The following is a 144,179-nucleotide window of genomic DNA, read 5'->3' on the forward strand; positions in this document are numbered from 1 at the left end:
TTGCTGGATATTTAATACTTTGAAAAGTTGTTTATTTAGGACTTAATTGTAGCATGGAACTCACAGATTCAATTCACTTTTATATTTGCTCAGGTTGGCCTGAGTTAGGAAATGTTTTGATTTTTTTTTTTTTTTTTTTTTGTTTGTCCTGATTAAGCCAATGAGGGACCACCTATTGCAGACATAGTTTAACTTTTCTTAGAAATGCACTTTAAATCACTTGGATCTGGGGAAGGTAAAAGATCAGCAGAGAGAAAAAAAAAAATGCCGTTTCCAAAGAATTGAATTTTTAAGACGAGAGGCTCTGTGTGGTAATGAGAAGACCTGGAGCAGAAGGTTGGGCAATTAAGTACCAAGGTAAAGGGCATTAACTTGCGACTTATATTAAAGCCTGTTCAGCAGGACATTGAAGTATTACTGGTTTCATAAAACTGTTGTCCCTATGATCTGTTGCTAATGAGGGAGGTAAAACTCAGGTGAGAAAATAGGTGGATTTTGCAGGAAGGAGGGAAGTCCAAATCTTTGGGATTATGCAACTAAGAAGGGCTGAATGAATGCAGAGCCAGTGGTTCTAGACAAGTGGAGATTGGACCTGTATGGACCAGGGGATATAGTAGTTTGAACGACCTGTTTCCTTTGGTAGAAATCCTCTAAAAGATGGATGGGTTGGCATAGGATTCATTATTTCTGGGGTTACAGATTGACCTGAGAAACCCAAGCATAGGACCCTGCAGAAGAGCAACCTGCAGTGAGCATTAACTTATTAGGTGACAGTTCTGGGCTGAACTCCAGGGCCTGCTCTGGATTCAGATTCAGTCTCTGTGGATGTAGCCCTTTGCAGGGGGTGGCGACTAGAAGAGAACCTGATGAGAACTTCTAGGGTATTGGAATACTCTTTTTGATCTAGATGATGGTTACCTGCATGTGTTCATTTTATGGGAATACATAAAACTGCGCACTTAGGAGCACTTTTTGATATTTATTATACTTCAACAAGTGGAAAAAAAAAAGTTGATGCCTTACCCTGCAATAAAACCAAAATCCATAGAAAGGTGGCCAAGTTCTTAATATGTTTAAAAGTTCCCAGTGATTCTGACAGGAAGCCAAAGTTGAGAGTCATTGAGAAAGGACTAAACACAAACATGCACACTCTAAACCCCCTTGTCCCAAAAGTGAATCCCTTCTCTGCTTAGTATTGGGCTTATAGTTTATGCCCTATGATATGTGCTCTTTGGTACGGATATGCCGTATGGTAACCAGACCATTTGAAATGTAGGTAGTCTGATTTGAGATATCAGTATAAAACAGACACTGGGGGGTGCCTGGGTCACTCAGTCATTAAGCATCTGCCTTTGGCTCAGGTCATGATCCCAGAGTCCTGGGATCAAGCCCTGCATTGGGCTCCCTGCTCAGCAGGAAGCCTGCCTCCCCCACTCCCACTGTCCCTGCTTGTGTTCCCTCTCTCACTGTCTCACTGTCTCTGTCTCTGTCAAATAAATAAATAAATCTTTAAAAAAAATTAAACAGACATTGGATTTTGAAGAATTGGTACTAAAAAAAAGAGAATGTGTTGTTAATTTTTATATTGATTGTATATTAATGTCAATATTTTTGATATATTGAGTTATTTACTGCTTTCTTATTTTGACGTGGCTACTAGAAAATGTAAAAATGCGTGTTTGGCGTGTTCTATCGGACAGCTCTGGTGTAGTTGATAAAGCATGGGAAATTGTCATCAGAGAAGTTGAACATAGGTTTCAGTCCTGGCTTAGCAACATAGAAACTGCTATGGCCTTGGACAAGCCACTTAACTTCTCTGTACCTTAGGGTGGTCATTTATAAGGGTAGAAGTATATTCATATTTCGGAGTAATTATGAGGAATAGAGTCAATTTAATCAAGTGTCCAATACATAGTCAGAACCTGATAGTTATTATTTCCCTGAGAAAAGGTCACCTTTCTGTGGTGCAATATAAAAAGACCTCTTTCTGTTGTACTTAAACCACATGTCAGCAGAGAAGAAGGATAGGGTGACTTTAAAAACTGAGAACTGTGTCAGGGCCCAAGTGGAAAGCTTGGATGAAGGACGGCAGCAGCTGCTTTGCCAGGCAGGATCCTGTCTGTGTCTCTTATATGCACCTCTGCTTCTCGCTTTTCCTCTGACGTCTGTTTTTTGCAGCCAGTGGATTCTTTTTTTTTTTTTTTAAGATTTAATTTATTTATTTAACAGAGAGAGAGGGAGATTACAAGCAGGCAGAGCAGCAGCCAGAGAAGGGAGAAAGCAGGCTCCCTGCCAAGCAGAGAGCCCGATACGGGGCTCGATCCCAGCACCCTGAGATCATGACCTGAGCCGAAGGCAGAGGCTTAACCCACTGAGCCACCCAGGTGCCCCGCAGCCAGTGGATTCTTAACCTTGGATACATCCTACTTTCATCTCCAAGCCCTTAACCTATCTTCAAAAACTTAATTCCCACTTTTAGCATTCTTTCGATTCTGTGTTAGACTCCTTGGCATGGATGCCCTCTTTGTCAGGATCTTTGTGTCTGAGACGTGCCCTGATGCCCACACTCTTCCCTCTGTGTGACCTCATGGAGCTGGTTTGTCAGCCACACCCCAGGGTCTCACCTCAGACTTAACATATATACTGTGCTCTAGCAAACTGGGATTATTTTAAAAATATATGACCCTATGCTTTCCTACCTGTGTACCTCAATCTATGTCATTTTTTCAATGTAGAATGTGTAATCTCTTTTTCTTCAATGAAATAAATGTTTCAGGGAATCATTCCATCACATCCTTCTCTATGATCTTTCCTGTTGAGTGACATTTCTCTCCCAGCATATGGGATGTTCCATGTTCATCTGTTATTGCTCATCATATTCAGACATTTATTATAAATATGTATGTACTTGTCTTGCCATTGCTATTAAATGAATATACTTTAATAAGCCTTAGGGTCTCATGTCTTTGCATGGAGCCACATTAAAAAAAAGTCTCACCTAAAAACCAGAAATAATTGAAAAGTATTCTCAATCTTTACATGTATCTCTTAGAAGGTCTAGTTCATAGCCTATAAAAAATGCTCTTTTTAATCCTAATTTTCTTTGACTGGTTCTTCATTGTAACCTCTTGTGAACCCTCCCAAACTTTTAGAACCCCCAGTTCCATAGATTTTCTAATTTCCCCCCTAATTCTTAGCTTTTTATTGTGCAAATTGACTTAAACGTGTTAACTTAATTTTTTTTTTTTTGTCTACTTCAACCATTACTTGGTTTATTTTTGGCAAAGAACAACCCTTATATTAATTCTTCATAAAAAAAATCTTTTCCTCTTAGCACTCTAACCTGTGTCTAGATCTGGTTTTCCAATTCTGTGTGACAAAGTCCTGGGAATCAGCTGAGCAAAAAGTAAATTCTCATTACATGGTGGGACTGAAGGAAAATTCCTTACAATAAAGGGCTGGAGTGGCAATGGGAAAAGGCTGGGAAGATGCCAAAAAAACCCTTATGTTCACTGTCACATATTCCAGTTTCTATTAGTCAAAGATTTTGTGGTATTTTTTTTAAATTTTACTACTTACTATACCTAACACAGTGATTTAAACTTTCTAAATGCTCAACAAATATTTCCTAAATAAAAATAATTATTTACTGGATTTTATTTAGGCCCATCCAGGAAGGCAGGTTCTCTTTAAATTGTCACTCCCTAGCTATAGCTATTTTTACAAAATTTTTTGCTCTTAAAATTCATGACTATATATTGTTTTATGGATTTTAAAGAACATGTGGGATAAAAGAAAACTTAAAAATTCAACAAGCCAGTCATAATAGTAACACCATCCTACTCAAGGGAAATGTGTAAAGTTAATCATGGTAGCCAGAGTGCAAATTTGTGTTCTGTTAGGAGTAACCTACATCATTTCCTTGGCCATTCTTACTTTTTAGTTTCAGAGTCAAAAAGTACACAATGCTTCTTTAGTTCTGCCAGTTTTCCAGTGTTAATTTGATCACTACTATTTTTCTGTGTTTTCGAAAAGATAATATTCAGGAAAAGGACCTTAAGGTTTTATACATCTACATCAGTGTCCTTTCCTTCTTGATTGTATAAAGACATGTCTCTTGGTTCCTTTGTATTATTTTCCTTTTTTCCATGAATTCCTGCCATTTTGAAGTTCATCATATTCTTTCAGAACTCTCATTTCTTTAGCCTATTAGAGTACATTAGCTTTTATTTCTGCAAAGCATATTCTTAGAAATTTCAATTCCCCTTGTTTAAAGACCAAGTCTCCCTAGAGATCTCGCTCTCTGACTAGTATGTTGCTTAGGCTGGGAAACTATGATATAATCTCCTTTTTTCTCTATTCCCAGTTCTAGCAAACTGAAGGGAATTTGTACTACAGAGTGCTAAATACCTTTACCAGGTCACTATTTAGCTGGATGACTTACTCTAATTTGCTCATTTATTTATGCATTATCCTATTGGACATTTCGTCTCTGTATGCCATATCAAATCTGTGTGTTGTATAAATGTGCAGTATACAGTTTGAAAATCAAATTTAAAAATAGGTACATTAATGCGCCACCTGGAAGACTCAGTTGGTTAAGCATCTGACTCTTTTTTTTTTTTTTCCATTTTATTTATTTTTTCAGCGTAACAGTATTCATTCTTTTTGCACAACACCCAGTGCTCCATGCAAAACGTGCCCTCCCCATTACCCACCACCTGTTCCCCCAACCTCCCACCCCTGACCCTTCAAAACCCTCAGGTTGTTTTTCAGAGTCCATAGTCTCTTATGGTTCGCCTCCCCTCCCCAATGTCCATAGCCCGCTCCCCCTCTCCCAATCCCACCTCCCCCCAGCAACCCCCAGTTTGTTTTGTGAGATTAAGAGTCATTTATGGTTTGTCTCCCTCCCAATCCCATCTAGAATAAATGAAACAAGAAGCATCTGACTCTTGATTTTGGCTCAGGTCATGATCTCAGGGTTGTGAGATGGAACCAGCTCAGGCTCCCTGCCAGGTGTGGAAACTGCTTAAGATTCTCTCTCTCCTTCTGCCCTTCCCCATTCCCTCTTTTAAAAATAAATTAAATTAAATTAAAAAATAAATAAAAATAGTTACACTATTTATAAACTAGAAAAAAATTAAGCTTTTATATTCTGTAAGGCAATGTTATACAGGCTTTACTATTTTCAACTCTCAACTTTATCTCTGTATTGCATTTCCCCTAATCAATCTGTGTGTACTTTTGTTTCTTAACTACCTTGTGAGCTTCAGCAGGGCAGACATTCATTTACAAATTTACTGAGTATTAATAGACAATAAGGAGACAGAGATGAACAAAACAGGGCTTTTCCCTGAAAGAGCTCATATTGTAGTTGGAGAGATACACATGTAAACAAGTAGCTGTGATCTAACCAGATGCATTTGCAGATCAGGTGTTAGGGGATCAAGGAGTATAGAATAACTATATCCTAGGGTGGGGCTTGGGAATGAGGATGCAAGTCAAAAAGGCTCTTTTTGGGTAAAGTGGGACACAATCTGAAAGGACCAATAAGAACTTGTTGTCAAGCATGAAGAACATCTTAGGAAAGGAAAACAGTAAACACAATAAGGAGTTATATAAAAATAATATGTGGTACTTATACCAAAAACTTTTTTGTCTGGCTAAATTTAAGGATTTTTTTTTTAAGTTTAGGGGAGTGAAACAATCAGACTTAAGTATTAGAAGGATTCATCTGGCTGTGAGAATGCCAGACAAGGCAGGTCCTGATCAGCAGGTTATTGCATTATATTAGATAAGTGATAATTTAAAGGGTTATAATGCAGACAAAAAGAAATGGGACGTTTCAAGAAGAATTAGAATTGATGAACTGAAAAACAAATTGGAGGAACAGGAGTTAAGAGAACTGTAAGAATTTTAAGATTGCCGACAAATCAGTGCTTCCATTATATGAGATCTGCAGCATATGAAGAAAAGTTTTGGGAATGGGGTCATACACTGGATTTAGTGTTGGAATGTTGAATTTTAAGATGCTTCTGGGAAATCCATATTGAGCTGTCCAGTAAGTTGGGTGATCAGGAATGACCTCTGGGATTCATCACAGCAAAACTGGTGATTGATGTTAGCTTAGAAGAGGTCATGTGAACACTGGGATTAGAGAGGGGTAAAGACAGAATCCCAAGGAACCACAGTACTTAGTGGGGAGGTAGAGAAGGAGGGATTTGTCAAGGAAAGTGAGGAGTTGGCAGAAAAAAGGAACAAAGGATTAAATACATACATACATACACCAGGGGGTGGGGGAACGGGGTAGGAAAGTAAAGGAAGCATCTCAAAAAAGATCCCATGGTGAACAGGATTAAATGCCCTAAGATAGGCTTGTAAAACATACACAAACTATCCATTATATTTGACCACTGGAATTGATATACTCACTTAGTTCTAATTCAGAGAACTAGAGTGGGACTGGGTACAAAGAAGTTGAGTGGTTTTGCTTATACATGGCTGCTTTGAGAGAAACTAGTGATACTGCTGGCAGTCATTCTGGAGTATAATGGAATACAGAACTCTAAAACATCACAAGTGAATCTTGCCCACCTCTGGATGTCCAGGCTCCAGGCTAATGCCTACATATGCACAACCACCCCTATGACGAAATGAGGATTGTAGGACCTGGAGATGTAGCAAATATTATGGGGAGAATGTGGTGGAAGAGAAAAGACACAACCATATATGATAGAAGATGTGAACCTGAAGAACTTTTTTCTTGGGATACGTAGGATTCCATCCTTAATTATACAGCTAAACCCTGCCAAACTATCAATTAGAATTATAGAAGCATTAAATTTTACTTTAGGAGAAGCTTGAGTCCTCTGGAACATCATCATTTTTTAATTTCCACATTGACTGGGGTTTTCGTGACGATTCTAAAAGTCCAGGAACTACTTAAGATGTTATTGGTAATTAAATGCAATTGTAAGTCAAATTGCAAAAGGATAAGAAATAAGAAGGAGAAACATGAAAACAAGAGCAAAGATTACTATTCTGAGAAATACAAGTAGTGAAGTTAAGAGCAGAACTAAGGACTTGAGCACATTTGTAGAAAAGAGTGAAGTCAGTGAAGAAAAAAAGGATAATTAACAGACCTCGTGAAAGGAAATGGTTTAAAAATGTCAGATGTCTTGGGAGACCGGGGTGGCTCAGTTAGTTAAGCGTCTGCCTTTGGTTCAGGTCATGATCCCATGGTCCTGGTTAGAGCCCTGCTTTGGGCACCTGTTTCTACTGCTCCCTCTGACCCTCTCCCCTGCTCTTGTGCTGTCTCTCTCTCTCTCTCTCTCACTCAAATAAATAAAATCTAAAAAAAAAAAAAAAAAAAAAAAAGGTCAGATGAAAACCTACGTTTTAGACAGTAGTGGGGAAACTTCCTCTATCCCCAGGAATAGGACCAAAAAAGAGCTTCACAGCACTCATGTCTAAAATGCAGTTACAAATAATGAATAAGCATTGTTAGAAATTTTTTAGTCATTCTGAAGGCAAGTGAAGTGAAAGCAGATGGTTTGATGGGTTCTGATTGGGCAGAGATGACAGACAAGAAAGTAAGAAAATCAGGAGCACTGAGGAGGTTAACAGTGGATATCAGAGTGGGAGGAGAGCTGCTATGGAAAAATTCCTCTTGATATAATCAGGAAATAGATGTGGTACAAACTAGAAGGTTAACCAGTTATAGTCAGAAGGTTTTATTAATTTTGACTTTATAGTGAGAGATGGCCAGGATCCCAAATCCCCACGTTCTGGCCTAGATAGAGGCAACAAGTATACAAAGAGAAGAAACACCAAAGACAATAAGAACTTGTTTTGCGTGGCTGGCATTTTGTGCCAAATCCCTGTGTAGTATTTTATCCTTGTGACCTAAATAACATGAACCTAAAGATCTACACCCTCTTTTACCCTGTCTGCTTAAGACCTTGTCTGAACTCAGGATGTTATTTGATGCTTGCTTTCTCCTGGGTCCCACCTTGGATTCTGCTTGGTCTTTCCCTCCCTTTATGTGATTGAAAAGAGAGCAACAGCAAAAAAAAAGAAGTTAAACTCTCTGCTTTTTCTACCCCAAGATGTTATTCTTTTTTTTTTTTTTAGATTTTTTTTAATTTATTTATTTGACAGACGGAGATCTCAAGTAGGCAGAGAGGCAGGCAGAGAGAGAGGAGGAAGCAGGCTCCCTGCTGAGCAGAGAGCCCGATGCGGGGCTCGATCCCAGGACCCTGAGATCATGACCTGAGCCGAAGGCAGAGGCTTTAACCCACTGAGCCACCCAGGTGCCCCCCAAGATGTTATTCTTAATAGAGTAAAAGCAGGGGTGGTCTGTGAACACTCCATTTTTGTTACTGACTCATTTTAAACCTTTTTAGTGGCATAAACAGAGCTGGTGCATCTGGAAACTGAATTTTTTCTTAATCAGTGGTTCTCAGGTTGTGAGGGTGAGGGTGGAGCAGGAAAAAGATGCCAAAGTTACATAGGGAGTGTTTTCAAGGTGGAAGAGTGTGTGTGTGTGTGTGTGTATGTGTGTGTACGCACGTGTGAGAGAAACAGGTGGAGGAAGGAGTGCTGTAAAATGTTCAGGGGATTCTGATAAACACTGGTCTTTCTTCTGACTGAAAATCAATGCCCTGCAGACGAGCAAGAATCACAGGAAGATAGTGGTGCTTACAATTTAAGATTTGACTCCGGTAGATGATGAAGTCCAGGAAGTGGGCTACCAGAGTGGAATGGAGGTGAAAATTATTGGAGTAAAGGCCCAGAAAACGTGAGGCCAGAATGTCCTGTATGTCCACCACAGGATGGCTGAGGCTTGAATTTCTCCTTCTCACTCGAAGCACTTTCTCAAGCACCAAATACGTAGTGTATGTTCAATAAATACTCTTAATAGACTGTGCACATTTCAGAAAAAATGTATTACTTTTAATATCAATTATGTGAGCATGCAACATTACTAAATACAAAAGTCATACAAGCTCACAAATGACTTCAGAGACTGCCACTCTTTGATTAAAGAACAATTTGGGGCCTATTAAGACATCATAAATCATAGATGGTTTCCTGTTTTTACCTGATAACTACACATTGTCTTCCTATTATGACAAGCTTTACTCAGAAGCTAAGCTAGCTGGCAGTGACATTTGTTTACCCATTATTGCTTCTCTGAAGAGAAAGAACAATATCATTCATCTTATTAAATGGTACATTTTTACCGTGTCTGAGTAAAACTCAAGTTTAGGGCATTTACAGTGAACAGTTCTTGGGATGTTGCCTAAAAACTGAAGACTGCCTGTTATATATTAGAAAAACATTTCTATGAATTATGAGAACAGTATGTTGGCATAGGATGTTTACAATTGATAAAAGGTAAATTTGACAGTTCATACTTACTACAAATGAGTAAAACTGAAATTTTCATATTTCTAGTTAATTCAACAAAACAAGTAGCATGGAACATAAAAAAAAAATCTGAACCATGCGAAATTTATAGACTACATGCCAGAAAGGTATCCTGAAGTATAACACACACAAAAATATAAAATCTAATTGAAGTTCTTTCATTCCTTTTTTTTTTTTTTTTGGAAATACACTTTCTATGATCACATCTGTGTTTTTACTCATCTAAGTAACCTTGAGAAAGACAATTCCCCCTTTTGATACTCAGTTTCCCTCTATAATATATGGAGGATGAACCAGTTCATCTCTAAATGTTCCCTTACAGAAAAAGATGCTCTATAATTGGCTTTAATTTTATGGCCTGTGCAGTAGAAAGCTCCTTGGAAACCAACAAAGGTTCAAATCTTAATTTCATCACTTATTAGCTTTTTAAACTTGGAAAAGTTATAACTTATTGAGCCTTAATTTCTTTATCTGTGAAATGGGATAACACTACCTCTTTAATTAAATTCTCTGAGGAGAAAAAATTAAATTGGAGAAAATGTGCTGGAATGTGATTAGCTTAATGTTAGTTGGTTAGAGGGCATTCAATACATATTCTCAAACCTAATGCCTTAGTTTTCTACCTTTTCATTTTCTCCTTAAAAATTCAATTCCATGTATATTATTGATTTGCAAGTAAGATATTACAATACAACTTGGAAGACACTGTGAATTTTGCTGAGCAACATTTTAGGATATGGATATTTTGGAAAGTAGATTTTTATCTTCTACCTTGGGACTCTCTCTGGGTTTTAATATAGCAGACAAAGTAGCAGTAAGGTCAAAATAATTCAAAAGCTCCATATGACTTTGCAACTTAGCACTATTATATATTCAAAGACAAGCATGACACCACATGCATTAATAATAGTATATCACATAGGAATATAAAGTCTCCACATACACTCAGCACAGTCCTAAACTTTACAAAATCACATGTAATCAATTTGGAATTCCACAACTTTAAGGATGGAGAGAACTTTACCTAGATTCACAAGAAAGCTATGAAGATAGTAAATGAAGATACTGAAAAAGTGATTTTATGGGTTGGATATTTTAAATGAACTACCAGAGATTGTCTAAAAATGTCTCAGGAACCCTTCTTCCCACTTTTGAGTCTATTAATAGGTGGAATTATTTGAATTTTAACTGGGCATTTTGGACCCCAACTTGTTAGAATGAAGTACTCTAATATTTACTCTTCTATTTTGAGAGACTCACCCTATTAACATTTTTTCTAGTAATACATGATTGAGGACCAAATGATACCCATGCCCTTATCCTACTCATTTGGAAAGTACTGTAAGGAGAGATGAGGGCAGACTGACCTTTCATCCTATAGGCAGCTATGGAGGAGGGCTGAGTTCCTGGTATGTCCATGGAGATTATCTGTGGAAATGCTATTTAACCTACCTCAAATGGGACTGTATCTAAGACCTTGAGGATAATTTAAGTGGGCTCTTTATTGTAAAGGGTCTTCCTGTTATCTGTTATTTGTCCAGTAATCCATGAGCCATGGGCATATTATCGGTTCCTTATTTATTACTACTGATAAATGATTTTATAATACTGACCAATGGGATTACACAGCTCACAGAAACTTTCCATATAAGAACCATGATGTCAAAACACAGCAGAGGCTATCAACAGTATTAATGAGGATTTTGTTAGCTTCTAATGATAATTATTATTGTATCAGAATGCAATTCACACTAATTATTAGTAAAAGTTTACAAACATTAAAAAGTGCATAATAACATTTGTATCTGATAGGGCTGAAAAAAGACATGAAAAACACAATGCAAGGGCTTTACTTTTGTGATTGGTGTCCACATGATTGCAAGATAATTTTTTCCATCTGTTACAGCTCCATGCTGATAAGTTGTCCTCTCAATTTAAATAGTAGCATACAGCATTGAGTAATTCGATTCCATTAGAACAAAAAGTTTCCTGTTCTTAATATTATCTTATCTTTCCCACCATCCTGATTCTCTAAAATCCTCATAATTAAAAATTTTTAAAAATATATTAGTTGGGAAAAGTTCTCCAAATAAAATAAAACAAAATATGCATATTGAATTCTGGTCTGTACAGACATCAAACAGACTGAATTCAAGTAAAATTCACATTAGCGGATATTTTCAAATGTCTCTATAATAAAGCAAAAAAGTCTGGATGAATTGGTTAGATTTAATTCATCAACAGTGGATCAAGGGGAAAGATTAAGTTAAAAAAAAGTATGATCTATCCTGTGTACACCACCACACTGTGGAGAAGGAAAAAGGCAGCCCTTTTAAAAATGAGTGGTATAAAAATTCACAGTAACATACATTATTTTTGTTTCTCATGAGCAATCAAAGAAGGGGGCAGTGCTAAGCGTGTATACTGTACAATACAAAACAGTGTAAATAACACAGCAGGAACACACAGATACGTAATGCTAAAAACAGTGCTTTCTGGATGGTTCTTTTACTGGGTGAATACTTAGACCAGAGATATTTAAACTCTGGGGTTCAACCAACCCTTTGCAATTAGACACAATTAAATCCTCTGACATTTTGAGGGGCCAGATGCTGCAGGAAGAATCATCATCTAGGTCAGTGCTACTCTCTACAAGCATTTTATCATATGGTCAAGTGAAAGGATCCATACAAAAATGACATCCAAACACAAGCCACATGATTTCAACCATTGCTAATGACAGAGGTAGAGAAAAGTCTGTCTGCAGCCATAGCCTCTGCCCCCATTTTTGACATGATAATGAGCAGATTCCTATAATGCAGCACAGCTACTTTTTTCCCCCCTCTTTCACTCTTGGAAACAAATGCATTCCAGCCAGGCCTGGAGATTTGAGACATTGTCAGGTGTTGCTGAAGTTATCAAAGTGGGATGTTAGCTTTCAGATTTTGCTGCTTCCCCCTGGGCTTCCCCACTTTGTTCTGTGGAATTTCGTTGTGCATCTTCTTCTCCTTCTGTAAGAGACAATAAAAAAAGGATAAAGGCAAAATAAAAACTTTTGCCTATATTTACTGACTCTTAATATATCATATTGGAAATTTCAGAAATACTCAAAAAGTCTGAAATTCTCATAGAGACAAGTATATTTTGTTGGTAATCAATTCCTCAATTAGTATTTTAAGGTTGGCTAATTCTGGTTCTATGAACTTGGGACAACATGGCACAAAAACAAAAGAATAATAATTTTTATAATGGTCAGTGATGATTTATGCTAGGAAATCTCAAAGCCAGATCATGACACTTATAGTTTTACAGGTTGCAGAAATCAGAAGTGATTTTAGAGAGAAGTCAAAAGTGGGAAGCAAGTTTACCTTTTCAATCCTTTCTTATTTTAAGAAATATTTAAAAATTGCATTTTACATTATTTATAGTACTTGTTGATAACCCATCTGATTTTTTAGAGTTTTAGCAAAAATATTTTTGGGTGTTCAATATGTTTGTTACCATAATTCAAATGGACAGAGGTGAGTGAGCTGTTCCATTCTTTGAATGGAAATGTCGAAAGGCAATTTCTCCTTTGCTCTTAACAAGTATACACAAAACATTTCACCAGACACCATACTTTAGGGAAATTAAAAGTAGTTCTACATAAATACATATATTTTCTTTTTTTTAAGAGATTTTATTTACTTATTTCACAGAGAGAGATCACAGAGAGAGAGTAGGCAGAGAGGCAGGCAGAGAGAGAGGGAAGCAGGCTCCCCGCTGAGCAGATAGCCTGACCCTGAGATCATGACCTGAGCTGAAGGCAGAGGCTTAACCCATTGAGCCACCCAGGTGCCCCAATACATATATTTTCTGTTTCTAAGGGAGTTCTCTGGGTATGACCAGGCATATATATATGCATATATGTGTGTGTGTGTGTGTGTGTGTGTGTGTGTGTGTATATTTCATAACTACTTTCGTTATTACAGCAATAAACAGCCTCTCAAGATGTGCAGATGGCCTGAATCTGAGATGTGTAGATTTGCATGCAACAAAAACTTGATCAACAGGAAAAGCTCTTGGTAATCAAAAGAATGAAGTCAAATTAGGGCAGATACAAGACAGTAGAATATTTAAGGATGAAACTGATTGCGTAAATACAAGATGAGGACTTTGACTCCCATGAGGTTTGGGGCTTTCTAGGTGTCTCGGAACACTTCTCAGGCCTTAGCATAATGCTGCAATTGCAGAGCCATTGCTAAATAGATGCTTGTTAACAAATCAAGGTAAACTTGGGACAGCAATATTGTGGAATATAAACTAAAAAGAAGTTGAAACATTCTTGAGTTACAGAGGAAGTCCCTCCCACAACTCAGCTATTGATATTTCATTTGTCACTTATATATTTGTCAGTATTGCAATTATTATTTTTAGTTCTTTGTACTTAGAATAATAAAAAAGTCACTACTGTTTATATTTTGCCTGGCTCTGGACTTTAGGATTAGAAGACAAACAAAAATTTCTAGGAGCCTGAAGAATAGCAATTAAAATCTAGAAAAAAGACATTTGGTAACATAAAGATATTTTAATTATTCTAAATTGTTTAATAATACCATTAATATAAAATATAAATTAATTTTATTATATTTATTAATAAAAATAAATTTCTTCCATTGTTATATAATAATTTAATATATTCTCTTGTATAAGATAGGTTTTGATGCTTATGAGTCTCAATTTCTAGGAAGACAAATAAAGAAGAAATGGAACTGCTCTATCAGTAATATTAGGGGTATCTAAAATTAACGCAGATAATTTTAAATAGAATATTAATATATAAATAAAAATATAAATCTTATAAAAGAAAATTAGCAAACTCTCAAAGACCACAGAAAAAATTTTACTTACTTCATGCCACCAAATTGCAATAATTTCCTTAACCCCTTCTGAGAGCTGCTTTGATAAGTAACTTCTGGTAATAAATAGTAGGGAGACAACAAATCTAAAATATACATAAGTCTGTATATTCCAAGGTGGCAGTGTTAAAGTTTTATTTTCAGTTTGAATTTGAAAAGACCAATCTGTGACCTGCTGACCTTTAGCCATTGAATGAGGTACTGTCCCTAGGTATGTTAGGATAATGTTGTTAAACTGTTTCATTAACATATACTGTGACTCAGTTTTCCAATAACTGGAAAGCTTTGCCATAAAAATTCTAATAGCAAATTAGTACTGAGTGGTTACCATAAGCCAGAAACTGATAAGTGCTTTTCATGTATACAACACTGTGGTTTCTTAATTGTGAACTCCTTTTTTTTACTTTTAAAGGTTATTTTTTTACAAGATTTGTTAGGGAAATACATCCAGTTTTAAATCCTGCAAAAGCAATGGATGAAAGAACTACTGGCATTCTTTTAAATACTCAAAAGTACTTTGATATTACAATCTTGTTTAACTTTTTCATTGGTACTTGGGTAAGAAGAGTGCAAAGTCCAGTAATAAGACAAATTTTCCACAAACCCATTCTATCATGAAAAGAAAACTGAGAGACCTTTTTACTGAAGACATTGATGTAACAAACAATTTTACTTCCATTTTCAATAAAATTGGTCCCAGAGACCCTTTTCCTTTGAAATGGTTATTGAAATGTTACAGGTGGCCAATGTTACTGAAGATAGGAGCTCCAACCTTGTTAAATACTCTATGTAGAAATTTCAGAGCTTTTATAGATTAGAATTTTTTTAAAACCCATGTGCTTTATTGATTGCATTAGTAATATAAGATTAAGAATTCTGCATTTGAGTGGGAAACCCTATACAGAGAAGTCACTGAAAATGGAGTAGGAGTGATTAGGAGATTAGTCACTGACTTTTTTCTTGCCTTAGACTATAACTCTATTAGATTACTTTCAAAGGTGGTTTTTTTATGTTTTAAACCTCTTCGGTGAAATGCTACAAATAATCCCACCTTGGAAGAAAGATGTGTGTCAAACAACTCACCTGTCTTGTTGATATCAAGACCTGCTAATTTCAAGGCTAATTCATTGCTGTTGCCACTTGCAGAGGAAACCAGGATATCATGTATTGCATTTCTTCTACCTGTTCTTCCTGAAGCAATGAAATCTGCATATGTAGTTTCCACATCAGTCATTGCTAACAAATATCCACATAGCAGGGACTACAAAACAAAGAAAAACTAATAGGTAAATATAATGTTGGTCAAGGATAACATTTCACAAAGACACTTGTTAAATTACTGGCCTACAATATGAATGTGAAATGATTGTCTTGCTTACATGTCCACAAAGCAAGTAATGCTTTAATTCTTGATCCAAGTTCAGTGAATTTTTTCTGTAAAGGCCTGATAGTAAATAAATTAGACTTTGAGAGGTATATGGTCTCTAATCCAACTACTCAATTTTGTGGTTGTAGTGCAAAAATAGTCCAAGTAAAATACGTTAAATAAATGTAATAAGCTGTATTTAGAAAAATAGTAATGGGACCAGATTTGGCCTGAATACGGTAACTTGTGGGCACCTAGTTTAGATCATAAAATTCTCCTTTTCTAATACCATTTTAGTTAGTCTTCAACTGCAGAAAGAAGAACTTGAGATCGGTAGTAGACCAAGGTTGGGGGTGGAATGGAGTGGTCCATCCTAGAGATAAACTGAATGCAACTACTTTTGTCTGTGGAGTCTAAGAACAATAATGAAGTTGACAAAATTTAGTTTGCTTTTTATTATCACCATGTACCAGCAATTCTTATTTTATTTTATTTATTTATTTGAGAGAGAGAGCATGCAAGCAAGTGTTGGGGGCCAAATGAGAGGGAGAAGCACACCCCCGCTGAGCCTGGACCCTGACACAGGGGCTGATCCCAGGTCCCTGAGACTATAACCTGAGCCAAAGGCAGATGCTTAACCAACTGAGCCACCCAGGCACCCCCCAGAAATTCCAAGCAATGTCAGTGACCAAAGAGCTACTCCCAATCCAGGAGGATGCTTCCTGTGGTCCCCTTATTAAGTGATTGCTTGAGAGGAATAACAATCTTTCTTGACTAAATCTTTGAAATAAAATATTCAAGCTTAAAAAAGACTCAATGATGGGTGCCTGTGTGGCTCAGTTGGTTAAGTCAGACTCTTGATTTCAGCTCAGGTCATGATGTCAGGGTTGTGAGATCAAGCCCTGTGTTGTGGTCCATGCTGGGCATGGAGTATGCTTTAGATATTCTCTCTCCCTCTCCCTCTGCTCCCCCTCCAAAAAAGGAGCCAATGAAAATGAGTCTTCCAAAAAAATATTTTCAAGGTAAAATAGGATATATGTATTTTAAAAAACCACCAAATACAAATCTTTGTTTTTTTTCCCTATGTTTAAATTTATGTTCTTCCCTAAAAGTCAAAAGAAGGATGTGTAGCAAGATAAGAAAAAAATAAATTTATTGTTGCATTAATTTATTTGAGCAGAACTTTAAAATAATTTCCTCCTATTCCTAAATATTCCAATCACACTTCATTATAGTTTAAGATTAAAAATATATCAATAATCAAGAGAAAGGTATCTTTTCAAAATATAAGAAATATGGGGAAGCAAAAATGGTGGAACCCATACATCATCATGGGCATGCACACTTGCACTCTGAAATAACTTGATAACTTGATTTACACTGCAATTTAGGGTGGCAGTCAGTAGCACATTCTTTCAGGCTGAGTTCCCCTAATGCATACTGATGAGGGAGCTATTAATTCAATCTAGAGGAAACTTTTATATTTTCTCTTCTTTAAAAGGAAGATGAAACAGGAATGAGGGGTAATACCATAATACACTTTTGAAACAGAAAATATATTTATACTATATGTTTACTGTGACTCTATTATAGATAACATTGGTTTTCATTCATTCAACTATATCTACCATTATTTTTTAAGGGAGTATGGTAATGGATATTATTTTATTTAAACCTTCAAAATGCTCTTCAGAAGATCCTGGGTTTAGTCATAGAGTGACTTTTGGAAAATCACTTGAACCTCCTAGTCTTCCATTTTCTAATAAGCAAGGGGAGAGCTGAAAGGCATGATGAGTAATGCTACTTAAAGTGAAGATAGAAACACAATGATCACTTAAAACTATCTCATTTCTAAAATTCTGAATTTGGAGATTCCTTTCATGGCCATAATCACCTATTCTTTTTTTCTATCTCTTTTTCTTAATGACTGTTCTTCACACTGGTTATATTTTTAGTTCTTTTAACCCTTTTTTAGCTTCCTCCAGGTTCAGTCTGGATCAATTGCCAACCAATTTCATGTAACTTTTTTTGGCATCAAGAAGTCCCTTTGACCTACTGTCACCTTGATCTTCCTAAACCTCACCTAGGAAAATAGCATCGTGCACTTTCTCTGATCTCATTAACTGGGTAGCTGAGTGTTACCAGAAAAAGTCACAAAATTGTGCCAGTTGGCTCAACTAGAAATTTTTGACTCTATTATTAGTATACACTCTGAGTTGTTGAGAAATTCTTTTTTTCACCTCTGGTTGACTCTTCCTTATGCTTTTCTCTGTGGGAAGAATTCCAAATGCTTTCCAGGCCACACAACCAGATACCACTGCCTTAAGAGATGACTTTACATCTTCCTTCTCTGAGAAGATACAGGACATCTGCTGCATATTCTCTTAAATTTCTTCCTCTCTCAAACACATTTCTCTGTAAAATACTATTCTTTCTTTCCTAGACGAACTAGCTTCTTTCTTTCTAAGGCATGCTATTGATTCTATTTCCTGCTGCCTCCTATAGGACCTTGCTTCTTCCATTATTTGTTTCCTCAATAATGTGAGTCTTCTTTCTCCTCTGCATTTCTCCTGTAAGCCTGTAAGCATGTTCAAGTCCTCTTACTAAAAAAGCAAAACCAGAAAACAACAAAAAACCAATCATTTAAACAAATATTCTTTATTCAACTTTCATACATCTTTGCACAACCATCTTTAAAAAGTTTGTATTCCATTGGCTTTTATGTAGTATGTTTTATGGAGATTACTTTCTTAGAGATCACTAAAATGATTTGCATTAACATTAAGTGACTGCTTAATTATTACATTTCTTATAAGTGCCCATCCTGGTTTGGTCTCTCTACAATACATGACATTTACAGTTACATTCTCCTCGAAAATCCCTCCTGGCACATATTGCAAGCTATAGAGGCAAGAATATTACAGGTAGTGTTATAGGTATTATTATAGCTATCTGTATTCAAATCTAGACTTTCCATTTAGTTGTTATGCTATATCTAATATTTCTGTACTCACTGTTTCATCTATAAATTGTGATAAATATACTTAGCTCTCAAGGTAGCTATGAGAATTCATTTGGACTATGTATCCAAAGAGCCTAATAAATGTTAAGCATATGGTGGGTGCTGATAAAAAAAACAGCAACAACAATAACAACAACAACAACAAAACACCACAACTGTCTCTTTACTATCCTGGTTCTATCCTATTTGGTTTTTGTATTCTTCACAGATTTCTCTTCCTGGGGACATTTTGTAGGAATTTAAGATCAGTCCTTGACCCTTTTCCCTTCTTTCCTTTCTAACTTGAAAAACTCATCTAATCCATGGCTTCTAATTCCTCACAATGGATAATGCAAAATATGCATCTCCTCTTTAGACTGTTTCCCCAGGCTCCTCATACACAAGGGCAACTGCCTGCTAAATAGATATTTTCAGCTGGTTTTGCTTAAGCATTTCAAATTCAATAAAACAAAATAAGATGACAACAAAACATTGAATAAATTGGCCTTACTAATACACTATGTTGGAGCATACTATTGCCTATTTCTCTCACTTGATAGACATGTCTAATCACTTGCTAGGTATGTTGATTTGTATTGGATGTCCCTCATATTTACTGCCTGTAAAACACAGAAAAGCTCTTCCAAGGATTATTGCTGAGTTTTTCCATAATCTGAAAGAACCCTCTTTAGTTCCTTTAACTTCAATCACTAGCTTTCATACTTGGTATGTTGCAGAATAATGTACAATATTTTTCCAGAGCTTCTCTGCGGCACTACTGCTCAAGTCTATGATTCTACCTGGAATGCCTTCCTCTGACAAACTTGCTTGTTGAAATGGATTTAGCCCTCAGAGGTCAGCCAAATGCCACCTTGTCTTTGTCTTCTTTTCCTTGTCTTTTCAGCTGGCAATCCCATGTGGGCCTTGATTTGTGCCTGTCATAGAGGGCACTTAAATTCTAACTAGCATTATAGTGACCTCTCCTTCTAGACTGAACATAAGCTCTGACAAGACAGGAACTACATTTCAATGTTTTAGTTGCATACAATTCCTAGTAGAGTCCTTTGTGTACAGTCAGTGCAAAATAAATGTTGAATAAAACTAAACAATGAAGAAAAAATATACGACATCCTTCATCAGTAGCCACAGAGAAGTTCCCTCTTCCCTGATTATACTCAGTTACCAAATCCTAAAAATCCAGAAAGTTGGTGAAGAACCTGAGGACTAGACAATTCAATGATTTGCCCATCTTCACACAGTTAATTAGACAATGAATGGAGGACTATAAAGTCTCACTTCATTTTTCTATTTTACCAGGTTGCCTGTCTGTGAGTGAGTTACAAGTCTGAATAAAGGTTTTGACCTTGGAGTAATTTAGTGTTTTCATTATCTATTCTACCACCATTAACCAATACAGTATCTAATTTCTATGCTATTTTGGCAATTTAGAATTGGACATGCATATCAACCTAATATTATCTCATAATAGTTTAAGGAAAGGTGGAGTTACAGGAATAAGTTTGTCTTACAATCACTGTTACTGTTTCTCACTCTCAGTCTCTTTATGGCTTTTTAAATCACAGGCTTTTTTTTTTTTTTTTTTTTTTTAAAGCACAACTGCTATCATTTCTCATCTGATAGCAATGCTATGGAGTAAGCAAAAATATCCTTATTTTCACATGAATAAAATAAGTCTCAGAGATACTAAGTGACTGCTAAATAATACACAGAACTATGACTTAACCCAGATTCTATAGGTTTTGCATAGAAAACATTGTATTTTGCAATAGAAGTTCTTTTTTTTTTGCCATTATCATTTTTCTACATAGACTGTCATAATAATACATGTGACTGTGGGGATTTAATATCTAATTCACTGTGCTTTTAATATTTTTAAGGAGATTTGAAATATCAAGAATGAGAGATAAAAGTAGTGACATTTCCCATGAGAAGATGTGAATTAAAAGAATGCGTGCTGTGTTATGATTTGTGTCTCTGGGAATGTTAAAAGATCCTGGCAGTAATTCTACTTTTAAACAGGGGAACCAACAGCTTAATTTGAATTTTCACTTAGTGTTCTCTTAAGTAACAAGTACACGGAATAAGAAACAAGGTTTTGACAGATGTAAACGTATATTGTGTTCACCTTTAAAATGTATATATATGGCTTTCAATTGGCTTGAAAGACACTAATGGCATTTGTGAAAAGAGCTTATCCCTATAAACTTCTCTCTTTAAGTACTTATAAAACACAGTTACTAGATTGATGTGCTGAGTATGGAGCATTCAATTATGGTCCATTATAATTATTATAATAATAATCATAAAAGTAGTATTTCATTCTTATTACATTTTTCCCTCTGGACAATAGACTTATTTTTCAGTAAAAGAGAAAAATACCTGACAAATAGCACACATGTAAATACATGAATGAGGAAGAATACAATTATATTTTTAAACAAAATGTATAGATGCTTTGAACTCTCCTCCCCCCCCATGATTATAGTTCTCTTAGCGAATTCTCATTAGGTGCTGAAAAACAGTTATTTTTACATGTATGGCAGCTCTGTTATTTTTTCTTTTAGTTAAAACATTTAGACACAGGTCTTTAGTGATATGACTGCCAGAGACCGGAAATATCTTTTACACCAACTACATTGCTGTATAATGACTTTGTAATTTTGCTTAGATATTCTGGGGATGCTATTGCTAAATGATTGTGTCTAATAGATAACAAAAATGATAAAAGTTAAAAATCTAATGTAAGCAGCTGGTAGAGGTTTAATAGAATAGCAATTAGCATGCATTCTGGCCTTATAAAAATAATCAGAATAAAACCTGCAAAATTTGCCAAAAGTGGCCTCCACTAAAGTTTCCTGTTTATGTTGCTATAATTAGAATTTTGTAGATAAAGCAAAATGGTAGTACTAGATATCAACAAGATAAAACGGTATTTTTTTTGGAATCCAGTTATAGAAAACAACTAAATTATACTAATATTCATAGTTTGACTAGAGAGAAACACATTTTATTATTTAAGTACTATACCATTTAAAGTTATATTAAATTTTAAAGCATAAAAGCATAAATCTCCAAATATTGATATCTAAAAAGCCAATCAAAATTCATGATTAAGGAACAAACTTTCTCTTTCTTTTCCCCCTTCTTAAAAAAAATCTCCCTTTCTCACTCTTTAACAAAAGAAACAGTATATTGGTATTCTAAAAATTCTTCATTTGTATAATGGATTTCTAAACTGAGATTCATGTTCTTTCCCTTGTTTATGCTCTTTACCTTTTAAAATATCATATATACAAATTATTTGAGAGACTAACCAAAAGATTTTACCCTTGTAGTTTTCACAGATTTAGATAGATTGCCAGAGGCTAGGAAAAGTATGTACTTACGTCTCCTATATTAAATAAATTGAAGCATTCCACATAGATGTGTATCTTAAAAGAAGTTGGGCCTATGAAGCTGCTAAAATGATTTTTATAGTGACATTGAGTCATGAGCCAAATGGTGACTAGATAACATGCTAATTTTACTCCTGTAAATGGGGACACATGAAATGAGACTCACAGACTTGGAGGAAAGAATGGAGAGAATGCCATCAGCAGGCACTGAAGTCTTCTCTCTAGTATGAATGGTATGGTTTCTTTTAGTTGAAAAGAAAAGGAAAATTCTTCCTGGCCATATTACAAATGCAATTATATAACTTCTCAATTGTTACTTTATGAGATCATGTGAAGTGTGTTAAAAGCTTCTGAGTAGTTTACTATGTGCTTAGGGCTTGATCTACATTAGTATTTCTGGAGCATTTTGGTCTCAAATATCCATTACATTCTCAAAAATTATTGAAAGCACTATGAGTTTTTGTTTATGTAGTTAGAGCTGCTACTATTTATCATATGAGAAATTAAAACTGAAAAATTTTTAAATATTTATTAATCTACTTAAAATATAAATAATAAACCATTACATGTTTCCATAAATAATATATTTTTAATGAAATGAAATATGTTTTCCAAAGCAAAAAAAAAAAAAGAATAGTGACAAGAATGGCATTGTTTTACATTTTGCTATTTTCTGGCTTAATTTTGTAAATGCCTGGCTTTATAAAGGACATCTGGTTTCTCGTATCTGTCTCAATATGTTGTTTTAGTTGAAGTATATGAGGAAAATCTGGACTTACACAGATTTTTTTTTTTTTTAGTTGGAAATGTGAGGAGAGTTTTAACAGCCTTTTCAGATGACTGTGGATTTTTTTTTTTTTTTTTTTACAATGTGGAATCATACAACCATATCAATATGCTTTCCATACTGTTTCATTAAAATCTGTTGTCTACCTTGCACTTTAAATGGATCTTTTGCTTATGCATATATATGTGTGTGTATATACACATACATAGAATATATACTTTTAATATCAAGCATTGGTCATTTGGAAGACAATGGGTCCCCAGATTACGCAAAAATTCCAAATGGTACTGTATTATACAATATCACATTTGTTAGTAACACCACCTATCTCAGCAGAAAAGTCTTTAAGGACTGGGAAACTGACAAGTTCACAGGGGCAGATAGTAAGTTTTCCAAAATTGTAATTTTTGTTTCAAAGCTCAGATTTACTCATTGCCAACAGATACAGTTGGATTTTGCTTCCCTTGAACTGACAAGCTCATTTTTTTCATTTTCAATGAAAATCTCTGCCAAATATCCAAGTTTGAAAAACCACAGTTTGCCTGTCAGTTGTTTTTTCAAGTAAAAATGGTGACTTAAGAAAAAGTGGCTAATTCAGCTCTCAACCCCAGTAGTCACCGAAGTACTTTACTTGAGACAACCATCCACTTCAGTACCTGGCAGAGATGCTTCTTGTGACTTCCCAGTTCATCACAAAGATGTTAAACAGATGTGTACTCAGGGGATAAGACTTGACATAACATTTTTTACTGCTTCATCAAGTATATCTATAGGTAAATCTAGCATTTAAGAAATATTAACTGTGAGTGTGTGATGGTGAAAAACACCAGGGTTACAGTAGAGTTTTGTGTTGCTGACTTGATGAGTGCTGAGGTACCAGCAGTTTTTCCCACCATGCTTCTGCAACATTCATGCAGTGTCAACCAAGTAAAAAGGCAAATATCATCAGTATTATTATGAACATTATTTTGAATTTGTGAATCCAATGACAGTATCTCAGAGAACTGACTGAGAGGGTTTGGGTGACATGCAGGAGTCCAGGGACAAAATTTTGAAAATAGTTGATATTCATAATAATAGGAAACGGTCTTATCAACATTATAGATTATAGAAGAAAACTCTTTGGTAAAGAATTTAACTAAGCAAAATTTTTAAAAAGATTTTATTTATTTGACAGACAGAGAGAGATCTCAAGTAGGCAGAGAGGCAGGCAGAGAGAAAAGGGGAAGCAGGCTCCCCGCCAATCAGAGAGCCCAGTTTGGGGCTCAATCCCAGGACCCTGAATCATGACCTGAGCCGAAGGCAGAGGCCCAACCCACTGAGCTACCCTGGCACACCTAACTAAGCAAATTTTTGATTCCTAAAATAATCTGGAAATATCAGCTCCTCTATTTCCAGGCTAAGTACTATCCATCTTTTTCTCTTTCCTTTTCCTATTATAATTCCTTCTTGTTTATGTAATTCAGGCTTAAGAATCTAGTAGCTTGTTTCCAAAAAACAACCCCTTAATCTCACAGATCAGAGGGCTTCACACTAAGTGTGGAGATTAGAACAAAGTTCTAGAACTCGAAGCTACCTCAATTCCTTTTTTCCTTGAATTGAGCAGTATTCTAGTGACACTTTGGAGTGAATGACAAAGAAGAAATAAAAACCACAATCCTATTAACAGCCACAATTAAAAAAATTCTATAAAAGCTTCCTTTGTTAAGGCATAATTACAATTCCTGCACAATATGCTCCGTATTACATAGTATAACAAGAACAGGCATTGCACTTCTGAAGAGTTTGCATAATGTCCCATCAAAAGCATTCTTATATACTGAGTTATATCACACAGAGAGATGGCAATTTTTATTAACTAGGTGAAGTCAAATCCTTTTTTATTCTGAATCCAAGGCATTGACATTTCTATCATAAAAACATTGCTAGAATGAATCCTGCCAAATATGAGAAAAAACCAGAATGTCTTTGATGGTTTTCACAATAAGATTTTGACTAATACTATTAGACATGGTATCCCATTGGCCTTAGTTGAAGGAAGTTCTTCACTTTCTCCCTGATTTTCAGTGTATATTAAAAATTCTCAGGTTCAGAAAAGTTTCAATATTTGATACTAATGATTATTCTTCTTTTCTCTATTTATCTTTTCTCTATTTATCAATTCATCTCTGATCCCAGTGATGTGATAGTTTTGACCCTTATGTCTTCATTCAAGGGTTTATATACAGCTATCTACCAAGATATATAATATCTATCCCTATCTATCTATCTATCTATCTGGATATACATAGATATACATTTATTTTTTTTTGAAATGGGAACATTTTCACATTGGTTTTATAAACTCATAATCTACTTATTTTTATCATTACTTAAATTCTCTGAAACTTTTTAGCTCAGATTCAAATCTTTTTTTCTCCTTTCCACAATGCTTAACAAATCAAAACTTTGTAATGAGAAATCTAAACCTAAAAATGTTACAAAGTCAGAAGTACAGGCTATATTCCTTTAGAAAATAATTTCACTGTCTAATTAGGCAACAAGTGACCTCAAAGTTAATTATAAATCCCTTTGTTCCTTTCTAGCTGACTTCTTTACCATCTCTAACAACACCTATTTCTTTATTTTTCTGTGCTTCTTCAGTCTTATTTATATTTCAAATTCTTTCAAATTCTTATTCTCCACAGAAAATCTTGCCTAATGAATTTATGAAGAAGACCAAGGTCATCCTACATAATTTTCTTCAATTCCTCTTTCTTTAGCCTCACATTGAAATTGTCTGTCTCTTTATTAAAGAGTTCTTTTGCCCAACATTAATACCTGACTGGTGCTTCTGATTCTATCTTCTGTCCCATTATTGTTCCTTCATTTTTACCCTCTGCTTCTTCTCCCTGTTTCTCCATTGCCTTTAAAATTGCTGTGAAGTGTGTAAACCTGGCGATTCACAGACCTGTACCCCTGGGGATAAAAATACATTATATGTTTATTAAAAAAAAAAAAAATTTGGAAGGGGAGGCAAACCATAAGAGACTATGGACTCTGAAAAACAACCTGAGGGCTTTGAAGGGTCAGGGGTGGAAGGTTGGGGGAACAGGTGGTGGGTAATAGGGAGGGCACGTTTTGCATGGAACACTGGGTGTTGTGCAAAAACAATGAATACTGTTATGCTGAAAAAATAAATAAAATGGAAAAAAAAAAAGACCCTTAACACACACACACAAAAAAAATTGCTTACATTTTTCCCTGTTAAAGATATAGTTCATCTTTTAACTCTGTATGTTCTTAATGACATTTGTTTTACTTTCATTTACCCCCAAAACTTAGAGGAAAAGAGGTAGGTACTAATTTTTCCTGCTTCCCTTTATTTTTATTTTCTTGGCAATTTGACTTAAATATTTATTAATTTACCAGAATTGCTTTCTCAAAGAAAATCCATTATAGATTAATCACAAAATTCTAGGTTTTTTTTTTTTACAATAATCACATATATAAAATTGTATACAGCATTTTACATTGCTATTTCTCTTTTCTTGACATGTTTTTCTCCTTTCGCTACCAAAGTTACTACTCTTGATTTCCCCGTAATCTTTTCCTGTATTTAGTCTTGTTCTTTCCTCCGCTTACCTCTTAAATAGTATTTACTCTTTTTGTTATTCTTTATGTTCTGTTTGATAATCTCTTTTACCCCCATAGTCTTAACTGCACCTGTACATAGATGACTATCAAATCTATAATTTGAGGGGTCTTGTAATTTTCTGAAGTATAGACTGATAAATTCTTTCTTTTTTCTAAGATTTTATTTATTTATTTGACAGAGAGAAAGAGCAGAGGGCAAGGGAGAAGCAGGCTCCCTGCTCAGCAGAGAGCCCGATATGGGGCTCAATCCCAGGACCCTGGGATCATGACCCAAGCCTAAGGCAGACGCTCAACCAACTGAGCCACCCAGGCGCCCCTAAAATTTTTTTTCTTAAGATTTTATTATTTATTTGTTTATTTATTTCACACACAGGCATGAGCAGGGATGGGGACGGGGAGAGAATCTGAAGCAGACTCCCCACTGAGCACTGGGCCCAACACAGGGTTGAATCTCACCACCAGGAGATCATGACCTGAGCTGTTCCTAAGAGACAGATGCTTAACCCACCGAGCCACCCAGGTAGCCCTAGCTTGAGAATTTTTATTGTGTACTAAATATTCCATGATTGTCCTCAAAAACTCAAATTTGGTAAGTTCAAAATGGATTCTCTTTGCTGTATTCTCCACCCCCAAACTATTCATTATTCTCATTTTTTAGTGTATATTACCACTATTTTCTCAGGCACCTATGATAGAAATCTTATAATTGTCTTCAATTACTCCATCCCAATAATTATTCACATTTCATCTTTACATCCAATCATTTCTCAAACCTCATTGTTTTGATTCTACCTATTCAATGTCTATTTCATATTCTTCATTTCTGTTTTTTCTCTGGTCACTGGTTTCATCATCTTTTTCTTGACTATTGCAATTATATGCTAATTACTTACTTAACTAAATGTATTCTCCAACTTACCATTTACTATTACCAAAATAAACTTTATAAAACATAAAGCACTCAAAAATCTTCAGTTGCTCCTGGGAACCCACTCCAAACATAGTTCAGTTTTGTTTTGTTTTGTTTTTTTGCATGGCCTTCTAGAATTTGAAACCAATGTACTTTACTAATATCTTTCCCTAAACTATCTCTCTCATGCATACTAATGTTCATCCATAGCTACCACTTGCCATATATCTTGTCTTCTGTTGGTTTTCTAATGCTGTTTTCTCAACCTAGAATGCCCTTTTCTCCCAATGACAACAAAATTCTACTCATCTCTCAAGCTGAATTTATAAACTACACCCTCTTCCCATCTCCAGGTATAATGAATAACTTTATTATAGTGTTTGTTTAATTTGGCACTGTGCAAGAATTAATTACTTTCCTGTTGCTCTTCTCTTATATTTTCCTTGAGATTTGGGTCTTTAATTTTTTACTCCCTTACAGAGATTGGCACAGGATTTTCTAAGTTGTTCATACATCTATAAAAAACATTTTGTAGATGTGTTTTTAATTATCTTACTCAAACTCCTTATTGGTTAAATAAATTTGTCAAGGTTATACCATTGTTAATGGTAAAGGTCGTCTAAGAAAGTGTGTTCCCTTGTTTTTATTCAGTTCTTTTCCTTTCTCGAAGAATTTCCCACAATTTAGGGAGGTGAACTATAATCATTTCCTCTAATACACTTTTTCTTCTATATATTCTTAATTATAACAGGGTTTTTTTTTTTTTAATAACAGCAATAAAAAGCACTCTAGAATTCCTAGTAATCTATCCTATTTTCACTGTACTGAGGGCTATCTCTTTTTAGGGGTGTTTTTTAAAATAAAAAGATATATGAATAAGTAGCAAATTAATGCATGGAATAATTTGTTCTGTCCTCTTGTTAGAGCTTTTTACATCACTTATTTAATATTTCAGGGGGTTTATAAATCATTTATCAGCTAATCTTTGCAACATCCCTGCTGAGACAGTCAATTAGCTGAAGAAGTACTGCTGGCTGGCAAGTGATAAGTAATATTACTTGTACTTTACAGATGAAGAAACTAAAGTAGAGAGAGGTTAATCGACTTGACCATGTCTTACACAGTCTGTGGTAGTACTGACGTTAGAATGGGAGCCTGGGGTTATTCACATCAAAATTACAAAAGCATTAAAAGCCTAGGGCTGGTGCTATTCTTTATTATATAATACTTTCTAAATCCTTTCTTACCTTTTTTTCTGGGTCTGTAGGACTCTAAAGAGGAAAGATACTTTTAACATCTATTCTTTCTCATTGAACTAAGACTATTTTTTCTATATTAAATAAATATTGAGCTTTTGAAAGGATGTTAGAACACTGACACATTTCAAAATAATTCATTATTAACTTTCCATCTTTAAAATAACAATGAATTGGGGCACCTGGGTGGCTCAGTGGGTTAAGCCGCTGCCTTCGGCTCAGGTCATGATCTCAGGGTCCTGGGATCGAGTCCTGCATCGGGCTCACTGCTCAGCAGGGAGCCTGCTTCTCTCTCTGCCTGCCTCTCTGCCTACTTGTGATCTCTCTCTGTCAAATTAAAAAAAAAAAATCTTAATAAATAAATAAGTAAATTAATTAATTAATTAACAATGAATGGTCAAATTAAGCTCAGTAGTATTGTCTGGTTTGCTCCAAGTTGCAACAATGACCATAAAAATAATGAAACAGTTATTGCTTACTAGTGCTTTATCAATAATAACAAAATATTGAGTATATGCCACATTCCACATTAAAGGTTCATAAGAATTATATAATTTAAATTTCTCAACGATTCTGTCAAATAGGTATTCTCATTATTTCACTTTTAAAGATGAAATAACAAGGATTTAGAAACATTAAGTAATGAAACTAGTAGGTGATTTAACCACTTACAAAACTACCTGTCATTCTCCAACATTTGTTTTGGAGCATGCTAAACTTCTTTTTTTATTTTATTTTTTTTGTCAGCAGTATTTCTTTTTAAGTATGTAAGAAGTTCACATACTGTTTTAAGACATTATCGGATGATATTTTATTAACATCCCTATAGTACCTGGCTTTTTAATATTATCATCTGATACACAACATAACTGACTATCTTTTCCTTGATTTCTAGATTTATTCGAGAAACATTTTACATTCCAGCTCCCACAGATCTGGTACTCATCCAGGTGATGGTCCTTTAAATGCCTCATTCAGGGCTGTCCAGCCTCTGACAGTAAAAGCACACTCACCAGGGACCAGGAGTTTGAGAAATACTTACTAAATTGACACTGAAAAAAAAAAATTGTTTCAAAATATGAAAAAAATCTGCAAAATTGAGGTGAAAATTTTAAGTAATTTTTCAAACATTAATATTTGTACAACTCATCAACTGCTACGTTGTTCAAGTCTCATAGAGTTATCTATAAATTACACTGAGTACGTGATGTGGATACATTTTAATACGTCTGATAAGACATCATGTAAAGCTTCCAAAAGTGCAGCTGTCTAGGACTGAGGAAGGTTTAAAAATGATCCTGTTCACAATGAACTAGAAGTGACTTCAGTAGGAGGCTGAGGCAGAGATGTTCGGACTAGATAGGGAAAGAGCAGGCATATGTTGTAGAGAGCTGTCTGGTATAGGAGGGCCAGGATTTTGTGACTTTTTGAATGGGGAACATGAAGGTAGAGTGCCCCTCAGTGAGAATCCTGGGATTGCTCCCAGATCTCTAACTTGGATAAGATGGCATTTTTTGGTAAATGCTAAAGGAAAAAGCAGCAGCAGAAATAAGTCTAAGAATGGTACTTTAACATTTCACAATGTCACATTTTTTAAAATCTGGCATTCTTTTCTTTTTTCAAGGAATGAAAATGCATTAATTGAAAACACACATTCACACACACATGCTATTATCTCCTCTTCTGCAATCAAGTATTTTTTGCAAAATGTTTAACTATCTATTCCAATTGAAACAGTGCTTAAGCACTCCAATATGCCTCTTTTCAGCCAAAAAAAAAAAACGAGTTGCTATGATTACACTGTTACATATTTTAATATATGTATCATCATTGCTAATTATCTGCTTTGCAGATATGAGTTTTCTATATAGTATTTTTAAATATCCCCTTTTATTGAAAATGCCATTGTTCAGAGGCACCTTGGTGGCTCAGTTGGTTTAAGTGTTGCCATTGGCTCAGGTCCTGATCCTGGGGTCCTGGGATTGAGCCCACTGTCAGGCTCCCTGTTCAGCAGGGAGTCTGCTTCTCCCTTTCCCTCTGCCCCTGCCACCTACTTGTGCTCTCTCTCTCTGTCTCATTTTATTTATTTATTTTTATTTTTTTTTAAAGATTTTATTTATTTATTTGACAGAGAGAGATCACAAGTAGGCAGAGAGGCAAGCAGAGAGAGTGAGAGGGAAGCAGGCTCCCTGCCGAGCAGAGAGCCCGATGTGGGACTCGATCCCAGGACCCTGAGATCATGACCTGAGCGGAAGGCAGTGGCCTAAACCACTGAGCCACCCAGGCGCCCCTCTGTCTCATTTTATTTAAAAAATAAAATCTTTTCAAAAAAATGGAAAAAAGGAGAAAATGTCATTTTTCAGTATTATAATGTTTTTATGTTTATTTTATGTCCAAATGTTAGAAGCACTGATTAATATCTTTATTAATGGAATAATCTTCAGTACAATGTTTAATACTCTCTCTACCATCATTACATTTTAAGATTTTTCATACATCACTTCATGTGGGATTTTCAGAATTTTCAGGCTTTTTGAAATCAGTAGAAGAGGCTCCAGAGAGAAAAGGGAATGCTGAAGAACAGCAACATAAATTAAATACTTTAAGAAATTAAAAATGTATTAGTTTAGCCATTGAGAACTATATCTGACAAATAAATAAATAAAATCTTTAAAAAAAATAAATAAAATGAGATAATCACAAAGCAAACTATATTAAAATACGAATTTTACGATGTGGTAAAATCACTATTAATAAAGTTTTTTATAAAATGAGAAGACAAATAGTAAGTGACTTTTTGTCTAGGAAACAAGTTGTTATTGTGAAAAACCTCATGACATTTTGTGGATTGTCAAAATCACCTTGCTATCAATATCAGGCATCTCTATTATCAACTCTATTATCAGTACTGGAAAATATCATTATAGCACAATTTCATTATTAGGAACATTTATGAAACATTTAAGGTGATAAATATTGATTTTAATAAATAGAAAAACAACTTATATGATGAAGTTACAATAAACTGAGAATCTCAAAGATCTCAAAATAGAGATATTCCGGGGCACCTGGGTGGCTCAGTGGATTAAGCCGCTGCCTTCGGCTCAGGTCATGATCTCAGAGTCCTGGGATTGAGCCCCGCATCGGGCTCTCTGCTCAGCAGGGAGCCTGCTTCCCTCTCACTCTCTCTGCCTGCCTCTCTGCCTACTTGTGATCTCTCTCTGTGAAATAAATAAATAAAATCTTAAAAAAAAAAAATAGAGATATTCCATCGACCAACGTGTCAACTATTTGAGCACGGAGAATTTCTATTTCTCTTGTTTGTCCCCCAAATTTCAGAAAAGTGTTAGAAGTACAGTGCAAGGCACTAAGTAAATATTTAACAAATAACATTTTTTGAGTTCATTACCTTTGTGGTACAAATCAGGATTTCTTTTGTACTGACATAACCAGAAGATTTTGATTTCAGCACAATGAATTATTAATGTTTTTATTTAATTTCCACAATGTTTGTGTCAACAAAACTTATTTGAGTGATAATTAGAAGACCCCATGCTTATCCTATCTTGTAGGCTTTTGTTTTTGCATATCACTTCATTAATTCACACCAGCTTTTGGTATTTTTATAGCATAGCTAAAGAGTATTAAAATACATAGAAGCATTTGCCAAAGAACTCTAAATAAAACAGGTCTCAGAAGACAAATATATGATTTCACTCAAATGTGGAATCTGAAAAACAAAACAAATAAACAGGCAAACAAAAAGGAGAATCAGACCTATAAATACAGAGAACAAACTGATGATTGCAGGGGTGGGTAGGCAAAATGGGTGAAGGGGAGCAGGAGATAAAGGCTTCCAGTTATAGAATGAGTTAATCACAGGAATAAAAGGCACAGGAATATAGTGAATGATAATGTTAACAGCATTGTATGGTGACAGATGGTAGCTATACTTGTAGTGAGCAGAGCATAATGTGTACAGTATTGAATCGCAGTGTTGTACACCTTAAACTAATGTAACACTATATATCAACTATACTCAAATTAAAAAAAACAGATCTCAGATATGAAATTAGAGCCATGCTTGCTTATACTTCTAAGTGCTTCAGCTAAAGCAAGACCTTCAATCCTGCTACACATATAAATCACCTAGGATGGCTTTAAAACTTACCAGTGGTTGGCCCCACTATCATATCTGATTTTCATCTAGACGACAATAATAATTTTTTGACTGAAAACTTTATTTCATGTTTGCAAAGGCAGCACAGCAGTTAATACAAAATGTGTTTATATGTGTATTTGCACACACACAATCCCTAGTGCTTTGAAAATTATGGGACAGGAGTAGTCATAAATATTCAGATAAATTCCATTTATCAGTTTATTAAAGTGCAAGGAAGCAGGGAAAATAATTCAAAGACAAGTCTTTTGGTTTCTATTTTTTAAATAAGACTTGGTTTCTATTTTTTAAAAAAGTCTTGTAGAAATCTTTAGGAAATGAATACAAAATGGTAGAACATAAAAAATCCTGTTGTTTTGTTTACTCCCTAGTCTATGGCATAGAAGAAATGTGTTGTTCAGGGAGATGAAAATAAGAAGGTATTACAAGCTACTACATGTCATCCATGTTCAATAGATTTAGAAGACAGAGGTTTGAGTGCATCATTATTACTTGTTTTACCACATTATGCTGGGCAAAATACTGAATTTCTTGGGCTTCAGTTTTCATGTCTTCAAAATGTGCATTCCCGAACCAAGAAAATACTTCAAAGCTTTACTAGACCTAAAAGTCACTGACCTTAGTGTCCTTGTGCCCTTTACAAAGGACAAGTTTCGCAAAAGATAGCATATTTCTAAATGCTTTTAGAGAAAGAAAAAGCTATATTTAGAGAGTCTGTTCAGTGTTCATGGGTGTCCTCAAGTCTTAATACTATTTTTAGCCAGGTGTAGAACAGTAGTACAACACATTTGCTTTAACTAATAACTGCCCAGATTTCTTGGAGTTAAAGATAAGTTTTTCATTATTCCAAATGTTGACTTAGGAAATTGTTGAAAACAAGAATTGTTTTAATTTATTTACTGAATTGCCCCACTGTTACATGGCCTGACCCAAAATGTGATTTACAGGGTTGCATTTTGGTTTGGACATGCCGTCTTTATCCTTTTGTTTCATTGTAGACCTCTTACAGGATAAACATGTGCAACCATTTTGAGTTCCTGAGTGTGAATGTTCCTTACAGTTTTTTGTTTTGTTGTTTTTGTTTATGAATTTCAAGCTGATTTACTCCAATTTGAATGCAGGTAGGAATTTATAAATTTCTCAAGAACCTATTTTCATTCTTATGAATCTTACTGATTTCATTTTAATACAAAGAAGACTTTATCAGATTCACACACATTTGATAGAATAAAAAACAAAAGAAAACAAAAACAGCATTAGGAAAAAAACCCAAAAACCTCAAATGGAAAATGATAGAACTGGCAGAAGTTTATGATGTTAGTAAGAGATATCTGCATAAATAGACTGAGAAGAGGACTATCATTATAAAATTTTAACTATACCAGTCTCCAGGAGGAGGATTACCTGAGTTCAGCATTTCTACTTTTTGGTATATATGGTTAAAACACATCTTGCACATGTGTTCCAAGAAACATTAAAATAAATGTTCATATAGGTGCTGTTCATAATTTGTCCAAAACAGCCCAAATATCAACAGAGTAATAAATAAACACAATGAAATATTATATAGTAGTAAAAATTAATGAACACTAACATAACATGGATGAACCTTAGAAACATAATGTTGAGTGAAAAACAAACACAGAAGGCTACATAAAATATGAGATCAACTTTATAGAACTCAATAATAAGCAAAATCACATATATAGTTTAAAAAAACATAAAAATTAACTGAATGTTGAACATAAAACCAAGGTCAGTTATTTGTTTGATGAAAGCAGGAAGGTGCGATCAGAGTAGAGCACAATGATTCAGCAGTTTAGATTCTAGTTCTTAGTTTTAGTGGTGTGTTTGTAGTTTATTTTATTATTATAACTCATAACATATTTGGATATATTCTTTTGTGTGCATTTAGTATCATATAATAGTATTTTTAAAGTTAAAATCCCCAGGGTGCCTTGTGTGGCTCAGTTGGTAAAGTGCCTTTGGCTCAGGTCATGATCCCAGGGTCCTGGGATTGAGCCCCACATTGAGCTCCCTGCTCAGCAGGGAGTCTTATTCTCTTTTTGCCCCTCCCTCTGCAGCTCATGCTCTCTCTCTCTTTCTCTGTCTGAAATAAGTAAATAAAACCTTAAAAAAAAAAAAAGTTAAAATCCCCTACGTATCAAAGATAACCCCTAGTCATTAATTATAGAGAGGGAGTCTGCTTTGACACACGTAACTGTTTACTCATTAATATTTTAAAGTTGAAATCATTCAACTATGAAAGTTTTCCCTCTTCATATTATTTTCCATAAAGAGACCTACTACTTTGGGACAATTTGCTGTCTTTATTTAAGTGATAACTAGTCCTGTGGCTGCCTAGGAATTTTAAAAACAACCGATAACTGGAATCTCCTACCCCAAGAGAATACAAAAAAAAAGGTGGAGTGGTGGAGGTATTCTCATACATTATTGATAAATACATACAAAGATAAAAATGTTAGAAAGCTATTTCCCTAACTAGGAACTTAGTTTTATTAGTAAGTATATTGGAATATCATACATTAATAAAAGAAGAAAATAAGCAAATATGAGTAGATTTCCTCTTATTTTGCAGTGAGTTCCAGTGAGTTCCTGGACTATTTTATTTTATTTTTTTGATTTTATTTTTTTAAGATTTTACTTATTCCTTTGACAGAGAGAGATCACAAGTAGGCAGAGAAGCAGGCAGAGAGAGAGGAGGAAGCAGGCTCCCTGCTGAGCAGAGAGCCAGATGCAGGGCTCCATCCCAGGACCCTGGGATCATGACCGAGCCAAAGGCAGAGGCTTTAACCCACTGAGCCATCCTGGGTGCTGTTTTAGATTGTTACTTTATCTTCATATCTGAGAGACACAAAGAGAGACATTGTGTGTGTGTGTGTGTGTGTGTGTGTGTGTGTGTGTGTGTGTGTGTTTGGTTTTGTGGAAGCTGCGTTATGTGAAAATTTACTTTTTTTTCTTTAATTAAATGGCTTTTGTTGTCCCTTGGGAATGCAAAAGACAGCAAAAGCAGATTACAGAGAAATAGCTGATGCAGTACTATGGCTATACTTGTGGAAAGTATAAACAACTTTAGAATTTAATGATTTTGAAGTTATCCTTACCTTGTTGTTATAAAAATGCTCCAAAAATCATGTTTAGCAAATAATATGGCACATAAGTTTATGAAGGGATTTTCTGTCTATATTTGAGTCATTTAATAGTATGTCTAATGTAGGTACTATGCCTAAATGTAATGGGATGATAACTAGATAACTAGATAAATGATGAAAACTAGAGAGATTCTCTACAAAGCCATAGTAATCAAAACAGTATGGTACTGGCACAAAAACAGACACATAGATCAATGGAACAGAATAGAGAACCCAGAAATAAACCCACATTTATTTGGTTAATTAATCTTGGACAAAGCAAGAATAGCAATGGGAAAAAAACTGTCTCTTCCATAAATGGTGCTGGGAATTGGACAGCTACATGTAAAAGAATGAAACTGGACCACTTTCTTATATCATATACCAAAATAAACTCAAAATGGATTACACACCTAAATGTGAAATCTGAAACCATAAGAATCCTAGAAGAGAAAACAGGCAGTAATTTCTTCAACAGCTGCAAAAACACTTTTCTAGATATGTCTCCTGAGGCAAGGGAACAAAAGCAAAAATAAACTATTGGAACTACATCAAAATAAAAAGCTTTTGCACAGCAAAGGAAACCATCACCAAAACAAATAGGCAACCACTGAATGGGAGAAGATACTTGCAAATGATATATCCAACAAGGGGTCAATATCCAAAATATATGAAGAACTTCTACAACTCAATACCCAAAAGACAAGAATCCGGGGCACCTGAATGGCTCAGTCAGTTGAGCCTTCGGCTCAGGTCATGACGCCACGTCATGGAATCCGATGGCGATTCCACGCCACTCCTGGAATCAAGTCCCACATCGGGCTCCTTCTCAGCAGGGACTCTGCTTCTCCCTCTGCCCCTCCCCTGCTTGTGCTCTCCCTCATGCAATTCCTCGTGCTCTTTCTCTCTCTGACAAATGGATAAATAAAATCTTTTTTAAAAAATTAAAAAACTAAACAACAATCCAATCAAAAAATGGGCAGAGGACTAATAGACATTTTTCCAAAGAAGACATACAGATGGCAAACAGACACATGAAAAGATGTTCGACATCATAATAATCAGCAGGCAAATGTAAATCAAAACCACAATGAGCTGTCACCTTATACCTGTCAGAATAGCTAAAATCAAAGACAAGAAATCACAAGTTTTTCATGAGGATGCGGAGAAAAAGGAACCCTTGTGCATTGTTGGAAATGTAAATTGGTACAGCCACTGTGGAAAACAGTATGGAGGTTACTCAAAAAATTAAAAATAGGTATACCATATGATCCAATAATTCCACTACTGGGTATTTACCTAAAGAAAACAAAAACACTAATTTGAAAAGATATGCAGCCTATGTTTATTGCATCATTTTGTCCAGTAACCAATTATGGAAGCAACCTAAGTATCGATCAATAGAGGAATGAATAAGAAAGATGCAGCACATACACACAAAGGAGTATTACACAATTATCAACAAGGATGAGATCACGCCACTTGAGAAAAAAATGGGTGGATCTAGAGGGTATTATGTTAAGTGAAATAAATCAGACTGAGAAAGACAAATACCATATGATTTCACTCATAAGTAGAATCTAAAAAAACAAAACTAAACAAGTAAACAAAAAGCAGAATCAGAACTATAAATACATAGAACAAATGACGATTGCCCTAGGAAAGGAAAGCAAAGGCGTGGGTAAAATGAGTGAAAGGGAGTAGGAGACACGGGCTTCAGTTATGAAATGAGTAAGTCACAGGAATTAAAAGCCCAGTAAGAGGAATATAGTCAATGATATTGTAACAGTATTGTATGATGACAGATGGTAGCTACACTTGTGGTGAGCATAGGGTAACTTATAGAGATGTCAATCACTATGTTGTACATTGTGTGTCAACTCTACTAAAAAAAAATTTAAACTAGATAAATTCTTCAGCTATATCACTAGTGTGATAGGCTTTCATCTCATGGGTACTTTTGCCATAGAGCCTCACAAATACAGGGTCTGTGTTGGTTTTTTTTTTTTTTTAACTTTTTTAAAAGATTGTATTTATTTATTTGACAGAGAGAGAGAGAGAGAGATCACAAGTAGGCAGAGAGGCAGGCAGAGAGAGGGGGAAGCAGGCTCCCTGTTGAGCAGAGAGCCTGATGCGGGGCTCAATCCCAGGACAGTGAGATCTTGACCTGAGCAGAAGGCAGAGGCTTTAACCCAGTGAGCCACCCAGGTACCCCCTCTGTGTTGGTCTTATAATTATCCTTAGAATCATGGGGATTTATCCATTCTTTTGACAAATTTTATTGCTTACATTCCATGTGTTAGTTACAGTGCTAGGTCCTGAGAATACAGAAGTCAACACACAAGGAAATACAAGGATAAAAAATATTTTCTAACATGTTAACTTTTTTCATTCATTCATCAATAAGTCATTTCCCAGGAATCTTATATGGAGTACTGAGTAGGGATCAAGTGATATGCTAAATACTGAGTATGTAACTGTGAATGAAATGGATAGACCCTGATTTTTTTTTTAATATTTTATTTATTTGACAGAGAGAAATCACAACTAGGCAGAGAGGCAGGCAGAGAGAGAGTAGGAAGCAGGCTCCCTGCAGAGCAGAGAGCCTGATGCGGGGCTTGATCTGAGGACCCTGGGATCATGACCTGAGCTGAAGGCAGAGGCTTTAACCCACTAAGCCACCCAGGTGCCCTGATAGACCCTGATTTTGATGTCACTACTGCCTTTTGTCTTGCCATATAATGAGACATTATTATTCCTTTTGCCTTAAGTTTTTATGTCAAATTTTGCTAATGAAATATATAAAATTGTTAGTGGGATTTTGACATGCATAAATAAATAAGGTCCTCTTTCCTATGCCCCATTTTCCTCCCTTTTAACTCCTATGTGCAGTCACATTTTGCCAAGACCAAAAATAGATGTATCCCAATAAGAACCAAGCTGATTTCCTCACAACACTAACTGGAGCTGCTCCTCACTTAAAAGACTACTTGATGTCATCATGGCCATTTTTTAATAAGCAAATGGAAGATCATGAAGACAACCTAGAAAATGATTTGACTTAGGAGAAAGTAACAAAGAGATTTATCTGCTGCTCCACATGCCTAACCTCCTAGGATTAAGCCAGTCACCAAGATCACTACATGTACTAGGCAACAAGGAGCTAAAAATGGAAAAAAACATCATACTGTTATTGTATTCATTTTCCTCCAAGGTGCTCTCTGATAAACACCACAACTGCCAAGGGAATTGCAAACAGCTTTCTTGTAGGTTATATATCTATCTTTTCCCAAGTAGTTCTATCCAGCCATCAGCACACTTTATTTAAGGTGGTTGAATGTGTGAGATTAGTGTTCCTACCTGATTGGAAACCTTCTTGTCCTTAATTCATTGGCTATACTTGATTTTGATTTTTTTTTTTTTTCCCGTGGTTCACACCTTCAGACTTCTACCAGAAACTGCTCCTCTGGGAAAACCAGGCCTTCCAGAAACTCAATAACCTGAAATAGAGACAGCGAAAAAAGGGACATTATCTGTACTTAGAGATTTCAATTTTAAAATTTAAGTAAATGTCCAAACGTAGATCTCCTAAACAGTATAATAACTTAAGGGAAATCTACAGTTTATAGGTTTGAATATTCATAAGTGAACATACTATGACACGAGTACAGGCTGCATTTTGGGCTTTCAATCCAAGCAAAAAAAAAATCCAAAAAACAAAAAAGCCATTATCCTTTGTCTATTAAACACAAAAGGCAAAAAGGGCAAGTTTTCTTTTACTTTAAAATGTACTTCCTTTCCTTCACAGACCTGTACCCCAGGGCTAATAATACATTATATGTTTATAAAAAAATAAAAAATAAAAAATTTACTTCCTTTCTTCAGTTTTCATCTAGATCTTTAGTAAATTATTAATTTGACTAAACTTAATTATTCATAAAATAAACATACAAATTTAACAGAAATATATTTCAGAGACCTTTAATATGTAATATCCATTGCACACATGCACCATGAACTTGTCTTTTCAAGCACTGATGCACACAGAAGTGTCTGTGTCTCACGGGAGGCACACACATGCTTCTTTTGTGCTGGGGTGGTAGGGAGAGAATAAATCTGGTGACTGCTGGTCAGTGATTTAGAAAAGTAGATATTAAGGTAAAAGGAAAAACTGCAAGTAAACAAAGCTGTGCTTCCAAAATAATATTAGCAGTTTTCTGAGTAGCTGAGGAAGCAGTCTCCTCAAATTATAGTCACACCTGTTATAGACCATCTGCCCATAAATTCCACAGCATCATTAATGGAAAACAAATGGCACTATATTATCTTTCCTTTATCCATTGGCCATTCTCATATAAATTATTTTTCTCTTCAAAGTCATGTTCTTTCCTGTATGTTTACATTAGGATCTAGGAAGAGTGACACCTAATGTACCATGCCTTGGTACATTTACAGTAATGGCTCTGTAAGGAGCACTGGATTATTAAGAGGCTGTGCACATTGTTGAAATTGTTTTAGGTTGAGAGTTCCCTTAGAATCAGAGCCTGAGAAAAGAATTTGAATGCAAACTGTTTATCTGGGAGGTAGTCCCAGGAAAACTCTGAAGTGGAGTAGAAACTGAGAATACAGGCCTAGAAGGAGGCCAACACTGCTGCATTACTGAAGAGATTACTCTGGGGGGATGACTGTCCTTCAAGGGAGTTCTGTGAGATATAGAGCATGACTCAGAGTTATTCCAGTAATGGGTGAGAAACTTAAATTTCTTATCTTCCAAACCCCCTCTGTCATGGCTGAAAGCCACACCCAGACACATTAACTCTTGGACACTTCTGGCCTGCCCTAAGGTAGATGATTACAAGTAACAACATGATTCTATCAGTATATACATAATGATGAGTGCTGAGGAGGAGCGCTGACAGCATCTGATAAGGGGGGTGGGTAGGTATTAATGACTAGCTCACAAGTTCAAGTGGAAAAAAAAAAAGTCCTTGGGTTAATGGTTTGACTTTGGGGAATTTAAACACTGATGTATCTATAACACTTTCCTTTATTAAATCTTTATTAAGTCTAAGATCCCAATGATATGGGAAACAAAGGCAGAAGAAAAATTATTAAATTTCCTTACTACCTACAGCCCATTGACAAGTCCTTGAAAAAGACAGGGTGACATACTTCTAGGGACTCAACTGCCTAATTTTTGAGACTTTGCTAAGGGCAAAAGGCAATACTAGCCCGACTCCCATGCTGCCCCCAAGATCCTATAAGCTTACTTTAACATACATAAATTCTTTTGGAAACTTCCTTTAACTCTACCCACCCCCATCCAAGATACATGTTGGCAATCATCCCCCAAGCATATGGCCCATTGATACACATCTGAAGGGTCTCATGGGACTCAGGTTTTATTAGACATTAATAGATGACCTTTTCCCAACAATAGCTAGCTCCCTCAAGGTGCTGGAAACCTTGCTTCCAAAATTCCTTAGAGACTTATGCTATCCCTAGCCTCTCCCAACTTGAAAGTATATAATGAGCCATTCCTCATGACCCCAGTGCAATACTTTTTGTCCACGGGTCCTGTCCCCATGCTTTAGATGGGAATCCATTGAAGGATTTTTTTTTTTTTTAAGATTTTAAGTAATCTCTACAGCCACCATGGGGTTCCAACTCACAACCCTGAGATCAAGAGTCTAAATGCTTTATAAACTGAGTCAGCCAGCCCCCCCCACCCCTGCCCAAGGATTTTAACTGGAAAGTTAAAGTTAGAAGAAAGAGAAAAATTGATTCAAATAACATGATCAGTTGTTTTTATAAGAAAAATTTGCTTGTTTGTTTCAGTTTTAGAAAGAGCACTCTGGAGACACTGTGGCTGGAATGTTTGGGAAGGGTGATGGCAATTCTGGATATAGAAAGATTAATTAGCAGTCCATTAATATAAGTCAAGCAAGAAAGTAAATATAAAATTTGTAGATTTGTGACTGACAGTTCTTTCAGTACTTTAAAAACGTTATGCCAATGTCCAGGCTCCAAGTTTCAGATTAGAATTATGTTGCCATTGGAACTGGTGTTTCTCTATAAGTAATAAATTGCTTCTCCTTGTCTGCTTTCAAGATTTTTTTGTCTTTATTTTTTATAAGTTTAATTATGATGTGTTTTGGCATGGCTATCTTAGTGTTTACCCTCTTTGGGATTTCTCAGGTTCTTAAATCTGCAAATTTATGTTTTTTAAAAATTGGGGGACTTTTTAGTCACTTTTCTTTGAATACTCTGTCAGTCTTATTTCTTTTCATTCGGGACTTTGGTGATATGAATGTTAGCTCCTTTGTTATTGATCCACAGATTCTTGAGATCCTTTTCCTTCATCACCTCCATCTTTCAGTCTATTTTTCAGATTTGATGAATTCTATTGATCTATCCTCAAGTTTATGATTCTATGCTTTGTCATCTCCACTCTACTCTTGAGCCAGTCTAATGAGATTTTTATTGTGGTTATTGTTTTTTCCTTCTATTTTCATTGTTGTTAACTTCTAGTTCTTTGCTTACATATTCTATTTCCCCCCTATTTATTTCAAGGAGTACGTAATTGCTTATTGAGGCATTTACAAGATAGCTTAAAATCCTTGTTAGATAATTTCAACATCTGATTTATCTTGGTGTTGGTGCATGTTTTTGGTCTTTTCTCATTCATTTTGTGATTTCCTAGCTCTTGGGATGATGAATAGTTTTCAATTATATCTTAATATTTTGAGTATTACATGGCTTTGAACCCTATTTAATCTTATTATTTTAAGCAGGAAGACCCCTGTACTGAGATGTGGCACGAGGACTGGAGATGGAAATAAGTATATACAGCTTTCCACTGGGCCCTATTGACAATATCCCAGCAAAAGTGGGCACTAACTCCACATTGTTTAACTGCAGACAGATAGAATAGAAATTCAGGTCTCCTCTTGCCCTGCTAATACCTGCCTCCCAAAGTGGGACTATTCATATCATCTTGTTGCCTTTAAGTGGGACTGGATGTTCAGCTTCCCAGCAGGTTCCCTGACATTAGGGGAGGTGGAAGTGAAGTGTCAACTGTCCTTCTTCACACCATCTCATTCCATTTTGTTGATGCTGGTTGTGGGTAGAGGCTCAGCTCTCTACTGATGCCAGGGTGGGAAGAAGAGAACTGCCAACTAGCCCTGCTTTGTGCTACCTCATTTTATCTTGTTGCTTTAGGATAGATATAGGTATTCAGCACCCTACTGGGTCTCACTGACACCAGGCATCAGGGGAAAGCAGAGTGCCTACTATCTCCAATTTGCAACATTCTGTTATTATTGATTTTAAGTAGAGGTGGAGGCTAAGCTCCCAATTTGGACCCTGAGACTATGTGAGGACAGTTTGTGGAGGCTCAGCTCACTGATGGGCCACACTGAAATAAGCTTTATAGAAGAATCAGAGTGCTGCCTGCTTTTGAAGGCCAGGAGTGAGATGGTGTGGAAGATCAGTTCTTCACTTGGTCCCACTGAAACCGGGGGGTATAGGTGGTAGTTGCAATTTGTCCATTGGATTTTGGTTTGCACACAATATGTACTGCTAAAATGGTTTTCTTTTGTTAGCAACCCTTTTCCTCATACTTTGGCTGAGGAAACCAGATTTTCCTTGAAGCTTTTTTTGGTCTCTTGTTCTGTTGGTGGTTATGGATTGGAGGAGGTTCCTGCAGTGCACTGTGCAGGATAAATGGGAAGCAGTAGGAAACAGGAAGTCATCACCATATTATTCCTCAAGTCGCAAGGTCCTTAGTAAGTCCACATTCTTATTTCCATCTTTTAGTGTCTTCCTATTCTTGTTTGTTACGCTATGTTCAGGGTTTTAAGTTTTAAGCCAGTTTTAAGTATAAGGAGCTGGGAGAAATGAACTACTCCATCTTGTGGGGAGCAGATGTCTGGTAGTCTATAGGTGGAAGAAGGGCAAATTTTCACACTTTTAATGGAGCCTGGATGGCTCAATTGCTTAAGTGTCCAACTCTTGATTTTGACTCAGGTGATGATCTCAGGGTCATAGGATTGAGGATGCAGGCAGCACCCTGCATCAGGTGCAATGCTCAGCAGGGAGTCTGCTTAAGATTCTCCCTCCCTCTCCTTCTGCACCCTCCCTCCCACTTGTTCTCTATCTCTAAAAATAAATAAATAAATAAATATTTTTTTAAAAGTACTGATTTTTGTACTTTTAAAAGTCAAGTGTTTTGTTGGACTTGAAATTTAAAAATAAGCAAGGAATGAGGCAAGAATCATAATAATAATGGTAATAGATCAGAGTTGGAAACTTCAGTATACATTCATGATTAGCTTAATATAGGCACACATGGTTATAGATAGAAATGTTTATAGATATGTGTATATATATATGGTTAGTATAACACATATATTTCTTTGCTCAGTCAGCTAAAAAGACCTAGAAACAATGACACCCTAGCAGCAACAAGCATACCTTCTATCCTGATCTTAGTGTCTTCTACCATTCTCCAATAAAAGGATGTAGGAAAAATGACTGATGCTAGGGCTGGGACGGTAAATATAAAAGATGAGCCTTGACTATCTTTCAGAAAAAAGCTCCCCATTCCTTAGTTGTGGGCTAAGCATTATGACTTTTTTTCCAAAGTATACAGTATGGAATTGGGGAAAAGAGTAACTTTATAATAGAGAAACCTCAAAAACCCTACCTCAGCCAGATGATCAAGGTCACCTTCAGCAGTCATACATAAATCATGTTGAGAGTATGTATGCTTGATGTGATCTGACAAAATGGTCCTTCTACTCTGCAGTTTTTCCCCCCAAATATGTAATCCCAATCTTATCATGAGAAATGCATCAAATTCCACTAGTGGTATTGTACAAAAACCTGATTTATACTATTCAAAATTCTTGAGATCATCAAAACCAGGCAAGTCTGAGAAACTATGAAAATCAAGAGGCACCTAAGGAGATATGGCAACTAAATGTAATGTATTACCATGGATAGAATCCTGGAACATAAAAAGGACATTAGGTAAAAGCTAAAGGAATCTGACTGAAGTACATATTTTAGTAAATGATAATGTATCAATATTTGTTATTTAAGTGTTAACAAATGTAACATACTAAAATAAGTTGTTAGTAACAAAGGAGAATGAGTATATTGAAACACTTTATACTATCCTCTCAAATATTCTGTAAAATTAGAACTGTTCTAAAAAATAAAGTGTATGAAAAAAAGTCATTTTCTTGTTTTATCATTATGTGCCTGTATTTTTAATGAATATGTAAATTTGCTTTGCTTTCATTGATATTGGTATTAAAGAAAAAACTAACTCTGAAAGGATTTGTAATTCCAATTCAATAAGCAATGATTCTTGGTATCATCTTTTGGAAGAACCACTGCATAAATCAAAGCAAATTGTCTTTAAATGCTGAATTCTTTTCACTGCTTCATCTTTTATATGACTAATGTGTACTAAGGCCATGATTCCACTTCAGAGGGCAGAGATGATTGTAGGCATTGTCTAAAGTACAGTGAAATATTAACAGAAGACATAACAATTTTAGTTAACATATTTTATATTTTCAAAATGATGTATTAGTATTTCAGTCTATAAAGTCTTCACTGTTATACATTCCCTACCCACCTTTTCCCATTAAACATAAGAAAATGGGTGCCTGGGTGGCTTAGTCTTAAGCATCTGCCTTTGGCTCAGGTCATGATCCTGGGGTCCTGGGATCAAGCCCACACTGGGCTCCCCCGCTCGTCAGGAAGCCTATTTCTCCCTCTCTCACTCCCCCTGCTTGTGTTCCCTCTCTCTCTGTTTCTCCCTATCTGTCAAATAAGTAAATAAAATCTTTTAAAAAATAAGAAAATGATACTATCATTTAATTGTATGTTCATCAATTTAAACTGGTTTGTTGGCACAAACCAGCTACCAGCTACCTGGCTGGCTACCAGCGATAGTGGCATGTGTTACTTTTGTAAATCCATTCCATGACAAAATATGACCTTCACAAGGGAAATCTTTGACACAGTAGGTACTTAAAGTCATATGACATATAGCTTTGTAGCTAGATTACCAAACATTTTACTTAGGGGCACAACAGAATGTAGAAAAGGCCATCAGAAATGTCCCATAAATTTAGAGCACATAATCTCATTTAATGTGATTGTACCTCAGCACTCTTATCTCTAATATGGCTAATCCCACATTATTTTTGTTGGTGCCAAATAAAAAATCATCAGGGAATTTTATGCTTAACGTTTAAAAATAGTTAAAGTAAGTTATTTTTTAATTTTTTAAAAATATTTTATTTATTTATTTGACAAAGAGAGTGAGCATGAGCAAGGGGAGCAGTAGAGGGAGAGTTGAGAAGGAGGCTTCCCACTGAGCAGCTAGTCCAATGTGGGGCTCAATCCCAGGACCCTGGGACCATAACCTGAGCCAAAGGCAGATGCTTAACCAATTGAGCCACCCAGGCACCCCTAAAGTAAGTTATTTAATATGGTCTCCTTTGTGTTGGCTTTTTTTCTTTTTAAGGTTTATTTATTTACTTTAGAGAGAGAGTGTGAGTACAAGTGGGGGAAGGGGCAGAGGGAGAGCATCCTCAAGCAGACTCTCTGAGTGAAGAGCCCAACACAGGACTTGATCCCAGGACGCCGAGATCATGACTGGAACTGAAATCAAGAGTTGGAAACTCAACGAACTAACCCACCTAGGTGCTCCTCTCCTTTGCATTTTTCAAAACAAACCAGTTCTTTTAGTCTGACCCTGGACACAAAAGTGAGTTGGCCATGTTTTTCCCCATGGATCCTTTTCTCATCTGTTCCACTGTGTCATGTGTTCTATCTTCTCAAGAAGTAGCATTTAATCATTCATCCATGCAGTCATCTATTCAATTATTTATTAAATGAATCTTTATTGAACACCTACATAAGGCAAAAAAATAAAAATAAAAAATATAGAAAACTAATCTGGGTTGCACTGAAAAGTAATCAACTCAGTTAAAATCTTTGCTGATAACAAGAGTTACTCAATTTACTGAAAATTGCATTTCATTATGGAGACTCAGAAACTCAGGGAAAAGCAAGACCTAAATATAAAAAAGTAATAAAAATCAGCCATATAAAGTTCCTACTTTGTATCTGACTCTGTAAAAGGAGCCCTAAAATGATTAAGGATGTTCTGAAATTGTTATAATTGAAATCTCCATTTTACAGATGAAAATAAAACGGCTCACAGATTAGGTTACTCAGCTAAAATGAAAGGCCCAGAAACAACAGAAAAAATTATAAAAAAAAATTATAAAGTTATAATTAACTTTAGACTTTACAATACCAGAGCCTGTGCTCCTAAGTATAATACGTGTGTGTGGGTATGTGTGTGTGTGTGTGTGTGTGTGTGTGTGTGTGCGCGAGAGAGAGAGAGAGAGAGAGAGAGAGAGAGAGAGAGAGATTGAGAGGGAGGGGGAGGGAGAGAGAGAGAGAGAGACTGAGAAAGAGTTTAAATAGGGAACTTCTGAGACATGACAAGAGTACTGTCAGGTATCCATCAACCAACAATTTAGGAACTCCTAACTATGCAAATAATCATTAATCATAATGCTGAATTAAGGATCTCTCACTCTTAAACTAAGAAATTAAAAGGCTTCCAGAAGCTGAGTCCAAATTTTACATTACATAAGATAATTATTACAGAGAGTCAAGGTGTGATTCAGTAACTGAAGAGCTCTGAAAATACTGGAAGCATTCATATCAATGTGGTTTCATAATGTGGATAATAGAGGATTTAAGAAATTGGCAGATGTACCTGCAGACTCATTTGTTATCATTTCTATGAATATAGGTGAATAAAAATGAGAAACGTAGAAATGAATGGCTAGCAATTTTAAGTAGTCTTCCTAATATCCATACTAGGAAAGACTAAGCACACAAAAAAATGATCTTGAAATATTTTTTTTTTAAAGATTTTATTTATTTATTTGACACAGAGAGAGAGCACAAGTAGGCAGAGAGGCAGGCAGAGGGAGAGGAGGAAGCAGGCTCCCTGCGGAGAAGAGAGCCCGATGTGGGGCTCGATCCCAGAACCCTGAGATCATGACCCGAGCCGAAGGCAGCGGCTTAATCCACTGAGCCACCCAGGTGCCCCGATCTTGAAATATTTTTAAAGCACTTATAAGTGCATCAGGTCTTTTTATACCAAATAACTTGAAATATGAACTGTAAAATAAATCTAGTCTCTGAAGATAGAACTGTTGACTTTATTTGAAGCTATGTAATGAAACATGATATGATAACCAGAAAGTCTTAAGAAAAAGTGAGAAAACTCCTTCACTACTCCTCTCAAAAAGCAAAATTATAAAAGGATCATGTTAAAACATATTTTGAAACAAACAGAAAATTCCCAAACTGTTACAGGGCTTTTACATTTTTATTTTGGTTTAATTTATAATAAATATTCATATGTTTACATAGTTGTCACAAGGTAGACACAATTTTGAAATCTGTTTTCTTCATTCTTTCATCATTAAACATTCTAGTTTGCTGCATTGTCTTGTAATTATAACTGTAATTTCCTAAAAAGGAGATATAATTAACCAAAACATTCCCTTATTGTTGACTATTAAAGATGTTTTAAATTTTTTTTATTAGAAATGACATGGCAGTGAACACCTTTATTTATATAATAATTTTCTAAATACAATTTATTAGAGTAAGTTTCCAAAATTAAAACTAATGTGTAAAACCTCTGACATTTTTTATCTTGCTAGACATTACCAAATTACTTTTCAAAAGATCAGATCAAATTATATTGCCAAGAACTTTGCCAACATAAGATATTATATAAAATTTTTGATTTTGCTAAATTAATAAACCTCATGTTCCATTTCTCTGAATTTTTTGATAACTACTGAGGTTGAACATCACATATGTATTTAAAATACTAATTGTATTTTGGGCACCTAGGTAGCTCAGTTGGTTAAGCATCTGCCTTTGGCTCAGGTCATGATCCCACGGTCCTCGGACTGAACCCCACACATGGGGAGCCTGCCTCTCCCTCTCTCTCCCTCTCCTTGCTTGAGCTCTCTCTCTCTGTCAAACAAATAAATAAAATCTTAAAAAAAAAATACTAATTCTATTTTTCTTGACTGTCATCTCTCACATTGTTGTCTCTTGCTAACTTGAAACCGGGTAGCCGGAGAAAACTATCACATGGCAGGGCAAATTGGTATTCCAATAAACTAAAGATTACTAATTTCAAATGGGTTTTTCAAGACTGGAAATATGGCTCTGACATAACAGTAAGTTCTTTCTAGTTCTTAAGGGACTTTTTTTTTTTTTTTTAACAAATCTCCAATCTTCTCAAATGTCCCTCTATCCTCTCTACCTCCCTTGCTCTCAGCAAATGAGTCACCTCATATGTCATTAAGCAAATAGAAGTCAGTAAATATCTTACTGTCAAATCCATTAATTCATTAGCATTTGCATTGATCTTTCCTTTTTGTTTTAAGAACTGAAGTTAAAAAGCTATTCACATTACACATAGTGTGTATTCCATTTTCTCTCATCTTCTAAAGTACTTCACAGCACTGCATTCTCTACAACTCAAGTACTCCTTATGAATTATTCCCATCAAAATTCAGCTCATTCTAGACTAGTAACTTCTACGTAAAATGTTAAAAAGTATACATGCAACATTGTCCCTTGATCCCTGCCTACCTTCTTTACCCAATTCATGGCTCAGCTTTTGAAAATTATCTTCATTTATTGTTTCCATTTTCTCACATCCCATTTACTCTGTAATTTAGTTCCATCTGGCTTCTCTAACCCCAACCTCTTTGCCCACTACCTTGAAATTTTACTTATAAAATCACCAGCTGTCTCCAAATCAGCATAGCCAATGGATAGTTTTTGTCCTCATATTTCTAGGTTCTTTCCTCCTTTAAAAAGGAAAACAAAACCAGAAAACTTTATTTTTATGCTTTTACAACCTCATAATCTTCTATCTCAGTATATTTTAGTGGCTCCCCTTCTTTAATCTGATTTCTAAATATTCTATTAGTTTTATTTATCCTCAGTGGAATATACAACTATATGAAGGATTATTCTCAACATTAGTTCTCATAATATTAATGGCAGCAATCAGTACTTCTATAATGCTTTCATGTGCCAGAAACTATTCTAAGACACTATATTAGAATTATATAGGTACATATAATTCTAATATATATATCCTATATATAACCTATGAGTTTTTATATATACCTCATATATATATATATATGAGTTTATTTTCCTCATAAACCTATGAGATAAGCCTTATTATTATTCTGATATTACAAATAAGGAAACAGGCCTGAGAGGTGAATTTACCCAGTGTCACACAATCAGTAAACTGGTGATATCCTGGGCTGAGTTAATGCTGGGTAAGCAAAGAGTTTAGAGTAGACAAATTAAATAATGTCTCATGGATTGACCTTAAAGTATGCAAAATTTAATTAATAATTGTAAAGGAACCAGAAAGCAAAGGGGCATTTTTTTATTGAATACAAACTTCTAAGTCAGATATCAGTAACTAAGTATGATTGATTCTTATTGAATGAAATTATTTCTCATTCCTCTGTTCTTTTGAAAGAGAAATGTTCTAGTGTTTTTTGTTTCATTCATTCTAGAATTTTTTTTCATTCGTTTACATATTTACTCATTTATTAAGCACACATTTCCTCAGCACTTTCCATGCCCCTGTCTCTTTTGAAAGCCTTGGAGGATTCAGTGGTTAAGGACAATCACAAAGTTCTTGCTCTTAAGCAAATGCCCCAAAGGTGGGGGAGCAGAGTAAACATGTAAAGAAATGTCATATAGTGACAGAATTAACTGGATAATGGGATAGAGAGGCACCGAGGAGGCACGTCCCTGGCCAAAACAACAGTAGCAACATCTGAATTGAGACATTAATGATTAGAGGGAAAATGGTCCAGGTAAAAGGATCAGTGAGTGCAAAGCTGTGAGGCAAATGTGCCTAGAACCAGGTGAAGGTTGGGGAAAGTTATAGGAAGTGGCCAGAGCATATGGTGTCCATAAGCTTCACTCAATCTTTTATATTTTAGTCTCTTCAGAGTAGATAGTCTTTAGAGGTGAGAAGCAGGCCGATGATATCATGATTTGTGTTTTTTAAAAAATTACCTTGACTGTTGAGTCTCCTAAAAAAAACAGAATGGTGGGGCATCTGGGTGGCTCAGGGGGTTGAGTCTGCCTTCAGTTTAGGTCATAATCCCAGGGTCCTGGGATTGAGTCCTGCATCAGGCGTCCTGCTCAGTGGGCTGTCTGTTTCTCTGCTCCTCCCCTGGCTCCTGCACATTCTCTCTCTCTCTCTCTCTTCTCTCCCTCTCTTGCTCACTCTCTCTCAAGTAAATAAATAAAATCTTTAAAAAAAACAGCTGTGCCTCTATGAAGTGTGGATAATAAATTTTAAAAAGCCCCAATGATCTCATAAATGGTTCATTAATTATCATCATTAGTCTCAACTAGATTGTATTAATATAAGCTTAGTAACCCTACAGTCCTGGGGCATGTTAGATAGATTAGTGAAACCCAACTATTTTCAAATAGTGTGATTTGAAAAATTCTCAACTTGCTGGGTTTCAGGAATATTATCTTATTGATGGGGGCTGGATGAGAGGTTTAGAGTAAGAAAAGAACACATAAAATTTATTTTATGTTGGCTTCTTCTGTCTATTTTCCCTTTCTGTGGGAGAAGTGATAGGAGGGGGGCTATTATTCTGCATTGATGCATCACTTGAATTTTAGAACTAGTTCAGTCTCCTAAGTATTTGCTAAAATCTACTCTATCTTAAGCACCCTGTTGAGACTGGAAATACAAAGTGAGTAACAGAAGAGCAGCTTTTACTAATAAGAGCGAGGCACTGTGCTAATGCCTAACATGTACCATCTAATGTTATATTACTTATGCATTAACACTATGCAGTAGGTGCATTTATTACCCCATTTTCCAAATGATAAATCTGATGCTTTTAAGGGGCTTCAAGGTTAAATAGCTAGTCATGGATGTAGGCACTATTTGGACTCAGAAGATCGCCAGTTCTCTTAACCCTGATGCTGTATTGTCTGCAAGGACCCTACCAGAGAAGTGCAAAATTATACATATATGGGTAAAACTGACCCTAACACTGCCTGGCACAAACCAGCTGCTTGAAAAGCTTGTGTTTATGTAAGATGCTCTTGGAGAGAAGACTATGAGAGAGGATCACAAAAACATGCTCTCTGTACTAATGGGCAACAAACGTGAGGAAGAATTAGCCTAGGGCCCTGGGGTAGGCTAACAGTATGATGTTGAGGACCAAGAGGCAGTGTTTCCTCTCTTTTATCCCCTCATAATTATTAAATTATGTCTACTTCACAATAACAGAAAGAAGTCACCATGTAATGGACAGTTTACAGACACATCTTACCTTGAATCCTGGCAGATGTAAGGTATATAGTACAATACTGTCATCTAAGTGTAATTTAAAAAAACAAACAAACAAAACACTTTTCATTTTTCTTTTTTTTTTCCTTAAGATTTATTTTATTTAATTTAGAGAGAGAGAGAGAGTGTGTGTGTGTGTGTGAGCACAAGCAAGGGGAGGCAGAGGGAGCCTGAAAATCCTCAAGCAGACTCCGGGCTGAGAGGGAGCCTGAGGCAGGGCTTGATTCCAGGACCCAGATTCGAGGCCAGAGTGGAAATCAAGAGTTGGCTGCTTAGAGACACCTGGGTGGCTCAGTTGTTAAGCATCTGCTTTTGGCTCAGGTCATGATCCCAGGGTCCTGAGATCTAGCTCCACATGAGGCTCCCTGCTCAGCAGGAAGCCTGCTTCTCCCTCTCCCATTCCCCCTGCTTGTGTTCCTCGCTGTCTCTCTTCTCTGGCAAATAAATAAATAAAATCTTTTAAAAGAAAGAAAGAAAAAAGAGTTGGCTTCTTAACTGACTGAGCCACCCAGGAGCTCTGAAGCAAAATAGTTTTCTGATATGTATAATTTAGGAAAGTCTTCAGAGAAAATATTTAAAGCATTCTATTTCAGAGGAAAGTGATTTTGCAAAAGATCTATCGGTAGAAGCAACTCCAAACCCACCAATCATTTAGTGATATATCATCCCTCATGTTGTTTCTCTATGCATTTTTCTGGAAGAAAGCTGGTAAGAATTCATTAATTCTCAGAGATAAAGATCCCACTGATGGCAGAAAAGAGCTTTGTTCTGGAATTAGATCAGTTTAGGTTTTCCTACTTACTAGAATTAGGTAACATTCTTAATCTTTCTGTTTCCTATCTGCAAACAGGGATAACACTACTACAGAAGAATGCATTTAAACTAAATGATGCACATAACCTTCCAGATTATAGGAATATGCCTAATAAATGTTAAATGATGTGCAAATATTCTACTTTCTTTTTTTTTAAGATTTTATTTATTTATTTGACAGATAGAGATCACAAGTAGGGAGAGAGGCAGGCAGAGAGAGAGAGAGGAGGAAGCAGGCTCCCCGCCAAGCAGACAGCCCGACGCGGAGCTCGATCCCAGGACCCTGGGATCATGACCTGAGCGAAAGGCAGAGGCTTTAACCCACTGAACCACCCAGGCACCCCTCTACTTTCTTGAAATGAATAAAACCTATTTTTATGCTCTTCACACTATTTCTTAGCTACTGGTCTAAATATCAACGTAATGTTAGTTAAAAATAATTTTTGTTCTGCCACTGCCCACTTCTATTTCCAACATATTCTCCTTGATGAATCAAGTCTCCATATCAGTAATACTTATCACATAAGCTATTATTCTTCATATGTTTAAGACATTTCAATATAAGAAAAGTTATTACTCAAAGGGATGGCTAAGCTGACTTTGCCAAGATTTCAATGAGATATAAATACATCTTACTCAGAACTAACTTTCAAAGGAGAGCAATGACTCGAGATGAGGAGAGGAAAACCATTTCTTTTTTTCTCTTTTTTTTTATAAAATGTTATTTTCTTTTGCTTTGATGGAGAAAAAAGTATAGTTAATTTATAATATAGCTGTACTTATATATAATAAAATTAATAGCTTATAGTCTAACATTTTGTGGTTGGCTTAAAAGAAAGTGTCAAATTTACAATAATAAATCAGTTTTCTTTAATCAGTAATGGAGATTTGCAAATATTCTTTTCTGAGAGTAACAAAAGGAAGCACTGTTTTTCCTTCAAGTCCAAAGACTCTGTTAGTTGTAAACACTAGTAACTCTCAAATGCAAACAGAATCAGTATTCCACATATGGCAATCAGAAAACGACCTGTACACCAGGTATTTTAACAAAAGGCTTGCAAACACATTAAATGAGTAGTGAAAGTAAAAATGATGCCAAATGTGTGTGAAAGCAGAGCATACAGAATTATAAATTATTTAGGGGAATTTATTATAATATTCTTTCAGAAAGATTTGTGTGAGTTATTATTTAAACACAGGGAACACCGGGGCACTTGGGTGCCTCAGTCAGTTAAGTATCTGGTTCTTGATTTCAGCTCAGGTCATGATTTCAGGGTTTTGGGACCAAGCTCCACATCGGGCTCAGCACTGGACGTGAAGCCTGCTTAAGATTCTCTCTCTTTCCCTCTGACTCTTCTCCCTCCCTCTCTAATAAACAAACAAACAAACAAATAAATGGAGAACACATTCAGATGATCTAGGTTATCAAGCTGATACCATAATAATACCAAAAATTTTCATGTGACAATATATGCTGTAGGAATAAATAAAAATTTATAGGAAGAACTAATTAAATAAATTATAAATTTCATTTTATACTTTGGCATGAATTATAAACTTCATTTTATACATTGGCATAAATATATCAAGCTGGGTTTTCTTGACTAGATGAATAATAACTATACATAAAAGGAAATTGTGTTTGTTTTTGCTGTTCTTTTTCCAGAGTGTAAAACACTTTCTTTCCTTCCTTTCCTTCATCCTTTCCTCTTTTTTTCTTTTTTTGTTCTTTTCTTTCCTTCCTTCCATTCAATTAATTAACATATAACATATTATTAGTTTCAGAGTTCAGTGATTCATCAGTCTTATATAATATCCAGTGCTCATTACATCATGTGCCCTCCTTTATGTTCCTCACCCAGTTACCCCATCTCCCTATCCCCCTCCCCTCCAGGAACCCTCAGTTTGTTTCCTGTGATTAAGAGTCTCTTATTGTTTGTCTCCCTGATTTCATCTTGTTTTATTTTTCCTTATCTTCCCCTATAATACTGTTTTGTTTCTTAAATTCCACAAATGAGTGAGATCATATAATTGTCTTTCTCTGATTGACTCATTTTGCTTAGCATATTACCTTCTAGTTCCATCCATGTTGTTGCAAATGGTAAGATTTTTTTGATGGCTAAGTAGTATTCCATTGTGTATATATACCATATCTTTTTTCCTTTTTTAAGATTTTATTTATTTGACAGTGAAAGAGAGAGAGAGAGAAAGAAAGAGTGCATACAAGCAGGGGGAGTGAGGGAAGGAGAAGCAGACACCCTGCTGAGCAGAAAACCCAACGCAGTGCTGGATCTCAGGACCCTAGGATCATGACCTGAGCCAAAGGCAGACATTTAACTGACTGAGCGACCCAGGCGCCCCTATAACACATCTTCTTTATCCATTCACATGTCAGTGGAAATCTGGGCTCTTTCCATAGTTTGGCTATTGTGGACCTTGCTGCTATGAACACTGGAGTGCAGGTGTTGCTTCAGGGCACTATATTTGTATCTTTGGGGTAAATCCCTAGTAGTACAATTGCTGGGTCATAGGGTAACTCTATATTTTCACAGAGTGTAAAACACTTCAAAAAGGAGGATGGGGAGATGGGGATGTATTTATGGACTTGGGAAGATAGCTCCATGGACTCTACCTCTGTAATACAAACATTTATTCTAGATCTGAAAGAGAATTTGGATCCGTTATTTCTTTTTTTTTTTTTTTTTTATTTTTAAGATTCTATTTATTTATTTGACAGGCAGAGATCACAAGTAGGCAGAGAGGCAGGCAGAGAGAGAGAGGAGGAAGCAGGCTCCCTACTGAGCAGAGAGCCCGATGCGGGGCTCAATCCCAGGACCCTGGGACCATGACCTGAGCCGAAGGCAGAGGCTTTAACCCACTGAGCCACCCAGGCGCCCCTGGATCCGTTATTTCAACACATCCATAAAACAGTCATGTTCAAACATGAAGAGATCAAGAGATACCAGTTTATATTTTTTTCACACTGCAAGAAGAAACCACCTTTCAGTTTTCATTAGAACCCCAGTTTTCCCCTTATAAGGATCCACAGTTCTTAAGCAAAGCAGTACAGTGCTTACATTAGTGCTTTCTCCTGCTATGAATAGCTTTCTCATCTTCTCACCAGTGCTCATCCCTTCTCTTAATGTCTTGGTCAAAACTCAACCATCAGTCCAGGAAGTTTGTTCCCAGTTTCATTGCTGGTACCTGATCATGTTATTTCAATCACTTTAGCACATTTATACAACCTACTTCAGAGGGTAGGTAATATATATGTGAGATTTAAATAAAAGAATGCCTATAGAGTACTTAATGCTCAGCTTCAAGCACAATATGAATATTCAGTAGCTGCTGGCTGGCATTTTTATTCTAGCATCTACATTAAAACTGATCTGTACTCATTGCTTTTTGATTCCCTGATGGGGTAAAGGAAATAAATGGACGTGTATTGATGATCTATGATGAGAGGCAGTGCAGGGTATAGAATTAGTAGTTCTCAAGTTGAAATTGACCTGGATTTCAATTCCATCTCTGTCACTTATTTGGACTTCTCTATGCCTCATTTAAATTGAGACAACAGAGATTTTAGGCATATGGTATGGATTAAAAATAATTGTAGGGCTCAGTTTGCAGAGCATGTGACTCTTGATCTCAGGGATCTGAGTTCAAGTCCCATGTTGGGTATAGAGATTGCTTAAAAATAAAATCTTAATAATAATAATAATTATTATTATAGCATCTGGATCTAGAAGAAGTATTCATTACATCATTTAATATAAACTATTAGATAATATTTAATTGTATTTTGAGAATCTGATAATGGCTCTGTATCCCTTCCCTAAAAATAAACGAACAAATAAATAACTCTTCACATCATTTTCCATATAATTCCAGGGCTTTGTTAATATAAAAACCAATCAAAACCTTTTAGTTGGCACAAATAACTCAGAAAAATTGTTACAGGGGAAAGAACTATAGTTGCTCTTAAAACACCGACTATCATCCTCAAGAAAGACAAACAATATTTTATGTCAAAATTTGGGTCAAAACTCTGAGCTTACAGAATGGTATCTCCACCAGGTTATGATTTGACCAGGACTGAAATTCCTGCCCTGACTGTCCTCATCACAGGCTTGAAAACCTGGAAGATAATTAAGTGCAACCTGTAGCTGAACAGCCTCAGTCACTTGTCTATAAAATGGGTACATTGATACTATTCTGACAATAGCATTATGAAGATTAAGTAAGTACAAATAAACTCTCCTAGCACCTGACGGCCAAGAAATAAATGTTTCAGCTCTTTTATTTCTCTTTTTCCTTCTTGCGTTACTCATTTCTTTCCTTGCCCTGAGTTATTTTGTTCATGATCCACAATGGTGAAGTCACTGTAATGCTTTTACTCCAATACTGTCAGATAATTTCTAGCATAATAAGCAAAGAAAGCCTAAGAAATGGTTGAGGTAAATATTATTCCATTACTACTTCATTTTATTAACCTCATTTGTCTAGAAATGTATCTAGCCTCCTTTACTACTAGTTGTTCATCCTTGGGCACAAATTGGATGTGTATCAGATATATTAAATCTCTGGAAAATTATCTCTGGTGCCATTTGGGGTTCCATTTACATACTATATTGCCTTCCTAAAACTAAACTATCATTTCTAATCCTCTTCTGTTTTAATACCCTAAAACATGGCTTCTAATTAATGGTTATATTGGCATTATATTTATTCCTCTTTGCTTTCTCTCTGATTATAACAGGTACTACTGGACAAGTTAATGACACAGGGTTTCTGAATATGAGGAAGGCCAAAGAGGAAAATAGGATGAGTAAGGTAAGATAATCACATAGAGAACTAGTGGAGCTTTAGCAATAACAAAGCCAGTGAAATTATAGTTAATTAATCAGGAGTCAGGAAAATTTTGTCACATGTCGCCATTAACTGGCTAACTAGAGTAAACAGTCTCACAATAAAGAGCAAAGAGCGGAAAATCTATCTTTCCTGTCAGCTTCTTTTGCTTGTTAACGGAGCAATTATTTCCTAATTTGTGAAATAATAACAATTTATTGTTTGATTTAAATGTTACCAGTGTAAGATATGGATATATATGAAACCTATAATATTTTATTCATAAATTTAGTATTACAGCATCATGTAGTCCACAGTAAAGGTGATTTAGGAGAAATATAGAATTCATGCAAAGTATAATAATTTTAAGAAAAATTTTAAAAAGATTGCTGACTATGTCTTGGCATACTTTCCTTTGTAGAATATGTTAGAGTCAGGTTTTTTTTTTTATTAAGACTTACTGTACTATAGAGAAAGCCTCTAGTCATATTCATAATCATAAGGCCAATCAAGGAGCTGACTTGCTTAGAATTAGTAACTCCTTTTTTTCTTCACTTCTTAACGAAGGAACATTTGACAAGAAAAAATAAAAACCTACTTTTGTTTAAAAAATAGTAAATGATGGAATGTTAGAAAATTATTTTTCACGAATAATGATCAATAACTACTAAATACTGACCCATGTAAATGAAACAGACTTCTTTTGCTATCTGATTCTAAATATGAAATGCATTCATGTTCAGGAATCATTTCAAAGCAAATGTGTTTGTTTTGGCTTTTTTTTTTTTTGGTGACTGAATGAATAACCATATGTGTTGTAAAATCAATCTGTTTTAATTTACATAATTTAAATATAAAATAAAATTTAGAGGTCTTTTCACTTTTCATTTTAACTTTGTAAAGGAGATAAAACTGTGCTTTCTATCATATTATAGTTTTTGCTCAACTACTGCTGCCAAAATCCTTAACAAGTAGTATTATCTATCTGTGTCCTTTCAGAACAACCTCCTTGCACAAGTCTCATTAAAATAAAAAAAAAATCAATAGCCTTAGGGAACCTTTCAAAGAAGTCATTGCCAATGATTCATTTCTCAAAAATGACCCAATTTAGCAATAAAATGATGTCAAACTTTATAGTTTTTTCTCAGTACATTAACTTTGGATGCCTTTTCCTAGATGACAATGATGGCTTCTATACAACACACATGGATACACATACACATATCATTTGACCTACTTTCCATCTATAATTCCACAGTGAATTCCCCTTGCCATTCACCAACACCAAGGCCAGTTTATCAAACTCCTTTTCTCTGCTAGCTAGTTTGCTTTTAGGAAACAAGGAGCAATTTTTGTGTACTCTTTAAGTTAATCTACATCTTATTTATGAGCTAAGAAGACATTATTTTTATTTACTGGTATCTCGATCATTTCATACAATCACTTCTCTCTAACTATATATGGCTTGCAGGACTAGCCTTAATATTGGAAATACAAGAAAGATCCAATGCCTAAAAATGTCTTCCCATCTACTAACAGATGCTTGACAGTCAATTCTCACCCCTTTATCTCCAAACCTCATCCCTTTAACCTAAATCTTTCTTTCCCATTGAAATTCAAATATCCATTGTACCTTAAGATCTTAGTCATTTTTTTCCTTAGCCAGAATGATCCAAAAGCAAATTTTGATGATGTGTAGGAGGGAAGAGAACTTGAGGGCATTAGATTTCTGTAGAGGGTATTAGGTAACAGAGGGAACAGAATGATAGACTCACAGGGGAAAGACTCAGAAAGTGGAGTTTAATGAAACTTAAGCAAACATTGTAGTTTTGCCTTAGTTCTATTCTAGTCAGTTAGACAAGGAAGTTTTGAAGGTGATGCATAACTTATAAAATACTGTATGCCCCTGTATCTTACAGAATGTATAATATAATTCAAACTGCAAGAAACAGGCATATTCCCACATGGCCTCGGCCATGTACCATTTTGTAGCCTGCCCACTTTGAGCATCAGAAAGTACCTTGTAGAAATCTGGTTGATCTTATTTTAAACTTCTCACTTCCCAAACTGAAACAATTTTTATTTAAAAATTAGGCTCTTTAAAACCACAAAAAGACTGCAAAATTATTGATTGACAAGAATCAAATGTTTACTACTATAATATATTGTGTACAATTGATTGGCTGTTTCTCCTAAGTATATATTTAGGCGCCCCATATATTTAGGTATTCCACATAAGCTAAAAATTTTAATGGGTATAACTACAAGATGATCCAAGTGTCAACCATAAGATCCTCTCTTTTTTTTTTTAATTTCTTTTTTTTAATTTCTTTTCAGCGTAACAGTATTCATTGTTTTTGCACCACACCCAGTGCTCCATGCAATACGTGCCCTCCCTATTACCCACCACCTGGTTCCCCCAACCTCCCACCCGCCACCCCTTCAAAACTCTCAGGTTGTTTTTCAGAGTCCATAGTCTCATGGTTCATCTCCCCTTCCAATTTTCCTCAACTCCCTTCTCCTCTCCATCTCCCCATGTCCTCCATGTTCTTTGTTATGCTCCACAAATAAGTGAAACCATATGATAATTGATTCTCTCTGCTTGACTTATTTCACTCAGCATAATCTCTTCCAGTCCCGTCCATGTTGCTACAAAAGTTGGGTATTCATCCTTTCTGATGGAGGCATAATACTCCATTGTGTATGTGGACCACATCTTCCTTATCCATTCGTCCGTTGAAGGGCATCTTGGTTCTTTCCACAGTTTGGCGACCGTGGCCATTGCTGCTATAAACATTGGGGTACAAATGGCCCTTCTTTTCACTACATCTGTATCTTTGGGGTAGATACCCAGTAGTGCAATTGCAGGGTCATAGGGAAGCTCTATTTTTAATTTCTTGAGGAATCTCCACACTGTTCTCCAAAGTGGCTGCACCAACTTGCATTCCCACCAACAGTATAAGAGGGTTCCCCTTTCTCCACATCCTCTCCAACACATGTTGTTTCCTGTCTTTTCTTAAAAAGCTGGTGAGGGGTGGCTGGGTGGCTCAGTGGGTTAAAGCCTCTGCCTTCGGCTCAGGTCATGATCCCAGGGTCCTGGAATCGATCCCCACATCAGACTCTGTGCTCAGCAGGGAGCCTGCTTCCTCCTGCCTGCCTCTCTGCCTGCCCACTTGTGATCTCTATCTGTCAAATAAATAAATAAAATCCTTAAAAAAAAATTCAAAAAGAAAAGCTGGTGAAATCCTTTGCTACAAAAAATTATGTCTCTATCTTATATCATTATTTCTGTATTAGTGGTATCTATATTCCCCAGCAGGTTACTTTTCATGCTAGTAAACTCCTAAGTCATTTCCCTGAACCATGAATGGAATACAAATTGCAGAGAACTTATCCATTTCTGTTTATAATTTAACAAATTTCAGCTGAAGGTGCAAAGTCTCCATTGATGATTTTTGTGACTTTCTCTCCTCCTAAACTTACTTGTTTCTTATGTCAATATTAAGTTTCTGGATTTAAATGTGATACTTTTCTAATGTATACTCTGATAAAAATTTTCTTTTCCTTTAGAATTATTAATAAAAGTGGTATTTTCATGGGAAGAAAAGTGTATCATCTCTACTACTTTGCTTTCAGCACTTTGGGATTGCATCCTCAGTTGCATAATAGAAAACCTGGCCTGGCATCAACTGGTGGGATTAAAAACCACTGTTTCACTTACATGTAATTAAAATATTTACATCAATTTTTCTTTGTTTTGCAAATAGAATAGAGAACCCAGTGTGGATGTGGCCCATGAATCCGCTTCTGTGACTCACACCTTAGACTTGTTGCTTCCAACTTCTTTATAAATAACACCTTTACCAAGTACTGGGGGCCAGGTTTGGTTACTGTTGTTGGTTCTCAACAGTTTAATATCATGAGGCATCTCTTGAAACTATTTCTTTGCTGGGTCTGTAAAGTAGCTCTCCCATATCTCTCCCCAACTCTTGTATTCTGCTGCCCATTTGAACCTAGTATCTGTAAACAGTCCATTGTGTTTGTTTTGTTGATGTACTGGCTATTTTCTAAGATTTTGTTGTTGACCTTGTCTGACTGTTTAAGGATCACCTTTTGGTGATGTTGTTATAAAACTTCTTAAGAAAAGTGAACAGATGTGCTCATCTAGCCCTTTTCTAAAGACTGCAAAAAGCCAGTTGTTTTAAAACAGAATGGCTTGGTACAGAGGGCTGTGGCTATTTCATCTGCCCCTGCATGATTTAAGCTTCCACAGCTAAAAATTAGCTCTGAAACGTATAATCACACACAAAGAAAAAGCAAAAAGGAAACCAGTAAGGAAATTTTTCTGCTATACACATGAATAGTATTGATGGATAGGCCTGCTACTTTTAACACTCTCATAAAGACAGTAATCAAATAACCAATTCAATAAAACAACCACTTCTTCCATGAGAAGAATTAATGGACATGGATATCAGGAGTATTAGACCTGGCAAGAATTTTGGAGGTCTCCTTTTATAGAGGAGGAAGATGAGGTCTACAATGGTTAAGTGACTTGTTGAAAGCAGGGACAGGACTAAGATCAGAGTTGGGATTTTCTGCCTCCCCATTCAGGAGGCCTGAGCTTATTCTGTGACTGAATTTGCTGAGTGTTTATGCATTCACATTGAGAGAACTCACTTGTACCATATTTATTTTTATTGTTACTAGCAGAAGCAAGTTAGTAATTTTACAGGTAGTATAGTATAAAATTAGCCCAGTCAGTCAAACCAGTCAAAAATTAGCCAATCTAATATTCCCAAAGAGACAATGCTTTGTGGGTTCTTTAAAAAAAAAAAAAAAAACAAGTCTGGAAATGAGAATTAGACAATGTATGTTTGCATGTGTGTGGTGTGTTCAAATTTCAAAGAATACAATTTTTGAGTTTTTTATTGTCTGGTTATATATAATGACATAAAAATAGGACAGTTCTAGTTTAAACAAATATACTTGCAGTGTTTACTTATTTTTGTAAGCACCTTTATATAACTCTACCGTTTTAATGATAATTAATGGGTGTGGTCCATTAATTATGTATTTATGTATTTTCAAGCTAACCCTGATAAAAAAACATTTTTAAGTATCCTAAACTATCTGAAGACTAGAAGTACTATTGGTCTATCTACTTTACAGCAAGTAGTTGATGTTTAGTCTTAAAATAATGTTGCACCAATATCAGAAAACAATTCTTAGATTAAAAAACTCATTCTTGGGGCACCTGGGTGGTTCAGTGGATTAGGCCTCTGCCTTCAGCTCATGTTGTGATCTCAAGGGTCCTGGGATTGAGACCCGCATTGGGCACTCTGCTCAGCGGGGAGCCTGCTCTCTCTCTGCCTGCCTCTCTGCCTACTTGTGATCTCTCTCTCTCTCTCTGTCAAATAAATAAAAATAAAATCTTTAAAACAAAAATAAGGGGCACCTGGGTGGCTCAGTTGTTAAGCGTCTGCCTTTGGCTCAGGTCATGATCCCAGGGTCCTGGGATCAAGCCCCACATTGGGGTCCTTGCTCCACAGGAAGCCTGCTTCTCCTTCTCCCACTCCCCCAGCTTGTATTCCTTCTCTCTCTGTGTCTCTCTGTCAAATAAATAAATAAAATCTTTAAATAAATAAATAAATAAATAACTCGTTCTCCCCATGATGTGTTATCTTCTCACAAAAATTCAGTTCAAAGATTTTGCCTTTTTAAGGTTTCAATCACTTTTCACCATTGTTTTCATGCATTTTCTTGTTAAATTTGCCTGATCTTGTTGCTGAGCAACCTTGCATTCTTACTGGACCATGATGATCACTAACAAATTTTTTTTTATATGCCCATTTGTATATAGTTTCTTTAAGAATACCTGATACTATTGCTTAAGAGGCTTTTGTATAAGAAGCTATGTAAGAGGGTTCTTCATTGCAATTCATAGTTCTATAGGAATATAAGTGATAGAATAGTGTTTTACAGAAGATCTAGTGCTTTTCCAGGGTATTGTTGGCATTCTTCCAAGAAGACTGCCAACAGTACCCTGGAAAAGCACTAGATCTTCCTCTCAGTATGCTTTTTTTTCTAGAAAAGGGTAAAACCAGTGAGATGACAAGTTAAGGGATTCACCAAAGGATTTCAAAGAAACATAAAAAGATGTTCCTTTTATTGACTAGATTAAATTATTGTTTTTCTTTTACCCCAAATTCTAGAAAAATTGTAAATCCATATTATTTTGAAAAATAAGTTCCAATTTAAGACTTACATGGGTAATTGAATTTTATCAGGCTTTCACATCAAACTGAATTGTTAATTAAATTCTCTTCACTTGTTTGCTTTTGTCTCAGACCTCCCTCTTCAGTTCAGAAATATCCAGATGGGACAGGCATCAGTAGCCTTAATATTTCCTGTCCTGATATGTAGGGAGATATAAGGGGACTACCAGCATATCTCTAGCACATAGTGAGAATTAATATATAACACTCCCAATGTATATCAGAAAAAAAACAAAAAAAGTGGTTCCTTTAAATAATCCTTTTCAGTGATAATAGAATCAAAAAAACAAAGACATTTTGTTACTAAAGAATCATGGAGAATGTCCTAAGTATAAGAGACGAGCCCCACTAATGCCAGTCCAATCATGCAGAGCTGACAGTGCTGCCAAGAGACGGTCTCCTGTGCTGACACTACCTTCACAAGTTTGGAAGGCACCCTAAACATCATCTATTTTCTTTATAACCTTCCTTGTCTCTAGCATTTGAAGATACACCTGAGGGCACCTGGGTGGTTCAGTGGGTTAAGCCTCTGCATTTGGCTCAAGTCATGATCTCAGGCTCCTGGGATGGAGTCCTGCATCGGGCTCTCTGCTCCGCAGGGAGTCTGCTTCCTCCTCTCTCTCTCTCTCTCTGCCTGCCTCTCTGCCTACTTGTGATCTCTCTCTGTCAAATAAATAAATAAAATTAAAAAAAAAAAAAGATACACCTGATACTGTGTGAATTCTATTTCTATTTTGGGGGTGATCCCTTCTTAGGGGTATGATCTGAAATACAAAGTTTAAAGTATTGATTATTTGCCCCTTCTAAAACTTTAAACTACTGTCATTTAAGTTTATAATTATATGGCCACTCTAGATGTCAGTTTCCTTACTTATAAAGTGGGGCTTGCAATACTTTCCTTTCCTTTCAAAGGATTAAATCTGATATGCTAGCATGGTATCTACCATACAGAGAACATTCAGTGTGAGTTCCCTTTCTTATTATTATCTTCACTGTGTGTGGCCCACTTTCAGTTTTCTAAGATTAACTAGTATAGTTCATACCTTCTAGGAATACATACATGGCCTCTGATCATATTCATTACCAAACTGAAGACTCATAATTCATTTGTAATTCTCACATTCTTACTTCCCAGCTCAGCTACTTTTTTCTGAATTTTTCAGAATTCAGTTTATTTTAGCAGGCATCATTTGAGCTACTATAGGGTACAAAGCATTACAGTACGTCCTGAGATTAGAAATGTAAACAGGATCCCTGTCCTCATGAAGCTTATAGTCTAGTGTCAACGGTAGTAAAGACACAAAAAAATTGCAATTAGACCTCATAAATTCTGATAATGGCAGGACTGTGCCCCAATGAGAACACGTAAGTGAAGCATTAAATCAGATTATGGAGAATGGGAGATTAGGAGACCTTCCTATTCTTATACGCTTTTCTCTAGAGTTGGCAATAGATCTGTACCTGCATTCCAGGTGTAGGTTGACCAACCAGCCTTACATTCCTCTAGGCAAGACTAAACTTTATTTATTTCTTTTTTAAGATTTTATTTATTTATTTGACAGAGAGACAGCAAGAGAGGGAACACAAGCAGGGAGAGCAGGAGAGAGAGAAGCAGGCTTCCCACTGAGCAGGGAGTCCAATGCAGAGCTCAATCCCAGGGTCCTGGGATCATAACTTGAACCTAGGGCAGACGCTTCAGGACTGAGCCACCCAGGCACTCTGTGACTAAGCTTTAGACAGTTTCTTCCTGACTACATGCCCCTAACCTCTCCTTACTTAAAGCATTTGCTTTAAAAAAAAAAAAAAAAAAAAACTTGCAACTGTAAATTCTTTCTCTGTCCTGTTGAGATGTAAATCTTTTCCAACTTCTTGATAGTTTTACAACCAAGGAATATCTTTCTCCATGACCTTGGATCCATGTGTTTGAAACATATTCAAGAAAGACAGCACCTCCATTCTCTGTGAGTAAGAGTCTTCTTCAAAAAATGCCAGTCAGAAACCACTGATGACATAACTGCCTCTGATCAATCTCCCACCTTGGTGTCTCCAGTTACTATTCCACAAATTCACCCCAGCACTGAAAAACTCTCCAGCCTTTTTTTTTCAGCAGAGTTGAGTCCAATCTCTCCCCTATTGCAGTAGTCTTGAATAAATTTTCCCTTGCCTATTTAATTCTGCCATTTGATAGGATGTGTCTAGGTTTTGTACAAGGAGGAAAAGCTGATTTTTACCTAGTATTCTACTTATTGATGTCTAACACTTAGTCAATCTTTGTAACTGCTGATTAAAATAAGCCCATCATGTCAATCAATGTCCAGAGGGCTCCAAACTCTCATCAGCAATAAATGAAGCCCCAGAGTTCACTACCTCTAACTGTAACTAGAATTTTTCCCCCAGAAATATATTTCTTTACACCTATGCACAAAATGTCCCTTTGTTTCAAAGAGACTGTGAGTAAGCTAAAATATTCACTCTTCCTTATAGCTGTATACTCATTCTTTTGGTATTTCAATGATTTCAAAGGATCAGAATCATGAGCAAACTTGGGAGCAATTCATCATTCACCATCACTAAATTACTCAGCAAGCACTCTACCTGCTGTACTCTCCATGAAACTCACTACAGGACCAACTGAGGCACTCACTCATATACTGAGAGAGAATTTCAGATAATCGATGGTTTTAGCCAAAGTTTTGAATTTTAAAATGGATGGAAATTTCTAAATCAATCAATCAATCATAGTAAATTATAAATTATCTTCAACAAAGACTGTGTAATAAAAATTTCTAACAATTGCTGTAGAAATTAAGCTTAAATTTAAATTTAATTTTAAAGTAAATAAAAATATTTCCTGCATTTTGATAACATTTTATCATTATAAAAACCAAATTATTTTTCCTGTGAACACTTGCTATACCAGCTTTTTCTATTTCCAAAAAAAGTGTTACTAATTTAAGGGCATATCATACAACATATGGTACCTCAGAATTAAAGAAATATGGGAGAACGATTCTGATTACCTCCTCATGCTATGTGAAAATTCATTACTCCAAACTTTCTTGGACAGTTTTTTTTTTTTTTTTTAAGATTATTTATTTACTTGAAAGAGAGAGAGAGTGAGTAGAGTGGCAGAGGAAGTGGGAGAGATAGTCCTGAGTGGACCCTGCCCAACACAGGGCTCAATCTCATGACTCTGAGACATGACCTAAGCTGAAACCAAGAGTCAGTTGCTTAACTGAGTGAGCCAGACAGTTTTGTTTTGTTTTTTTTTTTTTTTAAAGATGCCAGTAATGTAACTCACACAAACACCCATATGTATATCCTTTTCAAATACATGGGACTTCTACTACTTTAATGAGTTGAGTATGATATCTTAAAATCATACCTTTGCTTTTATAATATATTGTAGATGCAGAGTCTTTGGTGGGAAACATTATCCCATGAATTATAATAGTAACATTAGTGGAAAATGCAATATTATTTTAATAGATAATGGCAGGAAACTAGGACAAATTTTCAGCAAAAGAAGAGAGTTGCATATATTTGGCCATTATTATCGGGCCTATTTCTCCCTAGTAATTGCCTAGTCTTTATGTACATATTATAGTGCGTTGCTCTTAAGGAAACCCAGCATTCTTCACTCTGTAATCTATTCTTTCCACAAAATACTTAGTGAACATAGCCATTAGCTCGATGTGAAGTGGCTGTATAGATCAAAATTTCTTCACAAGCTCACTTAACCAAAGTACCAAATAACTTACCCAGAATCCAAAACAAATCAGTTGAAGAGCTAAGTGTACAAAAAAATCCTGTAACACCCTAGATTCCAGTGAGGTGCAGTTTTTATTAATTTTATACCACTTAGCAAGCTCAGGTTATGTCTTTTTTTTTTTTTTTTAATTTTTTATTTGAGATAGAAAGAGATAGCATCAGCTGGAGGGAGAGGGAGAATCTCAAGCAGACTCTATGCTGAGTGCAAAGCCCAACATAGGGCTGGATCCCAGAACTGGGAGATCATGACCTAATCTAAAACCAAGAGTTGGCCATTTAACCACTGAGAGACCCAGGTACCTCCAGATTGGGTCTTTATATTGAGTTTCTTTAACTAACAAATGCTTAAGATCACACTTTAAATGTCATTACACCATGAGACCAAGATAGGAAATGCATTAGGACTATAGCCCAAGGTGGGGGAAAAATCACTCACATATGCCCTGTTTTCTGAAGGGAGAATATCGGCTCCATAACAAGGTTATTAATATGTTACATATTTCTGATAGAAAGTTTTTATCTTTTGAGAAAGTGCATTAAACATTATATTTATGCAGTTTAATCCTTCTTGAGATATACCTTTGGAAATATTACTTTGTTACTTTGTTATAATTGTTTGGGAAACTTCAGCTATTTCATTAGCTACTGATCTCAATACTCAGGTAAGATACTTATAAAAACATTTTATTAATAATTTTAGGAAAATATTTAACAACAATTTAGTATTAGAATTTTAGAAAAGAAAAGAGGCCAATAAAAGTGCTGTAGAAATGAAAATTCTGAAGTTAAATCGGACAAAATATGTTGCTGTTTAGTAAATTAAAGAAATTAAATTTAGATGTTCCTCCATTCTTTTATCAAATTTTATAAATCCATTCAGATTAATCTGGAAAACTTCATCAGGAGGTTTAATAGTATTTGAAAGTAATTTTTTTTTTAATTGTCTGGCTGATTTTTTAAAAAGAGACTAGGGCAAGATTATGTAAATCAAATTGGTCGCAAACAACATTTTAGCTAGTCCACGTCAGTCACTTTCCTAAATTTCAAGGTGATTAATTACTCAACTTATCTTATGACTTTAATTTTAGAAAGCCAAATTAGCAGCAAGTTTTATCTGAGTCAAAGCAGTAGAGGTTCTACAGAAAGATTTTTTAGATTAATTTTTCCTCAAGAAATGTGGGTGATTAAGATACATATTAATTTACTATAAAGAAGTCACATATTTTTCAGTGACTGAAGTCTTCCCTTCTACGCTTCTGATGGCCATTTGTGTGAAAAACTTAACAATACTGGTTCAGTTCTTTTTTTTTTCCTGATTCAAAACATCAGTACGAGTCATGATTAGCTGCATGACTAACTGAACAGGAAGCTCCTCAAACATTTTTTTTAACTCACTAGCAATCTTATGTCAAGTAGCAGCTCACAAAGTAAGTGCTGAATGAATGAGTGGACAGATCCCATTCATACATTGTCATAATAACTAAATACTTCTTTAGAAATCTGAGGTTTAGGGGCACCTGGGTGGCTCAGTGGGTTAAGCCTCTGCCTTCAGCTCAGATCATGATCTCAGGGTCCTGGGATTGAGCCCCACATGGGGCTCTCTGCTCAGCAGGAAGCCTGCTTCCTCCTCCTCTCTCTCTCTGCGTGCCTCTCTGCCTACTTGTGATATCTCTCTATGTCAAATAAATAAATAAATAAAAATCTTTTTAAAATCTGAGGTTTAATTTTGTGGTCAAGTACTGAAAGATGGAAATAGAATCAGTACTTCCATTTATTTATATTCCATGACCTCCTCAGTAGATAGTCAAAAAGGTTAGTTTACCAGTAGTTTCAGAAAACACACTAAATGGGTTAGAAGAACCAAGATATTTATGGTATATATTTAATTGATTTGGGAACTGAGTGAACAGGTATTAGTTCTAAAGACAATCTGGTGCCAGTTTCAGTGCTGAGGCCTAAACTGCACAGGTTTCAAACTCAGCCCCACACCTTGTTAGTTTTGGCTCACTTAATAATGCTTCCTGATGCTGCCACACAATCCCTTATTTTGAGATAATAGGTGATTTAACTATATACATGTGTTTGTTTTTAATGTTACATAGAAAGCTAGATTCAACATTTTGTATGTGGTATGAAAAATATGATACTTGGGTTATATTGCTATTTATGATAAAACCAGATTTATATAAGTTTACCTCAACTGAAAAAAAATTATTCTCTTTAATGTAATTACTATCTTTTCCTCCTTAACTATATGGCCCTATATCCAAGGTACTTATTTGTGCAAGATGCCAAAGTTATCACCACTGGAATGGTGCCATCAGAGAGACAGATTTTCCAAGTGAAGTCAAGTAGCCCTCATGGTTTTAGCATTATCAAAAAATTAGCAGTTTTAGTACATTAGTTGCAATACAAAGCCATGGATTTCATTAGCTATTCAGGAAACCGTCAAAACACCACATGGCCAGTAGGCTGCCCAGCTTTTACAAACTACAGCAAAGTAGTTTTCATAAAATAATCTAAGGAGCACTCTTGATCTAAACCCAAACAGAATGGGATTAAATATATAAATCCTTGCAGGAAGCTTGGTCATGGAAAAAATCTGTTACTTAGGATGGCAATTCAGCTTAACAAGTGAGGCAATGAGACTGATGGAATACACTCTTTCCAAGGAAGAAGTTATAACAATTTCTATTGATGGTGACAGTATTTCCATAGGCCTCTGTTTCCAGGAGGTTATATACACTGTCACAGAAGAACACTGAAAACACATCGAGCCCCACGTCAGGCTCTCTGCTCGGCGGGGAGCCTGCTTCCCCCTGTCTCTACCTGCCTCTCTGCTTACTTGTGATCTCTGTCTGTCAAATAAATAAATGGAATCTTTAAAAAAAAAAAAAAGAATCAGAAAAATACATCAAATCTCTCTTGACAAAAAGAATGAAGTTTTAAATTAAGAATAACCATTATTATCATTACAGAACTATATTGTTATTAATATTTTATTATAAAATAAATTATTATATTCAGGGAAGACAGACTGGCATCACATCAGCATTACATCACTAAAACATAATCAGTACACAAAATGTGCTAAGCCTAAACTAAGGATTCTCACTTTTGATCTTAAGGTTATGACAGTTTATCACAATTTTTGAGTAAAACTCATTTTCAAACTTATTGTATCTCACTACATCAGAACTATTTTAAAAAGGATCTTGGGGGGGTGCCTGGGTGGCTCAGTCGTTCAGTGTCTGCCTTCGGCTCAGGTCATGATCCCAGGGTCCTGGGATCAAGCCCCACACATTTGGCTCCCAGCTCACCGGGAGTTGCCTCTCCCTCTCCTACTCCCCCTGCTTGTGTTTCCTCTCTCACAGTGTCTCTCTCTGTCAAATAAATAAATAAATCTTTTAAAAAAAAAAAAGACCTTAGTCAGTTAGTCGTCTCCATTAAAAAAAAAAAAAATCCAAGCCATCCCTTTTCTCTGAAATCTTTGGAGGTTGCTATGACAATGGCATTTCTAGCTAAGCTCACAATTCATGTTCTTTAGTTCTTATCCAAAGTAACCTGGTTCTGCTTGCTAGGTACCATCTTCTAAGATTCCAAAAGATAGCTCCAAAAGTTTCCTCCAGACACTGGGACTGGGAAACAATAGAATTATTAAATGCTGAACTTTAAAAAAATCATTTGTACATATAAACTACCAAAACTGCAGTGAGAAGAAATAGAAGACCTGAACAGACCTATAATCAGCAAAGAAATTGAATCGATAATCAAAAATCTCCCAATAAACAAGAATCCAGGGCCGGATGACTTCTCAGGGGAATTCTACCAAACATTTAAAGAAGAATTAATACCTATTCTTCTGAAACTGTTGCAAAAGATAGAAATGGGAGGAAAACTTCCACAGTCATTCTATGAGGCCAGCATTACCTTGTCCCAAAACCAAAGACCCCACTAAAAAGAAGAATTATAGTGCAATATCCCTAATGAACATGCATGCAAAAATTCTCACCAACGTATTAGCTGATAGGCTCCAACTATACCTTAAAAGAATTATTCACCATGACCAGGTGGGCTTTATTCCTGGGCTGCAGGGGTGATTCAACATCTGCAAATCAATCTACATGATGCACCACATTAAAAAAGAGTAAGAACAATGGTTCTCTCAATAGATGCAGAAAAAGTGTTTGACAAAATACAGGATCCTTTCTTGATTAAAAACAAACAAACAAACAAACAAACAAAAAACAAGCAAACAAACCCTCCACAATATACGGGTAGAGGGAACATACCTCAATATCATAGAAGTCATTTATGAAAGACCCAAAGCAAATATCCGCTCTCAGCTGAGAGCTTTTCCAGTTAGGTCAAGAACACAACAGGGATGTCCATTCTCACCACTGTGTTCAGTATAGTACTGAACTCCTAGCCTCAGCAATCAGACAACAAAAAGAATTAAAAGGCATCCAAACCAGCAAAGAAGTCAAACTTTCACTCTTCACAGACAACATGTAGAAAACCCGAAAGACTCCACCAAAAAAATTGCTAGAACCAATAAGGTAATTCAACAAAATCGAAGGATATAAAAATCAATGTACAGAAGCTTGTTGCATTTCTATACAGTAAGAATGAAGTAGCAGAAAGAGAAATCAAGGAATTGATCCCATTTACAATTGTACCCAAAACCATAAGATACCTAGGAATAAATCCAATCAAAGAGGCAAAGAATCTGTACTCAGAAAACTACAGAATACTCATGAAAGAAATTGAGGAAGACATAAAGAAATGGAAAAATATTCCATGCTCATGGACTGGAAGAACAAATACTGTTAAAATGTCAATGTTACCCAAAGCACTCTACACTTTCAATGCAATCTCTATCAAAATACCAAAATACCAAGAGCATTTTTCCAAAGAGCTAGAACAAACAATTCTAAAATTTGTATGGAACGAGAAAAGACCCTGAAGAGCCGAAGTAATGCTGAAAAAGAAAACAAAAGAGGAACCTTGGTGGCTCAGTCAGTTAAACATCTGCCTTCAGCTCAGGTCATGATGTCAGGATCCTGGGATCAAGCCCCTCTTGGGGCTCCCTGCTCAGATGGGAGTCTGCTTCTCCCTCTCCCTCTGCCCCTCCCCACCCACCCCTGGTCATGCTTTCATACCCCCCCCCCCAATAAATAAACAAAATCTTTAAAAAAGAAAAGAAAAAGAAAACCAGGTCTGGAGGAATCACAGTTTCAGACTTCAAGCTGTATTACAAAGCATTATAATCATCAGGACAGAATGGTACTGGCACAAAAACAGACACACAGAATAATGGAACAGAATAGAGAACCCAGAGAACCCCTCAACTCTATGGTCAACTAATATTCAACAAAGCAGTAACGAATATCCAGTGGAAAAAAGACAGTTTCTTCAACAAATAGTATTGGGAAAATTGGACAGCCACATGCAGGAGAATGAAATTGGACAGCTTTCTTATACCATACACAAAGATAAACTCAAAATTGGGGCGCCTGGGTGGCTCAGTGGGTTAAAGCCTCTGCCTTCGGCTCGGGTCATGATCCCAGGGTCCTGGGATCAAGCCCCGCATCTGGCTCTCTGCTCATCGGGGAGCCTGCTTCCTCCTCTCTCTCTGCCTGCTTCTGTGCCTACTTGCGATCTCTGTCAAATAAACAAAATCTTAAAAAAAAAATAAACTCAAAATGGATGAAAAACCTAAATGTGAGGCAGGTATCCATCAAAATCCTAGAAGAGAACACAGGCAGCAATCTCTTTGACCTCAACCACAGCAACTTCTTGCTTAGATATATCTCCAGAGGCAAGGGAAGGAAAAGCAACATGAACTATTGGTACTTCATCAGGATAAAAAGCATTTGCACAGCAAAGGAAACAATCAACAAAACTAAAAGGCAACCTATGGGATGGGAGAAGATATTCATAAATGATATATCAGATAAAGAGTTAGTACCTAAAATCTATAAGGAACTTATCAAACTCAATACCCAAAAAAAACAAAGAATCCCATCAACAAATGGGCAGAAGATATGAACAGACATTTCTCCAAAGAAGACATCCAAATGGCTAACAGACACATGAAAAATGCTCAATATCACTCGGCATCAGGGAAATACAAATCAAAACCACAAAGAGATACCACCTTATACCAGTAAGAATAGCCTAAATTAACAAGTAAGGAAACAACAGATGCTGGCAGGAAAAAGGGAACCCTCTTACACTGTTGGTGGGAATGCAAACAGGTACAGCCACTCTGGAAAACAATATGGAGGTTCCTCAAAAAGTTAAAAGTAGAACTACCCTACAACCCAGCAATTGCACTACTAGGGATTTATCCAAAGGATACAAACATAGTGATTCAAACAGGTACATGCACCCCAATATTTACAGCAGCAATATCCACAATAACCAACTATGGAAAAAGCCCACATGTTCATCAACAGATTAATGGATAACAAAATTATAATGAAAGTTTAAAATGGCTCTCTTAACTAAAGCTAAATTCAGAATTTTCTGGTTTTAGCACTGGAAAATAATCTCCAGGTCACTGAAGGAGGAAAACCACATCCATTAAGAGATTCTCTCAGTTTGATCATCACTGGCATCCCCCATGCCAGCCTCTAGGCCTAAACTGTAACACTTTTGTGAAGCTATAGACAAAACAAAAACATCTTGTTCTTTTCACTCTAGTACAAATGATACAGAAGAAATACCAAAAGAATTTATGAAATGGTAAGAGGGAATAACTGGGAAACAGGGAATGTGAGAAATATATAGTCTGGTTTCCAAAGAATGACTTTATTCTTTATAAATAATTGTTAGCCTAGAGTCCATGGAACTTAATACTGGGCTCCAAACATCTGTTAACCTATGAAATAATATGTAAGACATTGTGTACATTTGTATAGTCTATGTATAAAGGACGGAAGAGGACCTTTATAAATAGATAGAAAAGAAATTCTTGCTGTTGTCTATTACATAAGCCAAAAGCAGATGGGGCAGTTTGGCAGAAACAATACTATAAGGGATATAAACAATGTGGTCCAAGTATACAGCTCTCAGTTTTGTATTGGAAGAGTTGTGTTATATTATTCAAAAGTAAATTTTTGAATTTCTGGAATAAGAGTGCTTTCCCCAGTATTCAAGACACAGTATTCAAGAGATTCTGAGAATCTCATTGACATCACACTGAAAATTCTGTGCACATGTAAATGTGTACATTTCCTGAAAAGTCAATGAAATGTTCATAAGCCCTTCAATGGCACTTTCTCATTGCATTTCTGTGCTGGGTCTGTACCATTCTGAAGGTAGAAATTCCAGGTTCTGAGACCTTAATCAGCAGGTGGTAAGGGACCCTCTCCAAAATTCTGCATCTTTGATGTGCCCTTAAGGGAAGTTAGCAGCCACCTAATTATGCACAACATTCCTCACAATTATTACTGTATTTTAGAAGATTAAAGATGGGGAAGAAATGATGAGTAAGTAGACAGAGACTATCATAAGGGCCAAGGTGAAAAGTAACAGAATTTAAACGATGATGCTATGAGTGGGGATACAAAACTAAGAATGGGAAGGAGGGACAACTTGGTATTTGGTACTGTTGAAAAAGAAACAACCCAAAATAGAGTCACATTTATCAATAAACCAAGACTTAATATCTACTTAACCTAACTGCAGTTTCAACCTCTCCTAAGAATATAATCTTAACCAGTCAGTCTGAAATTCCCCAGTCGGCACTAGTGAGGTAATCCACCCTGCCTTCCCGCAAAGGATGTGATCTTGCCTGAAATAATCTTTTCTTTTGATAATGACTTCTCTGTTCTACCCCTTTCTGTCTTTAAAGATCTTTCCTTTCCAGCAACTCTTGGAGTTCCCTTCTATTTGCTAGTTGGGATGCTGCCTGATTCATGGCTTGTTGAATAAAGCCAATTAGATCTTCAAATTTGCTCAGTTGTATTTTGTTTTTTAACAACACATACCACAGCATTTTTTAAAATCTAAGTTGTCATTCAGTGTTTGGAAAACAATTGTTTTTTAAAATTTTCACTAATTGGGAAAAGAATGAAACAAGAGAATCAGTGCCTAGTATATAATAGGGATATAATACATTTTGGAAAAAACAGGCTACAAGTTTTAATATTAGCCACATATTAACTTGCAGAACAGATAGGTGTTGGACTTTTATATTACTAATGCTTATAATATTTGAACTTCTGGTTATCTCAAGTTCAATAGACCCCTGATTATTGTTCCACTGGAGTCCCAGAAGTTTGAATTTTGAGATATGGGTGAAAAATGAGGTCATGGCATAGATAAAGAGAGATGATGAAACTATAAAAATGGTAAGGGGCTTAGGGAGCCATAGTTGACCTCATTCAGGAAGGTAAGTGGTCACTGTTACTGGAGGATACAGCAGTGACTTGAACAGGAGAGGGCCAACATTACTTCCTAACATTAAATTCAAATTAGGGGAGGACAGAGAAGGTAGAATAATAATCAGAAAGTGACATAAATGTAAGGAGCAGACTGGCTTTCTTGCACTAGAGAAAGAGAAAGCTAAATTTCTATTGAAAATAGTAGGGGAATCATTTGAAAAATCCAAATTTCAATAGGACTAAAGAGGTCAGAAAATATTAAGAATAAAGAAAACTTAGTTTATTCATGAGGAACATAGAAGTTAAGAGTTAGCAAAAACTAGTGTTAAAACATGTCTTTGTCATTCATCATTTGAATAATTCTGGACTAACCAGGAAAAAATATGAACTATATTTCACATTAAGTTAATGTTGAGGAAAGTGGTATGTGAGTGTGTGTATATATATACACATATATGTATATGTAGATATATCAATACATACATATGTAAAGTATAATACAGTTGGTAATTTGCAATACTTTAATAAAAGTTCACATTAAAATATGTAGAGAAAATGACAAAATTATCTACCCATTTAAAAGAAAGCAGTATTATCCTTTTCTTAAAAAGTCCTGAAAGTTAAAGACAAAAAGTATTTTGTATTTTGTAAATTATTCACTGAAGTTTCTGAAGTGATTACAAAGTTTGAATCAAAAGGAGATTATGTTTGGGGTACCTGGCTGGTTCAGTAGGTAGAGCATATGACTTTTAATCTCAGGGTCATGGGTTCAAGCCCCATGTTGGGCAAAGAGCTTACTTTAAAAAAAAAGAGTGATTATGTTTAACAAGGATGTGTTACTGTTCAATGCAATGGTTAAAGAAACAGAAAAGTTCAATGGGAATACTTTTCCATTGAACTTTTCCTCTGGCACCTGTTCTACAAAGGGAGCCAGCATCTGCCCCTCATTTCCCTTGAATAGGGGTTAACTTCTTTCAGGAGGGTTAAACTTCATGGTCAAGAGCATGGGACTGAATCCTTTGTGCCTGAATCCTAGACTTGCCCACTTGCCAACTGTACTTCTGACAAATTAACTTATCTTCTCTAAGTCTCTTTATTTTTGCTGGTAAAATGTGGGCAATACTTATGAATTGAATACTGCAAAAATTAATTAGCATGTATTTAAATTCTCAATAAATGGTGACTAAGGAGGTACCTGGGTGGCTCAGTGGTTAAGCATCTGCCTTAGGCTCAGGTCATGATCCCAGGGTTCTGGGATGGAGTCCCACATTGGGAATCCCTGCTCAGTCTACGGCCATACCACCCTGAACGCGCCCGATCTCGTCTGATCTCGGAAGCTAAGCAGGGTCGGGCCTGGTTAGTACTTGGATGGGGGGGAATCCCTGCTCAGCAGGGAGACTGCTCCTCCCTCTGCCACTCCCTCTGCTTGTGTTCCCTCTCTCCCGTGTGTCTCTCTATCAAATAAATAAATCAATAAATATATATTTTTTAAAACAATGGTGGCTAAGAATGGTAACTGTTTGCAGTCAGTAGGAATTTGGAAAGTCAAATGGAGATAGAAGATGGATTCAAACGGGAAATGGAGGAATGTTGAGGTTAGGCTGAATTGGGTTAGGATGAACCTTTCAAGAAAGGTAACAACTGAAAGGAATCCTCCTTCCGCTTCAGTTGCCAGAAAAAAATTGGTGAGGTTAATAGGAAAGAACAGGTCAAAAACTTCTAAATGCTTTATTTCTTTTCTTTTAATTTAATAGCATTTAAATTCTTTTAGGAAGGGCACAATCTCTCCACTTTGCCACAGGCCTCTTCCTTCTCTCTTACCTGTGACCTGGCCCAATTTGCTTGGCCCTATGGGCATCTGAGTAGAGGAAGCTGTTTGAAGGGTTTTACAAACAAAAACAAAAGAAGCTATTAAATATTACCATCCAAAAGAGATGTAGATATGTATTTATGTCTGTGTCTGTGTGTCTATTTGTTCAACATCTCTCTTAACAAGAGCTTTGAAGGTAGACTTCTCATCCTCTCTGACACTTTTTTGGGGCAGGGACAGCAGCAGGGATAGCAGAGAAACCTCAGACTGAAAGACAACCTAGTGATCCCAACAGGGACCTACATTGCTGTTTCTTTACTCCTACCACTAGAGCTCTGAAAGAAGTGATTTATACACTTTCATTGTCTTTTTAATTCATTTCTTCCATGCATCTCCCACAATCAGGTTGACAGTTTTTTGGGTTTTTTTTTTTAAGATTGTATTTATTTATTTGACACACAGAGAGAGATCACAAGTAGGCAGAGAGGCAGGCAAAGGGTGGGGGGGAAGCAGGCTCCCTGCTGAGGAGAGAACCTGATGTGGGCCTTGATCCCAGGACCCTAAAATCATGACCTGAGCTACTCAGGTGCCCCAGGTTTACAGTTTTAACTTCATTTTCTTCTGTGGTGTTATAATGTCAAAAAGGAAGTGAATTTGGCTGATTAGTCTCTCTTCTTAACCCCAATGAACTAGAAACCAGTAGCTTTTCCTTTCTTTTATCTAGCAATCCACTTGGTAGGCTTGGAAATTAACCATGAGTAATATAAGTTGATGAAACAGCATAGAAAATTCATAGGAAAAAGTTGGTGAGATAGTAACATTTTTGCTAGGATATGAAATCCTACAATGTGTAAGACAAAACTGTTCTTACAATATACTGAATTGTATTTTTATATAAATCTTCACATTCATTATAGATATATAATATTCATTTGTTATTCATTATCTCTTTATTATATTCATTTACATATATAAAGTAAATGTGAATATTAATTTTACCCCTAAAAATTTAAACCCTCCAGGTACCAAATACTTTTGTCTTTGTGAACTATCTAGGTCTCTATCGAATGTTCTGCTTGTTTTTTTCTTTTTCTTTTCTTAACTACCATCTAAAAACGTTAATAACCATTCTTAGCTCGATCATGAATTTGGCCTGGAGGCCATAGCTTATTTACTGCTGTTTTATGATAACTGGGTTCAAGGAATATACGATAAAATGTTAGATACTGCACATTTTAATGCAGGTGAGAGACAACAAGTACTACAGTGAGAATACATTTACCAGTTCCCAAGAAATATAAGAACCGAGGTAAATTGAGTCCAATTACTTATGAATAAACCAGGCAAGCGGTGCCTGGGTGGCTCAGTTGGTTACACTTCTGCCTTTGGCTCAGGTCATGATCCCAGGGTCCTGAAATCAAGCCCCACATTGGGCTCCCTGCTGATTAGGGAACGTGCTTCTCACTTTCCATCTGCTATTCTCCCTGCTTGTGCTGTCAAATAAATAAAATCTTTAAAAAAAATTTTTTTTTAAAAATGAATAAACCAGGCAAGTTCTTATCTCCTGGTTCAGGACTCTGAGTCTCCCTTTTCTAGTTTTCTACAACTGTCATTTCCTGACACTGATTCCTTGCTTAATTAAGGTAGAGTTCTCATTTTTGCCTCAGCTCTAGCCTTCTGAGAAAGGAACTGCTGTACTTATTTTCTCAATCTCTTATCATGTACAGACTTTCCTCTTTGAAATAGCAAAAATGGGGCGCCTGGGTGGCTCAGTGGTTTAAGCCGCTGCCTTCGGCTCAGGTCATGATCTCAGGGTCCTGGGATCGAGTCCCGCATCGGGCTCTCTGCTCGGCAGGGAGCCTGCTTCCCTCTCACTCTCTCTGCCTGCCTCTCTGCCTACTTGTGATCTCTGTCAAATAAGTAAATAAAATCTTAAAAAAAAAAAAAAAAAAAAAAAGAAATAGCAAAAATGTTACTATCTCACCAACTTTTTCCTATGAATTTTCTATGCTGTTTCATCAACTTATATTACTCATGGTTGATTTCCAAGCCTACCAATAGACGACCTCTGCCCTTCAATATTCACTCACCTTATTTCTCTGCACTTTTTTTTTTTTTTTTTTTGGTCTATCATTTTGGCTTCAGATTTCCTGCATTTAGGTGTCTTGTTAATATTATGCATGATATAGTCATAGATATAGGAGAAACAGATGGAACACCTTCCTGCCAAGGCAAACACTCTCGTTCACAAAGCACAGTTGTTGCTTAATTGTGTGCAGGGTCTGTTTGCTTGGATGGGTCATTAGCATCTTTAAACATGTAAGACCAAATTATATACCAGCTGGACATCTCCAAATTCTGCCTATCTCCCAGGCTATAAACTTTAGAACAAGCTTTGACCCTTAAGCATCTGTTATAATCTGAATGTCAAGGTATCCACCAAATTTGTAGGTTGAAATGCTAATGTCCAATGTGATAGCATTAGTATATGGGGCCTTTGGAATTTGCTTAAATCATGAAAGTGGAACCATGATGAATGAAATTAGTGCCTTATAAGAGAGGCTCCCAAGACATCCTTTGCCCCTTCTACCATATGAGGACAGAGGGAGACATTGCCGGTGTAAGAACTCCAAAGAGGACCCTTAACAGAAAGTGATCATGCTGGCTGGCACCTTGATCCTGGACTTCCCAGCCTCCAGAACAGTGAATATTCTGTTGTTTAGAAACTACCCAGTTGGTGGTATTTTGTTGAAGCAGCAAAATCAGACTAAGACAGAATCTTTCTCCCCCTAGGGGAATAGATTCTAAACCAATTACATAGTAAAATTAACATATTGTGTCACCTCACACCAAGTGATGCCTGAGGAGGTAAAGTCCAAAAACAGGTTTTCTGAAGAGTTTTATCATAATCTAATACCACATACACGAGAGATACACTTTCATTAGTATTAGAAGCTTCATATGGCCATGGTTTTCTTCATGGCAGTGTGGACACCAGAATCTTACTACCTCTACCTAAATGAGTTTGGATGCCTCTCTCCTTGTCCTTGTTTGGCAACTACTCTAGTTTTGAGACTTTGACTTAGTTGATTTTCAGACTGGTTATGGTCATAAGTGTCTATTCTCTTGATTTTTAGGAACATTCCTTAATTACTCTCATATCCCAGGGCAATTTTAGAAGTGTAGAGCATCAAGGAATATCTTAACATGATGGGGGGGGGGTGGATATTGTTCATTTATGCAACATTTATGAGTAGTTGCCATGTGCCAGGCATTCAAGCGTCATGCTTTTGAGGCTAGAAATAGTGAACAGACCCTGTTTTCAAGTGGTTCACAATAAAGCTGGCATGACTTTCAATGAGACAGACAATATAATGAGTAGGTTAAGTGCCAGGATAAGGGTTAGGATTAGAAGGGGGACACAGAGAAAGAACAAGTTTATCATGAAATATTTTTGGAGAACAGGACATCTTATTCATTTTTTTTTAAAGATTTTATTTATTTCTTTGACAGAAAGAGATCACAAGTAGGCAGAGAGGCAGGCAGAGAGAGAGAGGGAAGCAGGCCCCCTGCTGAGCAGAGAGCCTGATGCTGGACTCCATCCTAGGACCCTGAGATCATGACCTGAGCCGAAGGCAGCGGCTTAACCCACTGAGCCACCGAGGCACCCCCATCTTATTCATTTTTTTAAAGAAAAACAATTTTAAAATGTTCAGAAATGAAAATTCAAGGTAGAGGCAATAGCATGCATAATGAGCAATGGTGCTTCTAAAGAACTGTCAGTGGTTAAGTAAAACCAAAGTATAAGAGCCATTTGAGAAAGTAGCACAAGAGATGCCAAAATTTGCAGTGAATAAACTACTGTAAGAATATATCACCTGGGGCACCTGGGTGGCTCAGTGGGTTAAAGCCTCTGCCTTCAGCTCAGGTCATGATCTCAGGGTCCTGGGATCGAGCCCTGCATGGGGCTCTCTGCTCAGCAGGGAGCCTGCTTCCTCCTCTCTCTGCCTTCCTCTCTGCCTACTTCTGATCTGTCTCTGTCAAAGAAATAAATAAAATCTTTAAAAAAAAAAAAAAGAATATATCACCTTTCAGGGCACCTGGCTGGCTCAATTGGTAGAGCATCCAACTCTTGATCTCAGGGTTGTGAGTTTGAACCTGACATTGGGTATAGAGATCACTCAAATAAATAAAACTTAAAAAAAAAAAAAATCATCTTTTTTTTTTTTTTTTTCCTTCCTTCCTTCCTTCCTTCCTTCTTGGAAATATTTACTGAGTGGCTCTTATATGCAAGAGATTGTTGTGTGTTCTGCAATGAGAAACCAAGACCCTACCATCATGGAATTTGCATTCTAGCTGTGAAGGAGACAATAAATAAACCCAGTATTAAAATATTCTGTCTGTCAGATGGAAATAAATGGATGGAGAAAAATATATCAGGGATGGGATAAGAGCATGTGTGTATTAATGTGTACAAGGGTAAATATTGCACTTGTATGTTCAAGTGCAAAATTTATTTTTTATAGGATGATCAAGCCCTCACTGATAAGGTGGCATTTGAGCAGAGATTTGAAGGTAGTTTTTTCCCATTATTATACTCTCTATTATAAAATTTTAGTTGTATGCATTTAAATTTTCCAGAACATTTCCAGCAGATAAAATTGTTAATGCAAGGGCCTTTGGATGGGAGAATGCTGTGTTTTGAAATCACAGCAAGGAGGTTGGTGTTCCTGGTGTGGAAACCTTAAAAAGAATGGTGGATAAAGTGGAGAGCCAGTGGTGGTGGAGTGGATTGATAGGGCTTTTTATTTTTTTAAAGATGTTATTTATTTGACAGACAGAGATTACAAGTAGGCAGAGAGGTAGGCAGAGAGAGGAGGAAGCAGGCACCCTGCTGAGCAGAGAGCCCTTTGCAGGGCTAGATCCCAGGGTCCTGGGATCATGACCTGAGATGAAGGCAGAGGCTTTAACCCACTAAGCCACTCAGGCACCCCTAGATAGGGCTTTTTAGAAAGTCTATTTAAGTACTTGTACCTGCGTAGTTCTTCCTTCTTAGGGAGAGAAAAGGAAATGTCTAGCCCCAGACAGTAGAGAACAGGTATTTTTTATTTTTAACTAAATACTTAAACTTAGAAGCCTAAATAAAATCTTCATGGAGAGAGAGATTTTGCTAAATATTTATAGCTTTTTTTTTTTTTTTAACTACATCAGAGTAATAGATGAATAAATCCAAAGAGTTGCCAGTGCAGGGAAAGTACCATCAGGATATATGTGTTTTGGTTTGCTTTGTGTTATTTTTTTAATAACAGAGAAGAGAAGTTACCGTTACTACTTTGAATCTGAGAAAAACTGGAGCAGAGAGGCTAAATGGCTTATTAAACTGTCAACCTTGGTTTAAGAATGGGAAGAGCAGAAGGGAGTTGTGGGAAATTGGAAGGGGAGATGAACCATGAGAGACTATGGACTCTGAAAAACAACCTGAGGGTTCTGAAGGGGGGTGGTGGGAGGTTGGGGAACCAGGTGGAGGGTAATAGAGAGGGCACGTATTGCATGGCGCACTGGGTGTGGTGCAAAAACAATGAGTACTGTTATGCTGAAAATAAAAAAAAAAAAAGAATGGGAAGAGCAGGAGTGCTGCAAAGGCTGCCCTAGGCCAATCACCTACTCGGAGGAGGCCCATTTACTCTCAACTGGCTCCCCAGGGCAGGAGCAATTATCTTCCCAACAACTTGGACAGCTCCATAAACAAGACAGAGACTGGTTTCAGAAGTTTCTCATTCCTCTTCCCCCATCTCCAAACCCTTTTAATTTGAGCAGCGGTCATCAAATGTATACTAGCAAAAATATTTCCTAGGAACTTGTTAGAAATGCAATTACCAGGTGAAGCCCTCATAATCATTGTTTTGACAAGCCTTCTGATCTCCTGATTCACATTAAAGCCTGAGACCCATTCTCTCCTGGTCTGACAAAGACAGAGCCAGAAAGAAAAGGTGGGGGTGGGTGGAGGTGGGAATGCCCAGGAAATTGTGCCGGAAAGTGAATCCAAATAGTTTTTTATACTGGGCTTTTATGATGATAATTTACAAATGATAATAAACAACCACAAATTGAAACACATAGTTACTTTAAGGTCTCTTTAGCAGAAATCAATCTTGTATTGCGACAGTTCTCCTATACTCTGCTCTATTACTTGATAGGTCATTTCCTCACAAGGATGAGCAATTCAACAGAAAATGCTCTTTATATTTAAACCGCACTTTCTGTTCCAAGATGTCAAAGTGCTTGACAAGTAGCGTAATGTAACTCACTAATTTTCTCAACCCCATGGCAGTAAATAGTCAACATCTACCATCATTGCTGTTTACTGGTGATTTCTTGGCAAGTAAAGTTAAAATGCTTTGGGTGTCTCTAGGAAGTCAATGGCTGAAGAAAACATTGTTCATTTTGGATATCACAGGGCTGTAGTTGATGGATTGCTCACTGAGTTCTATTATTACATCCCAAGGATAGATAACAGCTCATTGAGGAGAAAGCCCTTGTACTTTCTTTAATTAAACCTGTTTTTTGAAAAATCATCTGGCCCAATCTACATTTAATAATGGTATAAATGCTACTCAAATCCCTCTTACTTTTGGTTACTTAGAATTGATGCCACTTGAAGAATAAGAAGCAAAGTCTCATTACATTGGTGAATTCTTGACAGCCACAACTGTTTTAGTCATCCTTGACTCCCCAGTGACCAGTACAATATCTGGAATAATTTATGTGAGTAGTAACTATTTTTTGAATATATGGTGCATAAATAAATCAAGATACTTTGAGTTGGAAGCCAACTGTCAGGAGAAAAAGTAGTTTAAAAACTACTAAATTCTTGGGGCGCCTGGGTGGCTCAGTGGGTTAAAGCCTCTGCCTTCGGCTCAGGTCATGATCCCACGGTCCCGGGATCGAGCCCCACATCGGGTTCTCCGCTCCGCGGAGAGCCTGCTTCCTCCTCTCTCTCTGCCTGCCTCTCTGCCTAGTTGTGATTTCTGTCAAATAAATAAAATATTTAAATAAATAAATAAATAAATAAATAAATAAAAACTACTAAATTCTCAAAACCTAGTGTGAGATGAATGCTGATACAAACTTGACCATGCCCTGTCACTACATATGATTCTGTGATACCAACATCTACTAAATGATGTGGGAAACAAGGCAGAAGAAAAATTATTAAGTTTCCTTACTACCTACAGCCCATTGACAAGTCCTCATAACAGGCAGAATGCCATTCTTGTAGGGATTCAGTTGCCTTGATGTTAGATGTTGACACTTTGCTAAGGGCAAAAGGCAATCCTAGCCCGACCCCCAGACCCCCAAGATCCCATAATCCTACTTTAACATATAAAAATTCTTTTGGCAACTTCCTTTATCTCTATCCCCCCAAGATACATGTTGGCAATCATCCCCCAAGCATATGGCCCACTGAGATACACCTGAAGGATCTCATGACTGAGTTTTTACTAAACAGTAATAAATGACCTTTCCTGACAATAGCTATCCCCTCAGGATCTTGGAAACCTTGTTTTCAAAATACCTAGGAGACTTAACACTGTCCCTAACCTCTCCCAACTTAAAAATGTATAATGGGCCACTCCTCATGACCCCAGAGCAGCTCTTCCTGCCCATGGGTCCCTGTCCCCATGCTGTTAAAAACAAAAACAAAAACAAAAACACCTTTTGCACCAAAGATATCTCAAGAATTCTTCCTTGGCCATTGGCTTAGAACCCTAAGGTCTTTTCCCACATCACTAACCAATCAAAAAAAGTTTCAGACTTCAAATTTGGGTGTGTTTTCATGATGAAGATTCCTCTCATCTACCATTTCTTATGATAAAACTTGGAAGCCTAGAATCAACAGGCAATATACTGGTTTGTGACTTAAAATTGTAAAGTTTCACCCCATTTTGGAGGTGTGAAATACAACTGATGCACAAATATTAGAATTTTTATTATGAAAAAACCCAATTTCCAAAATGCTGAAGGTTGGTTTCTCAAAATATTAAAATGACCACAGATTATAAACCAAGGCACCGTATTTTTTAAAAATAAGGGACTATAGGGGCACCTGGCTGGCTCTGTTGGGGAACACGTGACTCTTGATCTCCAGATTGTAGTTCAGCCCCCACGTTCGGTAGGAAGATTGCTTAAAAATAAAAAAAAAATAATAATAAAAAAATAGACTGGAGTTTGCATAATTACTGTTAATGATTTGTTGACTTTGTTTGAAAAACTTGCTTGTTTTAAATAGAACAGAGTTCAACTAGACTGACTATATATCATTAATCCTAAACTTCCTGTGTTATATTTGTTCTAGCCCCAAAATGTCAACTATGCATATTAAAGCTGAGATTTGTTTTTTTGCGTATGAGTTCTGTACCCCTTTCCTGTTTGAATTTTACCCTTTTTTAAGATTTTATTTATTTAGTTGACAGCGAGAGAGATAACAAGAGAGGGAACACAAACAGACGGAGTAGGAGAGGAAGAAGCCAGTTTCCCGCTGAGCAGGGAGCCCAGTGTAGGGCTAGATCTCAGGCCCCTGGGATCATGACCTGAGCTGAAGGCAGACATTTAATGACTGAGCCACTCAGGAGCCCCTGAATTTCATCCTTTCTTAACAATGTTGCTGAAAATCAGTGTGGTTTATAACCACTCTGTTTGGCACTCTATCACCAGTCTCTAGGATAGTGGCTAGTACATAAGAAACAAATACAGTTTCTAAGCTACTTTGATGAAAATCCATACTTAGCCTGCCTTTCAGCACTTGAAGACAAATAGTTTCTAATCGTACATCTGAATAATCCAGAGTAAATGTTAACTATAAATACAAATTTATCTATTAAGATACAGAACACATCTGAGATTTGGGATTACTTCCTGATAACCCTGAATTCAGAGCTATGGTAAAGACTCACTTGAGGTATTTTACCATTTACTGAGTACATACTGAAGGAAGAAGTTGACGAGAGAGTATGTAAGATTTTTCCAGGCTCAAATAGAGCTTGACTCATAGGCATGGAAACAGCCTATAAAAGACAGAAGAGCCCATTGTCTGCTGGATTAAGACACCCCCCCCCTTCCCGCTGCAAGACATACAAAAGGAGACTGAGGTCGAGGTTTCAAGGATCCTTACTCGACACATCTGCTCTCACAGGATCAAATTATAGGCAAGTAAGAATGTGAGAACCATTGCTATGTACCTTTAAACATGCAGTAACAGTAAAATATGGCTCAATGAGTGGTTCATTAAATCTGACAAATCTGAATAATTCCTCCTTTCCTAATGGAACAATTCGGTAGAAATGAACAGACATGAGCATGGGATGGGAAGGGGGTGATTTCCTTCTGTTACAGATTCGAAACTTTCTTTAATTTTCCTATGATTTAAGCCTAACTTAAAATCTTACTAAAATTTATGGGCTTTTGAAAAATTAAAATTAAGTAAGCTGAGTGCTGAGGGTGAAGAAAACCCTGATAATAATTTTAAGATATAAGCATTGCTGTGAAAATTACCAGAATTAGTTTTGTTCCAAATATGAGACTGCCATAACACTTCAATTATGATTATTAGTAAATAGAAAGTCACTGGCTGTCTCCATCTGATAATATCATCAAAGACTTCACTTGAGAAAATTTTAAATTATTTATTGCATTGAAAATGCTACAAGAACCTAAACTGAACATCATTATGTAGCAGTTATCAATGAACTGGCAGAATTTTGACATCTCTCCTGCCTTCAGCTCTTCCTTCTTTACTTCCTCCCCCTCTTTCTTTCCACGAGCAAGTAAATGGGCATATAACAAATAGTAGGATCAAAACCCTTACATTCATTACAGGGGTTGGGAGTATGGACTCTCATAATAACGGATTTTAGATATTTTAAACTGGTTTCAAATACTATAGCTGTACCTTACTAGCTGTGTGACCATGGATAACTTAATCATTTTCTGTATTTATTTGCTTATCTACAAAATAGGTAATAACAGTGTCTTCCTCTTAAGATTGTTGTGAGAGGGAATCTATTCGGTTTTAGAACAGCATTTAGCACACGGTAAGCAAAGTAAGTATTATTTTTCACTTTTCCAAATATGTAAAACATTTAGCATTTGGATCTGTAGTCTCAAAATCTAATATTCACTGATGTGAATGGCTGATTAATTAAATGGAGGGGGGAAATGCTATAGTAACTATTCCTTTAGTTTCTCATTTTATTTTTTTTTAACCAAAAACCAGAATCACCATTTCCTGCCATTATCTGTTACTGATAAGCAGTTCAAAACCATAATGTTGTTTCTAAGAAGACACAGTGAAAGATGAAATTAATGATGATATATGTGAAAACTACAGAAAAGTCATACAAAAAGAACCTCAAGTACTTACAGATAGTTGAAATTCAAATGACAGCAAATGACTAATTCTTAAATCAAGAACCCTTCACTAAAATTAAAAACATAAATGCTTTCTTTTTCTTGCTTTCTTGTAGGAGGTGAAGGAGTACTTGGTAGGTGTCAGACTATTTTAAAAAGCAGGTTATAGTGGTGATATTTCAGAAGCACAAAAATACTGAGGCAGATCTTATAAATAACTTGTTTAAAATAATTTTATACTTAATAGAAACCTAGTAGAAATGCAATACAAGTGTCCAATGTAGTTACAGAAGAGAAGTTTCTGTGAATTTTAATTAACTTTTAAAATGATAGATTATATGGCCAAGTGCTCCAATTAGGTTGCAAATTATACAAATAATGTTCTAGTGTGAAGCAATGTGTGTGCTAATGTGTGTGCAAGTGTGTGTATAAATAAAATGATGTAATCTCATGACTGTTAGCACTGTGTCAGTGAAACTAGATTCATACATTACTTAACTCAGATAAGCCGTCAGCATCATCCATGTTTATTAAGCAATGCAACCCTTTAAGTTGAAGGCATGGTTCTCTAGAAAAGAAGCTGATAATGACAAAATACAAACTGGAATATGGTGAAAAAAAAAAAAAAGACAGTATAGTTTTGTTTTATTTTGTTTTTTAATTAAACCTAGAAGCTTATTTCATATGACCACCTCTTTGAGTTGATGAAAGCAATCCACGTAGATTGTCCTGGTGCAGGCTCCAGTGAGGTCTACAGGCAAATTTATAAGTAGGAACAGATCTAAGCCTATTTCCATTTTTGTGCTTACCTTTATACATGTCCAATTTTTGTAGCATCTAGGAAAGCACTAGATTGACCAGGGCATGAAGCAAGTCTGAATTCTGGCCCTGCTACTTAATAACCTGTACTGCTGAAGTGGGCAACCTGCTAAACTTCATGAACTTCAGTTTTCCTCTCTGCAAAATGAAGATAACCTTTGCTCTACCAACTGTGGAGAGTTAGGGTAATCCAATAAGAGAATGGATATAAAAATGCTTTGAAAGTATATAGTACTTTAAAAGAAATTTTAATTTATCACTGTTATTTCAGGTTGAGGGAAAACTTCCCTTCCTCTAATGTGAACTTCCAGAAATCTATATAAAAATCAAACATTTTAGCAACACTCGGCAATGTTTAGATGTTACAAAACACGTCCAAACCAGCATATGTTCTTCTTAAACAGTTAAGTAATACATATACTTTGTGATGAGCAGATGAGATTGGTATCGAGAGGAAGTAAAGGTCACCCTGGCTTACTATTTCTTAAGTTAATTATTGATAATTGATTTTTTAACTTTCTTTGGATCTTTTTCCTCTATGTATGTGATATTCAAAACCAATATGCTTTATTTACTATCTAATATTCTTCTCTTTTCACTTAACCTTTCTCAAAAAGGAAATTTTAGTTAGTTTCTATATTGTTTCCTACTTTCAAGATCTTAAAATGATAAACAGAGAAGGTTATTGTGTGAGCTATTATGTAGATGAATGAAATAAAGTTCAACATAGATAACCTATATAAATACATTAGAAATTCATGTTTTCAAGTATATCCCTGTTTTTGTGTTTGAGTGTTTCAAATGTTCCATAGATTTTCTAATATTTATATTTAATTAGACTATATAAATTTTTATATAGTATTTTTAAATGAAAAATTTTAAAGAATGTTCCACTTAGAAGCTGACATAAAAGCCCTAGAAAGCTTCCTTCTCCTTAAGTGAGATGGTAGATATAAAAGCACTGTAGAAATACAGATAACAGGGCGCCAGGTGGCTCAGTTGGTTAAGTGTCTGCCTGTGGCTCAGGTCATGATCCCAGGGTGCTGGGATCGAATCCCATGTCAGGGTCCCTGCTCAGCAGGAACCTGCTTCTCTTCCCTTCCCCAGCTCATGGTCTCACTCTCTCTTTCTCTCTGTCGCTCACTTTGTCTCTCTCAAATAAACAGATAAAATCTTGAAAAAAGAAAAGGAAATACAGATTACACTTGAGTCTAAATAAAAGTCTGAATAAATATTACAGAACTGTTGCTTATACTCAGTATTCTATTAATAACTGGTAAAAGGTATTTGGAGAATGACTAAACATTAATAGTCACCTGCCATTTATTAAGATAACATTTATGTGATATAATGAATTTGCAAAATTGGAATATCAGGTATATTTTATTGTTGAAGGTTGCCTGCCAAGTGGAAAGTCATTTTTTAGGCTTGCTCTAAAATACATCATTTTACCGATATCCAAGAGACATCCCAGTATGTGATTAATTGGGCAGAAACTTTAAGCCAGGGATATTTTTGTCTTGGCAATGCATTTATTTGAGACAGCAGTTATTAGAAACCAGAAAAATAACACCAATAACTTTCAAATTAATTTTGACCCTAAAGTTACAGAAATTTTAATGTAAGTTAGCATATTTACATACGGAATTAAAATTCCTAAACCTGTGGGGTACCTGGGTGACTCATTTGGTTAAGCATCTGACTCTTAGTTTCAACTCAGGTCATGATCTGGGTTGGGGCCTGGGATCAAGACCTGCATCAGGCTCCTTGTTTAGCAGGGAGTCTGCTTAAGGATACTCTCTCCCACTCCCTCAACCTCTAACCAACCTCCCCACATGCATGCACTCTTTCTCTCTCAAATAAATAAATAAATCTTTTTTTTTTAAAGATTTTATCTATTTATTTGACAGAGAGAGATCACAAGTAGATAGAGAGGCAGGCAGAGAGAGAGGGGGAAGCAGGCCCCTGCTGAGCAGAGAGCCCAATGCGGGACTCGATCCCAGGACCCTGAGATCATGACCTGAGCTGAAGGCAGCGGCTTAACCCACTGAGCCACCCAGGCGCCCCAATAAATAAATCTTTTTAAGAAATGTAAAACTGTGTGCTTTTCAAGCTGCCAAATTCATCATACTAAAGCACGTTTGTGTATTAACAATGCAGTTTTTATAGGTGATTCATAGGTGTTTCCATTCAAGTTTTCACATTAATTGAGCCTTGGTGGTTTTTTTTTTTTTTTAAGATATTTATTTATTTATTTGACAGAGATTACAAGTAGGCAGAGAGGCAGACAGAGAGAGAGAGGAAGAAGCAGGCTCCCCGCTGAGCAGAGAGCCCAAGGCGGGGCTCAATTCCACGACCCTGGGATCATGACCTGAGCCAAAGGGAGAGGCTTTAACCCACTGAGCCACCCAGGCACCCCGAGGCTTGATGTTTTTATTTCAGTTTAAAGGTGTTGCTATTGATCAACTCTAATCAATAGCACCTAGGAATGAACAAGACTTGAATATTAAAATGCTTGTATGTTCTAAATTCTTGGAGCTTCACTAAAATAGATACTATATACCAAAGAGTCCTTGGCATATGATATACAATGGAGTTACAAGTTAATTTTCCTTTTGGGGGGGCACCTGGGTGGCTCAGTCTTTAGGTGCCTGCCTTCAGCTCAGATCATGATCCCAGGGTCTTGGGATCAAGCCCTGCATCAGGCTCCCTGCTCGTTAGGAAGCCTGCTTCTCCCTCTCCCACTCTCCCTGCTTGTATTCCCTCTTTTGCTGTCTCTCTCTGTGTGTCAAATAAATAAATAAAATCTTTAAAAAGTAATAACAATAATAATAATTTTCCTTTTGTACAATTTAATGATATGAGCAATGAGAAACTTCAATTGTTATACATAAATATATATGTATATAATATCTATATACATATATATAAAATATATCAAGTATATATATTTGAGTATAAGGCAGATAATTAGTGACTCTTCAAAGATTTTTGTTAGTGGAAGTGAACGTTACGAATTCTTTATAAGTTAAAGTTGTTCTCTCCCAGGAACCTTCACACTGTATTACCTCCCCCGCCCCACAAAAAAGTCAACTGTTGCTTTTAAGTAAGGAAGCCTCCCCATTTTATCTGTCACTTGCTTCTGATATCAACACCCTTACTCACAACAACCTTAATAGCATTTCTGATAATGGGTTAGTGACAAGAGTGCTTAGACATATAGTAAAATTTAAAAAAAAAAAAAGATGCAGAATTAATAGCCAATTGACTTTTGCCAGGTCATCCAATCAACTACTTACAGAGTTAAAAATAGAAACTAAGTCTCATTCCCCCAGCTACTGCCAGATTAGAGCTCGGCAACTTTGCTTTGTGTTGGCTTCAACCTCTCCCACCAGTGGCATTATCTGCACAGAGACATCTTCCCAAGAGGCTCAGGGTCATTTGAAAGCTTAGTTTAACTAACATGGGAGAAGCAGGAAAAGAGTTCATAAACATTTGGGAAAACTTGTGGTAATGAGGTCTGGTTGTAAGTTTCCCATGAGAATAAAAAGGACAAAAATTGGAAACATTTATTAACCTTTACAATGTTTCAGATACTGCACTAAATTCTCTTTTATGTTCTCTTCTTTAATCTTCACAAAAACTCTTTGATTTTCCTGTTTTAAATACCAAGAAACCACTCACAGAGGTTAAGTAATTTACCCTAAGTCACATAGCCAGTAAATCGTAGAGGTGGGACTGAAACTAGCTAGGATTCAAAGCTCACATTCACTTCTTAAAATATATGATTTAGACATAAGTGGTAGCCCAAACTTCCAAAACAAAGGGAAGGGGAAGGTCTAGTGATCAGCATACTTTGAAGATGCTGTTTAGAGCATTTTGATTCATTTTGAAAGTGATCAAAAGCTGCCTGAGAGCGCTCAGTAAAATTTTATCTACCTGTACAAAAAGACATTAATTTTATCTTCAAACATTTTGAGATCAACTCGATTCTTTGCTTTCATAACACTCTACTGCCATGTTATTTCATTTTCCTTTTTATTTATTAAGGGGAAATTGAAACATTTAAATTTTTGGCTTGAACAAGTTAGTATTTTTTTTTTTTTTTAAATAATAACCAAGGGGCGCCTGGGTGGCTCAGTGGGTTAAGCCTCTGCCTTTCGCTCAGGTCCTGGGATCGAGCCCTGCATCGGGCTCTCTGCTTGGCAGGGAGCCTGCTTCCTCCTCTTTCTCTCTCTCTCTATGCCTGCCTCTCTCCCTACTTGTGATCTCTGTCAAATAAATAAATTAAAAAAAATAATAATAATAACCAAGATGCCAACTTTCCACCACTTATTCAATGAACTGTTTAGTGTCAGATCATTTTAGTGTCAGATTTCATTTTTGTGCTGAAATAGTGACTTCAAAAAGCCCCAGTGAAATGTTACAAGACCATTATCTCAAACCCGCATACAGGTAGAAAATGCTTTCAATCAACTGAAATTTTGCTTTCTCCATGACAGTGTTCTTTACAATAAATGAGATTGAAAAAGGCATAGAGATAAGAGTACCACTGACTAATAGTTTATTATTATTAAAATTGAAAAAAAAATCTGTATCTTGCATGATGAATTTTCTAAAAGTCCAGATCCATTGTAGTTGAATAAAGAAGGGTAATGTCACATTATTCTGTCCTGGGTAAATGGTCTATGCTTGGTTGAGTGTCTTGAACTGCTTACTAGATATATCTCAAGCTTTAATATGCATCACTTCTAATTCCCACCTTACCAAAACCTCAGAGGAAAGAGAGTATGGTTTAGCAAGAAGCAGGGGAGGGTAATTTCATCCATCTCATTCCCACCACACCTACAAAAATACTCATAATGAACATGTGTAAAATGCCAATTACTTTGTGTTGGGGGCAGCTTTCTAAACTAAATTGTATTGATTTGTTTTGTTGTTCAACAAATATTTTATAAATGCCTATAAAGCCAAATATGAAACTAATCATTTGACTTGCAGAAATTTTTATGCTCTTGATACTTTAGTTTTAAAATAACTGTGTACATTTACTGAGTGTTTACCATAGTATGTGATACTAATAAGCTCTCTAGAAACCTGAACACTTATAAAATATACTTTTTTAAAATTTTTATTTATTTTTTTGACACAGAAAGAGAGATCACAAGTAGGCAGAGACGGAGGCAGAGAAAGGAAGGGAAGAAGGCTCCCCACTGAGCAGAGAGCCCGATGCAGGGCTCAATCCCAGGACCCTGAGATCATGACCTTAGCCGAAGGCAGAGGCTTTAACCCACTTATCCACCCAGGTGCCCCTTAATATATACTCTTCTACTTACTTATAAAATACTACTTATAATAGTACTACTTATAAATTACTACTCTTTCATGCTTTGCTTTGCAATCCTAGGTTGTTCTCTAAGATGGAGATGATATAAAAAATGAAATTTAGATTTGTCTTCTACAGGAGCATCAGCCATGTCTTGACCAACTTTTATCAATGGAAATTCTCAGGTTATTAAAAGACTGTAATCATTTGAAAATCCTAGTAAATATGGATATATCATAAGAATGTTAGCCCTTTTGCATTTCTGCTTGATCCACTGCAGGAAAGCACAAATTAGTTGAAGGCAGTTTCCCCAAGAAAAACCCACTTCAAAATGAGAGATTAATTTGGATGAACAATGATCTGTCACAATTTGTTTTGGAGGGTAGTAGTTAAAAAAATATGAATGTGGTCTTTTCAGAATGAAGCCTTCTAAAAGTGCATTGTTCTCCAGTGAGCTTATCTTATAAAAAACCCCCACATGTGTAATTATACTTTTCTAAAATTTTCATATATTACTGTATAGGAAAATTTTTTAAATCTTTTTATATCTTCACAATATTTAAAATTTGACAGTCTTTAGGGTGCCTGGGTGGCTCAGTCGATTAAGCATCTGCCTTTGGCTCAGGTCATGATCACAGGGTTCCTGGATGAGCCTGGCATCCCGCTCCCTGCTCAATAGGGAGTCTGCTTCTCTCTCTCTCTCTCTCTGCCTCTCCCACTGCCTCTCCCCCTGGCTCATACTCTGTCAAATAAATTAATAAATTCTTTAAAAACATTTTTTTGACCATCGTTAAATTTGTACTTGGACTTGGTGAGTCTGACAGATTATTCTCACTGATTCCACTGGGTATCCACCAATTCATATTCAACATTATTTTTGCAAGTCCTAGCAGGAATAAGTTTTGTGAGTGGATAGAGTGTATTAACACCCTGGTTGTTTTTCACTACATTTCAATTATCAGAGAACCTGAGTGTGAAAAATCATGGAGAGGAGTGTTAGAAATGGCATTAAAGGGGCTCCTGGGTGGCTCAGTTGTTAATGGGTTGCCTCTAGCTCAGGTCATGATCCCAGACTCCTGGGATCCAGACCTCACTGCTCAACAGGGAGTCTGCTCCCGTGTCCCCTGCCTGTGTTCCCTCTCTCGCTGTCTCTCTCTCTCTGTGTCAAATAAATAAATAAAATCTAAAAAAAAAAAAAAGGCATTAAAGATTACTGACTTCTTGGTTTATGCAGTCAGATTCTGCAGTATACAACAGAAGGAAAAAAGTAGGTTGTACTGCTGCTATGATTGCAATGACCAAACTCCCAATATTTCTACCCTCAGTCTCATCAACATGGCAGTGCATTAAGATGTGGGTTTCTTGTTGCTTATTTAGGCAAAGGTCAGAATGCTTATTTGTTTCATGTCTGTTTTTAAAAGAAGGTTTGATCAGGCAGAAATAAAGACAAAAGTAAATCATAGAGAAATGCCTATTAATAGGATCTCCATCCCAATTAACCAAAGAAAAAGCATGCCTTAAAATACTGTTGTGAAATATCTAGGCTGTGTCTATCTATGTTCTTGCAATCTTTCAGTTTTAAGCAGCTTTTCAAAAATATGTTATAGGAACGCCTGGGTGACTCAGTCAGTTAAGTAGCTGCCTTTGGCTCAGGTCATGATCCCAGCATGCTGGGATCGAGTCCCGCATCGGGCTCCTTGCTCAGTAGGGAGCCTGCTTCTCTCTCCTCCTCTGCCTGCCACTCTGCCTGCTTGTGCATACTCTCTCTCTCTCTCTCTCTCTCTGACAAGTAAGTAAATAAATAAAATCTTTAAAAAAAATATATGTTATAAACTTGTTGCTTCATCCTTGACATTGTAGCATGTTAATGTCTAATTCGGGTATAACATGATGCAATCCCCCAGGAAGCTTCTTTGTTTCTCCCCTCTTGGACAATGCAAATCAAGATAATCTTCTGAGAAGGGTATTGAAAAGTTTTGCCAATTCTGTTTTACTTCATATGTACCAATATTCTGTAGTTTAGCTTAAATACAACACTCCTGTCAGGATAAATTAAAATGGATACATTAAAGAGAAACTAAAGAAAAAAAACCAACAAAATAAAAGATTTAATATAATGCAGGTACATAAATTTGAACTAAAAAACAGACCAAATTTTAGATTAGGCTGGATTCAAATGACCCATTGCTAGAGCTTAAAACACACACACACACACACACACACACACACACACACACACACTCACACACACCTAGCTATAGATGTTTCTAGTTTTCTACTCTGTTGTTGTAAGACTTGACTGACATCTGTGATGTACTCTGTAATATCTTTGAAATGATAAAATGTGTTGAGAGACTTGAAATCTGTCAAGACTTGTGTATAATATTTTTCTTCCATGAACAGAAATGAAAAAAGTGAGAATATTTCCTTGCTCAAGTCATGGTAAATGGATTCCCTTATATTACATGCATTCATTTTAAAGACAGAAATGGCTACAGAGGGGCGCCTGGGTGGCTCAGTGGGTTAAAGCCTCCACTTTCGGCTCAGGCCATGATTCCAGGGTCCTGGGATTGAGCCCTGCATCAGGCTCTCTGCTCAGCAGGGAGCCTGCTTCCCCCTCTCTCTCTGCCTGCCTCTCTGCCTACTTGTGATCTCTCTCTGTCAAATAAATAAATAAAATCTTTAAAAAAACAAAAAAGAAATGGCTGCAGAAAATACATTAATACTATCTGTTGAAGAAGTTTATGATTTTTATAGTCAACATACTTTTTCTAATTATAAACGTTCATGTATTGTCTCTGACCCAACAATACCACTCCAAGAATTTCTTCATCAAAAATTAAAGCACCAATCCTGGGTCTTGGCACTGTCAACAACAACAAAATAAGAACAAAAAAGTAAAATCACTAACATATGAAGATGAGCAACTTTGTGTCCATTACCACATACCTTGAAATCAAAAACAATTTGGAACTTAATATTTATCAATTTTTCATTTAATAAAATCATGGGACATTCTTTGTACATATTAGGTCTCTACTAAAGGTGATATGGTAGTGTTTTGTGCTAGATATCATCAATGTAATAATAGGCAATATACTGAAAATGTTTTGCAACTAAAAAACACTGTAGGTGTGTATATTTATACATACACACACACACACACACACACACACACATATCATTCAGCTTGAAAAAGTAATGTAATTTTGGGCGCTTGGGTGGTTCGGTTGATTGAGCAACTGCCTTCAGCTCAGGTCATGATCTTGGAGTCCCTGGATCCAGTCCCACAGCAGGAGTCCTGCTTAGCAGGGGTCTGCTTCTCCCTCTGACCTTCCTCCTCTCATGCTCCGGAGGTCTCATTCTCTCTCTCTTTCAAATAAATAAATAAAATCTTTTAAAAGCAAACAAACTAAAAAGCAATGCCATTTTGACACATGCTACAACATGGATAAACTTTGAAAACATTATGCCAAGTGACAGAAACCAGACATAAAAGGATAAATATTGTATGATTCTGCTATATAAGGTGGCTAGAATAGGCAAATCCATAGACCCAGAAAGTAGAATAGAGTTTACCAGAGGCTGAGAGGTGGGCAGATGAAGGGTAACTGCTTTATTGGTACAAAGTTTCTATTTGGGATGATGAAAAAGTTCTGAAAATGGATAGTGGTGGAAACTGCTCAACATAGTGAATGTATTTAACATCTGTGAATTTCATACTTAAAAATGCTTAAAACAGCTAATTTTGTTATTTCTATTTTACTATAATAAAAAAATAAAAATCCACTATAAAATAAAGTATAAATTTACCTTGCATTGGGCACATTATAAAATTTCCATAAAACTGCCCCTATTTTGGGACACCTAGGATCAAACTCCCACATTGGGGTCCCTGCTGAGTGGAGAGCTGGCTTTTCCCTATCCCCTCTGCTGCTCCCTCCCAATCTGTGCTCATTCTTTCTTCCTCTCTGTATGAAATAAATAAATTTTTTAAAAATTGTCCTTATTTTAGGAGCTTATATAGTTATTATCATATTTGGGAAGTGTAGGGAAACCAAAAGCTTAAGTCGGCCCCTTCAGTTTTCTTTCTCTCCATCTCTTGTTTTTTTTCTAGATTAATGTTGTCACACTTCTTTTCAAATACTAGCATCAGCAAACCATGCTAGCTAGTACTGGTCTCTTCAGGTATCAGTTAATTTTTAATGTATTTTATGCTGGCAATTGTTTTATAACCTAGGAGGGATGAACATAACTTGTCATTCTCCCCTTAACATGGCAAAAGCAAATACATTACTGCAGACAGCGTCACCAGAGAGAAATAGGAACTTTGAGGCAAACATACATCCATCGTAAGAAAACTGAATATGTTTCAAAGGAGCCTACATCGCTCAACTGCTGGCAATGTTCTTCTACATATTTGGCACTACAGTGCTCTAAGTCTAGAACTGTTTCTTTTTTTGTAAAAAATGGTTTTGATTGGAAAACCCTAAATAAATCATTTGGAATGTATAACATTCAGAACTCCTTCTGGGATTCCTTTTCCATGAATCAGGGTTCTTTGAATCACTTTTCTCACTGGCACTTACTTGTTTTCGAATCATCTTAGCTGCCTTTGTGCCAGTGATAATGAGCAGCTCTCATTTTGGGTTCTAAAGCAGGGAGAACAATAGAAGGAGAATGTTGTTTCAAGTACCAAAAATGTCTGGGCTAATAAAGGACACATATCTTGTTAAAGTGAACCCAGAGCAGATGTTCTTAAACCGTTTGCTAAGGAGTACTTTAGTGGGTCCTTAAACACCTGCAATTGTATGCAAAATGCTATGTGTATTTGTGTGTGTTTGTGTATATACTTGGGGAGTGGATGCATAGCCTTTACTGAATTATCAAAGGGGATGCTAAGGCCCAAAAGTTTAAGAAACACTGGAAAGATTAATTACAAAACAATTTTTAAATGACTCTGATAGCTCTGACCTTGGTTTTTATAATGCTTTCCTTCACTCTTAACACTTCAAAGAGCAGCATGGTAACATGGAAAGAATGTCTGCTAAACATTTAGGTGAATCTTTGAGTCTCAGTTTCCTAAAGTAAAATTCCCATAGAGTAGAAGGCTGAAATTTGATTCCACAGATGAAAAGTACCTGGCAGAGTGCCTTGAAACTGGACAAATGCTTATGTATGTAAGGCACCTTCTCCTGCTTACTCTTTTTCAATAAAAGGCAAGCATGTTGAAAGCAGATACATCTTCTTTAAACTTTTGTTTTGCGGGCACCTGGGTGGCTTAGTTAAGCAGTTGCCTTCAGGCTCAGGTCATGATCTCAGGGTCCTATGATCTTAGCCCTGAGACAGATTCCCTGCTCAGCAGGAAGTCTGCTTCTCCCTCTCGCTCTGGCCCTTACCTGCACTCATGCTCACTCTCTCTTTCAAATAAATACATAAAATCTTTTTAAAAACATAAAGTTTTGTTTTGGGGACATATGGGTGGCTCAGTCAGTTAAGTGTCTGCCTTTGGCTCAGGTCCTGATCCCAGGGTCCTGGGATAGAGTCTTAGCTCAGCAGGGAGCCTGCTTCTCCCCTTCCCCCTGCGTGCCACCCCACCCCACCGTGTGCGCTCTTGTGCACACTTGTGGACCCTCTCTCTTTCTCTCTCTCTGTCAGAGAAATAAATAATTTTTTTTTAAAAGTTGTGTTTTGTTTTGTTAAGCTTATCATAGTTTTAATATATATGAGCTAATATACATTTAATGACCTGTAAGCTCACAATAACTTCTGTTGAATATAATTATTTGAATGTGCTTTCACTATATTTATTATTATGTAAATATTTTAAAAACTAAACAGTACTTGCACACAGTTTGGGAGTTGAACTTGACTGATGGTGAAGAGTGGGTAGAGATATACCCCTGAAATAATAAACAATTTCTTCACTAAAATCAACTGCTGAATGTTTACTATGCATATACAAAAGGTTCCTGACTTATGATGGTTCAATGTATGATTTTTCAACTTCATGATTGTGCAGAAGAGATACACATTCAGTAGAAACCACAATTCAATTTCTGACTGGGTTTTTTCCCAGGCTAGCAGGAAGTACAGTAATCTCTCATGATGCTGGGCAGTGGCAGCAAGCCACAGGTCCCAGTTAGCCACACGGTCATGAGGCAAACAACAGATAATTTAACAACCATTCCGTACCTACGTAATGATTTGGTTTTTCACCTTCAATATAGTATCCAATAAATTACATGAGATATTCAACACTTAATATAAAATAGGCTACGTGTTAGATGATTTTGCCCATCTGCAGACCAATACAAGTGTTCTGAGCTCACTTAAGGTAGGCTAAGCTAAGCTACGGTGTTTGGTGGGTTAGGTGTATTAAATGCACTTGACTTAGGATATTTTCAACTTATGATGGGTCTATTGGGATGTAAGCCCAGTGTAAATCAAGGAAGAACTGTACGTAGCTAGGCACTGTACTATGAGTTGCAGGTAATAAAAGGTTGTCAGTCACAAATGTGCTCTCCAAAGCTATTTTAGGAGAACAAGGCATTGGTTCACACTAAAGAATAGACCAAGATATAAAGTGCAATAGGAATTTAGGGAGAAAGAGAGAAAGCTCACCTGATATGAGGATGGTGGGTATGGGGAAAGCTTTATGGAAGAGGAAGTGTCTGATGTGAGCAAGGTTTCAACATAAATGGGGTGAGTGAAAGCAACAGATGAAGACATATAGGTGTGATATCATGGGGCACAAACTGGAAATAAATACCAGTTGGTTTAGGCTGATCACAGGATAGCTTAAGGGGATTAGTGAGAAACTAGATAAAGAGATATCTCAGTTCCTGATGCATATTACTTATTAATGATACCTAAACATGAATATTTAATTTAAAAAGAACATGGATGAGAACTTAAAAATAAAGACATAATGAAAAAGGTGAAATATTACATACATCTGGCAGTTAGGAGAGCACTGACAACTTTCAAAATTGCACTTTTTCTACTTATTTTCAGTGGAGACACTGGGTAAATAGAAATTCACTTCTTTAGCTTTATTATTTCTACTTTTTTTTTCTTTTCCATTTTTCAAAATCTCAAAATAAGTCTATTTCAGTTGCAGCTAATGGCAGTAAGACAGCGTCAGAAAATGCCTTTTTTTAATGAGGTCAACTTTGATGTCTAAATTTATACTAAGTTACTGATAACACTGACCACCCACCATACTAAAATTTTTTTTTATGTGATTAGAAAGCAGTAGATGACTTCATCCTATCTTGTCAAACCTACAAAAATGTCTGCAGTTCATTCAGCATCTAATAGGGCACATCCTTTTTTTTTTTCACTCCTCCTCCATCTCTTGAACACCAGGCAATTAATTTTTCCTTTCCTTGGGAAACAGTTAAAGAAAAGCATATAAAGTCATAAATCAATTTCAGTCATGAAGTCATGAAGTCAGACATATATTTCTTCTTAGGGCTCTGAATTTAGATACTTTTCTCAGAAAAATTGTTTTATTTCAATATAACAAAGTCCAAATTCAGAAATCCTTTAAATTTATTTATCTTCCTCAGTTGCACTGAAATGAAAAATTAAATTTTCTAACTTATTTTCTCTCTTCCCCAAAAGGCTTCTCCAATGTAGGTCCATAACTCAGTGATTCATCTCTCCTATAAAATCATTGGCAGGTATGATGCCAGCTTAGGCAGTACTAGTCCCCTAATTCTGACCCATTTCTTCTCAAAGAATTCAGTTTCTTTAGAAACCAAGTAATAGACACTTTCAATTTCTAAGTATTATTAGGATATTCTCATGCACTAATAGTCAACATGAAGAAAACTCAAATTACAGAAATTTTTACTATACCTAAGGTCAATTATACTAATCTGTACTTCATAATTTCTTAAAAATGAATATTATATTAACATTTATTATCATTTATTATTCAGAATAATTATTTATATAGTTAAATATTTTAAGATTAGTAAAGAAAGGTTGTAGAATAAAGGGTTTTGTTGTTCTTGCTCTTTGTTTCCTTTTCTATTTGGTGTGCTGTGCCTGACTCAAAATTATAGTCTTGAAATTTTAATATTTCAAACCCACACCACACTCAACACATAATAACAACAACATGTTAAAAAAAAATTGGTGCTGAGGTTTTCATGATCCAGAGTTCCTGGAGTGAGCCACTTGGAGTGGGATTTGCCCACCCCCTCCACTCCCTCTCCCTCATATACTAAAGGTAGAGACAAAGAAACCAACTCAAATCCTTCTAAAGTGTATTTTATAAAAAGAATTTGTATTCAGAAACGCAATAATGGCATATAATAGAATTAACGTGATTTTTCAAAACTAATATTTTTGTCTAAAAGCAATATTTAACAAGAAAGGTAAGCAGAGATAAAATTTTAGCTATAAAACTTGCCTCTCTTTTTCATTGAGCTCCTCTTTCAATTTGCTAAAATAAAATTACACGGCTATTGAGTCAGACTGTCTCATTTCAAATTTAAAGATAAAGATCCCCGGTTAAATAGAGTATTGGCACAGACACCCCAGTGTGGCTTATTGCAAATACTCTCTGTTGGTGAAGTGGCACATTTGCAATCCCCATCACAGCCATCTTACCCATTTCAGAGCATATTATTCAAATATACATCCTAGGTGGCAACAGGAATAAGGCACTTGAGCTCAGTAGCAAGAGGTTTGTGGGGGGAGATCCTAGAACAAGTGGCCAGAACCCTTAAAAGGCAAGACTGACTTGAGGATGCTCAAATAACCTGAGGCTTAGATTGGCCAGCTCCAGTGGCTTCCTGAATGCCTGTGGGGAAAGCCTCTCTGGAAACTCTTTCGAGGTTATTGGGGAATCCTGGGACAGACATACTGTTTGCTTTTTGGGGAGTACCTACCTCAAATCCTATCAAGGTAGGTGTCTCCCATCCAGCGGACTAAAAAAAAAAAAAAAAAAAAAAGCTTCAAGAAAAACTGGATAGACACATTCACATTTGTACTTCCACCTATGCCTATGGACAGGGAGCAAAATATAAGTATGGTCCTCTTTCTGACACCCCAACAGATTCTGCTGTCCTCGAAATCCTCTTCTCTTGTAGCCGCAGTGACTACAGCGAAGGAAGTTACCGGGAACCATGTTGGTACTAGGTTAAAAGGAGGATTTTTCGTGCCACGTATTTGGGGGAAGGATACAGGTTAGAGTATACAGAGAGATACTAAAACTGGTGTAGGGCAATGCCCTTTGTAGGTCCTTGACAAAATCAGTCATGGAGCAGAGGTTGTGGATTGAATCTGACAAGATCTGGCCTATGAATGGACCCGGCATCCCAGCGAAATCAATGAAGTAATTGACGAGAGAAGATGATAAACGAAGGGATAAGGTAGAAACAAGTGCTGCTCACCCCAAGCTGAACTCCAGGAGATAAGAGAAGTTTCTCCTCTAATTTGAGACTCTTTATCTAAAGGTTCAGTATTGAAGTAGGTGTTTGACATTGAAATGGGCACAGACCAATTTTGATAACTAGGAAGGGAGAGGACAGAGGAAGGTAGGAAAGATTTCTGATTAGTTCCCCAAGCTGCCTCCAAGGACCTGCTGCTCCAAAATCACAAAATAACCAAGTGAAGGCTGAGTAGAAAGATAAAAGTGTAACTCCCAATTATTTCACATTCTGAGTCTTCTTCAGTCTAAGCGAGTCTAGCACTGAAACAGTCGGCTATCTTTAAGAGTATAGAGACTGACCGCCTTCTTTGTTCGCCCAGTAACCCCGCTCCACCAATCTCAAGCACTTGGCTGATTAACATTTCAATTCCAGTTGTTGCTCCTTTTCCCATTGCAGTATGCAGCAAGGATATTTCCCTTCTCTGTGTATTGCAAAACCCATTATTACCCAGCGGAAAGAACTAAGCGGCGTGGCGGAGGCTAATAATAGCCGGGCTGCTTACCTTCTCAGGATGCAGTCAGCGCGAGTCCCAGAGCCCGCTGCCCCGGGGCCGCAGTGCCGCCGCGCCGGGCAGAGTGCGTGGTCAGCTCCGCGGGCCCCAACCCCACCTGCAGGCTGCAGCAGCTGCTCCCGCCGCCGCGCTCCGGCTGCATGAAGTCATCCCCCGCCCCGGGCCGGATCACCACATTCCGTACCAGTCGCGGGGGGAGAGGGACCTCTCCCGGCAGCGGATATGGGCTCCTGAAAACTGTGCCCGACGACCGCTACCCGTCCGGGTCTTAGGTTTCTTTTCTATTAATGCTGTTACGCAGGAAGCGTTACCAGATTGTGGACCGAGAGAGAAGGGCCAGAGAAACTTCTCTGCATAGCGCCTTTCCTCCGAGAGCTCCCCTGTCACGCCCGCTGCATGGACAGCTCCATTCGACTGTGTGGGTTTCCCACCCTCTTCATTTTTCTTATCAGTATTGTTCATTTCGCAGAATTTGAGACTGGGATTGTCTTTTTAAGATAAACATTCAAACACTGCGGAAATGTTTTAAACCAGCAATCGATCTTTCTAAGCCCCTTGAGGCACGCCTCACTTTCCCCCAAAGCATACCCACAGGCAAACCACTCACAAGCATGAAAGCTGGGACCTCTCACCCTCTTTCCTACGTAATAGAACAGGAAACTCCCAAAGGAGTGGAGAAGTAGGACCGACCAAAGAAAGCACTCGAGGAAACAGAGAGGGCTGGCCCCAGGATTTTTCTGTTCTTTAGTGGTGCATTTAGTGGACAGATGTTGCCTCTAACACCTTCCCCCCACTCTTCAATTGGGCTGGCTGCTCTGGTGACAGCTATAACATTTGGAAGCCAAGAAGCAGAATCCACAGTAACAGATGGCTGTATCTACCCCCCCCCCCCCGCCCCAAACGCAAGGATGTATCAGAATTGGCCTTAGGAATAATGTAAGCGAATACACGTATAAGCCCCTTCTTAACCTCTTTAAATGGGCACCAGCTATTAAACCCCCGCCCTCCCATTCTGTCTCTTCCTTTCTCTCTCTCTCTCTCTCTCTCTCCCTCCCTCCCTTCCTTTCTTTCTCCTGCCGACCAGCTCAGCCATGTGGGGATTTAAGGGAAGAAAAGGCCAAGGATTTGTTCCCTTTATGGTGACGCCAGTGTCTCTTTCTCCCATTGTTAAGTCATTTCCAAGCAGAGAGGTTCTTTGACAGTAGAGTTCAGTGTGAGGTGAGTTTCCTCATTTAATTTACTTTGGGAATTCCCCTCACTAGGTCCAAGCCAGTTTTATCTTGTGGATTTGAACAGCAGCATAAGCAGAGCATTGCACAAGGCCAGGAAAGCACATTTGATCCATGAAGAGCTCCCATCTCTCTGTTTAGCAGTTCCAAAATTGGTAGGTAGTGTAGCAACAGAATTCCAAAAAAAATCATTAAGAATTCTTGGCCCTAGAATGAATGCTGTTTGGAAGCTGCAGCAACCTAATTCATGCCTTTGAGTCTCAATTTCATAAAATTAAGCCATTAATATCACCACAGATCGGGAGGTTCTTAATTTGTATCAAAGGGTATGTAGAATCTGAATGGGAGTGTTCCATCTTTAGTCTTACTAACCTATAACAAAAATTTATAAATTTAAATATAAATGCAAACAATGAACCGCAATAATATGAGTACCTATGACTTTGTCACCAACAGAAATAACAGATAATTTCCTATTTTAGGTTTTACAGATATCTCAAAAATCACTATGCTGATGTTACAATTAAATCGTCATCACCTTTTTTTGTTTTATTTAATAGATTATATATGTTCTTAGAATAGGTTTAGATATACAGAAAAATTAAAGAGATAATATAGGGTTCCTATATGTTCCACTCCCAGTTTCCTCTGTTATTAACAGCTTACATTAGTATAGTACCTTTGTTACCATTAATGAAACAATAATGCTACACTAATATTAACTAAAGTCTGCACAGTTTCCTTAGGTTTTACCTAAGGTTTTCAATTCTTTTCCCAGCTCCCATCCAGGACACTATGCTACCTATAGCTGTCATGTCCCCTTAGGATCCTCTGAGCTGGGATAGTTTCTCAGATTTTTCCTGTTTTTGATGACCTTGACAGTTTTGAGGAATCGTGGTTAAGAATTTTGTAGCGTGGGGCGCCTGGGTGGCTCAGTGGGTTAAAGCCTCTGCTTTCGACTCAGGTCATGATCCCAGGGTCCTGGGATCGAGCCCCACATCGGGCTCTCTGCTCTGCAGGGAGCCTGTTTCCTCCTCTCTCTCTGCCTGCCTCTCTGCCTACTTGTGATCTCTGTCTGTCAAATAAATAAATAAAATCTTTAAAAAAAAAAAAGAATTTTGTAGCGTGCCTCACTATTGTAATCTGTCTGATGCTTCTCTCATGATAAGACTGGGGTTATGGTTTATTGGGAAGACGACCACAAAATAAAGTGTCATTTTCATAACATCATGTCAGGAGTATATACTATCAAAATGATTTTCAACTGTTGATGTTGATCTTGATCACCTGACTGAGATAGTATCTCAGAATTTTCCACTGTAAAGTTACTCCTCCATCCTTTCTTTCCATACTGTTGGAAGGAAGTCACTATGAGAAGCTCATGCCTAAAGAGTGGAGACTTATGTTCTACCTTCTTGAGGGCAGAGTATTCACATAAAGTATTTGGAACTCTTTCACACAGGAGATTGTCTTTTCTACCCTAAATATTAATTTATGCAATTGTTTATTTATAGCAATATAGAGTCATGCATATTTACTTTATACTTCGAGTCATAATCCAATAACATTTTATTTTGTTGTTCAAGTTGTTCCAGCTTTAGCCATTCCAAGTTCCTTTTGTTGGCGCCTATGCTCCTTTGACATACTCCCTTTGATGTCTGTGGGTGTGCGTTATTACTTTGTTATTTACTGGCATTACACCATGCTAAGGCCCATCTTGTATTTTCCTACTCCAGTCCTAGAATCAGCCATTTCTCCAAGAAGCCCTGATTCCTCTTAGTAGAGGATGGTAATAGCAAGATCTGGGCTTTCGGTGTGGTGGTTGCTAAGGGGGTACCATTTGTTTAGGCTCTCTGAGACAGCAAAGAAATATATATTCCTCATACATGGGTATATATGTATAAATATTCGATATGTAACTGCCAGTACTTATATTGAACTAAATATGAGTTCATACTAATGTCTTCAAGCCTAATCTATTAACACGTAGATCATTTTATCTTCCCCCCCTTGTTTATCCATAAATGCCGACAATAATAGTAGGAGGAGCACCAGGCTGCCTCAGTTGGTTAAGCATCTGTCTTGAGCTCAGGTCATGATCCCGGGTTTTGGGATTGAGCCCTGCAGTGGGCTCCCTGCTCAGCGGGCAGTCTGCTTATCCATCTCCCTCTGCTTCTAGCCCCTGCTTGTGCTCTCTCTCTCTCTTACTCTTTATATCTCAAATAAATAAAATCTTAAAAAAATGTAAGAAATGTGACTCCAACAATCTCATCCATTTATTTAATTGTTCCATTCTAGTGCACATGTATAGCAATATAATAATTGTTAACTCATTAACACAATATCACTATTTTTGAGTATAGTAGTTAATAGAATCACTGTTACATCTTGTTATTTAGTGAATTTAAATGCCTATCGTTTCTATATCACAAATCTTGTTTCTTAAGCATTTTAATAACTGCATTTAAAAATTGGCAATTAGTTTCTTTTGAAATTGTATATATTTTATGAATTTAAAAGTTATTTTTTCTGTCCTCATTTTAAAAAAGATGTCTTTATTCACTTTAGAGGAAGAGAGAGAGAGAGAGCACAAGGGGAGGGGCGGAGGGAGAGGGAGAGAATCCCAAGCAGGTTCCCCACTGAGCCCAGAGCCCTACTCCAGGGCTCCATCCCAGGACCCTGAGTTCACCACCAGAACTGAAATCAAGAGTGGGAAACTTAACCAACTGAGCCACCCAGGCTCCCCAAAAGTGTTATTTTAAGAAAAGTTAAAGAAACTGCTCCAGAGGCGTGGGTGGCTCAGTGGATTAAGCCGCTGCCTTCGGCTCAGTTCATGATCTCAGGGTCCTGGGATCGAGCCCCGCATCAGGCTCTCTGCTCTGCAGGGAGCCTGCTTCCTCCTCTCTCTCTGCCTGCCTTTCTGCCTACTTGTGATCTCTCTCTCTGTCAAATAAATAAATAAAATCTTTAAAAAAAAAAAAAAGAAAAGAAACTGCTCCAGATTGTTAAAGGGAACCATGGTAAAAAGAAGGCTAGGATCCCAACCACAGAAGAGTTTTTTGAGGATGTTCTTAAATGACAGGCATTATTTTTTTTGAGGATGTTCTTAATGACAGGCATTAGACAGAGTCTTCCATCTTCTTTTAAAGTTCAAAATACCTTGGAGAAGAGAATATGCTAAATCTTGCAGTTAATAAGTTATAATTTAGGGGCCTGGGTGGCTCATTCAGTTAAATGTCTAACTTCGGCTCAGGTCATGATCTCAGGGTCCTGGGATCGAGCCCCATGTGGGGCTCCACACTCAGCGCAGAGTCTCCTTGTCCCTCTGCCCCTCCCTCCACTTGTGTGCACGTTTTCTCTCCCCCTTGCTCTCAAATAAATAAATAAAATCTTCAAAAAAATAATTTATAATTTAGTTGCAGTAAATGCTAGGTATCAGGTGCTAGAGGTAAAAGTCTGTGTAATGCTAAGGAGAAGGTGAAGGGAACCAGAAGACTCAGATGACTCTGAAGTTCAGGGGTTTTGTAGTTGAACAGATCTGGTCTTGGATTCTCTCATTCACAGTCTGACTTTGTCTCATTTTTGAAATAAGAAGAGCAATGGCTGTCCTTAAGAATAAAAAATAGATGTTTGCAAAGTCTTTTCCTTCAATTTGTCTTGAAGCAGTGGAGATTAAATATGGTCACTTAGGACTAGAACATAGTCTGTTGTCCTTCCTGGTATAGTTTTTGTCCTATGAAGCCAGAATCACTGGAGGTATAGACAGTGTCTCATGATAATTTAGGGTCCTTCATCCATCAAAATACTCTTGTCAGGTATTTTTACTCATGACAGAGAATCCGTGTTGATGGTGAAGGAGAAGACAAAAATAAAGATGTAAAATGGGAGAAATTAACTGTTCAGGTACTATACCATGGCAAGAGACATAAGGGAACTAGAAAGAAAAGGAATAATAGATGAGAAATTATTTATGTCAACACATAAAGCTTGAATCTTTGTTCTTGGAACTTGACATACACCAGTTTGCCAGACAACTTCATTAGTGAAGGCTAGAGTAAGGTGAAAGATCTTTTTTTTTTTCTTTTTTTCTTAACTCTATGACTTTTCATTGCTCAGTCTTTAAAAAAAAAAAATTAATCTTTTGCTCATGACTCTGAAGTCTGTAATTCTTCCTTTCCGATATTCGGGAGTTAGAGATCAAATGGCCTAATGATATCATGAGTCTCAGCAAGGGACAATGTGAAATGAGAGCCAGAGGCCAGGTGTGCCTGAAGCTGTCAGTAGCAGAACCAGTCCTTTGGGTTAAGGAGTCCTTCTAGAAGGGGCTCATTTAAATGCAAATACACTGTCAAGGAGTGGTAACCGAGTATAGAGTATCTCATTAGCAGCTATTAACAATTTAGCAGAGATTAGCTTCTCAGATTTATTAGGGAGAGGAGTTGTCAGGGTGATTCGGCTCCAGCGTCTGTCACCCATTGGCTTGCCAGGTCTCCTGCTCTCCTCACTCCATAGGAGTCTGTTTAAAGCTGGGAATTGTGTTTACTAGGAGAGAATTGGGCACTTAGCATGTGACAGTCAATATTGTCTTACATAATTTTGATTTATAAGAAAGGGTAGGAGGAGAATTTTTATAATAATGGTACGTGTGTGTGTGTGTGTGTGTGTGTGTGTGTGTGTGTGTGTGTTTGGTGACTGCTCTGCTTGGGTTCCACAGAAATCTTAAAATTTTATGCCAAATATCTCTTTCAATGAGGTCAGAAAATATATCCTATAAAACCTGTACAAATGCAATTCAGGGGTAACAAAGCTATAGTTATAGTACAAGTTGCGTTCAAATAATTAGAGATACTGTAAGATTTCCTATATTAATATGAAAGCACCGATACAAGAGTACAAGATATCAATCATTCATAGGAAGATTGGTATTAGATAATGAATGGTACCAACCCACATAACTGAAAGAAGGGAAGTGCTGCAAACCGAACAGAAACTGTTTCTTTAGACATTGCTACAAATTCACCTTGTTTTTACTGGTAAGGAGTTGACATATAATACCAGACCAATATAATACAGGGAGTATTCTGTAACTGGAACTCCATATTTAATTGTGAAATGTTTATTAGCTTAAGTGAAATGCTTAATAAACAGCATATGATACATTCAACAGCATGATGTAAGCAATTTTCAAATAAACCTTTCTTTTAAAATCATCATTATGAAGTCATGAAATAAAACAATCTACTTAGGTAGTACTCTTTAAATTTTATTTTTTAAGTTGAAGTCTTTAAAAGAACCTGACCAAATGAATAAATCCCTTCTGAAGAAAGTACTCTTTATCAAAAACTTTTCTATTATAATGAATGGATTATTAGATAACATTTATTAAAAATGTTTCTATAATTCTTCATTTTTTTTCATGAAAAAGGATTGAATATCATTCCTCAAATCCAATTAAGGCTTATAAAAAAAGGAAATTTAAATCTGATTTAAACATAAGTTTTAGTGAATTGTGTTTGGTCAGCAGGAAGTTGATATTTATTCAGCAGATATTGGTGGATATCCAATATGTGCTGCTGTTCTAAGAAACGAAGTTACAGAAGTAAACAAATGAATCTCTTCCTTAAGGATCTTATGTTCCAGTGGAAGAAGACCATAAGCAGATAAAAACAGTTTTTTAGTTTTGGGAAGAGCCAGGAAGCAGCAGTGTAATGAGGCAAAAGTGGAGGCAGCTGTGTAGGGTGATTGGAGCAGAGACGTGGAAGAAGTGTAGGAACAAGCTGACTGAACACAGTTGATACTTGAATAACATGGGTTTGGGCTACATGGGTTCCCTTATAGGTGTATGTTTTATTGTACAGTCCTGTAAATGGCGTTTCTCATGGTTTTCTTAATTTTAACATTTTCTCTAGCTTACTTTGTAAGAATAGAATATATAATACATAAAACATACAAAATAGGTGTTATCAACTATTTATGTTATCAGTAAGGCTTCCAGTCAATAGTACGCTCTTAGTAGTTAAGTTTTGGGGCAGTCAAAAGTTACACATGGATTTTTGAATGCACAGGATGTTGAAATGCCTAACCCCCATTTGTTCTAGGGTTAACTGTACATTGAAAAGAGGTTTGGCATTTGTAGGTAGATGAGCTTATACTTTATGTGTTCCAGACTAGAAGGTTTGTTTGTTCGCAGTGAATTGCTTAATGGGAAAATTGTTAGAAGATGAGGTTAGAAAGGCATGTGAGTGAAAAATCATTTAGAACTTTTTGGACAGTGGTCAAGAGAGAGATTTAAGGGATTAGAAGTTTGTTTGGGGACCTGCTAAATTTGTGATGCCTATCAGATCTTTGTGGAGATGTAAAGTAGGCTATGAATATACTAGTCTGAAATTCAGGGAGAGAGGGGTGCCCAGGAGGCTCAGTCAGTTAAGCAACTACCTCTGGCTCAGGTCATGATCCCGGAGTCCTGGGAGCAAGCTCCATGTCAGGCTCCCTGCTCAGTGGATAGCCTGCTTTTCCCTCTGCCTCTCCCCCTGCTTGTTCTCTCTCTCTCTCTGTCAAATCAATCAACTAATCAATCAATCAATCCTTAAAAAAATGAAACTCAGGGAGAGAGGTGTCATGGGTATAGTAGAAAATTTGTGAATCATCATAATAAAGCCTGAAGACCAGCTGAAATTACTTTGCCAGTAAGTGTAGGCAGAGAATACTTGAGGTTGGAGGACTGAGCAATGGGACAGTGCGGTATCTAGAAGATCCAGCAAAGGGTAAAAGAAGTCAGCAGATGGAAGAATTCTCCCAGAAGCCAAGTGAAAATGTGTTAGAAGGGAGAGGGAGTGACTATTAGTCCCATTGCTGCTAGTAGATTAGTATAGGATTTGGCAACATAGAGATAACTAGCAACCTTGACAAGAATAGTCCTTGTATAATGGAGAGAACAAAAACCAGCAAATGGGAGAAAAGAAGCAGAAACATTAAGCAGAGCTATCCTTTTTGACTAGTTTGCTATAAAGAGAAGCAGAGCCATGGGGCAATAATTAAGGTGTGATATGGGAGCAAAGACAGTATTTTTTTTTTTCCTTTATGATGGGAAGCATTACACCTTTGTATACTGAAGGGAACTTCTAGTAGAGAGCGAATAATTGATGATATGGAAGAGAGGAGACACAGTAGAAGAGAAATCCTTAATTAGGTAAGGGAAGAGGAATCCAGTATAGAGTGGAGGGCTTGGCTTGAGATCAGGGGACAAATCTTCTTCATCAAAGGAGGGAAGGCTGAGGGTGTGGTTTCTGATAGCTGGAAAGGTTGCAGAGAATAATCAGATCTGCAAGAGACCAAGTGACACTGAGAGAAGTAGAACTCAGATTTATTTTACAGTGGTGGACCCAGATGAGCTCCTGTTTGAAGTTCCGTGGCTGGGGCAACCGGGTTTTAGGGCTTTTGTAGGGTACTGCAGGCAGTCAGGTTCTAAGGGCTATGCTGACTGAAGGTAGGTGGGCTTAAACTGGGAGAGTGGGGGCTGCTTTAGGAGGGAACAGTAGTGCAGGGTGCCTGTGGAGGGAAGCCTGTTTACAGAAGCAGAAGTGCCTAGTTTCTCTTGCTCCCAGAAGGGGTTCTGGTTATCTCTAGCTTATTGTTAGTAACTTTCCATCTTCTGGGGCCTCCTGGCCTGGGTCTGGTCTGGGTAATTTTCCTCTTGACAAGCGGGTTGGTAGATTTGCTGTTTGGAGCTTATGGAGATTCTATTCCGCCCATACTCTAAGTGAAATAAAAAGCATCTGGGAATTTAGAAAAAGGAGTAAGTGTTGGAGATGTTAGGAGAAAGAAGTTCTGAAACCATCACCTAGGAAAGAGGGAAAGAAAATTGACTAATTAGTTTTCTGGTAAGTACTAAGAGTTCGCATAGGGTTAGTGATTATGAATTAAATGAGACCAATTAGCCATTGTCATTTTTCTCCAGCCATATTTAGCTCCTTGGCATAGGTGCTGAATTGGCATAAGTTTCTATTTTGCAAGGGTTGACATTTTGGACAGCTAAAACAACTGAGAGTGAGGGCCACCGGACTTCAGAAGCTACGGGAAAGGGTGATTCTGGTGATGGACCATGGACTCTAACTGAGGTAAGCAGGGAACTGAGGAACTGCACTTGATTTTAACTGTATATTGGATCAACAGAGCAGAAAATTCTACAGTGGTATGCTAAGAGCAAACACAGCAGGAGCTCCCATGGTTCACTCTGTCACATAGGAATACACAGTGTGTGCTTCAGCTTCATTCCTGACTCTGATTTCTTTTTTTTTTTTTAATATTTTTATTTATTTGACGGAGAGAAATCACAACTAGGCAGAGAGGCAGGCAGAGAGAGAGGAGGAAACAGGCTCCCTGTGGAGAAGAGAGCCCGATGTGGGGCTCGATCCCAGGACCCTGGGATCATGACCTGAGCCAAAGGCAGAGGCTTTAACCCACTGAGCCACCCAGGCGCCCCCTGACTCTGATTTCTTGACCCTTAAGTCAATGACATCATCTAAAGTGAGGTATGCATTTTTTTTTAAAGATTTTATTTATTCATTTGACAGACAGAGATCACAAGTAGGCAGGGAGGCAGGCAGAGAAAGGAAGGGAAGCAGGCTCCCTGCTGAGCAGAGAGCCTGATGCGGGGCTCAATCCCAGGACCCTGGGATCATGACCTGAGCTGAAGGCAGAGACTTTAACCCACTGAGCCACCCAGGCGCCCCTGAGGTATGCGTTTTTGATAAGTCCTTTGAAAATTTATTTTACAAAACTTTTTAAATTTCAAAATTCTTTTTTTTTTTTAAAGATTTTTTATTTATTTGATATATAGAGAGAGATCACAAGTAGATAGAGAGGCAAGTAGAGAGAGAGGGGGAAGCAGGCTCCCTGCTGAGCAGAGAGCCCGATGTGGGGCTCGATCCCAGGACCCTGAGATCATGACCTGAGCTGAAGGCAGAGGCTTTAACCCACTGAGCCACCCAGGCGCCCCAAATTTCAAAATTCTTATATAGAAATAACTATAACAGAGCTTGCCGTGTTTTCAAGTGCTTCCCAAGTTATTCCTGGCTCTGACTTTCAAATGTACCTCCTCTAGCATCAGAAATAAGAATAAAAAGTTGAAATTAAACAAATATTTTATCTTCAAAGAGATATGTAGCCCTGGTGTTTTGCTTTGTTTTGTTTTGTTTTCCTAATCTGGACCAAATCTCATTACTGACTTCACTTTCATTTATTTTTCCTCCAGTGTAAGCGGTTTATTACTGCTAATTTTCCCCTGTGTATATGAGGCATGTTTGCCCCCTTGTGGATGATTCTGTAACTGTCACCAGGAATTTTTCTTGTTTTTAGTGGTGGGGGGAGGAAACTGAAAGTGTAAATATTGTGGTCGAATTACTTTTAAAAAATGTCAAGATACTGACCAAAGAGATTGAGTCACTAGATATTTAATCCTCTGCTATTAGTTTCAAAATTTGGGATTATGTTAAGGACCACACTTGGGGTGCCTAGGTGGCTCAGTCAGTTAAGTGTCTGACTCTTGGTTTAAGCTCAGATCCTCATCTCAGGGTCCTGGGATTGAGACCTGAGTGGAGCTCCCAGGGGGCTTTGAACTCAGCGGGGAGTCTACTAGAGATTCTCTCTCCCTCTCCCTCTGCCTCCCCCTGCTCACTCATGCTCTCTATCAAATAAATTTATTTAAGTAAATAAATCTTTAAAAGGACAAGTCAAAGAAGTTAAAATTTTGACATTCCTTTTAAATATGAGAAAGCAGAATTATTGAAAAGGCTAGTCTCACCCTTATTTAAATATTAAAATCTTTATTGTTTGTAACTTAACTGAGAAGGATGAGACGGCTTTTCTTAAATTAAGGATTATGTAAATATAAGTAGAGGAAAGCCCACCATAGACTAATTTTCACTTACTGCATATGAAAATATACAAGTTATGAGAAAGTCCATTCTCAAGAAACATCAATGAGTCTAACTTTTCATTAAGCATTCTCAGGAACATACTAGAAAAAGTAACTTCAATGTACTTAATTAAACATTTACAATATAACTCCTAGAAAGCAAAGAGTATCTTCCAACAAACATTTCTTCTTTCATTCATGATTTTATTCATAAAACAAACAAACAAACAAACAAAAAACTATTGAAAACTTACCATGTATTTGGCACTGTTTTAGGTTCTGGGGATAAGATGTAGTTTCATTCCTTCAAAGAGCTGCATTCTGATGTAGAGACAAAAATTGCAGCAAAGTGTTATAAATTTCACTGTAGAAGTTTTGTGCATGGTATAAATGCAAGCAATGTATTTTAAGTTCATTCTAAAGGATTAGTTCACAGAAGTTTCACAGAAGAGAGGGCCTGAGATGTCTTGGGAGGTCTTTAAAGAGATGAAGAGTGGGTGTTGGGGGTTGGGGGACAAAGGCAGTCTAGTCTTAGTCAATGTATATGGATATGATCTTGTGGTTTATTTACCCATGCTTAATCTCATAAAAGGAAAGTGAGGTAATATATTTTAATGTTTATGGTGCACTTTGGTGAATACACAAGTGCCAAAAATAAATAACGAAAGTGAGAAGTACACAAAAATCATAAAAATTCATATTTGTACATCTATTGGGAACAAATAATTTTTTTAAATGTTTAACTTCGTACGTAACAGGATTCCACATTCATGTCATTGGTTTTTTTTTTTTAAGATTTTATTTATTTATTTGACAGAGAGAGAGAGAGAGAGAGAGAGAGATCACAAGTAGGCAGAGCAGCAGGCAGAGAGAGAGAAGCAGGCTGCCTGCTGAGCAGAGAGCCCAACGCGGGGCTCTATCCCAGCACCCTGAGATCATGTCCCAGTCGAAGGCAGAGGCTTAACCCACTGAGCCACCCAGGCACCCCCATTCATGTCATTGTTAAGCTGCATCAGAAGCAGCATTCAGAGGTGCACAGATGCACGAAAAGATCATTCACATTGCCTGCACATTATAGATAAGTACTTATTACAATAGGCCTCTAAAAAAAATAATTCGGTGTTTCTCATTGTACTTATCAATTGGTATAATTGGTATATATGAATCATGTTAGGTGAAGAATTGCTGATTAGAAATTTTATCTTTGAAGTTTTTTTCATGTAACAGTAAACATTTTCAGCCTTGAAATATCACATTCAACAAATGGGTTATTATGCTGGAGAAAGTGATCAATGAAGTCAAGTGTCTGGAATAAACACCATGAGAAGTAACTGAAGAACTGGGAATATGAGATGAGACAAGACCAGGAGCCAAAGGTGATGGTTCTAATCTACTATTGGAGTTTGACCTATGAAAAGAATTAGGCTTCTCCACCCGAAAGATACATTAGCCAATTTTAGGTTGATAAAATGATGAACTATTTAACAACGAGAACCTTTCAACAATAAAAAGAGACCGTATTTTAAAATAATGAACTTCCTGTCGCTGAAGTATTTTCACAGAGATTGAAACCAAGAAGTTGGAAAAGGGAGAGTTTTTACGAGAAAATTCCTTGATTCTATGGCTCACCAACTCCTCAAACATTCCCCACATTGCAACACTTACGTGTGTGATATCTTTAAGTGGCCATTCAAAGTTGATTGTCTCCTGTGCCACACCTTATGAATGTTAGGCTTCATTCTGTGTAAATCTTACTTTCCTCACCGAATTAGCATTATCCCTAAACAAGGAGACATCTTGCATAAGGAAATGTAAAAGAAGAAATGTCCAAACTAAGTTTTTACAAAATTCTGTTATCGAATTTAGTTTACTAAATTTTAGTTTACTAAAAAACTTCAGAGCAGCGTGAGTTCCCATGTGCCCTTTACCCAACATCCCTAAATGTTAAGTTTATCATATCACGTATCATAGCATGTCATAGCACAATTATTGAAACCAGAAAGTTTGCAGTGACACAATACTACCAACTAATTTTTAGACTATTATTCAAATATTATCTATTGTCCTGTGGTCATGTTCGAATCCAGGATCCCTTATTGCATTTATTTGCCATATCTTCTCATTTTTCAATCTAAGATAGTTCCTGTGTTTCTTTTTCTTTATGACCTTGAACTAATGGAGAATCCTAGCAAATTAGTACATGTAAAACAATGTAGAATGTTTCTTAATTTGGATTTGTTTGATAATTTCTCCTGGTTAGACTGATGTTATGCATTTCCCAACAAGAATACCACAGGATGGGGCACCTGGGTGGCTCAGTGGGTTAAGCCTCTGTCTTAGGCTCAGGTCATGATCTCAGAGTCCTGGGATCAAGTCCCATATTGGGCTCTCTGCTCAGCAGGGAGCCTGCTTCCCCCTCTCTCTCTGCCCACCTCTCTGCCTACTTGTGATCTTTCTCTGTCAAATAAATAAATAAAATCTTAAAAAAAAAAAAGAATACCACAGGATGATGTTATGTCCTTACATGCACTTTATCAAGAGGTTCAAGAAATCGTATGTCTCACTACTGGTGATACTAACTTTGATGGCTCAGTTATAATGATAGCGGCAAAGTTACTATTTTCCCCTTTGTAATTATTTGGGATTGTTCAAATATTCTGCTTCTTGTTTTATTGCGCCACACTAATTTTGATATCCATCAATAATCCCTGGCTCCAACAATTACTGTGATGTTTGACAAATTATCATTTTCTATTCCCATCATTTCTTCTACATTTTTTAAATTTAACATATAATATATTATTTGTTTCAGGGGTACAGATCTGGGATTCATCAGTCTTACACAATTCACAGCACTCACCCTAGCCTTCTACATTTTTTTACTATAATTTGACTAAAAGGAAGAGTTGTTTCTTCTCCCTCATTTATGTATTTATTCAGTTATTTATTTATATAAATCAATATGAACTTGTGGATATTTATTTTATTCTATGGGTTAAAATCCATTGCCCTCATTCATTATTTTGTTTCTCAAAACTGTTCTAGATTTGGTCTTTGGTACTCCATCATGCTGTCTCCCATGTTTTTTCCACACAGCTCTATGAGTTGTAGCTTACTTTCTGGCACTACAAAATATTTCAGACCTTTCTTTTACTTTTCCCTGTTCCAGCCTTAAATCAGTCATCTCTCCATAGAGTTCTTGTTCCTTGTATTAAATAATGGTATTTAGAAATCAGCATCTTGGTATGAGGTCTACACTTTGCTACCCAAGCTACCCTATTGCCCTGTGAGCAGACAGACCTAAAAGCGTATATACAAATACATACATATACATGTACAAATATCTGCCGATTTTTATATTTATCTATCTGGGTGTGTACACACACACACACACAGTTCAAATTGATACATGAATTCAAACTAATACCTTGATTCTGATCCAACACCATAGGGATTATTCTAGCCTCTTTCTTATCATTTCCTTATTTGTAACTCCTTTCTTTAACAACAAAAATCCAATTCCCATTATCCACAGTCTATTTTTCGCTCAGTTCTAAAATACACATAAAATATTTAAAAATCATTAACCTATACCCCTGTTAAAAATAAATTTACTAACAAGTTTATTATTTGTGTATAGGTAGATCTTTCTGTCTTTAGCCTTGCAGTATATATTGTGTATATTTAATTATAGTATATTAAAGTACTGTTTTCCAAAGTTACTTAGGTTAGTTCTTTCCTACTGCCTTCAGTGTGATTTTGTTTTTCATTTGTAATAAAGTTAGGTTTGTTACTATTTATATTCCATTTTCGGATCCTTTCAAATCCTGCTTGATTTTAATCATTTATTTACTTGGGTATGTAAAAAATGTTCATAGTTTTAATTGGAACTATACAAAAATATATGCTCACTGTCATCTTCTTCTCATCCCTTCTGTCCCATTCCCATTCTTCCTTTCTTTAAGCTCATTCCCAACTGCTTTCTATAGATAGGTAATCACACTTATTTCTGGTTTATCCTTTCTGTATTTCTTTTTGTACAGATGAGTAGATATATGTACATTTTGTTATAGTCCCTTCTTTCTTACATGAAAAGTGGCATATTATAGATATTCTTTTGAACTTTGCCTTTCAAGTATGTTGGAAATCACCTTATATCAGTTGCTAGAGATCTTCTTCATTTTCTTTTTCTCCTTGAGAGCTGCACAATATCCACAGAGTAAAAAAAAAAAAAAGTACTTTGTGCTCAACTCAGATCTAATGAATGAGAATTTCTAGCAGAAAAAATTGATAATCTATATATGTAATAAGTTCTCTAGGTAATTTTTTCATTGGGTGGTTTGAGAAACACTAGTTGACATCTCTGCAATTAAGATGTCTAAAATGAAAACTTCAGTTATTTAATTATTCCTTCTTCCAAACTGTTTCATCCTGCAAATCTTTTCTTCCTTAGTGAATGATGCCATGATTCAAATACTCAAATACTAACGCAAAGCAAAAACCTAGGAATAATCCTTGATTCCTTAACTTTCTTCAACTTTGGCATAGTTTTCATCAGTAAGTGCTCTGGAATCTATCTCCAAATATATGTGTATATATTTCTCTTCATATTCATTGCCAGTTGCCACCATCTTAGTCTAAGCCACTATAATTTCTCCCTTATTCTACCTGAACAGTCTAGTATTCCATGTGAATTTGATCATTTCCACTATCTTCTCAAAACCATTAATGGTTTTCACTTGCATCTCAAATAAAATAAAAATCCTTAGCCTTGTAGATTCTGGACCTTATCAATCTGATCAACAGGGTCTTAGTTGATCTCCTTCATACTGGTATCAATCATTTACTTAGGCACAGGATGAGATTCTTCATGTAGGGCTTTTGAGTAGGCAGTTTCTTATGTTGTACTTATTCTTCTTCTAAGCTTTTTTCTTTTCTTCTTCTTTGTTTTTTTTTTTTTTGTTTGTTTGTTTTTTGTTTTTGTTTTTTTTTTAACGCTCTTGTTTCAGCTTTAATGTCAACTCCTTTTAGAGACCTTTTCTGGAACCTTTCCTAAAACATGTTACTCTCCTTTCCCTTTAGTCAGTCTTTATCTGATCACTTTGTTTCCTTCTGAGCAACACTTGTAAATAAAGAAGTGTAGATAGATGGACAGATTTTTTTTCTTGGTATCAGAATTTAGCAAAAGTTTTAAAGAATGGAATCAGTGAGAGCATTATGTTACATTTTCTAAACTCTTTACTAACTTGAGGGAGAAATACTGTAACAAATATTTTGTTTACATTGCAGTAAGATGAGCTCAAGCCCCTTTTGCCAGAGTACCATATCCTCTAGTATTCCCTTCTTGTGGAAACCCTCTCCCATAAATGATCCTAAAACTCTGGGTTTTATGCAGCTCAAGGAGGTAACAGTCCCCATCTATCTAAGTCTGACAAGCATGGATTTGTTCCTTTCTGTTACTGATTCTTGATGCCACATTTGGTAGCTACAGACACTTGTCTTATGTTTCTTACGTTTCAGTTGTATGATGCTGGTCCATTGTTGATCCAGAGCCTTGTGCACCACATGGAGCTTCCGTGGTATTGCTAATCCCTTATTGACTAATCAAGATTCATTGGATTCCCAGCCTTGCAATTCTTAGTCTTGATTTCATCATTTATAAGTTATTCATATTCAAGGTTAATGAAAAAAAATCATATAAGTACTGCATTGGGCTCTTTAAAAAGCAACCAATTCACATTAGTTGGTATTATATTTACATTTTCCCTTCATATTGGCATATTTTGTTGATTTTCTCACTATAAAGTGCAAAAGTACATTTTACCCAAAAGATGAGTTTTAATGTCAATAAGGCAATATAAATACGTATGAAAATTATTTCTCTTTGCCTAACACAAATATGTGCCTTATATTCACCTATTAGTAAAGATGTCAAATGAGTCACCAAAACATTTTTGTTTATTGTCTGTCGTTGGACCTTAAGTTCTAAGAAGGCTTTTTGATGTAGTGAGGGATCAAAATTGTATACTATTTAAGAACTAATGTCATAGCTGTTCTATTTTATAATTAAAGATGAATTGTTTTAGTTTACTTCCTAATGTGCAATTTTTGAATGGCCTGGAAGGAGACAAATTATCCTTTGAGCTGAAAAAAAGGATAAAGAGGCTCAGTGCTAATGAAAGGAGGAAAGCAAAGAAGAATAGGGAAAGCAGGATTAGCTCCCCTTTCAAAAGAGGGGCAAAATACTAGAACTTTCCATAGGGAAACTGAAGCACACCTTTCTTTCTGAGATTTGAAAGGAAGAGATGCCCTACATTTAAGTATCTAGAGTATATCTTCCTTTTAAAAATGAAGCTAGCTAATCATCTATTGAGGAAGAAGAGAGTAAAATAGCCTGTGAACAAGTCCTTTTTGTGGTATTAAATGAAACTAATTATAATGAATCTCACATATCTAATGAGTTTTAGAATTCCCCTTGGAAAAACTGGCCTGCCCTTTATAAAGAAGAGTAGAGAGTCCAATTGCATGTAATAGGACAGCTCTAAATAAATCACACTTATTTAAACCTCCTGTTCAAGGTCTGTTATAATTTTTTAGTATATATGTAATTATGTGAATGTAATTATATAAATACATATAGTGCCAACAAGAAATCTTAGCTACAGTTCTTTGATTAGTCTCCTTATAGTTACATATTTCCCTTTCCTTTCCAAATACTGAATGGTGACAGTTATTTTTAATTGAAGTGAAAAAATTGATTGTGACTATCACAATACCTTGAGGTACTTAGAGGAATTAGAAAATCAGAATTTAGGATCATGATTGCTCATTGACTTTCTTTGTCAAGTCATTAGTATTACTTATTACTAAAACTCTTATTTTCTGAGTATTGACTGGGTTCCTGTGACATTTAAGTAGATTATATTAATGATTTTATAATTGTAAGAGTTAGAAGTTGATGCTTTTTTCCTATTACTGGCAAACATTTATTTAAAAAAATTCTTGTAAAGAATAGTGCTATTTTAAATATATGGAACTTTTAAAATTATATTTTGAGTAAATAATGCCATTGGTTTTGAGGACTGACCCATTTTTTACTAATCTTATCAGTTAGTGCTGTTTGTTCCAAATCATCCCCATTGTGCTAAAAAGCAAGAACTAATTTTTCCAGTTTTAGAAAATAGAAAGTGTGGAAAGTTTCTGTGGGATTGATGAACATTCTCTAAATAAAAAGGATTTCCGTCGTTGTCACTCATGGTCATCTTGCTGCTAAATCCAACAGTCAGTTTTCAGAACTAAATTTTACAATCTGTTATGAGCCTGTGACACAGTCAGTCTCTCACTCCTTGAACCACTCGTTACCTATGACTTCAGTTCCACCACCCTCTCCTAGTTTCCCTCTGACCTCACTAATCATTTCATCTGGATCTTCTGTGTTGGACATTCCTCCTCTTCCAGACATTAGAACTCTTCTTTTTATCCAGAGGCCCTGCTTGATGTAACCCATGCAGTCCCCTGGAGAGTCGGTGAGATTTGGCTGTACTGAGGGGAAATTGTTGGGGAAACTAATTCTTCCTGTATTTTGAAGGGCAGCCATGGGCTGCCCCAACCTATATTTCCTGTATGGAAGGAGATGTGTAGAATACTGTCATATTGCTGCTTCTTGCTACTTTGGGTATATTTTTTCAGAAGGGAGGTGAACTCAAGCTAGAATTAGCCAACCTACAGCTGGAGATGAAAGGGAATATTGCTATTTGCCTGTAGCCTGTAATCTAAACTGATCAAAAGTATAAGTTAGGACTGTGCAGCGTAGGAAAATCCAACTGTTTCTCTACCTGAAATGGAAGTGATTACAAGACACGGCTGCAATCTCCTCAAAAGGAGATTTGACTGTGGCCTCAAGTCTTTCATGAGCATCTTCCTTTAAAAAATCAGGCAAGACAGTGGGAAACGGTCCAGGCAGCAAAGATCAGATTAAGGATAATACATTTCTACCTGTACAGTCACATCTTATATACTGCCTCACTTTCTCTCCTTCACCTCTGGTTCCAGCCACAGCTATTGTAAAAAATCTTGTGTAGGCATTATTCTCTTTGCTTGACAGGACTCTGCCTCAGAGCATGTACTGGGTATTTCTCTTTTCCTGTTCTAGGGCTTTTCTAACTCTTTGGCATGGGACACAGTGGCATCCCCTCAGTACTCATATCTCAGCAAAATTGGGGTGTCCCACCTAATAGGAGATGTGAGCCAGTGGCTGAATGCTTCTTTATGTCTCCTCAGGCAGAAAATTTTGAGAATCATTTCCCGAGTCTGTTTAGAAAGGCACACATAAAACCAGTCATCTGCCATGCCACTACTGAAACTACTTTCTTTCCTTCTCTATTCAATTTCCAGAACCTCCTGCCTGCTCTCTGCCAACACACTCCCAAATAAACTACCTGCACACAAGGAAAATCTTGTGTTAGAAATGAGAGGGACCTTGGCTAAAACATCACCCAAACCCATGCTTGAATAGGGCCTTCGGAGAGTTAAGTTCAGATAGAGTGGAATGAGCAAAACACAGAGGTCAGTTGGTGCAATGCCAGAGCCTTGAAAAGTTGTGGCTAGATGAGAATTTTGGCTGTGGTAACTCACACTTGGGGTTGACTGGAAACAAACCTCAAATCTACCAAGTTTTTGAGGGGCTTGCTTTGCAAAGAACCCACAAGCCTGACTTGAAATGTTTGGTCCCTAACTTGCACCAGCAGGAAATGGCCTATGAAAGTCTCTAAGGATACCATTCTCTTTAAAGTCTATGTCAAGTATGACTATGGAGGGTCATGAATGAAGAATTTTTTGCAGAGAACAAAACCAGCAACTACCATGTTGACTAATGAAGGAATTCATTTTACCTACAGAACCGAGCATGTTTGCTATTGCTGCCCAGCGAGATGTAAAAAAAAAAAATTTCTATGGCACTTTTCCAAACACTTATTGTATATTATTTAATTTGGAAGCAGATAGCTTTAGTTTATAGATTACTGGTCCTTGAGGAGCTACCTTTGCAATTTGTGGAGAGAGAATTGAATTATTAAGAGTTCCTGGATTTCTTGCTAAATTCACTAATGTGATGGGGCTTGGTGCTTGTTCCTCTGGAAGAGAGTTCCTTTTTTTTTTTTTTTTTTGGTAGAAAAAAAGATGCATACTGATATTTGAATGTCCAAATGGGCAGATTGGCTGAGACTTACAGATTTCTGGCGATAAGTCTTTTCTTTTCATACCTTTTTTTTAAAAAAAAAAAGATTTTATTTATTTATTTGACAACCAGAGATCACAAGTAGGCAGAGAGAGAGAAGCAGAAGCAGATCCCTGCTGAGCAGAGCCTGATGTGGGGCTCTATCCCAGGACCATGGGATCATGACCTGAGCCAAAGGCAGAGGCTTTAAACCACTGAGCCACCCAGGTGCCCCTCTTTTTATACCTTGATAGAACTAATCTATACTCAGAGTAAAGATATTTTCTATTGCTAGTCATCTTAGATGTGTCCCTGTACCTATGCTCCGACCAACAGTACATAAGCAGTGCATAAGCAGACATGATTTTTGCAAGTTCTGGCATGTCTTTTAAGTGAGGACTCTGTTCTTTCCTCTCTACTTCCTGCATCCTGGTGCAATATGGATATGAAGGAGAGTCATCTGGATTATGAGGAATAGAGCACATCCTAAGCATAGTGGAGTAAAAAGCTGAATGAGACTCTGTTTTGTACAACACCAGAGCCACTGTACTAGCCTCAACCTGTCTATATCTAAATGCTTAAGTGAGAGACAAAACAAGTCCATCTTTAGAAACATTGTATTTGGTCTGCTATAAGTTGCCTAATTTACTAACACAGCTTTAGACTTAGGTGTGATGTGAAGGGCTATATGGTGTGGGTTTTCTCTAGAAAAGACCTTCACTCCTAAGGAAAGCTCCCCCCCCACCTCCTGCTCCCTTGTGAACATTGCCATACCTAGGTTGATGCTTGGTGCTGTTATCATCTTGCTGCAGCCTAAGGATGTAGTCATCATTGAAGTTGGCTCTGTGAGTCAGAGTTCAGTCAGGAAAATGGAATCAGGTGCTCCAACAGAGGAGGATTTAATGCAGGAAAATACAAAGCCATGAAAAGGGGTGGAATGGCAAAGAAAGAATGAGCAAGGCGGGAGAAACAAAGGGAAGAAAAGAATGCTGCTCTCACCCTTGGGCTGAGGTCTTTGTCCCTATACCTGCCATTCATTTGCTGAAGGCAGTACTAGTGCCACAGAGCAGGAACCCAAGAGTTTGTACTATTGATCATGCTGCATAAAGCCTGTAATTTTCTGCATTGGGCTGCTCTCTTCCTACACCACTCACTGATACTGCTGCATCAAAAGCAGCACCAGAAGAAACGAAATAGTTTCTTTCTCTTCCCATTGTACAATCTCCCACCATAGTTTCCACTGACATTGGTTCCTTGGAAATGTTGTTGAAGGCATCTAGCCCGTTGTGCACAGAGGAGAGTACTAAAGTAGGAAAGGAGCTGACAGTCATCAGACAAGAACTAGCTGAGTGACAAAAATGAAAAGACTTGCATTCTTTGATCACATTGTTAACCCAGCATGTCAATCAAATCAGAAGTCTGCATATTTCTGGATTTCCTCTTAAGTAAAAAAAAAATAAGTTCCTTATAACTTAAGATAGTTTGAATTGAGGTTTCTATAATTTGTGACTAAAATTATGCTAAATTCCATATATAGAAATACATTAAATTGAGCATGAGGTTATGTTGTCTTCATAGTTTTTCTAATAGTTTTTTAGCTGGTACTATGCATTTTCCATAACATTAAAATTATTTTTACTGTTTTGTTATATTTTAAAGAGATTTATTTTTTTTTTAAATATTTTATTTATTTATTTATTTGAGAGAGAGAGAGAGCACGAGTAGGAGGTTGGGGTGGGAGGGGAAGACAGAGAGAGAGAAGCAGACTCTCCACTGAGCTGGGAGCCCAATGTGGGACTTAATTCCAGGACGCTGGGATCATGACCTGAGCCAAAGGCAGACACTTAACCAACTGGACCACCCAGATGTCACTATATTTTAAAGAGCTCTAATATCTTTTGGAGACAGATCTTTTTAATAAACACTTTATATAAATTTCATTTACCAAAACTTTGTATTTATCTGAAGAATTTTATTTTCTTTCCCTTCCTTTCTTTCTAGTTCTAGAAAGGTACTTCAGTGTGATTTTAGGACTTGTTAGGATGTGTCAACAATTTCATATTGAATATATTTCTGTTCTTCAGTGTTTCACGGGGTTTTTAACAGGACTTCTCACAGGATAAGGACTCTACAAACACCTATTAATTAATAAATAAACATATGAATGGATGGTAAAAAGAATGAATGACCACGAATATATGACAGAAGGGACTCTTTATTTAAAACTTTTGAATCATACTCTGTCTTCATTAATGGAATGAAAACATGAACTCCCATTAGTTGGCTATTAACAGTCAGGGGTTGATATACAGTACATATTTTAATCACCAATCTTTTAAGGTTGGGATGCTTGTAACCACTGTATGGATGATGAAAATGAAGTTAAAACAAGTTGATTGCTCTTCTCAAGGGATATTTAGCACCATGATCTGATGGATTCAAATTCATCTTTAATTTCCAATCATTAAATTTTTTCTTTGGTATTGGGCAGACTGTATATGATTATATTTGTGTAATGTTAAATTTATATGAGGTTTGTTTATATTATTTTCATATTTTTAGTATTTATATTATCATACTGGGGCTTTATATTAAGATTTTTTTTCTTGCATTGACTTGCTTTTTAACAAGCACTACAGCACTTTCCTATTCAACATGAAACTATTAAAAAATAAATGAAACTTATGGGGTGCCTGACTGGCTTAGGTGGTAGAACATGGGACTCCTGATGTCTGGGCTGTAAGTTCAAGCTCCATATTGGGTGTAAAGATCATTTAAAATAAAATTTGAACACCTCCCCCACCAAAATAAGAAGGAGCAAAGGGGTGCCTGGGTGGTTCAGTTGGTTAAGCATCTACCTTTGGCTCAGGTCATAATCCCAGAGTCCCAGGATCATGCCCCACCTTGTGGGGGGTTCCCTGCTCCTAGTGCTCTGACTGAGGAGGGTCTGCTTCTTCCTCTCCCCCTGCCCTCCCCCCTCCCCCCTCTTGTGTTCTCTTTCTCGCTATGTTTCTCTTTCTCTCAAATAAATAAATAAATAAAATCTTAAAAGGAAAAATTATATTATCATAGACAAATCATCATCTTTTGTCTTTCATTTATTGTGCTATTTCAAAATATGCTTATTTCTATAAATATATATTTGATTTAATTGTATATATTTAAATATACTATCTTTTATTCCCATGTATTCTTTTTTTTTTTTTAAAGATTTTATTTATTTATTTGACAGAGAGATCACAAGTAGGCAGAGAGGCAGGCAGAGAGAGAGGAGGAAGCAGGCTCCCTGCAGAGGAGAGAGCCCGATGCGGGGCTCGATCCCAGAACCCTGGGATCATGACCCGAGCCGAAGGCAGCGGCTTAATCCACTGAGCCACCCAGGCGCCCCTATTCCCATGTATTCTGATGGGCAGCCACCATATTTATTATTTAGGCAGATAATACTTACCTTAAGAGCAATGAAGACAACTTTAGATTTTAACTTAATGTAACTTATTTTTCTTTGTGAAATCAAAATATAAATTTTAGAGAACAATCCTGGCTTTACATTTAAAAACTTAACAATAAAGCAGAAAGGCATACATTCATTTGTCCATGAATCTTTCACAGGATACAGAATTTATGTCTTGAGCAATAGAGAACTCACTACTATCTTGATAAATAGATGATCAAATATCTTGTTTATTTTTCTTCTGACAAATTCACTGGGCCAGCAAAGGTAAAAGTACAACAAACAACTGTACAAATCTTGGTTAATTCAAAAGATAGCAGAGTTGAAACGGTTTTATCAAACTTTTATGTCCTTTAATTGTCAATAGTTTCATCATAATTTAAATACTTCTTGATGATCTTATAAAATAAATCTGCAAAATTTTAGTGCCTTTCTTATTAGTAAGGGTCTTTTAAAGTCACAGAAAGGAAGGTAATATACCCATGAAGAGTAAGATATTCAATAATAGAATGATCTTTCTGATATTGATTTTTCTCAAATATGCTGCAGTTTATAGATACACTGCATTCAATGGTTAGCTACAACTTTTTTCAGAAGGAATAGTTAACATATATATATTTCACAAATACAGTAAAAATTATTTACAGGATTAGAAAAGAAAAACAAGGGAAAGAATGAGGAATTTTTAAATTCTTCTTTATTTATATAAAGAATAAAGAAATTTAATAAAAAAATTTAAATAAAGAATAAAGAAGAATAAAACTGAATTTTCTTTTAATTTATATTTCAAATTTTGGTATGCAGATAACTTATTGCAATCTGGAAAGGAAAAATTATAACTGTATTTGTAAATTTCTTATAAATTCCATTTTTGGGGGGAAAATTTGGCCAACCACAATTTTGGAAGTATTTGAAAGATTATTCTGATTACAATTGTCTATAATATTATTTCAAAATGAATATCTGGATATTAATCTCTAACACAACATGGGGCTCTCACTCACCACCCCAAGATCAAGAGTCACGTACTCCACAGACTGAGGCAGGCAGGCACCCCTGGACTGAACTTTGCAATATTGCTTTCACTGTCTTGACAACTTTGAGACTTTATTATTGTTAAAGTTCTCAGACACCTAGGTACCTTCCAGCATATTTTATTTAGTTGTCAACCTCCAGTGGATAGGCAGTTCTGTTCATTATGCTTTTCCATTATGATTAATTTGATTGGTCTAAGGGATGCCCAGGTAGCTGGTAGAACATTATTTCTAGGTATGTTTGTGACAGTGTTTCCAGAAGAGCTTATTATTTGAATCTGTAGACTGAGCAAAAAAGATTGTTCTTATCACTCTGGGCAAGCATAATCTAATTCGTTAAGAGCCCGAATCGGACAAAAAGGCAGAGGAAGTATATAAATGTACTCTCTGCTTGAGCTGGGATATCCAACTTCTTCTGCCCTCAAACATCTGTGCTCCTGGTTTCTTAGGCCTTTGGACTTAGGCTGGGACTAACACCAAGGGCACCGTTGGCTCTCAGGCCTTTGGGTTTGGACTGGAATTCCAATGTTGGCTTTGCCAGGCCTCCAGCTTGCGGCACACAGGGGATTGATGAACCTCTCAGTCCTCATAATCATGTGGGCCATGATGTATATACATTTATATTTATATTGTATATATTCCTATTATTTATTTACATATTTATGTGATATATTTATCTCTCTATACATACAATATCTTATTGGTTCTGTTCCTGTAGAGAATCCTGACTAGTAACAGATTTTGTTACCAAGAATGGATCAAGAATGGAATTTTAAGGATGAATTTTCTGAATTGGTTCTGGAGTTTCTTTGGCTCTCTAATCTGATTAGATTTAAAAAGTCTAATGACTCCATTTCCAGGAGTAGAGAGCACTGATAATCCATGTCTTGAATGGTTGGTTTAGAGATATGCAAAGTAACCACACTGGTTACTTGTAATCCACTACTTTCAAGAAGTAAGGAACTAAGTAAATCCATATAATACTTCTGAACATTTGGAAAACTAAGAAATACATTGACATTGGTTGTTCCCAATGCCTCTGGACAAAGTGTTGAAATAAACAAGGAATTCAGTTTAAATTCCCAGCTAAACCTACAGCAATGACCTAAGAGCTTCCTTGTGTGCTCTGAAGCAGAGCCTTATCTTTTGTAACCACAGGACTGAAATTGCTGAAAACTAAATGCAGATCTCATCTTGTGATTGGCTCAATTACAGTGCAACCTGAGCTCTTCAGAGTGTCTGCTGTTAAATTGAGGACACTGATTGGGAAAAAATGGTATTTATAAGTAGTGTTGGGGATATGTGGGAAGACTGTGATGAAGCTGGGGATATTAAAACCTAAATTATGATGGATAGTCTTTGCCGGGGAAGAGGTCTCCCCTCCCCTAGTGGCAGGGGACATTCCTGCCCACAGTGGTATGTGACCTTTTCTCTCTATTTGAGGGGATTAATTCTGCTTTGCCTGAGAAAACAATGTCCTCCTCTAAAGCAGTTACTATGCAAAACAATGCTGATTCTCTTCAAAATCTACCCATACCACCCCTTTATGCTTCTAGGCCTGTAACTAGTATTAAAAATAGTAATAAAATTTTTCTTTAAAAAAGGTCCCAATTGGAATCACTTGCTCCTAAGATAGCAAACCAACATTTAATTTTAGGACTGTGAGCTTTAACCAGTCATTCTGGAATTTCCTGATCATATTAGTAAGATAATCTGCATAAAGACAACCTTCCTTCTTCCTCCAAAGGAAGGTGACCTGGCCTGAAATCATCCTCTCTTTTCTTTTTCTAATAACATTTTGTTCTTTCCCATTTCTGTCTATAGAAGCCTTTCACTTTGTACAGCTTCAGGGAGATCCCCTCTACTTTCTAGTGTAGGATGCTGCTCCATGAATTATTGCATAAGCCAATTAGATCTTCAAATTTACTCAGCTGAATTTTGTTTTTTAACACTAGCCTCAAGTCCCAACATGTTCCTAAAGGTGACATTTCAAGTGTGACTCATGAGGGGGTGAGCTACACTCCAAAAGAACTACTTGAGTTTTTAAATTTATATAAGCAGAAATCTGGGGAACATGTGTGGAAATGAATGTAAGTGAAAGGGCTATGTCTGTATCGTTTACTGTTTAATTGTCAGTACCTGGTGCTGTCTCGAGCACAGAGGGGATAAAAAGTATTCTGAAATAACTGAATTGTTGCTAAAATAAAATCTATTTGTCTTTTTGACATTTTTCATATAGATAGGCAGAAAGATTTATAGATAGATCGATAGATAAATAGATATAGATAAATAATATTAAGAAAGGAAGAAGCAGTGGGGCTTTCTAAACTGCTTGTCCAGATGTGGGAAATAAAGGAAAAAGAAAGTGGTAGGTCTTGAAATTTGTCAGCAATCCAACATCAAAAATGGAGTTAAGCTCTTTATTACATATATTTATTTATTTTTTATTTTTTTAAAAAATATTTTATTTATTTATTTGAGAGAAGGAGAGCATGCAAGAACAGGGGGAGGGGCAGAGGAAGAAGCAGACTCCCCATTGATTAGGGACCCTGACCCCTAGAATCTTGGGATCATGACCTGAGCTGAGGCAGATGCTTAACCTACTGAGCATCCCACATGCATTTATTTTTATGATAATTATTTTAGTATGCATTTCTCTCACTTGACCTATAATACTAAAAGGGCCAATACCATTTCTGTGCTTGTATCTGAATACCAGTCACCAACTGTGGTATGTAACATAGATTAGGTTCTCAATAATGTTTGGTAAAATGAATAAAATACATGATTAAAACAGCTATATAATAGTCAGAGGGGGCACCTGGCTGGCTCAGTGGGTTAAGCCTCTGCCTTCGGCTCAGGTCATGATCTCAAGGTCCTGGGATCAAGCCCTGCATCAGGCTCTCTGCTCAGCAGGGAGCCTGCTTCCCCCTCTCTCTCTGCCTGCCTCTCTGCCTACTTGTGGTCTCTTTCTCTGTTAAATAAAGAAATTAAAAAAAAAAAATCTTTAATAAAAAATTTAAAAAAAATTTAAAAAAATAGAGGTATGTACATTCTAATGGCTAAAATGGCTCCATAGCAATTTTATAGGAGTTACTTCAAGAGTGATTAATAAGATAATTATATGGCAAATGAAGCTTTTTATTATTAAGACAAATATGTTGTGAAATGCATGAAAAACACAAGGACTGGCCAAGAAGTGTGCACACATACACACACATACATATTGATTGATTGATTATAAAAGTGGTTTTCTTGGAGAGGAAGCCCAGAGATGTAAAATGTACAGATGTGGAAATCAAGAGATTTGAGGTCTGATTTCATTACTGTCACTAATTATCTGGCAGAACTGAACAAGCCACTTACTTTCTTGGTTACTGTTTATTTACTTATGAAAAGAAAGGGCTGGAATTCTGACTTCTAATATGTGTTGAAATTCTCAATTCCTATGAATTTTTCTGACTCTTAGTTTTTACCCTTACTCATATTAGAAGAAGGAGAGTGACCTTGAACTGTTTAGGGTCAGTAAAAACGTTTTTACTGCATTCAGGTATAAGTGGTTCTTATAATTGATATATATCAGGACTGACTCATGTGGCAGAGAGGCTGTGATGGTTTATGAATTCATCTTGTCTGGCAGATTTACTATCATGTATTTTATTGATTTTTCCATTCACTAAACCTGCTAAACCAGGTTATTGGCCGCTCAGAATTGGATAAACTGAGAAAAAAAAAATACAAAAATACTCCTAGGTTGAAAACAGAGTCTAAAAGGAATATGGAGTTAGAATGAATAAGACAAAACTTCATGGAAGAGAGACAAAAAGCAAGATCTCACTTCAAAATTCTTGTCACATTTAAAAAAAGCTTTTGAAGTTGAAAAATTATGTGCATATATGTAAGTACACACACACACATGCATGCACACATAAGTTATAAAGTACATCTCAATGTGACTTCACAGAATATTATCAGGACCTAGAAATTTCTGTTGAGTCTCTTTATAATCACTTACCTTTAGAGTGTAAATAATGGCTTATGGATTGTATCTACGTTGAAGAGCAATTTCCTCCCATTAACATAACTTTAAATTATTAATTTCTCTAAAAATAATGGCATAGTTAGCACATCCCAACACTACTTTTCATTTTCTGAAGAGGGAATTGTGGTCTCTCATATCAAGCAGGGGCCTGTGTCAAGCAATGATGTAAGCAGTTAAAATACTGCAGCTAGGAGATCTCGTTGGGACCAGCCGTCACCCCAGAACTGATAACAGAACCAGAGGAGGATGGCAGGGGCCCAAGACCAATTCAATCCCTTTAAAAAGGGGAGGATTTTTGTAGCAAACTGTCAGACTTGACCCCTCTATGTCTGACCACTTAAAAAAGGCAGCTGCCACCAAAAGCTCACCCGACTGATCTCCCTAACAGAACTGAGTTCCTTCGCTGTTTGAACATAATAAGCAGTAAGTGCCCAGAGCTGACCTATACAGGACTGAGGCCTCATCTCAGCTGTGTGCCCACATGCTGACTTTGCATTTGGTTCATTAACTTCCTGCACCTTCTTCTTGTTTGTTGTGTGGCTTGTCTTCTGTCCTGCTCTGTGTGCCCTGGAAGAAGCCAAGTTTAATCACGTGGCAAACTGTCATGGAATTTGGAATCCTGAACCTGCCTTATAATCGTGATTAACTTTGCTTTATTTGGATAAAGCTGACATTGTGGGAAGACACAACTCGTGCATGAGCCTTCATTGCATGCTCATGACACGAATCTACTTCCCAGATTTACCTTATTGAGTTTGTGTTTCATTATGTTTCTCATCCACATAATCATACAATATGATTTATGCTAATTTCACTACCAGCTCCCCACTCACATCTGTAGCATAGTGGTGGCTATACAATTTTATAATGAATATGAACACAGAAAATTTCTGGGCCCTGTTTCTAGATATCAGTCTTTCCCATGTGATATAACCCTGAGTGACCAGAATAGGGCACTTTAAATTTCTAGATAGGTCACTGGGTTATTTTCTAAGGACCCCCTCTTTTTCTTCTTCTTCTGTTAAGGACCCCCTCTTAAAATTAAAATATAACCTAGGGAGACACCATACTAACCCATGGATAAACTTCATTTAGTTGATCTAATTTCTTTGACTTGTTTTATTCAGATACTAGTGATTAAATGAGACAACACCAGTTAATGAGTTAACACCAGTTAATTTTTTTTTTTTTGTTAACGTATAATGTATTATCTGCCCCAGAGGTACAGGTCTGTGAATCATCAGGCTTACACACTTCACACCACTCACCATATCACATACCCTCCCCAATGTCCATAACCCAACCACCCTCTCCTTACCCCCTCCCCCCAGCAACCCTCAGTTTGTTTTGTGAGATTAAGAGTCTCTTATGGTTTGTCTCCCTCCCGATTCCATCTTGTTTCATTTTTTCCTTCCCTATCCTCCCCAACCCCCCACTCTGCCTCTCAAATTCCTCATATCAGGAGATTATATAATAATTGTCTTTCTCTGATTGACTTATTTCGCTCAGCATAATACCCTCAGTTCCATCCACATCATTGCAAATGGCAAGATTTCATTTCTTTTGATGGCTATATAGTATTCCATTGTATATATATACCGCATCTTCTTTATCCATTCATCTGTTGATGGACATCTAGGTTCTTTCCATAGTTTGGCTATTACCACCAATGATTTTTAAGTTACATACACATTGCCAAATGTTATATCATAGCCCTGTCACTGGTTGTAGATAGATACACAACATTCAGAGGTAAAGGCTCAGTGCTGTACTATGGTGGGCCCTTTGAAACTGTGAGATACAGAAGTGAGGACAACAGTTGGTTGGCAGTAGTACTGAAAAATGTATACAGACAAAATAGACTGAAAAGACAAGAAAGTGGTGCCTAGGTGGCTCAGTCCTTAAGTGTCTGCCTTGGACTCAGGTCATGATCCTAGTGTTCTGGGATCAAGCCCCACGTTGGACTCCCTGCTCAGCAGGGAGCCTGCTTTTCCCTCTCCCCCTGCCTGCTGCTCTGCCTACTTGTGCTCTCCCTCTCTCTGTCAACAAAGTTCATGTCTGGTTCAGTTTATCTAAGGTCAATCATAGTATTTAGTGACCTTAAAACTCAATAGCATAGGCAATGGATTTAATATAGATAATGCCCTGCAGAGTCTATTCAAAGCATAAACTCAGTGAACAAGGCACAACTGTAGGGATTTTCTCTTTGCCCATTTGAAGGTTTGATATTGTCTTCATGGTTGGAATTCGAGCTGTTATTGCATATTCAGAGAACAAAGAAAAAGTGTGTCTGGAATGTATTAAAGGGTTAAAAGAAACAATGAGGACCAAATAAAGTGGGAGAAATGAGATTGGTGGTTTGAATAATGGGTCAGTTGGAGAATAAGGAAATGGTTAAGAAAGTTGAATGACGAATGGTGTCATAAAACAACACAAACAAATTGAGTGGATCCATGTAGAACACTCACATCTCCAGGAGAAGGAAGTGCTGGAGGTGGAAATAAACTGCCAGGGTTTGGTGGAGTGGGGAAAGGAACTTGTGTCCTAGCTTCCATCTTTGCTCTTGGCTTTCAGAATGAGGTCTGTGTAAAAGTGTGGGCGGAAAACTGATGGTTTAAGAATCCACCCATCCCCCTCACCTACCAGAAACCTCAATTTGAAAAACTATCTGCTTACAAAAATACCTTCACAAAAGCCAAGGATTCCAGGCGAGGGTCTCCAGCACCTGGGGTGAAGCACAGAAATAAGAGGATACGTTAAGGAGGATAGAAAAGTTAGATTCACACCACTTGCACCATTACCAGTAAGGAGAGAAACATCATCTCCTTGGGAGAAGGAGAATAAGTGTGAATTCTTAACTTCATCTTGGACCTCAGAGCTGCCTATCTCAGCACCAGGCTGACACCTGCCATAAGACCAATCAATTCCACTTTTGGTTATATATCTAAAGAAAATACAATCTTGAAGAGAAATCAGTCCCTTCATGTTCATTGCAGCATTATTCATGGTTGCTAAGACACAGAAACTACCTAAGTGCCTGTCAAGGATGAAAGCATAAAGAAAAAAAAATATGTGTGTGTGTGTGTGTATGTGTGTGTGTGTGTGTATGTGGAATATTATTCAGTTATACAAAAGAAGGAAATCCTGCCTTTTGGGACAACATGGATGGACTTTGAGGTTATTATGTGAAATGAAATAAGTCAGACAGAGGAAAGACAAATAAATGATACCACTTTTATGCAGAGTCTAAAAAAAGTTGAAATCAGAAATAAATAGAGTAGAATAATAGTTGTCAGGAGCTGGGAATGGGGAAAACGGGGAGGTGTTTGTCAAAGGGTATACACTTCCAGCTATTAGAAGAATAAGCTTTGGAGATCTAATTACAGCATCATGACCATGATCAACAGTACTGTATTACATACTTGAACATTTTTTAAAACAGTAGTATGTCAAGACTATCTCAATAAACCTGGCAGAAAAGTAGGACCATTTAAATATCATTATTATATTAATCCTATAAAAGGAAGTTCTTATGAATGAAAATTAGTTACATATTTCAAAGAACACATTTGAAAAGCTATCAAGCAAAGTAAAAAAAAAGGTAATTCTGTTTTTATTTTAAATAGTTTTGTTTTTCTCTATCGCCTAACATTGTTTAATATCTAACTGGAATATTAATTAATATACATTAAACTATTTACTTTGTGCCTGGCTCACTTATATTTTTATAATGAACTTATGCACTAGAAGATAAACTATTTTATCTTTTGATAAAGGAAGGTGAGGAAAGTAAAACACAGAGAGGTTAACTAATTTTTTAAAAATTAAACAACTTAGTGTTACATGGCTAAAATAGAAATTTAGTATATATTTATGAGCATCTATCTTTTTGTCAGAAAATTTAGGAGCTATTGTTATTGAATAGAAAACATGGGTATTTTAGTGGACAATTATTAGAATTTTGTTTATTACTGGAATTTCAATATGTATGTACTGTAACAACAGATTTTTAAGTCAGTCATGCCTGCATTTAAATCTTGGCCATGTCATTAATTATATTACCTTGTGTATTAGTGCTCATCTTTTAAGTCTTAATATTTTTATCTGTAAAAATCACACCAACCTTGTTGAGTTATTGTTAAGACTATAGAACATGCACATTAAATAAAGTAGAACGATAGGTTCAAAAGGGTTCCTTACTAAATGACAGGGTGCCAGTGTTTGCTGTCCATTATTCCCCTCCTGGATAAAATAATGTTCATTTTGTTTAGGTGACAGTAGGCCATGTGCTTCAGGACCTTTCTCTAGCCCTGGCAGTGAAACTCTATTAGTCTTAGCCAGTTGCAGTGAAACTGTTCTCTAGAGATTTGTTCAGCAATAGACTTATGACATGATTCTGATCAATAAGTCAGAGGGGAATGTCTGCTGAGTGATGGAGAGACTTTTTTTTTTTTTTTAAGGTTTTATTTATTTATTTGACAGAGAGAGAGGGAACACAAGCAGGGGGAGTGGGAGAGGGAGAAGCAGGCTTCCCGCTGAGTAGGGAGCCCAATGTGGGCCTTGATCCCAGGATCCTGGTATCATGACCTGAGCCTAAGGCAGCCACTTAATGACTGAACCACCCAAGTGCCTGGTATGGAGACCTCTTAAAAGTTCTTTCTTGCTCCTAAATGAGGACAAAAAGCAAGAGCTTTCCTTTTCCCTCTCTCTCTGTCAAATAAATAAATAAATAAATAAAATCTAAAGAAATGTTATTAAATAGAGAATAGAGAAGAACAAAACTACTTAAAATGAAATTGGCAATTATGAAGATATTTTGCTTTTAGATCAGTGTGGAAACATTTAAGCTTTTGAATGAAGTAGAGATATTTTAATGTTGATATCAGCTGTTTTTAAAAGCAATTACTATTGGGCACCTGGGTGGCTCAGTGGGTTAAGCCTCTGCCTTTGGGTTTGGTTGTGATCTCAGGGTCCTGGCATCGGGCTTTCTGCTCAGTGGGGAGCCTGCTTCTCCCTCTCTCCTGCCTGCCTCTCTGCCTACTTGTGACCTCTCTCTCTCTTTCTGTCAAATAAATAAATAAAATCTTAAAACCATTATGAAGAACTATATTAGATAGTACTGTTAAACTGATAAGGATTAGCACTTATCAGTTACTGTTCAACTTTGGAGTAGGAAAATGGAAGAAAATGGAAGCAAAATTTAAAGCCCTCTTACTTTTATCAGTTTGGTTAAAAACTACTTGATAAGCTCATTTGTGACATCTTTAAGCAAGATAATTTGGTATTTCTGGGGATAACATTTTGATTTGGACAAGAATGTCAGTCATAACATTTCTTTCCTTGGTCATACAGATCCTTATTATTTTGACTTCCTTGACAATCTATTGCATATATAAAACTACACATTTTACTATATAGTGGGTATTTTATATATTTATTCAATACTTACATCAAATCTATGAAATAGTTTATGTTCTTTGTGCTTCAGGTTCCTAATATATGAAATTAGAATAATAGTAAAGTCTATGTTATGGGGTTATTCTGAGAATTAAGTGAGGTGACACATATAAAGTCATTGGAAGAATTATCAGTGCAAACACTCAGAGCTATTAAAGTCATGATGACGATGATGAAGTTATTATTGATATTTCTTTCACAGATAACTGAGTTTATGAGTGTGAATTATCTCAAATTAGATATCTCTGAAATAGTAGAACCACGATTTGAACCCAGGCCTAGCTAACTTGAAGTCTTTTCTTTTTTTTTTTTTTAAATATTTTATTTATTTGACAGAGAGAAATCACAACTAGGCAGAGAGGCAGGCAGAGAGAGAGGAGGAAGCAGGCTCCCCACGGAGCAGAGCCTGATGTGGGGCTAGATCCCAGGACCCTGGGATCATGACCTGAGCCGAAGGCAGAGGCTTTAACCCACTGAGCCACCCAGGTGCCCCTTGAAGTCTTTTCTTATTTCATTACTCTAGACTGCCCCTCAATTTCATTTCTCTCTCTCTTTTTTAAAGATTTTATTTATTTATTTCTCAGAGAGAGAGAGAGAGTAAGCACACAAGCAGGGAGAGCAGCAGGCAGAGGGAGAAGCAGGTTCCCCACTGAGCAAGGAGCCTGATATGGAACTAGATCCCAGGACCCTGAGATCATGACCTGAGCCAAAGGCAGATGCTGACTGACCCACCCAGGTGTCCCCTCAATTTCATTTCATTTTTTTTTTAAAGATTTTATTTATTTATTTGACAGAGAGAGAGATCACAAGTAGGCAGAGAGGCAGGCAGAGAGAGAGGAGGAAGCAGGCTCCCCGCGGAGCAGAGAGCCCGATGCGGGGCTTGATCCCAGGACCCTGAGATCATGACCTGAGCCGAAGGCAGCGGCCTAATCCACTGAGCCACCCAGGCGCCCCTCAATTTCATTTCTTGAGCTGGTTATTAAGTAACCTAGAGAAGGCTTGAAGGATTAATAGAGCTTTACCAAATAAATGGAGTTTGGTTTGCAGGTACAGAATGGGATGATAATAAGGGCAGAGGAAATGCATATGGATGAAATTGAAGTCATGATCATTCCAGCATGCATGAAGATTTCTGATTGCTTGGGCTTCCCAAAAAATAAACTTTCTCAGGACATCTGGATCGCCCAGTTGGTTGAGCGTCCAACTTTTGGTTTTGGCTCAGGTCTGATCTCAGAGTTATGAGATTGAGCCCCACATCGAGCCCCACAAAGGCCTCCATACTCAAAACAGAGTCTGCCTGGGTTTCTCTTTCCCTCTCCTTCTGCCCCTCCCTCTGCCTGTATGCACTCTTTCTAGGATAAATAAATAAATCTTAAAAAAACACCCAAAACGGTTTCTCTTAATTTAATAAGTAGTTAATTCCTGCTACATGCTTGTTATAACTCTATTTGCTTAAAGGGAATGTTGAAAATTGAACATATTCCTTTTCTCTAAAGAAATTTATATGATTAGATGGTTCTATGAGGAAGAATAGGTACCATAACAGTTCATAAAACACAATTATGAATAAGGGTTAAAATGGGAGGATAAAACTTAATTTAGAGAGTGACACTTGAGGTGAGTCCTGAAGGAGGAAAAAATGACTTAATAATTAAATAGACAGAAATAATTTTTTGGGTTAAAAGTAAGTAGAGACCATGGAGTTTCACTCAGGAGAAAAAAAAAAAGGACTAATGTTCTTTTAAAGCTGCCTTTAAGAAGTTATATTGAATGAAATAGATTCCTATTAATCTGTTCCCCAGCAAGAGTGGAGTAGAAGAAATGGTTTAAAATAGCAATTGGTATGTAGCTGCCTTACTGGTTTTTTGAAGAATCCAAATGTGATCTGACTGGGAAGACTTTTAGATTCTAGAACTACCTCTCAAAGTGAGGATAGCAATCTAGCAGCATTGAGTGCCTTGTTGTAGAGATGTCTGTGAAACTGAAAGAAGGAGGAATGTGGAAAAGTTTCTTACTGACATCCACTTTATTGTTACAACTATATGCAAGTGCTAAATTTAATGAGCATTTGTGTTCTGCTTTCCATTAACTTTAAGGATAGTGAATCTGAAAAAGCCACAACTAAGGACTGAGTATTAGGGAAATTGTGTATTTTTCTCTCATGGAAGAGACTGGAAAATAAATTCTTCCCTTCTTATAGATGGTAGTGAGAAACAATGGGATAGCAGATGATTGGGAAAATATTGTGCATATTACTCAGGGTATTACTTCAGGCTAAAATGCTGGGACTTTTGAGCCTGTTCTTGCCTTCAGCCCTCAGAATTCAATTAGGGAGTGTACAACTCTCTCTGTCTTTCCTGTCTTTTGTCTTTCTGTATCCCTCCAACCACCCCTTTCTGTCTGATTTTTATGTTTCTTGATAGCACTACTTAAAACTTTCTGAGATTTTGTCATCTCTTGTTTGAGCTTCCTCTCTTTCTAAATTTGCAAGAACTGGACTTTGACAAAGGAGTTCAACATGTAAATAAATCATTTTTTTTTGATAATTTCTTCCTTTTATTTGAGAATGAATAAATTATATAATAAGGCAAAATATACTAAATCCCTTTACATTTTTTTTCTTTTTTTAAAAAATTTATTTATTTTTTCAGCGTAACAGTATTCATTGTTTTTGCACAACACCCAGTGCTCCATGCAAAACGTGCCCTCCCTATTACCCACCACCTGTTCCCCCAACCTCCCACCCCTGACCCTTCAAAACCCTCAGGTTGTTTTTCAGAGTCCATAGTCTCTTATGGTTCGCCTCCCCTTCCAATTTTTTTTTTTTTATAAACATATTGCACTACTGGGTATTTACCCTAAAGATACAAACATAGTGATCTGAAGGGGCACGTGTACCTGAATGTTTATAGCAGCAATGTCTACAATAGCCAAACTATGGAAAGAACCTAGATGTCCATCAACAGATGAATGGATCAAGAAGATGTGGTATCTATACACAATGGAATACTATGCAGCCATCAAAAGAAATGAAATCTTGCCATTTGCGATGACGTGGATGGAACTAGAGGGTATCATGCTTAGTGAAATAAGTCAATCGGAGAGAGACAGCTATCATATGATCTCCCTGATATGAGGACGTGGAGATGCAACATGGGGGGTTAGGGGGATAGGAGAAGAATAAATGAAACAAGATGGGATTGGGAGGGAGACAAACCATAAATGACTCTTAATCTCACAAAACAAACTGGGGGTTGCTGGGGGGAGGTGGGGTTGGGAGAGGGGGAGGGGGTTATGGACATTGGGGAGGGTATGTGCTATCGTGAGTGCTGTGAAGTGTGTAAACCTGGCGATTCACAGACCTGTACCCCTGGGGATAAAAATACAAAATAAATCAGTTTTTGAGTGTACATATTATTTACCTGTTCTCCCCCCTAATTTGTATTTAGATGTGAAGTATTAATAATATCTAATCAATATACAAACTGACTGGGTTAAGTTTCTTAATAACTATTAATGAACTATCATCGTTTGGAAACAAAGTTGTTGCACTCAATCTTCACATGACTCACTTTATCATTTATTCAGTAACCATATGAAAGTATGTTTCTGTTTATATTTGGTTAAACAATGGTTTTGGAAACCCACCGTCTTTTCTCATTCTCTGACAATGAATCTATTGTTAAAACACTGCATTCATGCTGCTACAATACACACATTGTAATCAATGAATATTTTTATTGTTTAGAATCCCTCCTTTGACACTAACTAAATTGAAAATTGAAAAGTGATTTCAGCATAGTCCCAGGATATAAGATCAATCCATAAGCAATGGCATTTGGATACCAAAATGTTTAAAAATGTAGCATCACCTGAGAAAGCATGATAAGTAAATTCTTGGGGATACATGTGACAAAAGACATGCAAGAATTTTATAGTAAAAACTACAAATTTTGCTGAGATGAAACATCCCACAAATAAGTGGAGTGCATCCATGTTATTGGATGCAATGACACAATATAATGTGCTAGTTTTATCCAAATTGATCCATAGATTTCAATCAATCCCAACCAAAATTCCAGAAATTCTAGAAATTGACAAGCAAATCCTAAGGTGCATGTAGTAATGAAAAAAGCTCTAGAATAGCAAAAGGAACCTTGTAAAAGAGAACAAAGCTGGACTACTTATGTCACCTGACTTCAAGACTTACTAAGTTACGACACACAAGACATAATGGTATTAGCATCAAGTTAGACAAATAAATTAGTGGAACAGACTAGAGGCCAAAATAGACCTGCATATATATGGCCAAATGATGTGTGACAAAGTTGAAAAGGCAATTTTACTGAAAGATGACAATCTTTTCCAAAAAAATGTTGCTTCAGCAAACGTACATCTATATGCAATCAACTTTGATTAATACCTTAACCTGTGGGGGTGCCTTGGTGGCTCAGTTGGTTGAGGGCCCCCTCAGGTGATGATCTTAGGATCCTGGGATCTAGCCTTGCATAGGGCTCCATGCTTAGCAGGGAGTCTGCTTGGACATTTCTCTCCCTCTGCTTCTGCCCCTCACCTCTGTTCCTGCTCACACACACTCTCTAAAATATACTTTAAACTGTCGGAAACATTTCCTTCATTACTGGATTCAGGTTATGCATGTTTGGCATTAATTCTACATAGGCTAACATGTCCTTTTTCAGTGCAGCCATAGACAATTTTAAAAAATAAATAACAACAAAAAGATATTGGAAAACCACATTATGTCAATTTATCTCATTATTAGTATTTGATTACTTAATTAAGATAGTATTGGACATGGGGTGCCTGGGTAGCTCAGTCAGTTAAGTGTCTGCCTTTGGCTGAGGTTATGATCCCAGCCTTCTGG

General features: G+C 36.6%; 1 protein-coding gene and 1 non-coding gene across 4 annotated transcripts; one reads left to right on the forward strand and one right to left on the reverse strand.

The window, feature by feature from the left end:
* Nucleotides 1–8,929: 8,929 nt before the first annotated feature.
* PKIA (cAMP-dependent protein kinase inhibitor alpha) lies at nucleotides 8,930–105,071 on the reverse strand. 3 transcript variants are annotated; one of them, XM_045981696.1, is made up of 5 exons: nucleotides 104,943–105,071; nucleotides 103,898–103,936; nucleotides 39,395–39,534; nucleotides 15,414–15,591; nucleotides 8,930–12,443 (listed from the first exon to the last, which is right to left on the reverse strand). In XM_045981696.1, the coding sequence occupies exons 4-5, from the start codon at nucleotides 15,562–15,564 to the stop codon at nucleotides 12,364–12,366; spliced, it is 231 nt and encodes a 76-aa protein (XP_045837652.1). In that variant the 5' UTR covers nucleotides 15,565–15,591; nucleotides 39,395–39,534; nucleotides 103,898–103,936; nucleotides 104,943–105,071; the 3' UTR covers nucleotides 8,930–12,363. The 3 variants fall into 3 exon arrangements, with proteins under 3 accessions (XP_045837652.1, XP_045837663.1, XP_045837672.1); XM_045981707.1 differs by lacking the exon at nucleotides 103,898–103,936; XM_045981716.1 differs by lacking the exons at nucleotides 39,395–39,534; nucleotides 103,898–103,936.
* On the forward strand, nucleotides 77,345–77,417 carry TRNAK-UUU. Its single transcript has one exon. It is a non-coding gene; the product is annotated as a tRNA-Lys (tRNA).
* Nucleotides 105,072–144,179: the final 39,108 nt, after the last annotated feature.

This window comes from Meles meles, chromosome 1 (genome assembly GCF_922984935.1).
Source record: "Meles meles chromosome 1, mMelMel3.1 paternal haplotype, whole genome shotgun sequence".
NCBI classification, from domain to species: Eukaryota; Metazoa; Chordata; class Mammalia; order Carnivora; family Mustelidae; genus Meles; species Meles meles.

Bases quoted from the DNA above. Each gene is read 5' to 3' on its own strand.
- PKIA (XM_045981716.1), bottom strand. From the start codon at position 15,564: ATGACTGATGTGGAAACTACATATGCAGATTTCATTGCTTCAGGAAGA. The intron at 12,444-15,413 runs GTGAGTTGTTTG...TGTCTCTTACAG, and splicing joins TCTTGATATCAACAAGACAG to AAGGAGAAGAAGATGCACAA.